Below are 144,179 nucleotides of genomic sequence, written 5' to 3' on the forward strand. Positions count from 1 at the left end.
TTAAATTCTCTTAAATTTGGAGGTAAAATAGACCATCAAATTCACCTTCCTTATTTTACAAATGAGGAAACTTGAAGCTGGGAACTTGAGTTCGAAAGTATCTTGAGCCAGCATTTGAACTCAGATCTTCTTAGTGATCTTTCTGCTTCCATCCCTAGCCACCACTGGCAAATATGAAGGGCAGAGATAGAAAAAAATACAGATCCCAGACACAGGGGAAAGGGGGTGGAGGGAAGGGGGCTGTGAAACAGAGTAAAGATTGAGATCGAAGAGGGAGAGACTGGTGAGGCTACCTGGGGCTTGTATGACTTTAGGCAGAGTATCCAGAAGAAGGATACAAGTGAGAGATTGAATGGAGAAACTATGGGATGAAGAAAGTTTGAAGAATGGGTGGGTTACAGGATAAGGTAAGAAGACTAATGAACAAAGACAAAGGGGTATCTAGAGTGACTGAACAGAAGCATTAGTGGGGAGGAGGGGAAGGTGCAAAGAGAAGGGGCTACAGGTGAAGGGGGCCCAACCCCCTAGTAAAAGGAGAAAGTGCTTCACTCCAGGGAGGAGTAAGGTGAGGAGTATGAGGGGGAGGGGTCTGAGGAGCAAAGTCTGGAACAGCCAGAGAACAGAGATGACATCATGAGCAGCTCACCCTCGACCCCAGGCCTCCTTGCCAGCTCCATAACCCCCAACCTGCTAGGGGAGGAAGGGAGAGAACCCGAGAGAGGAGGCGCCAACAGAATAGAAGGATGGAATTCTTCATGGACCAGAGGTGGGGAAGCCCTGACCTGGTTCAGGGCACCAAGGTCCAAAATGGCATCATGCCCACCAAGGACAAGGAGAGAGGAAAGGCCCCCTCCTACCCCAAACCTGGGCCCACAGCAGCTTCTTGGGCCCCACTTCGGAGGCAATTAGCAGCCCAGCTGAGCTAATCCTTCTGCCAGTCTTTCCAACATAAACAGGGCAGCCAGCTTGGGCCTGGCCCCTGGGTGCACACTCGCCTCCCTGTTTGCTGAGGGGGGCCAGGCAACACAGGCCAAGAACAACAGCAGTAACCCCGAGCCTTCTTCAGGTTAAGAGGCGGCCCTGAGGCTCAGCTTTGCCGCTCAGGCCGGGAGAAAGGCAGCCTCTGTTCCTAGACTCAGGGCCAGCTTGGGAGAAAGGAGGGGAGTGTTGCATGGCAGGAGCCGGGAGAGAGACCAGGACACAAGGAGCCGTGTATTCAGGAGCTGGAGGGAACTGGGGGCAGAGATGGGGCAGAGGGCGGAAAGAGTGAGGCCCCTCCTCCCTATTTTAAATAGCACCTGCAAGGTCAGAATGCCTCCCCATTACTTCCTCCTCCCCTGGATCATTCCCCAACCTAGCCAAGATTCCCACTTTATCCCAGCAAAGGAATCATATGCAGAAATGCCAAAGTGCTGCCCCCAGGTCAGGACACTGAGGTCAGACACCAGCTCTGGATCTCATGATTTGTGAATTCTGTGCATTGATTCCATTTTCTTGAACTATTTTTTTCTTTTTATTATTAAAATCAATTTAATAAGTATTATTAAATGACTACACTGTGTCACTTGCTGTGATACAAAGACAAAAAAAAAAAGAAACCACTCCCTATCCTCAAGAAGTTTGTATCTACTAAAAAGAAACAAATGCAGAAAAGATACAAAGAAAATCAATACCAAGAAAACTGGATGAATAGCTTGGAAACTCCAAGGGTGATTGATCCTGGTGAGGCCTCAGGCCTTCAGTGGAGCTTGAGCTGAGCAGTGGTGGAGGGAGGGATTCCAAGAGGTGGAGGGGAGATGGAAGGACATTCCAGACACTTATACAAAGGCCCAGAGGGGGAGTCAGAATGTCTTGTACTAGGAACAGAAGGGGGGTCAAATAGCAATAATCATGTTGGCACAACCTACCCCTCAGGACTGTTTGGTGAAAGGTTTTGGGGTTTTCGCTTGTTTGCTTTTTAACTGTAAAGCCCTCTAGAAATTCACATTAGAGAATCTCAGATGACCAGAATTGGGTTAGGGTGAGACCCCCTGCAATCCTCTACTCTAGCCCACCAGGAAATCCTCTCTGGAGCAGCCCTGACCAGGGGCCTTCAGGCCTCTCCACCCCAGTGATGGGCAGCTCACTCTTTCCAAAGGTGGTCCCTTGAACTCTGGAATGATTCTCAAGGTAAAAAAGATCTATCTTCCTGTGTCATGCGGCTGTTGGTCCAAAGCCAAGTGAAATGAGTCTATTGTCTCTTCCATATTTTGTCCCTTCAAATATTTAATGACAGAGATTGTCATTCCCCGTCCCTCAATCCTACCCCAAGTTTGCTCTTCTCCAGGACATTCTCAGCTCCAGAAAATGTAACTAGGGTGTGGCTGTGCCCACATTCATGGTCTCACCAACTTTTCCTTGTTACTATTTGACTCTACATCTGTTCCTCTCCCCTCCAGGTCTTTATTTAAGCTATATCTGGAATGTCCCACCATCTCCCCTCAGTCTCTAGGGAGCTGTCCTTCCTCTATCACTCCACTGATGACCTTGAGAACTCTCCAGTATCACCTGCAGAATCATCCACCCATTAACTTGATTTTCTTTCTATTTATTTGCTTTGATGTTTATCCCCAATAGAAAATAAACTCCTTGAGGGTAGGAAGAATTCTTGGTCTTTGTACTGCAGGCAAGTTGCACAGAGACTAGCCAAGAATATTAAATTATTTGGCTTTTAAAGCCCTCCATCCCTTGACCTTTCCTACCTTTCCCTTTCTGACCCTTTCCAGTGACACTACCTCCTTGCTGATCTTGAACTAGACTCCATCTCCCAATTGGAGTCATTTTTTAATAGCTGCCAACCCTGCCTGGAACTCTCCTTCAAAACTCCATCTCCATTTCTTGGTGTCCTCGGCTGCCTTCTAGTCTCTGCTAAATTCCCATCTTCCCCCTTAAATATCTTCCTTCCATATATCTTATCCTGTCTATATCTTGTTTGTACAAGGCATGCATGTTGTCTCGTCATGACCTCTAAGCTTTTTTTTTCAGTCCTAGTATTCAGCACAAGAAATAGATATTTAGTAGGCATTTAATATTTGCTAGCTGACTCTTGTTGCTCATAGCAAATAGACTCAGGGCACATGCAAAGTCATCTCAGACGCAAGACACTAGTACTCTGGAAGAACTTAAAATTAAAGAGTTAGGAGTTCAGGAGGGAAAAATCATTAGCAGTCACGTGGGGAAAATGAAAGGTAAGCTATTTTGAAGAGGTTCAAGAAAGGTCAGACAAGGAGCACCCATTCAGAGTTTAGGTGACTGCAGAAAAAGCAGACTCCCAAGCTGCTGGGAGGAAGAAGGATTTCCCTGGCTTCTCTGGGACCCCAGAAGGTAGAAGGAGGTACACCAAGGGAGGCTGCCAAGAGGGGCACTTCAGCTCCATGAACAAAGGAGCAGGATCTGGGCTGCCTTCAGTCAGCAGGTTCACCCTCAGCATGTAGCTTTCAAGGAAAGGCTGGTTGGATGACTACGTGTTGGGACTCTCTCAGGTATGAGTTGGACTAGATAGCTGTTGGATGGCTCTTCCAACTTTGGGATGCTAAAGGGTGGAACCTGGGGCCCAGACAGAAAAGACTTCACTTTGGCAGGGATGGGAGGATGGGGGAAGGGGGAAAGGGAGGGAGGGTTGGAGATCAATGGAAAGTATGAGCATTGAGATCACAAAATTCCAAAGTTGTGGGAGGAACTCAGTGGCCATCTCATGCAACTCCTATCTGAGCTATCCAGTCCTCTCATTTTTTGTGTGCTTGTGTATGTGTTTGTGTGTGTGTGTGTGTGTGTGTGTGTGTGTAGGAAAGAGAAAGGAAAGATGGGGAGGGGTTCCACCACCTCTCTAGGCCCAATGCATTTTTGGACCCCCTTAGTTGTCAGGTGTCCTGGACATGACTTCTGAGGCCAAGTAGAATAAATCAAATACTCTCTTCCTTATGGCAGCCCTTTGAGTATCTGAAGCCAGCTATCATGATCTTCCAGACTCTTCTCCTGATTAAACATCTCCTTTTCCTTTACTAGATTCTCATCTGGCACTCTCTCAAGTCCATGGCCATTCCAGATGTCTTCCTGAAAAGCTTATCAATGACAAGGTGGAGCCCAGAAATGAAGGATATACTTCAGATGGGATCCAACCAATACAAAGGACAACAAGATGCTTCTATTAATACAGATGGATTAAAAAGGAAGCCGTTTTTAGCTAAGTGTAAGGAAGCTAATCACTGTTCTTAAGCAGACAGACCTTGTGTTCTGCCACCCACCCTACCAGTGCTCTATCTATTACATCATCTAGCTACCCCAGGGACCATATCTCATCTAAATCTATATCTCTACCACTAACTTAAGTCTAACTAACTGATATGCTGATGGGTTCCTATGTTCAGACTTATTTGACATTCAAGGCCCTCCACTGACTGGTGCTACTTTCCCTTTCCAGCCTAATCTAATTTCTCCTTTCCATAGACCAATACTCTTCTTTATGAGTCTATTTCCTGTATCCTGAATACCCAAAAAAGTTATTCCACCTCTTGCTCATGCTCTTCCTATACCTATGATATTCTCATTCCCTTCACCTTTTGAATTCCAGTCCATCCTTTAAAGCCCAATATTTTCTATGAAATCTTAAGCCCCTCCTCCATCTCATTTCCTGTTGTTTTTTATATCTTTAATGCATTTATCATGAAAGTGTTTATCATGATTGATTATGAGTTTCTATATGATCACTATCTTGGATGGCACCCTATGGCAAGAGTCCCCCCCCCCGAATGATCGGATCAACAGGGGCCTTTCACAAAAATTTAGGCTATATCCCTCATTTTCAACTCAGAGAAAAAGTAAAGACCTGAGCCTGGAGGTCGAGAAAACATGGGCTCAAATCTGACAGTCTGACACTAGCTATGTGGCTATGGGCAAGACACTTGAAGCTGGAGACTCACTTTCCTCCTTAGTAAAATGGGAATAACAATACTTGTAGTACCTTTCTCTCAGGATTGCCATGAAACCCAAATCAGATAATGGATGGAAAACATATGGCCAAATTTTGGTGCCATATGAATGAATTATTATTATAATGAAAACTAGGGGCAGAAGGAAGAAAAGACAAACCCTATGATCAGAAAGACTAAGCCAGAGCTGAGACACTTTTGTTGCTTTTTTCTCAGTTGTGTCTGACTCTTTGTGACCCCATTTGGGGTTTCCTTGGCAAAGATACTGGGATGGTTTGTCATTTCCTTTCCCAGATCATTTTACAGATGAAAAAACTGAAACAGAGAGGGTTTAAGTGACTTACCCAGGGTCACACAGCTAACATGGCCAGATTTGAAGTCATGAAGGCAAATCCTTCTGATTCCAAGCCCAGTGCTCTAGCCATTGCATCACCTAGCTACCCCAGGGACAATATCTTATCTAAATTGTATATCTCCACCAAAGCCTACCTCAACCACATGCACATTGTAAGCAGTCTCTGAATATTTGCAGAATGAATTGAGGAAGAAATGAACAGTGTAAGACTGAGGAGTTTTTAAGGGAATGTGCTGGGTCTAATACATCACATATCTTTCCAGAAGAATATGTGTCAGACCAATTGGGGCATAAAGAAATAATTTTAGTCTAGTGGTTGGGAATTATGGACCAAGGTCAAAGATTTGTGGGTCAATTTCCCTACCTAAAACAGGCTCAGACTCAAGTCAGTGGGAAAGAGTAGCTCATTAGCCACTCAGTAGTTCTTTTTCTTTCTGGTTCCTGGAAGAGAGAAAAGGAGAATAGTAAATCTGGGAAAAAACATGATGAAGCTCATCTTCCAATAACTACATAAAATCTTTTTGAGCAATTGAAACTATAATGTGTCCTGGAGCCAATCTGATCTCAAAATTAAATCCAAAGAACCTTTGTCCCAGACTGCTATATATCCAAGAAGAAGATGACGAGAGATTCTCCTCTCTAAGCCTCAATTTCCTCTGCTGTAAAATATCAGATTTGTACTGGAAGGAGCTCTAAGATTCATCCAAGCTCTGCCATCCCATAACTGTGACCATATCTTATAGGCACTATGGCCACATGGAACAAATTAACAGTAATCCAGTGTGATATTATGGAAAGACATGTGATTGGGAGTCAAAGAACGCGTGTTCAAGTCTTGGCTTCCATGCTGACTGTGTGACCTTGGTCAAATCATAAACCCCTTGAGTCTCTACTTTCTGACATTCTGTGTCCTAAGGTCCCTTCTCTAATGTTATTATATTTCAGATCAACAAGTCAGTGAATGAGTTATGAACAGTCCTATTTTAGAGTATTTTAAAAAAAGGAAAACAGCCCAATTCCAATTCTTGTTCTTTCGTGGTGTATAATGAAGCTGGCAGTAGGGGTTCAAGTTCTAATCACTGGGGAAGAAAATTGATTTTGAAGGAAACTTAAACTCGAGATTTAGCTCTATGACCTAGAACAAGTCATCTAAACCTTCTGTTACCTCAGTTTCCCCATTTACAAAGTGAGAATAACATTCATATTACCCACCTCCCAGGGTTGTCGTGGAGATCAAATGAGATAATATATAAGAGGCCTTTGTAACCCTTAACAAATTATGTCAGCTGTTCTCATAATTACATGTACAGGCCAGGAAATCAGTTTTGCCAGGAGTCTGTGGGATAGGAACTTTCTCCCAGAACTCTAAGGGAAGAAGCATTTGTTCCAGAAGAAAAACAAGAAGGACTACATAAGTGGCAGATGATCCTCTAACAAGTTACTTCTTGACCCCTGGCTTTTACCAGAAGATAGATCCTTTCTTTCTCTTTTAAAATTTGGTCATACCTGGGATTTTAGTTAGAAGATCAAGTAAGGTTCTAGCTTCTTCAGTATTCCAAAGAGAAACATTTTAGAGTAGGGAAAGTGCAGAGAAAAGAGCTAAGCAGAATTAACATTGATGTTCAATCTAATTTAACAAACATTTACCAAATCAACTATGGGCTAGGCATCTCTCTAGACAAACATCTAATGGTAGGGCAGTGACAAGCTAGAATACGTCCTGGAAGTATAAGGATCCAGGATAGTGAGGTGACTGTAGCCCACACCAGGGACAATGATGTGATGCAACATGGAACTGGCAGGGGTAGACAGGAGGATGAGGAGTCTAATATTTGTCTTCAAGTTTTTGAATGGCTGTCATTTGTACAAATAGTCAACTTGCTCTGCTTGGCCCCAGTGGACAGAAAAAGGAACAATGGATGGAAATTGTAAAGATGGAGATTTTATCTTGCTGTTAAGAAAAAAACTTCCTCATGAGACTTGACCACCTGTCAGGCAAGTTTTAAAGGTTTTAGATTTTTGAAAGGATTTTCATATCTACTAGGCAGACAAAAGTCCTCTGTAGAAAAGAGTTGAGCTTGGGGAGCTGGACAGAGATCCAGAATTCCTTCCCACCAAATTCCTTCCCTTCCAGTACTAATCCTTTGAATATCTCTGGGATCTCAATGCAAAACTCATGCCCTCTATCTGTTCTCATTCTTCTAGGACCATCTATCTCCTTTTTCTGTTACATGGGTCCACAAACCATAGGATTTCAGAACTTGAAGGGATCTTAGATCAGATATGCCAATCCCTTATTTACTCCTCCCCTCCCTCCATCACCCTCATGTTCCTCTGGTCCTGCGGTGTCATATCTCCATTTTCTGCTGATGATCTTTTAACACACTTCCTGCCCTTCAGCTCCAGGGTGGTGGGAGATTCAAAGTATAAATAAAATATATTTTGTCTGGTATCTATAGTAAATGAAAATGCCATAAAAGCAAAGCAATTCCCTCATTCATCCATTCCAATCTCCTCCATACATTGTCTATCTATAAGGACCCAACCTAATCAAGAGAGCTGGGTCTCTGACTTGCTGTGATGTGAGGCATAGACATACCAGGTCTCTTCTCTGGACCTCAGTTTCCTCCTTTATTAAAATGGGAGATTGAACTACAATTCCTTCCATCTTTCAACCCTGAAATCCTATGGCTTCCTGGAAGGAGACCCACATAAGCCTGGAGCAGCATTGCTGGGGTAAGATGGAACCTCAGTTGGAGCCTGTTGGTCTGAATGGAAAAATGCTTTCTATAGGATCTGACCCAGATGTCATCCTCTGATGGCCCCAGCAGGAAGGAAGGGATTGATATACACAAGTGTCTGTTCATTCTCTCTGTTTCTACCACTGTCTGTCTCTCTTCCTTTCTATCTTTCTGTCTGTGTCCCTGTCTCTCCGTTTCTCCCCTGTGTGTCTATCTCTCTCTCTCTGTCTCTGTGTCTATCTCTCCATCTTTCCCATGTGTGTGCCTCTCTGTCTCTCTTCCTATCTCTATCTCTGAGGCTCTGTCTCTCTATGTCTCTCCATCTCTCCCCTGTGTGTATGTGTCTCTGTCTCTCTTCCTTTCTATCCCTCTGTCTCTCTGTGCCTGTCTCTCTGCCTCTCTGTTTGTCTGTCTCTGCCTAACTCTGACTCTAAACCTCTCTCTTCCTTTCCAACTGTCCCCTCCCTCTCTCCCTCTGACACTCTTCTCCCATCTTGTCTCTGTCATTTTCTGTCTCTCTCTCTCTACCTTCTGTCTTCTCTGTCTGCCTGTCTCCCTGCCTCTGTCTCCTGCCCCCAATCTCCTGTTTCCCCGGGCTAATCCCATGCTTGGCTACAATATGCTCCACTCTTTCTGAGATTCTGGAGCACCAGCACCAGACCTCACCACCAGGGGGCCCTGCAAACCATCTCTACTGTCTCCACAAGCTCCAATGCAGCTGTGCATCTCATGCCAACCATTGGTTATCCATGCCCTTCTATGATGTTCCAGGCCTCCCTCAGCCCAGTGGAGATGCCCTCCTGATGCTTTCACTATCTCACAAGGGCCAGGGTAGTGCTGGGACTGCCTTCTGGTCTCATTTTCATAATCAGCCAGTCTGTTGGCCGGTCAATCAGTGCCCACTAAGTGACTGGCATTGGATTAAGAGCTGGGGTAAATCCGGCCTCACACACTTAATAATAACCTGGCTGTGTGAACTTGGGCAAGTCACTTAACCCCACTGCCTTGCCAAAAAAAAAAGAGCTAGGAGTACACAAAAAGGCAAAAGGTAGTCCTTTAGAAGCTCACAATCTAATGGGGCAGATGACAAACAAATCTGTGCAATTATATCCATGCAGGATAAATAGAAAATCATTAACAGAGCAAAGGTATTAAAATTAAGAGAGGATTGGGGAAGGTTTCCAGTAGAAGACATAATTTTAGCTGGGACCTAAAGGAAACCAGGAGTCAGGGATGAGGAGGCAGAGTGCTCCAAGCAGGGGAGAGAGTCAAAGAAAATGCCTGGATGGAGAGCTCATGCCTTGCCTGAGTAAGAAGACACCAATCACTGGGTCAAAAAAATATGATGGGGGAAATGGGTTTCAGGTAAAAGAAGACTAGAAAGGGGTGAAGGTAAGAGATGGATTATAAAAGGGTTTGAGTCTCAAGCAGAGGATTTTATATTTGATCTTGAAGGTAATAGGGAGCCACCAGAGTTTGTTGAGCAGAAGATGACACAGTGAAGTCACTTTGGTGGCAGAATGCAGGATGGATTGGCTTGGGGATAGATGAGGCAGGCAAACCCACCAGGTTACTACAGCAGATCAAGTGAGAGGAGATGAGGGTCTGCACCAGGGTGGTGGCAGTGTCAGAGGAGAGAAGAGGCACATTCAGGAGATGCTGCAAAGGTGGTATCTACAGGCCTTGGCCACAGTTTGGATGGGCAGATGGGGGATTATTGGGAGAAGAGGTGAAAAAATGGGGGTAGGGTGACTCCTAGAGTTCTGCTTTAGATGTAGGGAGTTCAAGATGGTCTGCTGGTATGTGTGAAAAACTGTTGGAGCGATGAGACTGGAGGCCAGCAGAGAGGTTGGGGCAGTTAAGGTAGATTGGAGACTCATGGGCACAGAAATGGTCATTAAATCCAGAGGAGCTGATAAGATCACCAAGTGAAGTAGTTTAGAGAGAGGTGAGCCTAGGGTCCAGGACAGAACTCTGAGGGACACCTGTGGTAAGAGGGGTGATCTGGATGAGGATCCAGAGAAAAATGATCAGAGAGGAACAGAACCCAGATTGGTCATCCCTTTTTCAAATCTTCCATGCCCTTGGACTTTTGTACAGTTTACTGAGCACAAGTCCAGAAATGATAGCACTTTAGAATAGAGAGATACTTTGGTAATCACCAGACCAGACCCTTAAAGAGAAAGAAACTGAGAGCTAGAGAGGAGAAATGAATCGTCCAAGTGAACGTACTCAGCAAGGAGTGGAATTCCAAACCAGTTCCTGCTTCTTAGTACCAGCCTCTCCAGTGATTTGTATTCTTCTGCTATCAAATGAGATACTATTGAAGGAAATCTATTTACCTGGGTAATCCCTTAATCAAAGCTTATTCCCTTCCCTCCTTCCCCTCTGAGATCCTGGGATCCCAGACTCAGCCACATGGTTCCCAACTGCAACATATCCAATGATCTTTTTGAAGGAGGTGCTACTTGAGCTCCATGAAAATATTGGCCAGTTTTTTCTGATATGACCAAACCAGCACCTTCTTACTTCTGAGCCCAACTCATTCGAGGCAAACAGACATGCTGAGTGTGAGTGCCAGAGACTACTGGACACTGATGGAATGGCTAAAATTGGTCCTCTGCCCTCGCAGAGTCTGGAGTAGAAGAGGAAGATGACAGAAAAAAAACCTCTGCTATTTGGCAAAATTCTGGCATACTGGAGGAAAATATTAGACTTGATCAAAGTCTTAGAGAGGAGAGGAACCTCACATACCATCCACTCCAATCCCCCCCCTTATTTTTCACCCAAGGAAGTAGAAGCACAAGTGACTTTCCCAAGATCACCCAGACAGCAGTAGATAGCGACTTGAAACCCCAGAAGTCCCACCATGAACTAGGCACCTGTGAACAAATCACATTGCCTCAATTTTCCTCTATATTCATAATGCTTTCCTTGGAGGGTCATTTTGCAGATCAAATGAGATAAAGGCTGATCTTAAAAGCACTAAATTTTCATGATTATCACTTCCCTTCCTTAAGACAAGCTATGTTGGGAATTTCTCACAAATAAGAGTCACAGAACACAGACACACATACCTGTTTCTGAAGAACAGATTTCTTGAGCACATCCAGTCCAAGACCTTCCAGCATCACACATTCTCCCATTTAGTCTCCTTCCTTGACCAGTCCTTCCTGGATCATGCTTACCTTGCCAAGCTCATACAATGATAGCTGTATATACCTGGTAAAGCTAATACCTCCTGGACTAGGAAAGGAGTGGGCTTGAGTAGCAGCAGGTGACTGAATGAAAAAGGATTTGACAAGTCCTTACAAAGTGTTGGGACAGTTTGTGAAATGCTAGGGATACAAAAATTACCTGGAGCTGGCCAAAGAGCAAAAGCATTCACCTCTAGTATAAGGAGGTCAGAGGCCTTGGGCAATGATAGGGCCTGGACCAGGAGGCAACCCCTGCACAAGAGTCAAGAACTGAGCTTGGGAGCATGGGGATGGGAATGAGCATCTCTTAAGCACCTATTGTGGGGCAGGAATTCTGCTATGTGTTTTTATATAAACATCTCATTTGATCCTCACAACCCCATTATTATCCATCCCCATTTTACAGTAGGAGGAACTGAGGCAAACAAGGTTCTATGAATCCCAGGGTCACAAAGCTAGTAAATGTCTATGGCTGGATATGACTCCAGCTCAGCATTCTAGACCCTGCCCCACCAGCTGCCACCTGTCTCTCACATTAGCCATATGACTCCAAAAAACACTCTTCTAGAAAAGTAGGGGAGATGTGGAAAAGGAACTTTTTAAACCTTAAAATGCCCTAGAAATATGAATGATTGCTATTTACCAATAACCCAACAAAACTCTCAACCCCAAGCAGCTCTTTTGCTCTCTCAGTCCATTTGAAAGCTCACCAACCCCACCTGGGGGCACTGGGTAATCTGTGGTCCCAAGTTTGTTCACTTAGCAGGAGGGAATGGGACCACTGAGGCACAAGGTGGGGAGGAGGGGAGGGGAGGAGGACTAGACCTTGTCTGGGGAACTGGAATGGCTCCAAGGCCATGAGGCCAGCCTTACTTCCCCACCATATATATCCAGGAACAGACAGGCCTGAGACATCTGAGATAATGAAGATCCCATTGTCTCATCAGCAGGGCTTCTCTCCCCTTTGACCCAGAAGTTTGAGGATGCTGGGGCAGGAGGTGCCAGGATAGGAAGGGAAAGGAAGGACACCACTTCCCCTTTCACCTGAGAAATGGAATGGAATGGGAAAGCATTAGTATGTGTTTGTTATTATTCCCCAAGCATAATGCTAAATTCTGAGAAAACAAAAGGAAAACTCAAATAGCATCTAATCTCAATAAATCCTAATAAATTCATTTAAAAGGAAGTTCATCCTTAGTGTGCTGCTACAAGGCTGATGGCAAGGCCTACAAGGTCTTCGACAAAGGTGATGATGATGTCAGGGGACTGGTAGACACAGTGATAGAGTAGCTAAGGTGCAATAGTCCTGGGGTCCCAGTGGCAGGGCACTTGATAAAGCGTGTTGGTCCTCTATCTTACCAAAAGAATTGTGGTTGCCAATTATAGGCTTGGTCTCATTGAAGTAGTGAGATCTGCAATGTCCATCCTGCATGGGCTCACAACCATTTGGAAGAAAATGACAATTGTCAATCAAAGTTGTATTCCATCACCCCTGAAGCTGTCCCCAAGGAGGCATTGTCTCTCTTTCATCCTTCATGATAATAGTAATTTACATTCATATGGTACTTTACATTTTTACAAAGTTTTCCTCAAAATAATCTTCTGAGGGACAGAATGATAGCACTATTACCTCCCTCTTGAAGAAAAGAAAATACGATCATGGATACAAAGATCACAGGTCTAAGTACCCAAGGATACAGGGGAAGGGATGAATAATTCTTTATACATCAAAAGCATCCCTAAAAAAAGATGATTAATTAGGGATTTTTGATTACTACACATTAGGTTCATAGTAGTAATCCATAGTCAAGTGTTTGGAGTTGTAACAGGATGGAACAACAGAAGAGAAAAGGGGAAAGAACTCCTTTTTTTGCTGAAACATTATTTCATCCTGAAATGTTAGAGTTGGAAAACAGCTTAGTGACCAACTATCCACAACTCTTTTTTTAATAGACAAAGAAACTGAGACCCAGAGAAGGGGAAAAAACTTACCCAAAGGCAATTGGCTAGCTTAATTCATGGTAGAATCGGGACCTAAATCCAGGTCTTGTGACTCCCAGGTCAGTGTTTTCTATTAAACTTTGCATCCTGAACAAGGAGTCAGTTGATTCATCTGCCTTCCCTGTATTATGCTTCATCACTGCAGCCCTCTACAGAAAGGTAGAAAGCCCCAGCGATCCCCAACACAGGAGACAGACCTCTCATCTAATGATGAACCAACCTTGAAGGAGATGGACAGAGGAAAAGGTATTACCTAGATGTCTTTTTTGCTGCTAAATCGCCATCTAGTGGTTTTGTTCAATCAATACAAAACTACTCCAAGTTTGGTCAACTGAGGAGGGGGCAGAAGTTTTATTAAATAGAGTCTGAGAGTTCTCAACAGAATGTTGGTGCTTGAACAATCATCCTGACCTAGCAAATGCTTCCCACACACCAGGAATTCTGTTAATTGAATGCTGAGTTAATTCATTGCCCAGGTCAGTTTCTTTCATTTATAAATGAGAAAATTAAGACCCAGAAAGGGAGAATAACTTGCAATGTGCAGGCAAAGCTCCTTCCTATCATGAAATGTCGATTTTAATCAATCAGTATTTATTAAGCACCCATTGTTTCAGTCTAAATTGGACATTCTGCCCTTCATCATCAAATTCAACAACCATCCCCCCACCCAAACAGAACCTACAATGCCCTGCTGCACGGTCTATGTAACCTGCCTCTCCTTGCCTGCTAATTTGCCATCCATCTTTGAAAATCCAATTGCATATTGCTGCATGTAATGCATAATACTGCATAAAACTACTGTTTCTTGTCCTCCTGCTAAAGGGTCAGGTATTCATCATGTTTTAAGTTTTATATCCCTCTGCACCTAGCACAATGTTCTGTCCGTAATAAGGGCTTAAATGTTGACTTTCAATGTCTATAAACTCTAAAAGTTCTGTAAAGGCAAATTATACCTTTATCTGAAAATACCAGGGTCCAGAGAGAAATAAAAAAACATTTCTGCTGATGTGTTATGTTGCTGATAAATCATTTAAGCTTTGGATTTCTTCATTTGCAAAATAAGGATAATACAGATACAATGCCCAAATCAATAATGTGTTCTTTCCTTGTTATTTTATTAATATTTTAAAGCCAATGTTTTGTAAAATTTAAACTCCACAAAAATATGAGCAATTGCTATTGTCTGATCAGTCCTTAATCATCTTCAGCCTTAGCCTGGCACAGGTCCTTCTCTACCTACCTATCTAGGCAGGGAATGGTTCCCAAAGAAAGTGAACTGCCATATCATGCACACTTCTGAAGAATACAGGATTTACCAGTCTAGCCAGTAAACAGTCTAATTGCTCTCTACCTATGTTTTGAGATTCAAAATTCACTTAGCCTCCAGGAAAGAAGCAAAGAATCTTTACCCAGAACATGAAAATTAAAGATTTGTAAAAGATCTTAGAATATAGAAAGCCAGAACATGGAGTATAAGAAATGGAAGAAATGAGAGATATTTAGTCTAATCCTCCTGTTATTAAGGATAAGAAAACTAATGTCCACAGACAAATGATTGAAGTACAATTAGAACTAGAACACAGGTAGCCTAAACCTCTTGTCCATGTTTTGTTTTGTTTTTCGGGAAGTCATAATACCCCCCTCTCCTTTCCTTCTTGCTGGCACATACATTTGCCTTTCTCCTGTCTGACCTGTTATACAAGGGATATCAGTGTCTCAACTGACTCCCCTCTCTGGCAACCCATAGCCTTCATTTCAAATAAAACTATGAATCCAGGGGCAGCTAGGTGACACAGTGGATAGAGCACCAGCCCTGGAGGCAGGAGGATCTAAGTTCAAATCTGGTCTCAGATACTTAATAATTACCTAGCTGTGTGACTTTGGGCAAATCACTTAACTCCATTGCCTTGCTCAAAAAAAAAAAACAAAAAAAAAAAACAACTGGGTCCAGACTTCCATCCTACCACTCTTCAGGACTTTGAGGCTGACGGCCCAACAGCAACATCCTTCCCTTTGAGGGCATTATTATACTCAGCATAAGCAATCCTAATGGGCAAGAGAATGAAAACTTGTCTTAACTCATTTTATCTAGCTAGAAAATGTTTCACACTCTGACTGGCCATACAACCAGGGCACACAGGATTCTGGACATGACCAATATTTTGTCAGCTGCTTGGAACAGCCCACCCTACTTTCCATCTTTTATTTTTGAAATAATTATTGTCAATCAAGTAAATACTATCATTGATACTAAAGTGCCATGAAAATCTACTGCTGAATAGCTAGGATGTATTCATAACCTTGGTGATGGTCAACAGCAAAATTTTCTTCTCAGGTCACTAGTCTACATGCTACTTCTAGAAACCTAAGGAGGAAGGGTGGTCCCACTTCTGTTCTTGCATTCCTGGCACCCAATGGAGCCTGACATGTAGTAGATAATAAATGCTCGTTGACTTTTTAAACCTACCCCATTGATGAAGAAAAGGGCATGTGTCCCCAGCATCTCATCTGCCCTGCTGTGTATATAGGTGGGTGCTCTGGCAGCTACTCAATGACTTGTCTGTCAAACTTGAAAACTACTCAATCCCATTTCCTTCATGTTTGACAAAGGAAGCACTTTTCTCAGGCGACTTGCTACTTCCAGTCAGCCTCCTCTTCCCCTCCCCCCCATAAAAAGTATACAAAGATGTACACACCAGCTATACCTACTTATAAACCCATTCCTTTCTGAATCCCATTAGTTAGACCATCAGCCACCAGGAGCTCTCTCTTATCTCCTTTGTCTCTCTTGTTCCAAACACAAATGCATTTCATCCCCATCTTCCCCATCACCCACACACCATCCCACCTTCAAGTTCTCAAGGATGCTTTGTGTTATAGAGCACCATGGCCAGTTCTTATTTCCTAAGAGGCAGGTTGGTCATTGACACTGGTAACTGGAAAGGGGGTGGGGTGGTTGGTTTATCTGGTCACCGAGCAGGAAATAGCTCATGATACACAAAAGGAAGTATTCCCCTTTAAACCCTGATACTTCCCAAAGCCAAACTGAAGTCACAGAACTGGAAGTAGGAGTGCCATGAGATGAACTTTGAATGTCACATCATCTGTAGCCTCTTGATGGCTCACTCTGAGGGGGGCATCCTGCACTTCAACTGCTATTGTTGGTCTCTTTTTATTTAGACAAAACCTCATTTTAATGTAGTGTATAAAATGTTTTGGGAAAGGAATATAGTGTAATATCTAGTGGGTAAGCTTTCCTTCCTTTCTTCCCTCCCTCCTCTCCCCTCTTCCTTTCCCCTGCCCCAACTCCCTCCATTTCTGGTGAGACTCTAAATTAGAGAATTGTTACTGTACATTTTGATCATGATTAGTCTGGTGGTGTTTACCCTTAGCACAAGCTTAAATCAAGTATTGAAACTGTCTTACAAGCTAAGTGTCTGCATGATGTTACATCTGTTGTACCTACTAAGAAATTTGTATGTGAATGTACAAAAATAAAAACAAAAAAAAGTTGCCCCATTAAAAATAAATAAACAAACAAACAAACAAATAAATAAATAAGCCTGCCCCGTTTTGATAAGTCCCTATAATTTCAAGCCTCCCCAGAATTTAGATTCTGGCAACCAACCAATGGTGTATAAAAGAACAGCATATTCTGTATGGAACTGTTCTATTCACAGCTAGATGAATTGTGAAACATATTAAGAACTGTTAGTCCTTTCCAATAGTTCTTGACTAATCAAATATTTAGAAATAATTAGCTCCTAAAAAATTCCAGTATATAAGAGCAGTTAATCATCCTTTGAATGAGAAGACCATAATATTTATTTGGTTTGATAGCCTGAGCAAGGAACAAAATTACCACTCCATGAGAAACAGAAGGGCATGGATAGACATCAATAAACAGGGTGGAAGCCTTCCAGAAATATAGGACAATTATAATTTGGAAAACAAGTACATAAGTCATCAGGTATCAGTAGACACAGCTGAAAAACAAGTAAAAGAAAATGCAAGGAACTATGGTAGGAAGCAGAAGGCAGCACAGCGGTCAGTAATTCAGTCAGTCAATAAGTATTGATCTATAACCAGACCCTAGGTGGAAACATTCGAGAAGAAAGGCAAAGGACACTCTCTGCTCTCAGGAAGCTCACAATCGAATGAAAGAGACAAAAGGTCCACAACTATATATAAATATGCTATAATCAAAATAAGTTGGAAATAATTAACAGAGGGAAGCACTAGAATTAAGGAAGATTAGGAAAGGCTTCCTAGAGAAAGTGGAATTTTGGTTGAAGTTTGAAGAAAACCACAGAAGACAGGAGGCAGAGATGAAAGAGAAGGGAATTTCAGATAGTGAGGGCAACCAGAAAAAATGCCTGGAGTTGAAATATAGAGTGTCTTATTTTAGAAACTGCAAGGAGGCAAAGGGATAGCTAAGAGGTACAATGAATCTCACTACTCATTGTATTCATTGCCAGGAATGGAGTCAGAAAGATCTGAGTTCAAATCCAGCATCAGGTTACTTACTAGCTGGATGAACCTGACTACATCACTTAACCCAGTTTGCCTCAGTTTCCTCATCTGTAAAATGGGTTGAAGAAAGAAATGGCAAACCACTCCAGTATCTCTGCCAAGAAAACCCCAAAGGGGATCGGACACAACTGAAATGACCAAATAACAATAGGTTAGTATCACTGGATTGCAGAGTATGTAGAAATGAGAAATGTATAAAAAGACTTGAAAAGGGGAAAGGGGAACAAATTATGAAAGTCTAAAAGTTAAACAGAAGATTTTATACATAATTGCAAAAGTGATAGGGAGTCATTGAAATTTTTTGAGTAGACCTGTGCCTTAGGAAGATCACTTTGAAAGTTGAGTAAAGAACAGACTGGAACTGGAGACTTGAGGTCAGGAGTAACAAACTACTTCATAAGTCCAACATGAATGATGATGATGACCAAATCCATAGTTGTGACAATATCAGAGGAGAGGGATCCTGTTCCAAAGATGCTGAGAAAATAAAATCAATAGGCCTTGAAAATACATTAGATAGGGGCGGCTAGGTGGCGCAGTGGATAAAGCAACGGCCCTGGAGTCAGGAGTACCTAGGTTCAAATCCGGTCTCAGACACTTAATAATTACCTAGCTGTGTGGCCTTGGGCAAGCCACTTAACTCCATTGCCTTGTGAAAAAAACTAAAAAAAAAATACATTAGATAATGGAGGAGGGGGGATGTTGGGGGGGGAGGAGAAAGTGAGACAGTTGATGCCTAGATTGTGAATCTGAGAGGATGGTGATATGCTCAACAAGAAGATGAGTGTAAGAGAAAAAATAATGAATTCAAAAGGTACTGTGTTGTCCCTAGGTCTAGAACTCCATGGGCTGCTAGAGTAAAGTCCTAGACTTCTACACTAATTGAGTGACACCAGACAGGTCATTTCTCTATAAAATAGAGAATTTTGACAATGCTCATTTCATTGTAGGAAACTGAATTTTAGGCAAGATTTACATCTTGAGAAGAGGAAATCCAATCAGTAAAGCTTATGGTATATGGCAAGGTCATTAGAAAGTCACCTTATTCAATCTTCTCAATAAGAGATAAATCTACTCTATAATGTCTTTCATAAAGAAAATTCCTTCATCCTGTTTGCCTCAGTTTCCTCATGTGCAAAATGAACTGGAGAAGGAATGGCAAACCATGCCAGTATCTCTGCCAAGAAAACCCCAAATGGGGTCATGAAGAACAAAAACAATTGAAAAATTACTCAACATTGTAATGAAGGGTTTCTACATTTTTTCAAAGTGTTTGTCTTTACTATATTGCTGTCATCATTAAGTTACTCTCCTGGTTATGATCACTTCACTCTGCATTAATCCATACAAGTCTCCCTAAGTTTTTCTGAAACAATCCTAGGCATCATTTCTTATACATAATAGAATTCCATTTCACTCATATGCATCATATATCCATCCATCACAATACAATTTGCTCAGTTATTGATGGATACTTCTTCAGTTTTGGAAGTTTTTCTTTATAGTTGCTATTAATATTATAATACATGTAGGACCTTTTTCTTGATCACTGATCTCTTGGGGGAAATAGATCTAGCAGTGATATCTCTAAGTCAAAAGTATGCATAATTTAATAATTTTGGTGGCATAATTCCAAATTGTTTTCCAAAATGGATTTACCATTTCAAGCATTGCATCAATATTGGTTTTCCCATAGTTTCTCCAGCATCTAAAATTTCCTCCCTTGAAAACTTTGCCAATCTGATAGGAGATAGAATTCAAGAACTGTTTTAATTTCTATCACTCTATTAGTGTTCAGAACATTTTATATGGTTATTTGTTAGTTTAAATTTATTTCTGAATTATATTTATATTTTATATGTTATATTCATACTCTTTGACCATTTGTCAGTTCTTATAAATCTGAAATCAATTTCCTATATAGTTTAGGAGGAGAGCACTATCAAAGAAATCTCCTGCTGACTTTTTTCCCCATTAACTTTTTGTCTAAGAACTTTTAATTGCATCAGTTTGGTTTATGCAAATACTTTTTAATTTTATACAGTCAAAATTGTCCATTTTCTTTTCTATGAGCTTCTCTAGCTCATTTGGTCAATTATCTGCTATCCATATACTAGAAAGGGAATTTCCTCCTTGTTTCTCTAATTTGTTTATGATGTCATACTTCATCTACAACATGTTCCCACTTGGTACATACAAGTGTCAGATATTAACCTACCACTAGTTTTTACCAAACTATGTTCTAATTTTTCCAGTGACTCTTATTGAATAGAGTTCTTTCATCAATAAATAGCTACGATTTTTGAATTATAATCACACACTAAGCTACAACATTCATTTGTTTCTATATATTATATCTAACATGTTCCACTGATCAGTCTCTTGTTGATTACTACTTTATAATATTATCTGCCACTAGGTCACTTCCTTCCTATTTTTTTTCACAAATTTCCTTGATATACTTGATCTTTTTTCCTCCTAGTGAATTTTATTTTTTCTAGCTTTATAAATTTTTTATAGTTTGATTGGTATGGGTTCTCTAAGTAAATTAATTTAGATAGAATTGTCATTTTATATTAGCCAGGCCAACTCAGGAGCAATTAGTATTTCTCCAATTATTTAGATATATATTTACATCAAAAAGTTTTGTAAATGTGTTCTTAGTTACTGTGCATTAGAAGGTAGACTTTCAAATATTTTATACCTTTTTAAGCTCTTCCTGGATTTTGTAACAAACAAAAATGTTAGCAATTTGTGAGGATTTTCTATCCTGCAATATTATTGAGTTGCATAACATCAGCAAAAAGGGATTGCTTCTTGTTCATAGCAGAAACAATATTGTACAATGATCAACTATGACAGACTTAGCTCTTCTCAGCAATACTGTAATCAGATTTGTGATGGAAAATGCTATCCATAAGGGCAGCTAGGTGGCGCAGTAGATAGAGCACCAGCCCTGAAGTCAGGAGAAGCTGACTTAATACTTACTTAGCTTTGCCAACTTGGGCAAGTCACTTAACCCCACTGACTTGCCAAAACAAAAAAAGGAAAGAAAAAAAATGCCATCCATATCTAGAGAAAGAACTATGGAGTCTGAAGGAAATCAAAACATATTTTAACTTTTTAAATTTTTTTTCTTGTTTTCCCTTTTGTTCTGATTAATCTTTCTGACTAATATAGAAATATGTTTAATATGATTCTGCATATTTAACCTATATCAAATTACTTGCTGTCTTGGGGAGGGGAAGGGAGAGAGGAAGAAAATTTTACAAAAATTAATACTGAAAACATATTAGAAAAAAATATTAAGATTTCTTTAAAATTGAGTTCTTTTCTCCTTTGGTTATACACATTCCCACAAATTCTTTTTCATACTACTATAGCTAGTATTTCTAGCACTACATTGAATTGTAGCAATAATGGATATCCCTACTTTACTTACCACTGCTCTTATTTGAAAAGTCACTAGTTTATTGCTATTGAAAATAACAGGTTTTGGAGGGTTGGGGAGGATTTTTTTTGGTTTTTACAAGGCAATGGGGTTAAGTGACTTGCCCAAGGTCACACATTTAGGTGAGGTCACATTTGAATTTCTTCCCACTTTTTTCATTTATTCCCTTAATATGCTTTACCTTTTTTCTCTAAATGAATTTTTTTTAATAGTTGAATTCTTTATTAACACATACATTTATTTGTCTTCTGGCTTGTTGAAGCAGTAGGTTAGACAACACTTGCCACAATAATGCCTGTCAAAATGGCTAGCCATAAAGACTCCAGCACCACATTCATCAGAAGGGCATTCCCATCGAAGGTGGCTAATCTTGCCATTTTCATCAACCTTATAGTACTTCAGAACAGCAAGTTTAACCTTCTTTATCTTATGTTTGTTCTTTTTGGGAGTGGTATAAGACTTCTTCTTTCTCTTCTTGGCACCACCCCGAAGCCTCAGAACAAGATGAAGGGTAGACTCCTTTTGAATGTTGTAGTCAGACAAAGTCCATCCATCTTCCAATTGTTTACCAGCAAAAATCAATCTTTGTTGATTAGGGGGAATACCTTCCTTATCTTGTATCTTGGCCTTGACATCGACCTCGAGGGTGATGGTCTTTTCTTCACGAAAATCTGCATCATGCTGCTGGATCCACCCGCTGACCGATCCAAAAGAGCTAAATGAATTTTAATTATTTTTCACTAGCTCTATAATCATGTCCATTTGATTAATATGGCACTGAATAGTCATTTTATTATTTTGGTCAGACCTACCCATAAACAATTAATTTTTCTTAATTCATTTAGAACAGTACTTATTTTTGTATAATCATGCTCATATACTCCCCATGTCTCAGCAGGTTCAAAGGGGAAGTGCTGTCTGTAAATTTTAAATGGAATTTTGTCTACCTCTTTCTGCTAGATTTTGTGGGTAAGATACAGAAATGCTGATACATCCTATTGGTTTGTTTTTATAGCTCAAATTTTGCCAAAGTTGTTAATTGTTTCAATTAGTTTTGATTTCAATTAAAGAATCAGTTGATTTTCTAAGTACATCATATGGGGGGAGTGATAGTATTGCTTCCTCCTCGCTTATGCTTAATTCTTCGGCTTCTTATTTTTAGTATAATATTGCACTAGAAACTAACATTTCTAGTAAAATATTAAATAGTAATGGCAATAATGGCTACCCTTCTTTCACTGCTCAAAAGGCTTCTAGCTTTTTTCCATCATAAACAATGATGGTTCTTGCTTTCAGAAGGCTGCTACTTATTTTAAGGAACGCTGTTTATTCCTATACCTTCTAGCATTGGGGGTCAGGAGGAATAATCAGAGTTAAGTGACTTGCCTGGGGTCACATAAGTAATAATAGTGTGAGGCTGGATTTTAAGTTCTCCTGCCTGATTACAAGTTGAACCAACTACCTGTCCCACCTTTTCACAGTTTAAATAAAAATAGTTGCTGAATTTCTTCAAAAGTTTTTTCTGCATCTATTGAAATAATCGTCTTTGGTGTTTTGTTATTAACAATTCACTAATATATTGTTGGTGAACTCATCCAACCTTTCTGGAGAGCAACCTGGAATTATGCCTAAAAGGCCATAAAAATGGGCATACTATTTGATCCAGCAATATCACTGAAGAGATCATGAAAAAGGGTAAAAACAACACTTGCACAAAAATATTCATAGCAGCCCTGTTTGTGGTAGCAAAGAATTGAAATTGAGTGAATGTCCATCAACTGGGGAATGACTGAACAAATTGTGGTATATGTATGTGATGGAACACTATTGTTCTATTGGAAACCAAGAGGGATGGGATTTCAGAGAAGCCTGGAAAGACTTGCATGAACTGATGTTGAGCGAGATGAGCAGAACCAGAAGAACATTATACACCTTAACAGCAACATGGGGGCAATGATCAACTTTAATGGACCTGCTCATTCCATCAATGCAATAAACAATTTTAGAGCACCTGCATTGGAAAATACCATCTGTATCCGGAGAACTATGGAGTTTAAACAAAGACCAAAGTCTATTACCTTCAATCTTTTTTTTAAGTGCCTTATGTACTACATAATTTTACTATCTCTAATATTTTATTTTCTTCTCAAAAAGATTTCTCTCTGAACACATTCCATTTCGATCAATGTATAGCATGGAAACAATGTAAAGATTATCAGACTGCCTTCTGTGGGGGGATGGGGAAAATTGTAAAATTCAAAACCTTACAGACAGTGATAGATAGAAACTACTATTGCATATAATTGGAAAATATAAAATATTAATAAAATTTAAAATAAAAAATATGGTCAATTGCCTTTTTACTTTTAAATTAAAATGGTTCAGCATTCCCACCATAAATCCAGTCTGGTCATGGTGTATAATCTGGGATATGTTACTATAGTCTTATCAGGGGTGGCTAGGTGGCATAGTGGATAGAGCACTGGCCCAGGAGTACCCGAGTTCAAATCTGGCCTCAGACACTTAATAATTACCTAGCTATGTGGCCTTAGGCAAGCCACTTAACCTCATTGCCTAGCAAAAACCTATAGCCTCATGAATATTTAAAATTTTGCTCAATATGCATTAAAAGTATTGGTGGGTAGTTTACTATTTTTTTTTCTTTTTGACTTATAATTCTGTCATAGAAGGAATTTGGTAGAAATCTATTCTTTACTAATTTTTTTCCCAAAAATGGTTCATACTGTAAAGGTTTGATAGAATTTTTTTGCAAATTCATCTGATCCTGTAATTTTTTCTTCCTTTGGGAATCCTTTGATGGTTTGTTCAAATTCTTTTTTTCTAAAAATGGTTAAATACTCTATATTTCCTGTTCTGTTAACCTGAGTAATTTCTTTTTGCAAGTATTCATTCATTTTAGTTAGTTTTATAGGTAAATAAGTGTGGGCAAAATTGCTTGGAGTTCACAATTTGAGTTTAATGTGAAATTCAACCCAACAGCAATTATTAGAAAATCCAAGGCTGATTTAATGTGAGCCAGAATTTTGGGGAGAATGATTTGCCCACCATTCCAAGGACTGGAATCAGTTGTTCCTTAAGCCTTTAACAAATTCATATATAGATCCATCTAGTATTTTTTTCTTTGCCAGTTCATTTATGGCTTACTCAGTTTCCTTCTCTAAGGTTGGTTTAAGTCTTCTATTCCTGTTTATTAATCTAGGCATTGTGTTTTCATATTAAACCATTTAGATTTTTAGTTTTATTGGTATGTATGAGTGAAAAAGTTTTCAATTTATTCCTTGATTGGTTCTGAATTCACCTGTCACTTTTTTGATACTGATAATTTGGCCCTTTTCTTTTTGAATCCAAGAAGATAATGCTTTAATCACTTTTTCCCCACCCCCCCAAAAAGTCAGCTCCGAGTTATATTAATTCAATGACTTTTTACTAATATCATCTTTGATTTTCATTCCTATTGTGCTAGTGTAAAGGTTAATTTACTTTTACTGATAAAAGTATTTAGAAATATTTTCCAAAATTTTGGCATATTCTCAATGTTTTATCTTTAGTGAAATTACTATGATTTATTCTTTGGCCTATTCATTTTTTCAAAATTTTATTTAAGGCAATGGGGTTAAGTGACTTGCCCAAGATCATACAGCTGGGTAATTATTAAATATCTGAGTTCAAATTTGAACTCAGGGCTCCTGACTCCAGGGTCAGTGCCCTAATCCACTTTGCCACCTAGCTGTCCCAGTGTTATTGGATTCTTAATTTTCTAACCTTAGTTTTAAGTGAATCATCACATTCATTCAGTTACATTTCTCCATTTCCTTCCAATCCCCTTCCAAAATTCTGTATTTTGCACCTCCTCTAACCTTTTTTTACTGAAAAATTAATCCTTTCCCTTTATCTTCTCCCTCTTATTTCCCTTTCTACTCTTTCGATTTCCTTGATGAGTGAAATGTATTTGTGTATCTAACTTCAGGGTATTCTTTCCTCCTTTGTCCAGTTCAGATGAATGAGGTTCTCTGCCTTTTAGCATGCCAATTACATGAGACCATTTTCCTCTTCCTTCCCCTCCTTTCCCCCCCTCCCCTCCCAAAATATATACTATTGTTCTCCTCCATTTCCTTTATTCCCTTAAGGTTATCAAATTATAACAGAAACACTCCTAAATCATCTTCAGCTGATTCTCCACTAAGCAGAGTTCACAGCAGGGTACATATATTCCCCAATATTAGAACACAAAGACCTTATTAAATCCTTATAACTGCTCTCATATGGTTACCATTTTTTCTTTGGAATCCTGTTTACATTTAAAAGATTCCCTTCAACTTTAACTTTTTTTTTTTGCAAGGCAATGGGGTTAAGTGGCTTGCCCAAGGCCACACAGCTAGGTAATTATTAAGTGTCTGAAGCCAGATTTGAACTCAGGTACTCCTGACTCCAGAGCCGGTGCTCTATCCACTGAGACCACCTAGCTGCCCCAACTTTGACTTTTTCCAGTGAAGCATGAAAATCCTCTATTTCACTGAAGATCCATTTATTTTTTTTTATAGGTATTATACTCTCTTGCTGGACTAATTATTCTTGTTTGTAAACCAAGACTTTTTGCCATCTGTAACATTGTACTCCACCTGAAAAATGTGTGATCCTATCTGCATACCCTTTGATCCAGCAATATCATTACTGGGCCTATGCCCTGAAGAGATGGTGAAAAAGGGGAAAAACTTCACTTGTTCATAGCTGTCCTGTTTGTGGTGGCAAAGAATTGGAAATCAAGTAAATGTCCTTCAGTTGGGGAATGGCTTAGCAAACTGTAGTGTATGTATGCCATCAAACACTACTGTTCGATTAGAAACCAGGAGGGACAGGAATTCAGGGAAGCTGAAGGAATTTGCATGAACTGATACTGAGTGAGATGAGCAGAACCAGAAAAATATTGTACACCCTAACAGCAACATGGAAGTGATGATCAACCTTTATGCACTTGCTCATTCCATCAGTGCAGCAATCAGGGACAATTTGGGGCTGTCTGTGATGGGGAATACCATCTGTATCCAGAGAAAGAACTGTGGAGTTTGAACAAAGACCAAGGACTATTACCAAGGTAAAAAACTGGTATCTTATTGTCTGATCTTGCTATTTCTTTTTACTTTATGTCTCTTCCTTAAGGATGTGATTTCTCTCATCACATTCAACCTGAATCAATGTATACCATCGAAACAATGTAAAGATTGGCAAATTGGTTTCTGTGGGGGGTGGGAGGAGGGAAGTAAGATTAGGGGGAATATTATAAAATTCAAAAGTCTTTTTCAAACAATAAATAACGTGTGATCCTGACTGTGGCTCTGCAATAGCTGAATTCTTTCTGGTTATTTAATGGTAATTTTTCTTTGACCCGTAAGCTCTAGATTTAGGCTTTAATATTTCTGAATGTTTTGGGTGTGCAGCCTCTTTTAGTTGATGACTGGCAGATTCTTTTTCTACTTTGCTCTCTAGATCTAAAAGATCAGAAGTTTCCCCTCCACACACATTTCTGGAAATATAATTAGGCTGGTCATAGCTTTTGTTTTTTTAGGTTTTTGCAAGGCAAATGGGGTTAAGTGGCTTACCCAAGGCCACACAGCTAGGTAATTATTAAGTGTCTGAGACCGGATTTGAACCCAGGTACTCCTGACTCCAAGGATGGTGCTTTTATCCACTACGCCACCTAGCCGCCCTGGTCATAGCTTTTGGACCATGATTCTTATTTTCAAAATCATTTGTTTTGCTTTATATATTCTTCTATTTTTTTCAATCTTTATAATTTAACATTTTTTTTGTTCTCAGTCATTTTCTTTTTGGTCAATTCGAATTTTAAATGACTTTTCTGTCATGTATGGTTTTATATCTCTTGTGCGAAGTTAATTCTTTCCAATTCTTTCTTCCATACTTTAATTTCTTCTGACTTTTGTTGTTGTCCTAGCACTCTTGGGTTTTTAGCTCTTTTTTTAAACTTTTGCTTTAATTTGTTCAGGAATTCCAATTGGATTTATGTACAAACTGTGCTGCTCTTTAAGGTGTTGTTCATACATATTTTTGAGTCATTCTATTTATCTGTGTGTCCAGCTTCTGGATCAGCAGAATAAGTATTCTTTTCTTATTTGCTCATTCATTCCAACATTCTTATTTTCTATTAAGGCTGAACTCTAAGCACTTCTGGGAAGATTGTCTAAATGAGTTTTTATTCTCCTAGTTCAGAAACAGTTCAGATGAGGAATCTGCAAGCTTTCAGTAGTCCCAAAGTGTGACTATTGCCCTTCTGGTCTAAGTCTAATAAGCTGCTTAGCCTATTTGGGGGTTTGAACACTACTCCTATTTGAAAATTCTAGTAGACTGCTACTGAATTTGGCCAGTCTCCTTCAATAGGTAAGTGTTGCAGTTTCAGAATGACAGAACTGTATCCTCTCCTGCTTTCCTAGAGCAGATATTACTTTGTTCTTGGAATCACAATCACTGAAATTTCTGAATAGGTCAAAATATGACTTGGGGCTGGCAATCATTCCTAATCCTTTAATACGGGCACAGATAGCCTCCCTAAGTCTATCTTGGATTTGCAAGGAATACAAAACTAAATGTTGAGCAAGAAAGCTGCCAAATGGCACTTGTCCTCAGTCTGCACAAGACTTTTTATGCCTTGCTATGGGTCTGGGACCTCTTCTTTCCCTTGGGCAGAACCTTGGTCTTCTTTCAGTCCCTGGGTGCTGGAATGCTCCCCCCAGTGCATTCCTGACCAGTCTCCATCATCCCTGATGTTCACATTGCCAAAACGGTCTAGAAAATTGTGTGACTTGTCTTCATTAGTCTAACACATTTTCTAAATCTTTATGTGTTCAAAGAGCTGGGAACCCAGCAGAAGAGAGAAAACTAGAATAAAGGCAACATAGTTCTGAGATGGCTGAGAATCATGGCAATGGTCTGCTTCTATCTGGTTCTCTTCCTTATTGCTTTGCCTAAGGCTTTAGACTTAAGAGATGGATCAACCATCCTGGTCCAAATTCCTAAGTGACTTGCCAAAGGTCATATAAAGCATTATGTGAAAGTCAGGTGAAAGTTTAAATTCACAAAGTATTTATTCCATCTCTCTCCATTATAAAACTGCCTTCTTAGACCATCTTGATGCTTTTCAAGCTGGATGCAACAACTTTAATTTACACATAAAGAAATCAAGACCCAAAAAGACAAACGACTAACCTCTTTTTTAGTGTCAGAGTATATAAAATGCTCTCAGGTAAGTGGAAAAATACTTATTTTGGTTAGTCCTAGAAGGCAGAATTAGGGACAAATAAAAGTTGCAAACATAAAGACTGAATACCCTCAGTCTTTTTATTTACTGAATAAGAAGAAAAACCATCAGTTATAATAGTTCCAAAATAGGAAATGTCTCCAGGGGGAGTGAATTATATAGATACCCCATTATAAGATGACTAAGAAAAATCTAAACTATTGCTGTCAAGGGTTTCAGTTAAGTATTTGTATCAGTCTCATCCTGGCTCTGAAATGCTGACAGTCTGAAAGAACTAAGTTCAAGAAACTGGGACCAAAAAAAGTGAAATGACTTTGCTTTATAGTCTTGGAGCTAGTTAAATTACAGAGCCGGGGACTAGAATTCACATATCCTGAGAAACCAAGAGCTTCCGTGACTAATCTCTTCCTTTAAAAGGTCCTACAGTTAACAGGATGAAAAAGAGAATCCTCCAGAACTTCTTCCTCCTCCCTACCCAAGAAAACCTGCAACTAGCTCTCAGGAAAAGAACTGAGAAATTTCTTCATATATGAAGTAGTTAGAAACCCAAGAGACAACTGAGTTCTAGCCCTATTACTATCTAATCCTATAACCTATGTTAAGGTTGGACCCAACTAAATCTAATTCGAAACCCTTAAGCACCAGAGGGACCAGGACTAAGAATGTTGCCTTGTGTTCCTTCTGATAGATTCTTGGGATTTAATATTTCTAAAATTCTACTCCCTGCTCATCTGCTGACCCCTATTTCAATAAAAATTCATTTTCTTTTCTCTTGGTCTGAACTTCAGGCTTTCAAAGAAATTACCTGGATACATCTTACCACTTCCCTGGAATCAAACTGGTAGAATCAAAAAGTGCCCAGGATCTGGAACCTAACTGGAAACTTCAACTGTATTCCAAGTCCTGTCTCAGTCACTCTTAGCAAACCTTACCTATATGTGTATTGTCCTAAATGACCTCTTAGGTCCTTTTCCAGTCCCAAAATTTTCATGCTAAGTTCCACCTACTAAACAAGTTTTTCAATTGCTTCCCCAACTGAAAGGGTTTAAAGGATTCATACCAGACACCTGTTCCTAAAAGCTCCAAGATACCCTGGATTTTGGCCTCTGGAGAGGAAATCCTTTTCTTCTTAGCTGCCAATACCTAAATAACCTTATCTTAGATATATATTCAATAGGAGAGACAGTATGATAAATTGATAGAGGCATAGGAATCAAGTTCAAATCTTTTTGTTTCTTAGCCCTAGTTCTATGACCTATTACTTGTATGGCTTTTTAAGGTAAATTGGCTTACCCAAATTTTCTCCTTTATAAAATGTGGCCAGTCATTCTAGTTCTGAGGTCATCAAATACTCCAAAAATCTCAAATTGCTACAGAAACAGGAGTTATTCCAACTAAAAATGTTTTCACTTCCAAAAGTCTCAGTTTTTGTCAAACGAATATTCTCTTTGACCTAGGAAGATCGAGTTTGAACACTTTCAAAAAAAAATTAAGAGACGCAGGAAATCATTAGAATAAAGTCTCATACTTCCATGTTTGAAACTAAGTTTTTCATCCATTTTTGAAATGTGCCATTTACTTCTGCTTTGCTGACTCAAATCTGTTAAGGGCAAAATGGTTCCAAAAAAATAGATAGGTACTGTTCCAAAAATTTAATGGCATACTTCCCTCAATACTACTTGGCATACTGAGAAAGGGAGGGGGGGATCAAGAAAGGTAGTTTCAGAACACAGAATCTTGGAGCTGGGAAAGGGCCAATCTTAACTAGATCAACCACTAAATTACAGAAGAGGGAATCACCTTAGCTCTCTAAGTGACATTCTCTAAAAATAGATATGATCATATGTGTCCTACTTACCACAAAATTGGGATTAGAGAGGTTTCATTGTCATTATTTTGAAAACCAGATTTGAATATTCACATCCTTCAGATTCTAAATCCAGCAGCAGTTCAGCACTTCTGTAGTGGTCTTTATCATTATTTATTAAATAATGATAAAAAAAAATTTTCAATCAGGAACCAGACTGAGCTCTTCCACAAAATAACAAGTGTATTTGTTCCCCTCTTGTAAGTGCTACTGACTTCTGCATGCAGTCCCATTCCTTTAAACAAAACTCAGACAGGTCTTTTCAAGTCTTGGTTAAACTCTAAGCTGAAGGTTGTCATACTATTCATAGAATATATTGGATTGAAATTCATAACTCATCATAATGTTCTGTTAATTTCAGGGAATAATAACCTAAAATAAGCAACTCTGAAATCAGAGTTAGCTTATTATTCCCTGAAATTAACAGAACATTATGAAAAGACCTTCTAGGATATTCAGGCATTTTCCTATCTCCCAGGAAGCAGTAATTTAAAAGGTCAAAGTTTTTAAATCACATGGAGAAGCTCTGAGAAAATGTGACATCAAATAATGCTACAGAAAGACCTAAACCTCCTTTGGTCTCAGTTCCATATGTGAAAAATGAGGCTGGGTTAGATAGATGGCTCCTCCCATTTCTAATTAATGCATGAAGACAACATTTATATAAACTGAACCTTGTATCTGCATACCTGGCTGTGATACTATTTCCATATCTCTAAAACGAAAATTCTTCTCCTCCTGCTATTTACATTTCATGGGATTACTTTAAACATTTGGTAAGCTATTAACTGCTATCTAGACTGTTAAATTGTGATGAATGTTTTCAAGGTCCTCCACAGAAGCAGCATTTAATGACCTGGCATGAAATTAAAAGTCACCCAGAAACCCTCCTTATGGCAGGCTCTCTCAATGCCCTTTACCACCAAAAAGTTATCTGCCTAACCCTAAATCTCCCCTGCAACAATAGCAGACAAAGCATCCCTAAAGGATCTTATTTGGTCTCAAATTAATCTGATAGAAAATACAAAAGAAATGGATCATTCTGTCTATTCTTAAAAATAGCAAATTGGAATTATTATTACTATTATTATTAATATTACTATTATTGTTGATGTTATTATTGTGGTGGTGGTGATGATGATGATGATGATGATGATGATGATGATGATGATGATGATGATGATGATGATGATGGAAACCTACAAAGTTTTTCTTTGATTACATAATGGAGACTTCCCAAGACACCTCTCAACACTACCTTCTTAAACTCCAGAAAAGAAGTGTACTGTATAATGGAAAGAACATTTCTCAAGTCAAAATAAAAAGTTTGGGATCACAAGTTTATTTTTCAAAGTCTCAATTTCCTCTTCTGCAAAATGGAGGATAATTAGCACACTTGGGACAATATTTTTTATCAGTAAAAGTTTCAGTCTTAGAATCAGAAGACACAATCTTCACCCATGCGAACTAAGGCAAATCATCCATTTAATTCCAAGTGTTGAATCTTCTGCTTTAAAATTAAAAGGTTAGTTTAAACACCCTGAACTCACTAAAATCTGGGCTGGTCAGTTCCCTACTCATTTAGATTCATCTTTCATTTCATTTCATTTCATTTCTTACAGCAAAATGACACAAAGAATTGGTCATTAGTGGGTTTAATAGGATCTGTATTGAGTTCCTTGCAAGCTAAAATGCTGTCCTGCTCTGCCTAATCCTAAGTATTTGTGATCTTCCACACCAAACAGAACCATTGGAAGCTAAACAAGAGCTGATTCTAAATGGCAATCCAAGTAACCGCCAGAACAGTGGTAAAAGGAGTAGAAAGTCAGGGGCAAGTTCTCTGAATATTAAAAAGGCTGGTTGGAGATTCTTTCCTTTTAAAATATCTATGACTAGCTAGAAGGCCCATTTAGGATTTTTAAGCAGAGAAAATTAAGTAGGTGACACTGAAAAATTATAGGCCTCAGTTCTGACCTCAGCAATAGCCACATGGAAAAAAATTAGCAGCTCTGCCTCTCCTCTATCAATTCAACACCAAAAGAGAGAATGAAACCTAGAATTTTGATTAAAGTTAAACAATATTAATTATGGGGTCAGCCTAACAATGAGAAATAAAATCCACAAAGCCCTGGAGAACAGGTTTAGTTTCTCTCCTATACTGAGAACAGGTTTAGTTTCTCTCCTATACTGAGGACAGGTCTAAAGTAGTTCCTGACACAAAATACCACCATTTAAAATAGTGGACAAGAACTTCAACTCCAAAATGCTAGGATTCTGTAAAAGTAGTTTGGCTTACAAACTCAAGCAGAAGTATTAAATCTACTTGAGAGATCTAAATATTACTGAGCCAGCGTAATAGATTACCTAATAAAAGACTTTCTAAATCCCTGCTGATTAATAATGTGATAAAATGCAGAACTGATTAGTTTATGTCTGTGGGATGTGCTACATCTTTCTTTCCAAGGGAAAAAAAGTTGGAAATAAATGGGAGTCTTATTACTCAGAATCCCTCAAAAATTACACATAAAAAGACTGAGGCTCCAGTTGTAACCCCACCACAAATTAATTGTATGATCTATATAAGATTACATGATTTAGAGTTACGGTAATCTTAGGAGACCATCTTGACTGGATCCAAAAACAACCTTCCCCTACCCCTCAGAGTTTCATGGATAGGTTTCACATGGCCCTGTGAACTTTTATTTTCATTGACTTCTAACTAAAATTTTTCATTTTATTCTATTATTTAATAACATTATTCTAAGAAATTTACAGATTTCATCAGACTGCCAAAGGAATCAATGATACAAAACAGAGTAAGAACCCCTGAACTAGACCAGCACCTTCATTTTGCAAATCAATGAAATGAATGAATCTCAAAGATAATTATCTTGTTTGAGGTCAAAACTTTAAAAAGAAAAGAGCTCCAATTTGAAACTCTTGGTCATGCTTATTAACAACAGCAGTAGTAATAGTAACAGTAGCTTGGGGTAGCTAGGTGGAATAGTGTATACAGCACCGGCTCTGGAGTCTGGAGGATGTGAGTTCAAATCTGGACTCCTCAGACACTTTATAAATAGCTAGCTGTGTGACCTTGGGCAAGTCACTTAACCCTACTGCCTTGCCCTCCCCCCCCAAAAAAAGTAACAGTTTTTATATAGATAAAGTTTTAAGATTTGCAAAGGTCTTTACATATCTCATTCAAATCTCAGAGTAACCTTGTAAACTAGCAGCTATTACTATTATTTTACAGATGAGAAAACTGAGTTTAAGAGAGGTTATGTGGCAACCTAATCCCTTAGTAAGCAACTTTTTTTATTTAATATTGGATCAAATATCCAAAATTTTACCTGTAATCCAACAATTTCACTCAAAAGTCCAAAGTGAACCTTTATAAGTTAATAATTTTTTCAACATAATACAACCTTTCTTTGGGCATTACCACTCCTAAGATGTCAGTTGTTACTTATCTTCAGAATATATATTCTAATTTGCAAGGCTGTGCCTAAATACTGCCCCCCCACTACTCAGTTTTTATAAGATTACTTTGTATACATATGCATCCACCCACCCCCTTTTAACAAGGAATGAAGATAGTCAATGAATGTTTCTATATATGTATTGACAATATATGTGTGTGGGCCTGCACTTACTGATAACTTTATCTCATACTTAGTTTCCTTTGTAATCTTTCATTTTGTACATTTAAAAGCACTGTGACAGTGTTCATCACATAGCCAAAAAGGACTATAACACATACAAAAAAAATAAATTAAGAATTCTTGCTCCATAGCAAAAGTCAATCTTAAAAACTAAAATTCATCTACACACAAAACTGGAAAAAACCTTACCTGGTAGGAATCCTGAAGCAGCCAATGCAACTCTCTTTCACTACTCCTTTTCACTACAATTTGTACAAAGCATATATATCTGGTAGCCATATATCCTTCTTCCTCCAATCCCAAGAGTCCAGTAAAATGAAGAGAGCTTCTTCACCAAAAGGCTACTCTTTATGATATTTTCCAATGTTTGAACATCAATATATCTTACGTCACTAGTTAATATTGTTCTTCCTCCTTCCAAAACTTGACAGTGCTTCCTTAAAGACTCAATTGCTATCCTAATTTTCTTTTTCATCTTTGATTTTAAGCCACTCTTCTTTCTTCCAGCTCCTGGTACTTGGTCTGTTCTTTAAATAAGATAACTGTCTAACCTTCTCTGGACTCAACAGATTTAAAAAGGAGATGATCCTTTGGATCTTCCTCTTCCCCTGTCCTCAGTCCCCCCCATATGATCTTCCCCATAGGGAAGTGTTCTTCTACTTCTTAGTTTCAGCTGCATTTGAGAAGTATGATCAAACTAGATTTCAGGATAAAAACTTAGTTTTGTCAGAATCATGTCTTGTGCTCTTAAGAAAAACATTCTAGCTAAAAAGAAGTAAAAGCTTTCAAGAAATGGAAGCCTGTACTAGGGAGGTACAGTTCATCCCTCCTAAATACACAAAGGATATAAATAAAAGCAAGCTTTCTAAAAGAAAGCTTAGTTGCAGGTTTTATTAGCTCTCAAGGACTCTTTGTCAGGGTCACAGTCAGGGGTCAAAATTCTAAAATCCATAAAAACAAAGTTAAAAAAAAAACTCATGTGACACCTCTAGAAATGAAGCAGATTAACAGCTAATGCTTATCTGAATTTTACTTCTAAAACTATTTTAAAAAGCAGGGGATAGCATGTATGCTACAATTTATAAATCGACAACTACAACGACTACATCTTTGGCAAACAATTCCCAAAAAAACCAAGACATATTAATATACTACACATTTGGCACCTAAAGTGGCCTATTTTCATTCCATCATCAGCTTCAAATTAAACTGTCAGGTCCTTTCTGAACACAGGACAAGCAGCATTTCTGAGAAGCTGTCAAAAAGAAAAGCTTTAAGATGAAGAACTATGAAGAATGAAAAGAATGAAAAGCTCAACCCAAAAAAGGGACCCAGGCAACACCAGATTGCTAAAGTTGCATTAGTGGATGTTTTTTCAACCCCTGGCAGCAATGGATCTTGTTCACTGAAAAGGTATTTGCTGGCTTCATCATTCAATGGGGTCTAGGCCATATCAAAGTAGGTTTCAACATACTGAAAGGTCCCCTCAATTGTATCTTAAGAAGCTGCCTCTAGGAAAAAGTTCATTCAAATAAGAAAAGAGTGAAGAGATATTCCTAACTGGTTCAAAAAATGGATTAAATCTCCTTACTATGAGGTAAAAAGATTGATTTCCCCCAATCCCAAAACTAGTACAAGATCAGTAACTCTAACCATCTGTAAGCTTTGTGGAAAGACTTTCAGACTATCAAAACTAAAATGGATCTTAGAAACCATTACTTCTTCAAGTTTACACTTCAATACAGGATTTGACAATCGAAATGAAAAAACTTGAGAAGTGGACCAAACAAGTTTCAAAAATCACAGTAAAGAAAATATCTCCCCCTAAAGGAAGCAGAGTAGAAAAGAAACCAGTCATACATTGATCAATCTCAAGCTGGGTAGAGGGAGAAGAGGGGGCTAGAGATTCCTACTTCAAGAGTCATTGACAGGACACCCTTTCTTTCTCCCCTCTCCCCCGACCCTCAATCACCATTTCTACACTGTAAGCAGAAATGGAAGCTTTAGCTAAGGACTTAAGAGAAAGCAAAAGTCTAGAACTGCCTCTACCTTCCACATTTGGAACCCTTCTGACAAGACTGCAAAAGGGCAAAAAGTTACTACTCCATTCAGATATTATTTGTTGGGCAGTACTAAAATAAGAACTTTCTATGGATATTCAGATGCAAAGCAGGGCAGGACAGGAGACTTCTTACAAGAATGTCATATGGATAAGAAAGGGAACTGTGACATACAGAAGTCTGTCCTATGTGCAGATTCACAATGATATTCTAGAAGCTTTAACCATTTTCTTTGTTTTACAGTTTTTACAATAGCTCTTTTCCTGATTCATTCACAGACCCTGAATCCAATGATAAGAGATGTATTAATAATACAGGAACTAGCACACAGAACATTTCCTCACTACAAAGAGAGGTCCTGGGAACTTCCACTTTTTACTGAGGGAAAGGATTCTAGTGGTTATTTGTCAAAATGAATATGAAAAAGGAAGAACCTTTAAACAGTGAAGAAAACATACAATGTCAAGTGTCAGGAAAGGAAATACAAAATTGAAGCTTTTAAAGTCTTGCCTCTTTTATTCAATGCTAAAAATTGGTGCCTGAGAGAGTCAAGTTCCCATGTCTTTAAATAAGCTGAGAAGTGAGAGGCAGTGGAGAGGGGAGGAAATAACAACCCTCAGGCGGGTTTGTGAAGGTTTTTTTTTTGTTTGTTTAATACATCTGAAAAGAATGCATATACAAAGAATTGAGACATGAGAAAAGCATTGGTTCAACACTAATGAATCTACAAGAATTAGGATTTGGGGAAGATGAGAGTCCCTACATATTTAAAAAATTGGAAAGCAAACCAATAGTTTTCTGATAAAATCCTTATTAACACTGGAGTCTTTAATAAGACTTCTCATGATTTTTATTATATTAGAGCCTCATTCTCTGGCTCTGGGGTTTCTCATATGCAAACACAGATAAAGGGGATTCCCCTGACTGGTCCCTATGGAATCATGTCTCCCTCCCACCAAGCTTCTTAATGAAGCTGGCCATCCATCCCAAGCTCTCTTGAAAATGATAAGACTCATTTTATAGACCTTCATCTGCCAGTACCACTCCTGTTAACCTTACTTCTCAACACACCAGGTTCATCAGCTGAATTTCATGAATCATAATAAACTGCACAGCTTGGCACAGCAGATTAGACCAGCAGTGGCAGAATAACAGAATAAGATGTTCTTTTTAAAATTCTAATTCTAACTATCTGGTGTGGTTCGAAAGGTACAGGCTTTTCTTCACTTACTGATGAATAAAGTTTGAATCTTAACCTCAAAAGCAGCAACTGGCAAATCTCCTCAATATTGTAGTCAAGAATACAGTGCAACTCACAATGGGGGAGGGAGAAGGGGCAAATACATAATTCACTCCACTTGGGATGATTTCATTCAACACTGGACCTACTCAGAGTGGGGAACAAAAAGGCAACTTTCAAAAAGGAGTATAAGTTATTGAGGGGGAGCATTCCCTATACTCCTTCCTAAAGAGCACCAGGAGGGGGAATATCTGGAATATCTGTTTCCTGAACCAGATCTGGGAAGTAGAATTCAACTTCTTCCCTCCCCTCCAAACCACTCCCCCTCAAAAAAAAAATGTCCACTATCCACTGTCTAATAAGATTAAAAAAAAACACCCCCCAAAAAAACCCATAATACCACCCCCCAAAAGAAAAAAAAAACTAAGAAGTTTCAGATTAATTGCCAATGTTGGCACCAGGGAGCAGCTTCAAAAACTTTGAGCCTAGAATTAGTCTGTTACAGTCATCAAAAGCATGCCTTGCTCTTTTCAAACCAAAAAAAAAAAAAAAAATTAGAAACAGTAAACAAAAAACAAAAATAAAACACTAGTACTGATCAGCTTTCTGACAATACATAATTACTCAAAATTAACTAGCATTTAAACCAACTTGGGAGGGAAATTGGGGGCCCTGAATAGGTAACTAGAATGTGGGGGTGGGTGCAGGGCATTTGTCATTATTGCAAAAACGAATTTTAATTTCTCTTTAGTTTGATTTAAACATTGCTTTTAGTATGATGCCGACACCAGCTTTGCAGAAGGGGCTCTGGAGGGATGTTCATAGCAGCACACACCTGCGGCTCTTCTTCGGTTCCGGAGGCTCCAGGGCAGCCAGTATCGCCTCGTCAAATACATTCTTTAGGCCTTTCTGAAAAGGGGCAGAGAGAGAAAAGGGGCAGTCTGATTCAGTATAATAACTACATAAAATGCAAAGCAAACACCCCCAGAATGGTAACCAAGATATGAGAACAGGGAACAACCACCCAGGATCTCAATTCCGTTATCTCCTTCCATCAAGCTTGGTCCAAGATATGGATTATAAAGGCTAGGCAGTTCTGCAGCAGGGTAGCCAAGATAATCATGATAGAGACAGAGGACTTTTGAGGATGCTTTTTGCAAACCAATGTATGGCACAAGAGGCAAACAAGCAAATGTGTAACTTGCTCATTTCAAAACAAGTTTGTGATGTACTAGAATTTGGTAGATGGAGATTTGGTGTAATAACTCTGCCTTCAAATGAAGCAGCAGGATATATGGACCCAAAAAAAAGGTTCTGGAGTCCAGAATATGATGCAGGTGCATCCTTGCAATATGGGAGATGCAGGCACAGGTGAAGAGAACATGAGATAGACTTCAAAGGGTCATTCACTGAGAACCCCCCTCTTCCCACCCACTAAAAGTAACTGGGGCAACCCCAGAAGCAGTAAATGTGTTAGCACAAGATCAAATATAAGGAAAGCAAGAAAGATGGGTACCTTGTCCACAGGTCAATCTAAAGCCAGTCAGTGCAACAGGAATAAAGCTTCAACAGGCATTCATACAAACAATTGCAATTCTTTTAATTTCAAAATTTTAAGGTAGCTACAATTCCGGTTTCCCCTCATAATGACAAATCAGAAGCATGAAAATAAAGGCAGCAGAGCTTTACATGTCAACATTAACAACCCTTAGGTTCAACTGTTCAAAATGGAGTTGGGGTATTAAAAGTTATTGTAACAAATGCATTTGTAAAGCAATAGCAGGTACATCAACTTGTCCTCCTCCCTCCCCACCCCACCCCCAAACCTAACAAATAACTCCACTACAGCACAGACAGCCAAAGCACTAGCAACAGAAAGGGTTGATGCACAAGGGAAAAACCCAGGAAAAATTCATCACATTTTAGTGCCTACTAGCAGGTCACCTCTTTCCAAGTAAATTTGTCATGCAATACAATCAATAACAGCTTCACAAGTATAAAATGAGATGTGTGCATGATTCCATCCACTGTCAAGTGGAGGTATTTCTTTATTTTCTCCTAGAGGGCATTTTTAATGCTAGACCTGAGCCCCCTTTTATTCCAGTTACTGAAATCATAAAGCTCCAAGCATTGGGCAACCTAAGGGGCAGACAATTCTTTCAATCCAAATCTGTCTCCTAATAACAAAGTGTTTTGTGTTTACTAAGATATAGATAGAAAGATAGATAATGCAATTTTAACCAGAAAACTAATACAGAGGTTGCTCTAAGGTGTTAAGTAAAAAGACGCAGAGGCTTTCAAACAGGATAGTTTTATTCCTTTGAGTTGTTTTTTGATTTTTAAAACGGAGATTCTACAGTGGTGGGACAGGAAGCAGCAGCAAAGAGGGGAAGGAGAAAACAGTTTAGAATATACAGCACTTCCTTTTGGGTTGAGTTTCCGGAGGCTCGAGGGCAGCTAGGATAGCCTCATCAAACACATTCTTCAGACCTCTCTACAAGACAGAGGGGAGGAAAGAGAACAGCAGCTAGGTTAGAGGATTACAAAGAGACTAGCAGATACAAACAGCACCCAAGGATAAAAAAGGGCTGAATGCACATAAAAAATAGATGAGTAAAGGATTTAAAGAGATTTGAAAGAAAATACATACACCTGAAAACATCCCAGAATTTAATAGGGTAGAAGATAAAACCAAGGCAAGGTTTCTGGCCCTCTGTTCCCCACCTCTTTATATGTAAGGGAATGGAGCCTCAGAAAGAGTGACTTGCTGGCTGTTAAACCTTTGGGAATAGTTGTAGTTAGAAGCAGAATTAAGATTCTTTGGAGGGTTAGTCAATGATGTATCTGCTACAGCACCACATTGTCAACATAGTAAAAGGACAAGAATCCAATTGTATTGGAAACAGTGTGGACATGCCAAATCCTAAAGTATTTCAGATAGATACATCTGTTCTTTTAAATGAATGAAAATTAAAAGGTAGGCAGAAATCCAGGTGTTTGAATATAAGGGCAAAAGATAATTAAGTACTTGGAATATCCCTACAAATTCATTCTGCTTATTTGGAAGAAATCTCATGATTGTCCAAAAAAAAATATTTTAAAAACAAAGTAATTAAAATTTCTGACTTATGTGAATTCAGCCTCTGAATAACTGAAGAACACAAAACAATAGACTGATATGGGCATGCTATTTGTTTCTGAATATTAACAATTTACCCATTAAAATCAGACTTCTGAGTAAGTTCATTTTTCACAATACAATTCTCAGCAATTTCAAATTAGTTTTAATTGCTTAGAAGTTTAGAGAAGAAATTTCTGAAATAGTATCGGCTTCAGTTATTCAGTTAATACTAAAGCTCGTCATTATTACCCAAGTTTTAGGAAAACAAAAGAAAGTTAAAAGAAGGAGTTACATTATAAAAGCAAGCGGGTCCAAAGTGCTTGTGATATATGCACAAGTATCAGAGCACAGATACAGGGAGGAATCAAATTACATTACAATCAGAAATTCTGAATGTAGCAGTGAATCCTAAAAGCCTGATGACTATCCATAGTCCTCTACAGAGAGTGACTTTAAAAGGAAGCTCCAAAAGTTTCACATTTCCTTAAGTCCACAACCACTTTATGTCATAAGACTATAAATTCTCCCAAAATTTCCTCATAGCATTCCAGGAGTTGCCTGCTGTACAACCAATCCACTTGGGGACCAAGTGACTGACAGGCAGAAATTCATGTGTCACCAAAGCTTTGCATACGAATTGGATAAATACATCACTTCCAATTCTCCTTAACTAACATATATGTTAAAGCACACAAAAACATAAGAAAATTCTAAGAGTCTAAGAAGAGCTCATTTGTTCTCTATTACTTAGGAATAAGAGCATTTAGCTTCTAATACATTCAAGTCAAGGAGTACAATCAATTGAGTACAAAGGGCAGGTCTAGTTACTATGAGGAAAGTCTTAAAGAGTAAAGGAGACACAGTACAAGAGATCCTAGTTAAAGATCATACTAGATGGCTGAGATCACTTTGAACACTGAGATGATAGAATGCTTTAACACCTAGAACAAAGGCTCAATAAATAAATTAGGTGGAAAAGAGTAAAGACATTAAGGAGAAACAAAATCAAACTACCTGCTAAAAAGAGAGAAGAGGATACACATCACTGGAGGGATGAAAAAGATGACAATTGCTATTAGAACATTTATGAAAGGACAAGTTTTAAAAAAATCTGAATTAGAGACTGAACAGCAACATTAAAAAAATGAATTGTAGAATTTTAGAATTAGAAGAAATAACTGCAGCCATCTAGTTCAATCCATACCCCAAACAAAGAAATCTCTATTCCATTATACCTGATAAGTCTTTTCCTAAAATCTTCCAAATAAAGAGGGACCCATTATCAGACAGCCCATTATACTTTTGAACAGCTCTATTGATTAGGATGTTTTCCTGACCTCAAATCCAAATTTGCCTTTCAAGCTCCTAGTTCTTGCCCTCTAAAGGCCAAAGAGAACAAATCTAAACACCTTTCTACATAATCTCCTTCAAATTTTTTAAAATAGCAACCATATTTATCTATATCCCTCACCTTTGAAGAAAAACCTCTTTAAAGCAACATTTCTCTGAAATAAATCTGCCAAGTGCCTTCAACCAATTTTCATGATATGTAATCAAGGTCTTTCACCATCCTACTTGTTCTTTTTTTGACTCTCTCCAGTTTATCACATTCCTTCCTAACTTGTAGGTCTCAGAACCAAACCAATATTCCAAATATGATCTGACCAGAGTAAAGTACAGCCAAGACTATCACACCTCCTTATTCCTTGAATAACAGCATCTCTTAAGAGCTCAAAAATCACATTAGCCTTTTCTTCTTTTGGGGAGTAGAGAGAGAACAGCTTGTTATCCTATTAAACCAATGACCAACATTAAACTTGTCTGATAAAACACTCATCTTTTTCAAAATTTTTTAACCCAAGCATCCGTATGCTTTATTTTTATTGCTATTAAATTTTATCTTGCTCATTTCAAATATATAATGTATACATATATGTATACAATAGATAGAAAGAATTTTCCTATAATATATAAATTTATTATTTCCCCATAAAACATTTAATATAGCTAAAGTTAATGAACTATAAAATCTTGGAATAAACCATAATAAAAAATATACTACATACCAGCCATATACACATAGTAAAAGGAATTATATAGCAGCTATACCATAATAAAATCAATATTAAAAACAATCTACAAGTACATAATAACCACTGCCCTCCAAAATAGTCAAACATCTGGATCCACAGATAAAAGCAATCCATAAAGTTAACTGAAATATGTAATCTCCAATGATATCATGTTTAAATGGTTTACCATTTCATCCAAGATCTCAATGATATTTTTATACTTAATGCTTTCTCCCAACATGTTTCCCACAACCCAAAAGGACTGTCAAAAAAAAAAAATCTAGATTAAAGTAGTAGAGATGCAACACTTAAGCTAAAGCTCCTTTTTCTCAGACCACCAATGAATGTTCCAGAGCCCAGACACAAACACAATCTAGTATCTCCACAACTAACATCCACTAAGCAAGTAGAATCAGCAATGGAAAGAAAGGAGGCCACAAAGGATTTAAAAGAGTTAACTTGGGAGAAACTTTGAAATTGGGGAGGAGAGTAAACAAAAATATTAACACAATCTAGATTGATCAATATCCAAAAAAGTCTTACTTAAGAAAAGATAGTTCTAAGTTGTTAAGACTAACCTCTATTCCATGAAGAAACCATGAAAATAGTTAATTTCTCCTTCTAAATACTAACAGAGCAAAAATGGATTTGGAAAAAAATGTTATGCCAAGGAGAACCAAACTGAAAAACTTCAATCTTACTTTGCTCTGTACTTTGTGAGTCAAAATAACTGAACATTTTTCCCTTTTCTAAAAGATACACATCCATATCTATAGGCACTAAACATCATGAGTACTATATGAGTGAAAAGTTTTCTATTAAAAACAAGATAAGAAATAAACTTGAAAGCTATAAATTTCACCCAAAAAAGTCTTTCGTATAACTGTCACTTACTATTCTGATGAGTCTTCTCATGTTCTTCTTGGGAAGCTATTCTGGACCCAGTTGACCAATTAATTGTTGGTCAAGAAATAGCCCTGATATGCTAAGACAATTTCAAAGTACCATCACTGTTGTCAACTGTGGCACAGTTGCATGGTCTCCAAATAAGGCCTCACCTGTGTGAGCGCAGAACACTCCACATATTTGACAGCCTTCAGATCTCGAGCCAGCTTTTCTGCAGTCTCTGGAGTGATGGGTTTCTGTTTGTTCTTGGCAAGTTTCTCAATAGTAGAAGGATCATCTCTGAGATCAATCTGGGTCCCAACAAGCAAGAAAGGAGTCTTTGGACAGTGGTGAGTAATCTCTGGTACCCACTAAAGGCATAAAACATACAAACACCAGTTAATTTTGAGGTTTCCAAAATAGTTCACAAAACAAGGAAATCTGGAAAAGTATGTAAAAATATTAGACGAACACACCTTTTCTTTCACATTTTCAAATGAGGATGGGGATACCACTGAAAAACAGACAAGAAACACATCTGTCTGTGGATAACTGAGGGGTCGTAATCTGTCATAATCTTCCTGTCCTAGAAGGAAAAAGAAAAATTATCAAACACTAAAAACAAATCATTTCATAACATGAAAATCATATACATGTATGAGTACACACGCAAATTAGTTTTCACCACAATACCTATAAACAGCAAATGAGCATAATAAGCACATGGAATTTCTATGGCTGATTTAAAACCACTTCATTTTTCTCCCAGCTATACTCTTTAGAATACCTTAATCATGTCCCTAGAAACACATCTTACAAGATAAGTCTTGGTATTAATTATTTCAACAGTACCCTCTAATCTTCTTAGGAAAGTGTGGGATGCTTAGCTCCTCTATTTATTTAACAAGGCCACTCTTTTAACTCTCCTCCCTATATCAGTTCTCTTTGCAAGTTGTCTTCCCATATTAAATCATAAGCTTAAGAATAGGCACTCTTTCTTTTTTATATTTATATTCCCAGTGCTTAGCACAGACCTTGGTGTATGGTAGGTTTCTAATAAATATTTACTGTCTTGGCTGGCTGATAACATAGGCAATTATTTTAAACTACTGCATACTTACAGGACTACCACTTGAATCCAGGAAATCAAATTGGCTAAAGGTAGTTGAAGGGGAAATCAAAACTTTAATAAAATTAAACCACATTAATAAATCTCCACAATTAGTCTTGAGTAGTCAATGGGGGCAGCTAGGTGGCACAGTGAATAGAGTATTGGCCTTAGAGTCAGGAGAACCTGAGTTCAAATCCAGTCTCAGACACTTACTAACCTTGGGTTAAGTGTAACCTTGGGTTAAGTCACTTAACCCTACTGCCTTGCAAAAAAAACCTTTTTTTTAAACAGACTAGTCAATGACCAAAAAAGGGAAAATGATCAATGTTGGAGAAGTTGTGGGAAGATTGGGACAGTAATGCATTGTTGGAAGATTTGTGAACTGATTCAACTATTCTGGAGAACAATATGGAGCTATGCCCAAAGAGCAATACCAATACTAGCCTATATCCTGAAGAAATCATAGAAAATAGGACAAGTCCTACATGTTTCAAAATGTTCATAGCAGCTCTTTCTTAGTGGCAAAGAATTGGAAAGTGCCTAAATATGTTATGATATATGAATGTTATGGAATACTATTGTTCTATAAGAAACCATGAATGGTCAGACTCTAGAGAAGCTGAAAATGAATTACAAGAACCGATGCTGAATGAAGAAAACAGAACCAAGAGAACACTGTACACACTGACAACAATATTGTGAGTTGACCCAACCTAATGGATGCAGCTCCTCTCAGCAATTCAGAGAGTTAAGACAACCCTAGGTGACCAGCTATAGACAGTGCTATCCCCATTCAGAGGAAGAAAAACAAAAACCAAAAAAAAAAAAACCCCTACAAAATTTGAATTTGAATATACACTAAATTTATTTTTTAAAAACTCTTGTGTTTTTTCTTATTTTATGGTTTTCTTTCTTTTCCCTTAATCCTAATTACTCATATCAAAAATGTCTATCTATAAACATGTTAAATATAAATGTGTATGAATAATATTCATCTGACTGTTCAGTGCTGAGGGGAGGGGAGAGGAATGGCAGTGGTGAGGAGAGGGGGTGGGAAAGAAAGGATGGAAGGAAATTATTTAACTTATAAATATGCATATGCATGGGGATGAATGTTGAAAAATGTTAATAACAATTGGAAAAATAAAATATCAATAAAAGAAAAAAGAGTAATCAATGTCTAGTATTAAAAACATCAGCATTAAGATAGTTGGCAAGATTTAGCTCAGTTAAAGATTTTCTTTAGCAGACAAATAGAAGCAACCTCGGGGCACACCAGGTCATGTCAATGTAAAATGAAAGAAGTCACTGTTACTACAAATTAAGAACCAGAGTTACCTTCTGAGTTGATTTTTTTAAAATAACACTTTATCTAAAATGAAAATCTTCACATCAAGTCTGTGAGGTTAGATATTGACTTCATTTCAAAGTGACCAATCAGATTCAGTGAAACTTAAGTGACTTGCTCAAAGTCAGAGTCAATTAGCAAAGTTTGTAATCCAAACTCTGATCTGATCCCTGAATCTATCATTTTTATAATAATGAAACACTGCTTTATCCTACTTGTGTAGTCATTCAGGTTCTCAATTGGGGTTGGGAATGAGGGTTGTATTTGAAGGACTATCAAGTTTTGAACTTTATTATATCCTTCTCCAATAAATCAAGGAACTAGACTAGTGATAAAATATATTATAAATAAATCTGCATTCTTTATAAAAAAAACTGCACTTGCATTAAGTAGCTTAGGATTTACAAAGCACTTTCTCTACAACTATCCTATGAGGCAAGTAATAAAATAATCCTTTTTTTCAATGTGGGGAAACGATGACAGATTAAATTAGCACTTAGATAGTTAGATACCAGCTAAGAAATCACCAAATTGAAGTTAAAAGATAATTCTCCTGACAAAATCGAGTATTCTTTTTAACATAAAATGATCTGTTTCTTTCTAAGAAGAATGAGGCTGATGTACCATGGGAATAATTAAATATCAGTAAGGGATGGGATACAAATGTTCAGAAAAGAAAATATCCATAGAGATTTGAATTTGTAGCGTGGGAACAATTAAAAACTAGTAAGGATTGGATACAAATGGTCAGAAAATAAAATATCCCTAGGGATTTGAAATTACTAATGATTATTGGTTCTGTTTAAACTTGTTATTTCACTGGTAAACAGAACTACAGGTGAGCAGACATCAGAACATGCTCTGCAAATTTATCTTAAGAATTTTAAGGAAAAACAAGAGTTTAAGTAACTACCCCTGCCTCACATAGTATGATGAATCAAAAGTAGAATCAGCTAATATCCAATTTTTCCTGAATCCAATGATGGCTATATACTGTCTATACATTTTAAACATCTAAGAAAGTCTTGATTTTGGCTGATATCTACTGACCCATTTATAAAAATTAATCCAAATATGAAAAGACAATATTTCAAGTTTCTTTGGATTCAAACAAAAGACAACAATGAGCAAAGAAAAGAGTTAGATTCAGTAGTCAAAGAATCCAAGTGTAAAGACCAAGTTCTGACACTGTGTGACATTTGGTCAAATTTTTTTAAATCCCTAGATCCATTTCAGAGTTTCAGTTTTCTTATCTGGAAAAATGGGACAACTGCTATAATAATTACTCACAAATTTGAGACATTAAAATAAAATCATGGATGTAAACAACTCTGGGGGCCCTAAAACTGGCTGGGGGGTGGAAGAGGGAGGGAGGGAGGGGGAAAGAGAGATTGTGTATATGTTAAACTAAGGGGGGGAAAAGAGGACATTAGCCTACCAGTCTTCTCATCTGTAAGTTTCTGATATTATTTAATAGCAGAAGGGAACACTGAATTTTAACATTCAGTTTATACAAATTTGGCTTTGGTGATTTTTTAGAATCATGAATAGGAAGAATAAAGAATATTACTTATTGTGTTGTTGTTGTTCAGTTGTTTCAGTCATGTCCAACTCTTCATGACCCCATTTGGGATTTTATTGGCAGAGATACTAGAGCAGTTGGTCATTTCCTTCTCCATTTCATTTTACAGATGAGAAAACTGAGGAGACAGTCACCAGCTAATGTCTGAAGCCACATTTGAACTCAGGTCTTCCTGACTCCATTGAGTTCAGTGCTCTATCCATTGTTGCCCCAAAGGATGTTACTACTGTAATTTTCCTTATGTTAAGTGACCTAACTTCCTTCTCTTCTGACCACCTTCTTGACCACCTCTTTCTCTAACAGCCCACCTTCCTTCTCTTTTGAAAGGAAAGGCGAAGGAAGAAACAGTTAATTCAGAATTTAAAGGATCCCAGTCCTTGTACGGACACACCTTTCACTGATGCAAATTCTTACTAGATTATTTTTGGAAAACACTATGATTCCCTACTAGATAAATGCTCAAAGGGTATAAACAAAAGTTCTCAATAATAATGTAACACATTATCACCACATGACAAAAAGCTCCAAAAGAGTAAAAGAAATGCAAACCAAACAATGAGATTTTTACCTAACAACCTCCAGCAAATTGGGAAATTAACAAAAGAGGAAAGGGTTGATGTTGGGGAGATTGTAGGAAGACAGGCACACTAGAATGATGGAGTTGGGAATCAATATAATATTTTGGAAAGTAACTGAGAATATGCAAATTGAGTGATTCAAATATCCATATTCTTTTCATCCCAGAGATTCAACTACTAGTTGTATACCTAAAGGAGGCCACTGAGAAGAATAAAATTCTCAAATACTCTAAAATATTTATTACAGCACTTTTTAAAATTTTTTTAATTATATAAATATTTTATTCATTTTCCAATTAAATATTTTAGGGTTGTTTTTTTTTTGCAAGGCAAATGGGGTTAAGTGGCTTGCCCAAGGCCACACAGCTAAGTAATTATTAAGTGTCTGAGACTGGATTTAAACCCAGGTACTCCTGACTCCAGGGCCGGTGCTTTATCCACTGAGCCACCTAGCCGCCCCTCCAATTAAATATAATGGTAGGTTCTACCAATCTTTTTTTTTTTGCAAAATTCTGAATTTTACAATTTTATTACAGTATTTTTTGTGCTAGCCAGCAAATGGAAACAAAAAAGATGTCTATTGACTCAAAAATGGCTAACTCTGTAGTACATGTTGAATAGTATTAGGCTATAATTAACAATAAATGTGACTAAATACAAACAGGCATAAAAAGAGGAAAACAAGCACTATATTACAATAATGTAATTGGAGAAAAGGCATAAATTCAAAATGGAATACTAAAAAATTATAAAGAATAGCCTCAAAGAAGAGATATGAAAAGACAACCCACACCTCTAGCAGAGGTATAAGGTTCATTGATACAATAAACATTACATAAATTTTCAGTGAATTGATCAATTATGCTGAATTTTCCCCCTTCTTTATTAAAAAATACTTTTTTTTAATCACATTTGGGTAAGATGCTGTGGCCAATCTTCTGACAATGAGCTTCTCTTCTTGAAATGAACCACTTCAGATAACAAGAATGCATCAAAAAAAATTAAAAAAAAGGAATGCATCAGTCCTAGTTCATGGCCAATCACATACTCAAATAAAAGCCCTTCCATCTACATTAAGACTTTCTAAGGACTTAAGATAGAAAACTCAAATATACAATATAATCTAGAATTCATTTAGTTGTGTGTCTCCTTCAACTATACAGATCATAATCCAACTCTTGTCTATATCTACTATAAGTTCACTACAAGGCAGGGAGGAGACTGGTGATGGGCTCATAATTAGATTAACAGAAACCTAGGATTTCTTGTGAAATCTCAAGGATGCCAATAAGGAGGCAGCTAGGTAGTACAAGTGGATAGAACACTGGTCCTGAAGTCACTTAACCCTACTGCCTTGCAAAAAAGATGCCAATAGGGCATGAGATCTTGCCCTTGTGACCAATTTATCTTTGTTTTTCAATTATGCTTTTCTGTTAACATCTCTTACATTTCTACACCATTCTTTTAATTTTTTTAATATATTACAATCTGCTCTACCATTTACTACTCCAGTGACCTCGAAGACTGTAATGATTATATGACTAGCAGCTAAGCAAGATGAGAGAATCAGAAAAACATTGTACACCATAACAGCAACATGAGGTTGATGACCAATCTTAATGGACTTGCTCATTCCATCAGTGCAACAATCAGGGACAATTTTGTGATATCTGCAATGACATCTGTATCCAGAGAAAGAATTGTGGAATTTGAACAAAGACCAAAGACCTTTATTTTTTTTTAAAAAAACCGTTATCTTATGATATAATTTTGCTATGTCTTATATTTTATTTTTTTTCCTTAAGGATAAGTTTTCTCTCTCAACACATTCAATTCAGATCAATGTATAGCAGGGAAACAATCAGACTACCTTCTATGGGGGGTGGGGAGAGGGGCGTGAGATTGGGGGAAATTGTAAAATTCAAAAAAAGAAGAAGAAATTCCCTGTGATGTTCAGTTTTGATCTATATTTAATATGGTTACAAACATAAAGCCAATATCAGATTGCTTTCTGTCAGGGGCAGGGCAGAGGGAAGGGAGAAAGAAAAATTGTAAAACTAAAAGCCTTGCAAAAAATGATTGTAGGGGGCGGCTAGGTGGCGCAGTGGACAGAGTACCAGCCCTGGAGTCAGGAGTACCTGAAGTCAAATCCAACCTCAGACACTTAATAATTACCTAAGCTGTGTGGTCTTGGGCAAGCCATTGCCTAGGAAAAACCTTAAAAAAAAAATGATTGTAAACACTACCATTGTATGTAGTTGGAAATATAAATTAAAAATATTTATTAAAACAAAAAATGTGACCAGCAGCTAAAAAACACCGGTAGACTATTGGTATTAATATAACAAACATTTGATTCTGAGAGAAGTTTGGGGATATTAAGGGATCTATGTAATTTCTCAAAGGCAATGTAAATCTGTCCTCCTATTCCTGTTTGGGCCCAACTTATTATAACACAATTAAACAGGCTATCTAAAAAACATATATACTGATGGATAAGCTCTACAGATTATCCATCTAACTACATGTCATAACTTTAAAACTATCTTTATTAAAGTTTTTTTTAACTAGCACTTTGAAAACAAATCTTCAACAAATCAAAATGAACAAAGACTATATAAAGTCATTCTGTCAGTTTCCTGAACCAACCATTATATTTTGTGGAGTATTTCCCTCAATAAACCAAAATGGTATAAAGAGCATTAAAATGAGCCCAAACTCTGAAAGACTAATGATCTCAAAAAGTACTGACCTGCTCTTGTTGAAGCTAGAACCAATTAAAAAGCAGTCTAAGTTTAGACAAGTTCAGAAGATTTTTGTCACCTAGTGGAACTGTGACCCTGAATAGAAACATACTGAGATGAACTAATTCTCAGAATAAATTATGACAGGTCTTTGTTATGGTGTAAGTGTGTGTGCAAATACATGTGTATAAAATCATAATTTAAGTATATGAATGTGTGTATATGTATAAAATAATCATAATTTGAGGAAATGCTAAATTTTAGTTCAAAATTTATTAAAAATCTAAACTATCAATTATTTTTCCTATCCAAGTTCATGAACCCCCTACAATCTCATCACAATCCCTAGAAGATTCATGGACACCAGGTCAAGAAGTCCTAACAGTAGGGAATCATCAATACAGGTGAAATCATAGACATTTTAAGTAACGAAGTAAACCAACCCAGTTGAAGGATCATCATTTAGAGAATGTCAGGTTTCTAACTCCTTTAATATCCTTATTTCCAGTCTCCATTCCTTTATGATTTCACTGTGTACTAAGATCTCACCAACTGTTCTCCCAATCTGAACCCACTCCATTGTAAAAGTTGTATTTCGCTGACAACATCCTCATCTACATTATAGGATTTGTGTGAAGAAAGTGCTTATATACAAGCAAAGTATTACAGAAAAATTAGCGCTTACTTTTATGTTCATTTTGACTGTCAGAACTCCAACTACTAATCTGATCCAAAGCATTCTAACAAAACAAATATGAAACACCAGTAATATGTGCAGCTACAGAATAAAATATGTCAAACATTCTTACCTGCAGTATCAAACAATCCAAGAGTATATGGCTCTCCACCGATCATAACCGTGACTGCATAGTTGTCAAATACCTTAGAAAAACAAACAGAAAGTTAGGGAAAGCCCAGAGACTCCCCAAATATGCTTCTTTCCTGAATCTCACCCCAATGAGAATGTTTCATGTCCTTTTTATTCTTCAGCTATAATTTCCAACTAAAATTCTGCCTTCTCCAAATTTAATGAACTAAATCAGCAGGAGAGATTTTAACACACTTATTTTCAAAAAGTAGCAGCAGATGAAGGAAATAAAAAATGGAGAAGTCTCCAGGCTCTTACTTAGGGTAGAAATGTCCAAGTTTCCAAGGCAGAAAATTTGGTCTTGTCTTACACTTGCTTATTTTATTTAAATGTCAAGTTCAGTTTCTAAAAAATTGTTTATCATATATTTCCTTTCAGTTAAAAAATAAATTCCCTATTATAGGGGCCATCTTTCAGCATTTCAAGGCAAAACTGACCCCCAAAATGATCTACATGTATAAAAAAATTATAATAAACCCAATAGGGGCGGCTAGGTGGCGTAGTGGATAAAGCACCGGCCTTGGAGTCAGGAGTACCTGGGTTCAAATCCAGTCTCAGACACTTAATAATTACCTAGCTGTGTGGCCTTGGGCAAGCCACTTAACCCCATTTGCCTTGCAAAAAAAATAAAAAAAAATAAAAAAATAAAAAAATAAACCCAATAAAAAGAAATTTTAAATGCATTTTGAGAAATCATGCCCCTGAGCCTATAGAAGGGGAAAAAAGTTAACTTGGCAAGAAATAAAAACAAATGTTTCAGAATTCAGAAGGATAATGATAAATTATGTTATCATTACTGCTCTTATATATATTCTCACTCTTGAGTTTTTTTGTGTATTGAATTCCTAAATTAAATGAGTTTTGTTTAAGTAACTGATATTAAATGAAAAAAATGACAGGGAAAATATTAACGAGATTACAAGGACAAAACTGTATGAAGTTTCACTTAAAATATCTACTTTAAAACAATGATGACTTATTTTAAATGACATACCTAAACATGGAAATAGATTTTAAAAAAAGTATTTGCCTATAGGACCATTAATTTTTCAGAATTTCAAGTCCAAACAGAGGTCTATGTACAGAGTTATAATATAGCCCCTATTCAGTCACAAGGGGAATGTAAGGCTCTGGACAAGTGGTATGTAGTTTAGCTGCAGAATCCCGTAGATATCTTATTTATCCATAATCAATTGCATGCTGTCTCCTCCAACAGAAAGGTAACTTCTTGAAGGCAGGGCATGTCCTTTTGACTTATATCTGTATTTTTGTAGCTTAGCACATCATGTGGCACTTATTCGTGCTTAATGTCTACTTAGGGCAAGCTCCTTCCCAACAGAAGGTACTAGACTAGTTTCAGCTTGCTTTGTAACAAACATAGTGTCTACCCAAAGTGCCTCAATACTCTTCCTCTGCCAATGAATGGAAACTCAATGCTATGGCCCCTGTGAAAAAAATACTTTAAAAATGAGAGCCCTACCCTGTGTCCCCCTTTTTTCTAACAGTCATTTCTTCATCTCCATCTTCAACTACTTTCCTTGCTTTAGACAAAAAAATGCTATCTAATGAGTGAAGCCATACACACTACGGCCTACCAATATTAAATAATATAAGGGTGAACAATCAAATCTACCTACACTTGTACCAATTCATATAACCAGTCATTTAATAAGAGGCCTAGGGTGCAAGATGTAGAGATACAGATGAAACCAAAATCACATCATATGATATATTATAAACAATTAGCACTATTCTCTCACTTATGAATACATAGCAATTTTGAGAACCATTCTGGAATCTGGCATTAACTATCACAAGAAAGAGAAGTGATAGGCAAATTTCTAGAGGAACTGACTTACAAATTCCTAAAAGGACTTGCCCTCCTGTTTTTTATTCTTTTACTTAATATCTTTCTTACTGTCTCATCCCTCCATCTTATTTTCATCTTTCTGAGAATTCTCATTATAAGAATTATTCTGCATGCTATTATTTTTGTTTCACATTGAACCAACTCCTCCAGATCATTTACCTTTAAATAAACTAGAGTACAATATTTCCTGGGATATTAATTTCTCACTACCAATTAGACTGCTGAAATTTCAAGATGGTTTGCTGTGGTACCGAAACCAAACTAAAAATGCAGTACCTAAAAAAGGCACCCATTTTTTACATAATGTGATTTCTCAAATCTCTCTCACACAGACACACACACACACACACACACACACACACACACACACAAAGCCCCCAAAGGAAACAGAACTCTCAATAACCTATTAAGAAGCTAGCTCTAAGCTTATTGTGGTTCAACAATAGAAAGCAGTCAGGCTCCACCATGACAGCCTACAAAAGTGTTCCTTCCAATCATTTGCTGACATTTATAAGTTCTTTTTCTCTAAATATGGCAAACCATCCTTTAAAACAGTGTCTTCCAGAAAATGCCTTCTGAGACCCCCTAACATGTCCATCTCCACCAAATGAAATTTCCCATTAAGATGTCAAAGGGTCTCTAAAGACAATATAAGAAAGCAACTGCATGAAAAATTCAAATACTAAGATAAAAAGTGTTTGAGACTAATTTAATAAACATTTCATTGATCAACAAAGGTATTACTACTTACCGTAGGAACATATTCAGATGGAAATTTGTTTGTTGTATATGAAATCAGAAGACATGTCTTACCAACGGCACCATCACCCACAACAACACACTTAATAGTCTGCATTGCTGAAGCCTTTTTGTATCCACTTTCAGTATTTCAAATTCAATGTAATCTATGCAAAGCATAAAGAAAAAAAGTATTACCACTCCTTTGTGTTAGTATATTGAGGTTAGCTTATTTCTCTTTTAGAGAAATGGCTTTTAAAGCCATTTACCCCATATCCCTGAGAATTAAATAGTGGATAGTAAGTATCACTACTAACAAGGATAGTTAGGATAGTTAAGGCAAAGATTTGCTCAAAATACAACAATCAGAAGAACAATCCTCCATTCCCATATAAAGTAACTGGAAGAGCCCTTATGAGCATCTCTGCTCTAGCTACCCTCATGTTAGTTTTTTAAGAACATATCCAAAATCGGAGTCAATATACTCAAGACCCATTTCCTTTCTGGGCTACAAACCAAAACCCATGAAAACTTTTACTCCCTCCTTACACACTTATCACCTATTATATGCTCCTTGTGGGTCCTGCTTCTGGGCTAATCATATTCATGGAAAGCAGGAAGACTTAAACACCAGAAAAAAATACTCAACCAAACAACAAGATACTTAAAGAGTTCTAGATTACGTTTACCATTCATAAATCATTTAACTTCCTCTCTATTCAAAAATGGGGGGGGGGGGGATTTCTTTCCCAGCATCATAAGGTTATTGTTCAAATGAGGCAATGGGGGGGGGGGCGCAATATAAAATTCTTATTTGCAAATGTTAAAGAGAAAATACAAGCTGTGTGGCCTTGGGCAAGCCACTTAACCCCATTTACCTTATAAAAAAACCTTAAAGAGAGAATACCATGAATACACTGGCTAGTTAACTCTATACAAATTGGCCAACTCAATGTCCAACCACTCCCATCATATGCTATTCTCTGAACTCTCCAATGCATTTTCCATGGCTAAAGTACTGACTTTTCTACCCTTTAAAGTTCAACTTAAATGCAAAATCCCTCAGAAAAAGTCTTATTTGCTGCCCCACTACTCAAACTCCTCTTTTTTTTTCCTCTTTTCTTTAAACCAGAAGCCCCAAAAAGATTAGTGACTCACCACATTTAGAGTCAGAATTCAAACCCAAGGTGATAGACTGGAAACACAATCCTGTATACAATTCTGAATAAATGTCATAAACAATAAAACAACTTCTGGGAGCCAGGAATTTTCCTCCAACTTCTTTTTCAGATAACAGTATTTCATCTTAGAGACAATTAGTACTTATTATCAAACAAAAATAGAAAAAAAAACCTTTCTGCCATCATTTACCAAAAAAAAAAAAAAATGAATTTGCTATAATCCACCAGAGGTAAAATCAGTTCTTTAACTTATTGAGAGGAAAAGAAGGTGGGGTGTGAGAGGAGGAGGAAGGGGGGGAAAGGAAAAAAGCAAAATATTGCCTCAGCTTAGCTGGGGCGGGGGGGGGGGGGGGGGGGGGAAGCTACCTTGATAGTGACATGATTAGGGCAGTTAGGTGGTGCAGTGGATAGAGCACTGGCCCTTGAGTCAGGAGGACCTGAGTTCAAATGTGGCTTCAGATTCTTAATAATTACCTAGCTGTGTGACCTTGGGCAAATCATTTAACCCCAGTGCCTTGCAAAAAAAAAAAGAGTGACATGATCTTCAGACTACCATGGCAAGAAAAAGGAGTGATTGAATAATTAAATAGGAAACGGCCTTGTCCAACATGGCACCCAGCTTATACCAGGCTTTCCAAGTGAAAAGAGTTTATATCCAAACACATCCCTATATATATTAGTGATATGGTCCACAGGTCAATCTATTAGGCATTTATTTAATTTCCTACCTCTGATGCCACAGGCAAGGATCTCCAGAGAAGAAGCAGGGCAAATTTCTGTAAGGAAGAAAGTCCAGAAAATTAGAAACTTTTGAATCCCCACAATTGTATTTTGGGTTCTCTATTCAAGAAACAAATAAACCCAATAGGGAACTTATGAAATTAAAAATTACAACAATAATTCTATTATCCTGACAGAACCTAAAAACTCCACCAAGAGTCTGGTTGTCTATAGAGTTGTTTGGTAAAGAATGGGTGAACAAATCTTCCTGACTAATTCAAACTGGTACCACCAGTGATATAAAAGAATATAGTTACTTCCTCCCTAGCCTTTATGTTGCTAGCTTACTTTAAAATTTCCAAGAACTCAAAAATTTTAGGTTCTTTTATCTTTTCTTTCCATTATCCTTTGAATCTTACATCAATTGCTCATTGATAAAAAAAATGCATACTAATTATCTCATATGGTACAAGTCTCCATTCAAAGATTTTTTTAATCACTTTCAGACCTTAAAGATCAAGTTCAAAATTCTTTATCTCATAGAGATACATACAAAAAGACTAACAAAAGTAACAGAATTATGAAATGAACTAATATCACATGACAAAATCCAGTTTTCTTTCAGTATTTGGCCATCCCCCTCTTTCCACATCCCAAACCATTAACTTTTACCCTCAGTTAACATTCTGCCTAGAGTAGGAATTTACAGCACAGTGACTGATCAAAGGTCAGTCATAATTCCTCTAATCTCTCAACATTCTTCCAGGGTAATCTCAGAGTTTATCTAAGCAGCTGCCTCTCAAGTACATATATTCAAATCTAACCTTACCATCCTCTACCCCAAATTCCCTAAGCTATCATTTATCTAAGCTCCAAATTTCTAAGTCTAGTCCCTTCACTCTCCATCATTTCCAAAGTCCTATTACTGTCAGTTACTATGGATTCTACATCCACAGCATCTGTCCTATCCAAATTCATACTGTCACTACCTTCATTCAAGTCCTTACCTCCCAACTGGCAGTTTTATCTCCAGTTATTCCTGGCCAACCCTTCCATTTCAATCACCTGTGACATCCTAAATCATCTTCAAGAGAGGATCTGTTCAAAAAAAATTTCATCTCTGGTGATGAACTTCTCCAAACTTGGCTACTTAAATATGATCTGCCAGAATTTATCTTCTGATAGAAAAGTTTTTAAGAACACATGGTCCCCTCCACTATATAATGAGAAACCAGTAAGAACTCTGGTAAAGAAATATATTTCCCACAGCTGCCAAAATAAACTGGTCTGTCAATAGTACTCCCCTGCTCAAAAACACTGTCCCACTGCTTAGAGTTAAAAAAAAAAATTCCTAAACCTGTCATTTAAAGCCCCTCTAATGGCAGATTGTAACATACTCTTTATCCTAATTTCACATTACTTACCTCATTTCAATGATAAGAGCCAAACTACAGTGCATATTCTAAAACAGATAATCTTCTATTCCTACAATATACCTACCACTTAGGTGCCAATTCTACCCATCATCCCTAATATCCTACAAAGTTTTTTCTTCCACCTCAAAATTTCAAGGACCACATTGGAACTAACTTTATCACAATTCAATTATATCCTACAATACATACATTCTTCATACAGTTGTATGATCAGTCACAATCATGATCATAGGATGTGGTGAACCAATATTTATTTTTTAAAACTATGAACTTCTGGTAAGTTCTGAAATTCTATTTTCAGTCTGTATTACTCCAAGTCACTTTCCTTCTTCAGAAGAAGAAATAAAATGGTTGCCGTCCATTCTGTTTAAGTAAGTGCTCTGAGTACCAGTAGGAAAGGGAGGAAATGTAATATATACCTTCTTCCCCATCTTTTGCTTCCTCCAAATTCCTGGTTCCTTTCAAGTTATTTTGTTAGCTAAGTTTTTCTAATGAGAGTATTTCTCCTTTTATTTTCTAGCACAAGTACTTTAAAAAAAGTCAAAAACAAAGGTTCTTTGAAAGATTAGTGAAGATTGTTAAAAAAAAAAAAAAAAAAATTCCAAACATACCAGCCCCACTACTTAAGACCATCTGGGAAAAGCACACCCTTCAAATGGTATCTGATAACAAAAACCATAAAGTGTTCAAGGAGAAAAAAACTGCTATTAAAAATCTAATCTGATTTTATGATAGCAGAAAAAAAACTGAATAAAAGCTGTAACTATTCTTCAAACTATCAAAATCCTGAGACTAAAAACAATAACGCATCTAAACCATAACATATTTAGCATAAAAGCACTGCTTCCTTTTGTGTAAGAATAAAATAAATTCAACCATAGCTAGTTGCTTTTGGGGGGGGATCATATTCTGAATTTTATCTCTTAAGAAATCTTAAAAGTAAACATCTGGTAACTAAAATATATTATTCCTCCTTTTTTTGGTAACTACAGATTGTGGTATTCTTGAAAGTCTCAGTTTGTAAAAAGTAAAATATGCTGGCAAGCTAACATATACAGCAAAAGGAAGGGTGGGACAGACACAAAGTCTCATTACTTAACTTCTGTCAGACAATCACTCCACTTTTCCCACTTTTAAGTATCCAGAGATTCTTAAAATGAAGTTTAAGACTTTAATTTTTAATTTGTTTCCTTTGCAATCCCATGTATTTTATGCAATTAAAAACATTCTTTTGAGACTAGCTTTAGAGGAGTATAAGCTCCTTTTTAGCCCTAAATCCCTACCAAAGACCAGAGAGATGATAAGAATAGCATCCCATCCAAAAATATCATAGCTTTTCAGCTGTAAGGGACTTTAGGATTCATTTTTCATTTTAGAAATGTAGAAACTTGAGGCTTTTCCAAAGAAGTCATAACTTTATCAAGGTGACAGAGGCAGTAAAATATAACAGGACTGGAATACCAACCTGGTATTTTCTACTGCATCAAAACTGCCTCATTGGTAGAAATAAAAGAAAATAATAGTGAACATTTGTGCTTTAACTTGGAAAAGCATTTGATAAAGGTTTCATTTACTCCTCCCAAAAACTCTGGGAGGTGTTATTGTACTATTATCTCCATTTTATAGATGAGAAACTGAGGCAGGAAGGGGTTAAGTGATTTGCTTAAAGTCATTCATCTAAGAAGCACTGTCCAAATCGGATTAATCTATGTAGTACTTATTTCATTAACTTAATAGAAAAACTCACTGACTATAGAAAAAAGAAACAGTATAAGAATCTAGAGACAACAGAATAAACCCAGCCTCAGAGCTCTTCAATTGAGAGCCACAGTCAATGTTGTAGGAGTCATGTTCTTCAAGGAAGAAGGAGGGAGCCTCAAGAAGCATGAAACAAGCTTTATGTTCTTCTCCCCCACCTTTCCTAGTGAAACTCAGGAGGAAGAGGATCCCAGAAGAAAAAAGAAGAAAAGAATCTGCTTTTACCCACTCCCAATCTCCATCAATTTATGCACTCTGGACCCCAGACAGAACATGAGATTGGAGGCCAGATGACTGGCCAAAAACTGCCTGCCTGAGAAAAGAGAAATAGCACCTACTCTGCAACCAGTAAAAAGGCAGGTTCTTCTAATAAAAATGGGCAATCAGTAATAATTAACCAAAAGTTTAGAGAATATAAAATAACACTGAAGTTTTTTGATAGAGATCGAAACACAGGAACCAGAGATCCCAGGTGTAATTCAAACTTCTGGATTCACAATCCAATTCAACTGTGCTCAGGACAGCCCCTTCAATGACAGGGTCTGCTCAGTAGTACAGAGAACCTCAGCTTACTCCACACTCTTGTGCAAGTCCTAGAGACTTGTTCAGAACACTGAAAAGCCAAGTGATTTGCCCAGAATCACAGGGACTTGTCAAAGGTGAGACTTAAGTCATACGGAAATGAAAAAATAGGATCTTTTTTCAACCAAAGGCAAAAACCTCATTACAACACATACAAGAAGATAATTCTAAGATCTAAAAAAAGACAAAACAATAAGAATTAAACTCAAAGTGCATTTTTATTAAGTGCCTATGTTCAAAGCACTGGGAACACAAAAATACAACTGAAAGACCCTGCCCTTTAAGCACTTATATTTCTTAAGAGAAGGCAATATGAACATCAAACAAAATAAATGCAATGTAACTTGCAGGAAAGAAGTATTCTAAGAGGCAAAGGAGAAGAGGTAGATTGGAAGATAGGGGTGAGGAGAGTACAGCACTGAAAGACTCAAGAAACTTAGAGGTTATGAAACTGCCAAAGGATAGAGCAAGTAAATATTCTTTGCAGAAAGCTTCTCACTAAAAACCTGTTAATAAAGGATTGAACTAGGAAGGTGGTCTGTAAACAGAGAGAACAAAGGACAAGTTCTGATTACTAACTGGGCATGTGGAGTTGAGGGAGAGTTAAGGACTCAAGGATAATTCCTCAGGAGCTGAAGGGTAGCTTTCTACTGAAACAAGAAATTTGGGGAAATGTATTTTAAATAATGTGTTCAAAAATTTTGGTCATGTTAAATCTAGATGCATCCAGCTCAAAATGTTAATAAAGTCGCTGGTGATGTGCTCAGGATATATAGAATGAAACCTCTGTATGGTGATAAAATAACCAAGAGAAAGGCAGACCTGGATAGAATCTTAGGGTACCAACCCTAATTAAAGAATTTAATATAACCTAGGCAAAGGAAACTGAGAAGGAATGGTCAAACAGGTAGAAAAGCCAAGAGAAAAAAGTCCTAAAGGACAGAAGGGAGGACCCTGGTGTAGAGTGGTTAATGGTATTACCTGATACAAACATCATCAGCTTGGGAAATCAATGGAATCTCTGGATAAAATTCTCTCAGTAGGGCAGTAGGACAAACTTAAAGGAGTGGAGGAGTGACTGAGAGATGAAGTCAAGAAAAAAATATAGATACTTTTCCTAGTTTGGATGTAAAAAGATGAAACAACTGGATTGTGGAAATGATACAGTCAAATTAGAAGTTGAGGTCATCCCTATAATGAAAAATATTATCCACCTCTGAAAAGAATATGGAAAACAGAAAATTGAATGCTGACTGAAGCATAATTTTTTTTTACTTTATTCTTCTTGGGAGGATGTCTTTTACAACATGGCTAATATGGAAATGTTTTGCATTACTCTAAATGTATAACTGATATATTACTTGTCTTCTCAGGGGTAGGGAGAATGTGGAATTTAAAATTTTTTATATGTAATTGGGAAATATTTAACAAAATAAATTTTTTAAAAAGAACTGAAGTCTCCTAGTTCAAATCATTCACTAAGACCCAAGGTCCACCCAAGTCAGAAAGCATTTCTTAAGCATCAACTGCCCATCAGGCTACCTAGCTCACCAGTACAGCTAAGAGGCCTGGATCCTAGTCAGGAAAATCTTCATTCAAATTCAGTTGCTGTGTGACTCAGGACAAATCCCATATATTGTTCAGTGGGGATGATAATAGCCCCTATTTCCCAGGAGGAAATTTGAGCATCAAATGAGAAATCTGTCAAGTACTTAGCTTTCTGTCAGCCACCCAGTAGGCATTTTAGCTTACATTCTTAGGAGGCAGAAGGAACCTTCCTAATATGGACACCTCATACAAACCGATATTATAAGTACAAATTACCTTAGAGCAGGGATGCTAGGCCATGCTTGGGCCTTAAAGAATTAGAGGATTTAGTCAGAATAAAGGATTTAGAAGGAAGACAGGTCCTGAAAGAGAAGCACAAGCAGGATGCTCTCAGAAAACCCCGGGAAGACTTACATGAGCTGCTGCAGAACCAAGGGAGTATAGGACACAGTAACAGCAATACTACACAATGATCTGCTCTTTTCAGCAATGCAGTGACCCAAGACACTTCTTAAGGACTTAGGGTGAAAAATGCATCCACTTACAGAGAAAGATCTGATGGAGCCTGAAAATCGAAGCAGACTTTTCATTTCTTTTTCTTGGGCATTTTTTGGGGTCATGTTTTCACAACATGACAAATGTGGAAATATGTTTTTCAAAACTGTAAAAGTATAACCTGCATCAGTTTGCCTTCTCAATAAAGGGAGGGGGGGGTATATTGGAACTAAAAAATGGAAGGGAGTAAAACAAGAATGTAAAACGAATTTTTAAAAAGTCACACTAAAGGGTAGGGGAAGGGAAGTAACATTAGGGGGAAAAAAATTGCAAAACTCAAAATAAATTCTTTAAAATAAAAAGTCACACTTAACATGTAGCAACAGGTAGGTGATACAGGTATGAGCAGCTTTAAGACAGAGGGGTCAAAAAAGGTTTTTCATGAAAACATGTTCTTGACTTCTATAAACGATTCCATCCTTTTCAGAAAGAGACACTCTACTAATCAAATCTCCCTTAGTTTGGGGAGGTTTGTGGTATCTTAGGACCACTTCCTTAACTCTGCACTCCCACTCAGCCAGGCAGTTTTTCTGTGCTCAGCATTTCCAGGCTCTTCCTTGAGACAGCTTCCACAAACAGTCCCTCATCTCTACTAACTACCCTTTCTTCAAGCTATCTTTGAGTGGCATCCCCAAGACCCTCAAAGGACATTCTCCATCTAGGTATCATTTTTAGATAATAGTTCAAATGAGAACTATGAGATAGCTGTGTAATAACATGATCTTTGGCTGCACAGAGATGCAACTTCCAGGAACATCAAGATTACTATTCCTCCTCCATTCTGTACTGGTTTACACATCCTCAGTTAATTTTTTTTTGGGGGGGGGGGCAGGAGTCAACTTATTGTTATTAGAAAGAGCTATCACCTTAAGATAGACAAAGTGCTTTTACTCATTCGATACAAAAATTCTGTAAGATAAACACTTGGCAAATCTGTAAGATAAACATTTGGCAAATGAGAAAAACGAAATAAAGATTAAGTGATTTGCCAAGGATCTTTCTGCCTCCAAGTTCCATGCTCTATCCACTGTATCACCAGTACCACCTAAAGACATTTGTAAGTTAGAAAATATTCTAAGAAATGAGACTCAAAACAGTTGTCTGTGATATAAGAGGAAAGACTGAAAGAAGTAAGGATAATTAGCCTAGAAAAGGGAAGGAAAGTCAATAGCTTTCTTCAACAGTAGAAGACTTTCATGGGAAAAAAGGAATGGACTTGTCCTATGGGGACCCACAAGAATATGTGGAAGTTGTAAAAAGGCAAACTGACATTCAGCAGCAGAATAGAGCTATCTAGAACGGAAATGACTGGCTCAGGAAGTAGTGAACTGGCCTTCACCTGAAGTCTGCAAGAAGAAATTGAATGATTGCCTCTCCCCCCTAAAGTATTTTTACAAGGAAGGACTCCCATACAGAAGACCTCCAAAATCCCTCAATTCCAAAATTCTGCGACTATCATGCAACCCTAACACAACCCTAATCCTAAACAGTTCATGCTATCTAATTTTTAAAGTATATGGAATACAAGAGCTTTCCCACCATTCTAGAAATATCAGGAATTATTTGGTGACTAAGATATCCATACTTTTTGACCTAGAATACATTAGATATAGCCCAAAGTTTACCCCCAAAGAAGAGATAAGAAAACTCACCTTCTCCTTTTTACAGAGAAAGAGATGGATGAGGATAAAGAAGAGACCTATGGACATGGATACGATTGACTATTTAGATTCATTGAACTGGTGGGTTTTTTTTCCTTTTTTTATTATAAGACACGGTTCTTTGTAAGGGGAAATATAAGTGATGTTTAAGTAAATCATATGGATAAAAAATTGAAGGAAAAAAAGAGTCCAGAATTGAATGCCAAAATTTTTCAGACGCAAAGTATAAGGAATATTAACTGATCTTAGAGCCAGAAGACCCTGACTCGAGTCCTAGAATACATCCTTATATGTAAGTAACCCTGAAAAGTTTAATCTTTCTAGGTTTCTATTTCCTCATCTGTAAAAGGGGAATAATAATATTTGTTTCACCTATTTTTATAGAATTGTTATGAAGAAGACAATTTATGAAATGTAATGTACTTTAAAAAAAGGGGGAAAGATGCAAAGCTAAATGCAATACAAGCAAAGATTTTTCCGTTTACTATCCTTTTGGAGTCACTAGTCCTAAGCACTTAGCTTAGAAGACAAATTTGAGACTGTCAGACATAGTAACAAGTTGTTTAGAGTCTAAATGGATTGAACTGAAGATATCAAATACCTAAAAGAAAAGGCTAAAAAAAAATTATCAGTTTTGCAATGTATAAAATATCAGTTGTAGCAACCTGTGAGGGAACTAGGCCAAATATATCATTGAGAGAGACTCACATCAGTAGCAGGAAAGAAAAAACTATTATTACCATTTTTCAATTTACTATCAAGTGATATTAAAAAATTATTTGGCAAAAATAATTCAATAGTCTCTAGTTTGTCAAGTTTACAGTATGGCTGAAAATGGGATCTGACAAATTATAGCATGAAATGACAGATTCTAGTGATCATCAATAAAATACGAAATTGGCAATCCCCACTCTCCTGACACATTATTACCCTAACCTACAATGTTGTATGAATTTTTGGGGACAAGCAATAATTTTCTAAAATTTTTGTCTGAGTTATCTGTGATTGGTTTTAGAAATGTATCAAAGTTGACCATGACACTTCCTTCTCATAATAGGATTTGCAAAACACTTGTATGTGTTATTATCTCACTTGATAAACTCTAGTAGTTCCCTATTACTTTCAAGATCAAGTGGAAAATTCTGTTAGGCTTTTAAAGTCCTTCCTCCTTTTTTCAGACTTCTTATACTTTCCTTACCTCCAAGTATCCTCCATGATCTAGAGATACTGGCTTCTGTGCTATTCCTCCAATATCTCCACCAGTCCATAAATTTTCTTTTTTTTTTTTAAAGTTTTTTGCAAGGCAAATGGGGTTAAGTGGCTTGGCCAAGGCCACACAGCTAGGTAATTATTAAGTGTCTGAGGCCAGATTTGAACCCAGGTACTCCTAACTCCAAGGCCGGTGCTCTATCCACTGTGCCACCTAGCCGCCCCCAGTCCATGAATTTTCACTGGCTGTACCCCATGACCTGGTATGTTCATCAAGGCCTCCACTAATCCATCAATTAACATTAAGCAGCTTCCTAAGCATCAGGCACTGTGTTAAGTGTGGGAGATACAGAGGTAAAAAGAAAGTTTCAATCTCCAAAGAACTAGCAGTCTAATGAAACGTCACATAAGGACATACTGCAAATTTCTTTTAAGGAGGAGAAACCGAGCAGGTTTATTGATAAAATCAATTTAATTATTTACTATGTCCTCATTAATTTGCTGGATTCCCTGGGCTTCTTTGACGAGGCTATCAAATAAGTGGCTAAGGTTGCAGGCCCCTGGCCCAAAGTAATTTTATATTTGCATTATGCTCTCAGCTTTCCCCTCCCCCCACCACAGACATAAAGCATTTACTATGTTATGAATAAATGAACAGGAAAATTGTTCCCTTTAAAAAAACTTTAATTAAAAAGCCATTAGTCCACAATTATTCTGTTTTCAACAAAACTGTCAAAAGAATTATTTTCTAGCTCAGTCAGTATACAAGGTACTTGAGAAGAGACAAGTGTGGGATAGTTCAAAAAATTAAGAATCAGAAGACCTGGGTTCAAGTTCTGTCTCTCCACCACTTACTATCCTACATAACCTAGGGCAAGTCACTCTACCTCTCTCAAATTTCCTCCCCTATAAAATAGGAGTGGTCTAAACGACCTAAAGATTCCTTTTAGTTTAATTATCCAAAAAACATTTTATCCATACCTGTCTTAGATGACAGAAAAGAAAATGACAAATACTGGAGGGACTGTGAAAAAAACAAGTGCATTAATGTGAACTGGACCAACTTTTCTGGAGAGCAATTTGAAACTGGGCCCAAAGACTTTAAAAATGTGCATACCCTTTAATCCAGCAATACCATTTACTAGGTCTATATGCCAGTTATCAAAATAAAAGGAAAAGGAAACAGGAAGTCATTTTAGAAAACTTTGGGCCCTTTTCCAAAGCTAAATACAATATTAAAAAGTACTAACTGGGGGGGGGCAGCTAGGTGGCTCAGTGGATAGAGCACCAGCCTTGGAGTCAGGAGGACCTAAGTTCAAATCCTGCCTCAGACACTTCATAATTACCTAGCTGTGTGGCCCTGAGCAAGCCACTTAACCCCATTGCCTTGCAAAAACCTAAAAAAAAAAACCCACTAACTAGATATTTTTGTGGTGCCAAAAAAAATGGAAACTGAGGAAACGTTCATCAAATGGGAAATGGCTAGACAAACTGCTATATGAACGTGATGCAATATTATTGTGCTATAAGAAATTAAGAAGATGGTTTCAAAAATTCTTCATGAACTGATACAAAATGAAGTGAGCAGAACCAGAACATGCTATAGGGAAGAGCACTATATAAAGACAGTCAACTGTGAAAATCTTAGGAGCTCTGATCAATACAATAATCCACCACATCTCCAAAAGATTCATGATATAGTTATCTCCCTTCAGATAGATGACTGATGGACTCAAAAATGTGAAAACTGAAACAGATTTTTTTCCTTGCTTTATTTTACTTGAGAAAATGGCAATCAAGGAAATATTTTATGTGACTTCATATGTATAATGGATTTTGCATTTCTTACCTTCTTAATGAATGAGAATAGGAATAGAGGGAGAAAATTTTGAATTGAAAATTTTTTTTAAATTAGCAATATTACATTAATGAAAAAAATGTTAACTTCTAAAACTCATTTTCCTCCAGATAACATACTTCCATAAAGCAGACTCCATCTGACCCCAGATTTGTCCTGATTCATACATTAATCTACCTATGAATTTAACCAATAGGACTGATCTGGTTATGAAAGAGCCTCTCTCCACCCTATTCATTTACAAATGGCCCTTCTTTATAATATTTATGTATTTTCAAAACACATTTCTTCAAAAAGATGCCCACTTACAATTAAAAGTTATCATACAAGTACATATTATATACATACATACATATACATATGCATATATACTATATGCACTTAGCCTCAGTATAACTGTTTTCTTTCATATCAGAACACTACCTTGAAATTCAACTGGCACAAAGTCAGCAAATCTAGGTCCCCTTCTACTTGGCCTCCCAAGTCAGCTTTTAGTCTTTAATGGGAAAAACAAAAACAAAAATCTAAATTCTTGAAAAAAAAAATTTAAATAATTTAGGACATTTTAAATAGCTAGGTTCAATTGTTGAACTCCATAAGAGCAAAAAGTCTCTCAGCAGTTCTAGGGCATTTCATTTATAGCCAGGATATAATATGGAGTCTATTTTGAACCTTATAATTTGCTGACAAACTGTAAGTGGGAAGTAATTTTAGAAAACTTTGGGCACTTTTTCAAAACTAAATACAGACCTAATGGAGATGTGTTTTTTCCAATGTAAGTATTTCTTACATAAGACTATCTTAGTTTTGAAAGTCACAGAAGCCTAGATTTATAGTAGCTTGCCTGCATAGTTCACTAAAAACAGTTTTCACTTTGAAAACTGTCAAATTTTAGAAAAATTTACTTCTCAGTGAAAGTGCAACACTTTAAGAAATTTTTAATAATTCCAATAAATTTCTAAGAAATTAACCAATTCTTCATTTTCACATCAATTCTCAAATTACATCCTTAAAATTACTTTTTATTTCTAGCTAATAAAATAACAATCAAATTCCCAAAAAAGGTCTCTCTTGTGCTAATTGTTTCACAGGTTGAAAAAGAGGATGGTAGGTGATTAGATGATGATTGAAATGAATAATAATGTCAACAAAAGAACCTCTTTGGAAGTTATCTTACATTTTTCCCTGATTTGCATCACTGATCACCTCCATTCCTTTTCTCTATAGCAAACAGCATATTAACACCTTAGAATATTTTGAAAATGGGGGGGGGCACACCACAGAATCTTAATAATTAGCTAGCTGTGTGACCTTGACCAAGTCACTTAAACCCACTGGCCTTGCAAAAACAAAAATAGAATATTTTGAAAACATTAAATACAGTATTTACAATATTTATCATTAAAATGGAAAGCAATTACATCAAAATATAGTTATCAAATATTTTTAATAAGTTCAGGCACCACTGTTTAAGAACCCGAGTAAGAGAAATCAAATTATAACAATTATCCAAAATCCACTGTAATAATGGCTTAAGCAAGTCAATAAATACTAGCAAGTATCACTAAGTACAGAAATTTCTATGGTTGTATAGAGTACTTATCTTGAGAAACCACCCAAGGAAAAAAATGGAATCCACTAATTACAAGAAAATACTTAATTATTAAATTAATCAAGTATCTGACAGTCCATAGGAAATGAAGGACCACAAAAGCAGTGTTCAAAAGTGCTGTAAAAACGTTAACTATTATTATTATTATTGCCTTTCCATTAGTATCGTACAATTTGGTAGATTTGTAGAAAAGATGGCTAAATGACAAAAAATATTGCTGCCTGAGGGAAAAAAGCTCTAATCCTTTCCTCTTACAAACTGAATCTGGAAAGGAAACTGCACCATATTACTTGGTAGGAGCAGTTAAGAACATATACAGCATTTTAGTACTAAGGATCAGTTATTATCATTAACAGCTCCAGTCTTTGCATTAACTTATTTTTCATCAATATGGAAAGGGGCTGGGGGGATCAGATTTAATACAAGACATCAGGAGTCATCCAGTCAAGTCCTTTCACTACAAATGAAACTCAAAATAGTCTTATTCAAAGCTGTATGGGTATCAAGCAGTAAATATAGAATCTGATTTCTACGTGTAAGATGAAAGGTAACTGAGAAATGACTGCTATTAAACCCAAAAGGCAGCATACAAACATTTTTTTTTATATCAATCCTCAAGATTTGGCTTGTAGACCAAAGCTATCAAAAAAATCCCTCCCTACTGTTTTCCTTCTATTAACATGACAAGAAACTAGACTATCCAGAATTTTTAGTAAACCAAAGTCAGAGTGAGAGCAGTTAACAATTTCCAATCCCTCAAGCTATTCTTCAGGTCTGACTATAGAGCTAACTGTGCCCAACCCTTTAGTTTTGTGCAAAAGGAGTCATACTGAGCAGTAGAGTCCCCCTTTCATTCCCATCTAGACCTTTCAATTCTAAACAACAATTAGGCAGTCCCAAAGATGATTGGGTTCTCTGTATTGCAAAGATGTAAGCATCTCACAAAATGTTGCTGGCTAAGCACAAACTGACAGAAGTCAAACAGAAGCGGCTCCTAATTTGAGAAGGAGGAGAGAGACTGTGACAATGATTTTGGTTTGGATTTGCTGGTTTTTCATTTTTCTTAACAATACTTTGTCTTCTGGAAAACTGAAAGGTTTTCAATAACTAATTTCTGAATGATAAATGAAAGATCATATACTATTTCTCCAAAGCATCCCACCAACAGGTAGGACCAGCTTGCAGTTAATTCCTCTTCTATTATTCATTAACTTACTGAGGGGCTGAGCCAAGAATACATGGTTTCAAGTACCACCTGACATACTGATTGTGTGTGACCCTGGGCAAGTCTAGTGCTTAACCTTTGATGTTTGAAGGCAACTATGCTGGACTATAAATTGTAGTCAAAATCCCAAAGTGCATTCATAAAAATTTCCTTAGGAGTTCCTAATACCATTGAAATCACAAGTTTAGCACCTGGTCTTTTCCTAAAATGCATTTACTGGTCTAAAATATCTCTCACATTATGGTTTTCAACAAGAAAGGTTATAAGGTAGACTGACACTTCCCTTGGAAGGACCTGTCAGAGATCAATGTCAAATTGCCTTTCTATAGTCAAACAACAACCTGTTACAGAAGAAGCATTTAATAAGTATTTGTTAAATTCAAAGATATATTCCTCCTACAACATTAAGAAATGTAGGTTGGAACAATAGATATAGCACGGCCCTGGAGTCAGGAAGACCTGAGTTCAAATCTGACCTCAGACACTTAATAATTATCTAGCTATGTGACCTTGGGCAAGTCACTTAACCCCATTGCCTTGCCCAAAAAAAACAACAAAAAGAAATAAAAGACATGTAGGTCAAATAAAAACAAAAGAAAATATTTTAAAAATTGAATTTTTTAATAATCTGCACTGTGCTTCAATATATATGTTCATAAATCAACAATAATAGTAAGCAAATTCCAATTTTTCTAAAAAAAATTGTCAGGAATTAGTTCCCTGCAAATGGTATGTCTCTATTTTTAAATCTATAAATCCATGTTCAAATTTGAGATACAGGGAGTATCTCCTTTCAGGTGATCCTAATAAATAAGGGCAAGGGCACGAAAATGGAAAACAAAGACACCCTCTCACACCTGTAGTTACAAACAATCCCCTCAGGCCTCAAGTTGTCAACAGGGAGTATATTTCATCTCCAGATGAAACTACAGATGGTCAGTTCAATCAATCCCTGTATCTTGGAAGCTGTCACCACTGTGGCAGCAGAGAAGCAGGTTGTCCAAGTCCCAATCTTCTTGACAGTTTCCAAAAACCCATTTAGTCAAATACTCGAAGATTGGTACTGTCAGTCATTCAATATACTTCCCTACATTATTCATCCTAAAATATATATAGATGATGAAAATGTGGATCTTTTCCTTGTTAATACCTGAGTAAATGTTCATAATTGCATTCCCCTGTCTCCAGACTTCTGCAGTAAAAATGCCCTTACAATCACACTCCACTATCATCTTCCACCTCTCCCTATCTGCTGTATCTGGTGGCTTCTTCACCAGGGTCTCTACAAACATGTCCATGTCTCCCCAAGAGCTTAAAAAACCCACACTAAATGGACCAAAATCCCTCTAACTAGGTATTGTCCTCTTTCTCTTCTCTCTTGTGGCTAAACCTCTTTGAAAAAGCTGTCTACAGTAGCTGCCTCCCTATCCTTTCAGTCTTCTAAAGTCTGACTCCTAGATTTTTTAACTTTCAACTTCAACTGTCAAATCAAACAGGCATTTCTCATCTGAATCTCTGAAATCATCACCTTTCCCACCTTCTCTCTAGTTTTGTGACACTGTTCTCTTACTCTCTTCCCAATTTCTCCAGGATCATGGTTGTGTCCCCTAAGGCTCTATACTGAATCTCTCTTTCTGATCTATACACTATAATAGCAGATGATAATCTCACTATTCTCTTTGCAAAGATCCCCAGATCTATTTAGCCCTAGTCTCTCTGCTGAATCATAGTTATAAATCCCTAAACCACCTCTCAAACATCTTAATATGAATATCTCATAAAAGCTTCTAATATTCAACATGTGATTCAATAAGCAATAAGCATGTATGAGTACCTACTCTGTGTCAGGAGGCAGTGGCCAGAGCACTGGTCCTGGAGTCGGGAAGACCTGAGTTCAAACCCTGTCTCAAATACTTGATAGCTGTATGACCCTGGGCAAGTCACTTAATCTGTTTGCCTTAATCCATGGGAAAAGGAAATGGCAGACTACTCCAGTACCTTAAAAAAAAAAAACACAACCCTTTGGACAGTATAGTTCACAGACTAAGAAGAATTAGGCTGCACAACCATGTGTCAACAACATGCTAATTAAGCAGGCCCTCATCACCTCTTGCCCTCTAACTGATCCTTCCTGCCTCCACTCCAATCCATCCAACACTCAACTGCCAAGGTAATTTTTTAAATCACATATCTGACCAAGTCACCTCTCTGCTTGCACAACTCCTAGATCAAATGTTGAAGGTCTCTGACATCTAGCTCTTTATAACATGGCTCCTTTTCCTTTACCACTCTCTACAATACAACTATATTGTCCAATATGGCATACCCAACCCTGGTTTCCATGCCTGTGGATTAGCTGCCCCCTGGCCCCTTGGAATGCCTATACCTGCTGTTTCCTTCAAGATGCAATACAAACCGGGCAGCTAGGTGGCGCAATGGATAGAGCACCGGCCCTGGAGTCAGGAGTACCTGAGTTCAAATCCAACCTCAGACAACTTAATAATGTATGGCCTTGGGCAAGCCACTTAACCCCATTTACCTTGCAAAAACCTTAAAAAAAAAGATGCAATACAAACCCCATCTTCAGCAGTCTTCATCCATCCCTCACTGCTAGCTCCTACCCCCTCAGATTTCCTTTCATCTACTATGTACTGATCTTGTCTGTACCTACTAGTTTCTTACATGTTGTCTCCATCATTATATAAATTCTCTGAAGTGAGGTGCTGCTTTTGCAACATAAACACATAATATGTATTTATTAAATCCTTGATTGACAGTTATGTTTACTCAACTAAAATCTCAGCTACATGAATAGTGGGGAACATATACCATACATTATTTCCCCAAGTCCTCATGAAGCATGTACCATGACTATATAAGCAAGCAGGGAATAATGGCAACAAAATGGATCTTAAGACAGAAAAACCTGAGTAATTCCCTTACTCTACCACTCATTTACCATTTACCTATGTGAAAGTCATTTACTTCCTGTGGACCTCAGTATTCCTCTTCTATAAAATGATGGGGCTGGATGTCTAGGATCCCTTTCTAGCTCTAAGACCTTATGCTCCCATGATATATGAGATGCACAGATGCCTCATAGTTAAAATATTATTTCTGGTCTTAATATTTGAAAAGGTATAGACATATTTTTGTTTCCAACAAAAGGGATCTATTGGTAATAAACTGAATATTAGGAGAAAGAAAGAATACTTGAGTCGTAAGCATGGATGAATGAAAGACTGGTGGTGCCCTCAACAGTAATAGAAGTTGAAGAGGTATGGGTCTGGGAAGAAAGATAAGGAATTCAGTTTTGGACATGTCAAATTTAAGATTCCTGGTTTGAGATATCACAGCTAAAGATGTAAGTCAGCAGTGAAGTTAGGGCTACATTAAGTATACTTAACCATCAATCTAGAGGTGATAGATGAATCCACAGAAGCTGATGAGATCACTAGATGAAGTAATATTACCAGCATAGCAAATAGCTGGGACCTGAAAGGCAATGCAATAATGAACTGAGAAGGAATAGGAAGAAAATTATGGCGAAAGCAGAATCCTGAAAACTTAGAAAAAAAGAGAATGCCTGACAGTGACAAATGCTACAGAGTGAAGAAGAAGAAGGACTTTAGATTTGGCAATTAAGAGATCAGTAGTAATTTATAAGAAGCAGTTTTGGTTGAATCATGATGGAAGACAGGCTGCTAAGTTAAGAAGGAGGCAAGGAAGTAGAGGCACCTATTGTAGATAGCCTTCCCAAAAAGTGAAAGCTATTGGGGAGCAATGAATCAAGTGAGCACTTTTTGAGGTGGGGGGAAACATGGACATTTGAAGTCAGTTGGGATCCTATCAATAGAGAAGGAGAATAAAGACAAGTTAGAGTGAAGAAGCTAGAAGTGGCAGTCTGCTGTAGATGAGATGGAATGGAATCATGAAAGCTTTGCTTTAGTAAAGAAGAACCTCTCTTTATGTGAAATGGGATAAAGTTAAGGGCAGAAGGCAACTTGAGTGATATGAAATGAGGAGGGGAAAAGAGGGATCTCTCAACAAACTGTCTCAATTTTTTCAATGAACTAAGGCAAGCTCTTCTTCAGCTGAGGAGGTGGTAAGATGTAGGAGGTTGAGGAGGGATAAAAGGTTTGCAAAAAGTCCCAATGGTAAATGTGTTTTGTGCAATTAAAGCTCAGTCAAGGCTGAGCAACCAATGTGTAGTGAATCAGGACAGCATAGTTTCATGATTATCTCCAGCTCCATCTGAGTAGAAAGGCCAGCAGAGGTGCAGTGATCCAAAGGGTGAGGCTTGGCAGGGTTAAGATTAACAATAAGGAAAAGGGGGGGTGGCATAGTGGCATAGTGCATAAAGCACCAGCCCTGAAGTCAGGAGTACCTGGGTTCAAATCCAGTCTCAGACATTTAATAATTACCTAGCTGTGTGGCCTTGGGCAAGCCACTTAACCCCGTTTGCCTTGCAAAAAAAAAAGCCTAAAAAAAAAAAACAATAAGGAAAAGAGTATTAATTCAAAAGAAGACAGAATAGAATTGAACTGGATTTGCCAGGAGTCAAAATGGGGAAAACAGCAAAGTGTTTCTCAGTAACCCATAACTGGGTTAATGGCCTGGGAAAGAACTATGGGGTAAGGGATTGGTGGTCAAAGGTAAAAAGACAAATAATAGGGTTTAAAGTTACAAAGAAGAAAGAAGTGAAATGACAAGACAAGGCAATTTTCAGAGTTAAAGAACATGAAAGTGGTGCATTTGTGAATGACAACCAAAAGAGCATGACCATCTCTGTCTGTAGATGAGATGAAAAATAAATTATAAGAAATGGGCAAGTTGAAAACTGGAAGCTAAGAGTAGCTGAGGAATTATGATAATCTATGTTAGTATGAGGGAAGGAGTTGAGGAGGAAAGACTGTGAGTCAGGCAATGAATTCATGGAGAAAAGATGTCTAGTAGAGGCCCTTAGGCCATAGCTATCAGAATATGAATTATAGGTGGTAGCTCTGGAATGAATGAATGAACTTTAAAGGAAGCACAGTTACTAGTGATGGTGGTGGAGAATTTCACACTAGAAAATTAACAATGGGGAAAGTGTATCCTAACTCTCTTAACTTCAACCAGTAAGTGGAGGAAATAAGTGAAAAAAATACAATCATTGCTGGAATGGGTAAGAAGGAAGGAAAAATTTTATATATTATATGAGAAGTTATATGATATATGAGATGACTCTCTTGGAGGAAGCAAAGCAGTAAAATACTAGGGGGAACTGAAACTATCTAGAAAAAAATTTTTAAAGTGAATGTTTCAGAATTACAAAGAACATGCATGGCTCCTAAGAGAATTATGAGAGAAGATAGGTCCGTGGACTCCTTCACAGATGTAGGTTTGGAATACTTTATATATTTTCAGGCTTTTTTGATGTATTGATTGGTTTCAGTAATTTTATTTCTTTTCTCTTCTTTAAAATATATTCTCTATTAAGACAGCTCTCTAGAAGTGTGAGTAGAAGAAATTTAGACAAAGAAAAAAATTGTTTTTTAAAAATCAGATTTCTGTGGCAGTACTTGTTCAAGTATCAGCAGAAGAGGGTTCTGGGAAGCTTATTTTCTGCTTTTTTCCTCAAACGATATTTTATCTGTAAAGCACACAACATAGTGCCTGGTACATGAGTAGGCACTATATAAATATAAAAATATAAATGCATATTCCCTTGACCTGTACTCTGATCACCAAGATAGTTTGTCACCAAAGGAATGGAGTGGAGCAAGGATATGTATATAAAGATCATATCCAATTTTTTTTTCTGCTCAAGAACAAAATTAAAAGTCTACAAGTTGATAACATGTTTCTGTTCTTTTAATAGAGGTAAAGAAAATTAGCATAGCATTAAAAACTTATAAGAACTGAACTATAAAACTTTGTGTAAAATATGAATTCAGTCCTCAGAAGTGATAGTCTTATTAGGCAAATAAGAATAACACATTAAGTGCTAAATTATGTAGTCGAGGGACCCATTAAGACAACCTATGTTGCAGTTAGAGAATGCTGGACAAGTTGGTATGTAAGGTAAGAGATAGACAGGAAACATTTGTAACTGAACTTCTTAGATATTTCAGATTCAACGTGTCAAAAACTAAACTCTTTTCCTTAAAACCTAACCCTATTCCAAAATTTTCCCCATTCTCTTTCAAATGTACCATTATTCTTCCAATTGCTCAGTAACAACCTCAGTCATCCCCAACCTCTCATCTTTCAGTCCACATAGCCACTATCCATAGTTGCCAAATCTGGGTAATTTTTACTTTCATGATATTTTTTGAATCCTGAGTCATACATATATCCTCTTCAGGCCCTCATTAATTCTTACTTGGATTTCAGCAATAGTATGTATCCCTGTCTGGATTGCTATGGGGGCATGATACAGTGGATAGAAGGTGGGCCTTGAGACCAAGATGTCCTGAGTTCATGTTATACAAGCTCTGAAAGAATGGCTGTAAAAGCCTGTAAATCACAACCTCTCAGACTAATACTACATTGCTGAGAAACTCCACCTGCATGGGTAAGTAGTTCTCTATGCTAGTGAAAGAGTAGCAAAGTCAGTCTCCATTCCTACTGACTATGTCTCAAGGCTCTAATCGTTCCAATCCATTCTCCACAAAGTCAACCAATCAATAAGCATTTATTAAATGTACTGATAAAAAGCACAAGGAATTTAAAAAAAAAGCTTAAAAAAAACAAAAAAAAAAGAGTTCTATCCTCCAAGAGCTCCCATTCTACTTGGAGACTACATGCAAACAAATGTACATACAAGATGCCCTAAGGAAATATCCCAAAAAGATGGCATTGATAGTCAAGTGGAGGGGGCACAGACACCAAAGCCCAGTGACATTGCCTCTAAAACCAAATATAAACCCATTTGGAAGAAAAAGTTCTTTATAATCTCATTTCAACTTCCTTTCTGGTTTTCCTGAACACTCCGCTCTCCACTCCACTCCACATGGAGGTCCTGCCAGATGGGCCCTCCTCTTCATGTTCCTCACTCCGCTCTCCTAAGTTCTGCTCTGACCTGGTCATCTCCCCACTCCTCCATGCCAGGATTCACTCTCTCCTCACTCTTGGCTCTCAGAAATCCAAGATTCTTTTTTTTTTTGCATAAGATTTTGTACTTTTTTTAAAATTTCATTTATTTAAGGCAATGGGGTTAAGTGACTTGCCCAAGGTCACACAGCTAAGCAATTATTGTCTGAGGTCACATTTGAACTCAAGTCCTCCTGACTCCAGGGTCAGTGCTCTATCCATCTGCTCCATTTAGGCTGTTCTCAGTTTCCCTTTGCAATCATCAAGCATTTTTTTCAGTATTTCCCATGATTTTTAAAATTAATTATATTTGTTTTCCAATTATATAAAATAGTAGTTTCTAACTATCATTTTTTGTAAGATTTTGAATTTTGGGGCAGCCAGGTGGCACAGTGGATAGAGCACCGGCCCTGGAGTCAGGAGGACCTGAGTTCAAATCCGGCCTCAGACACTTAATAATTACCTAGCTGTGTGGCCTTGGGCAAGTCACTTAACCCCATTGCCTTGCAAAAACTAAAAAAAAAAAGATTTTGAATTTTACAATCCCCCCCCACAGAAGGTAGTCTGATAGTCTTTACATTGTTTCTATGCTATACATTGATTGATACTGAATGTGTTGAGAGAAATCATATCCTTGAGAAAATAAAATTATTAGATAGCAAAGTTCAGTTCACGAGCCACCTCCTACACTAGCTGTTTTTCTTGATCCATGAATGCCTTCCCCAAAAACATCAGCATGCCTTTTATAACTAGTTGTATATGGGCTGCCAGGTGGTGTAGAGGATAGAGCACTAGCCTTGAGACAGGAGGACAGGAGCTAGAATCCAACCTCAGACTTTGCTGTGTGACCCTGGTCAAGTCACGTAACCCTGTCTCACATCTGGAGTCATATTCCATCATCCTGATTCCTATCTGGCTACTGGACCCAGATGACTCTGGAGATAAAAAGAGGCTGGTGACTTAGCACAACTTCCCTCAATCCAATTCATGTACAGCATCATCTCCCTGGTATCATGGTCTTCTTTGAGAAAAAAAGGACAAACATCAAAATGCATACACTTTTATGTATATGATTATTTCCAGTGGCTGGTACAAAGTCTGTGAATAAATGCTTACTAAAAGAATTGAAAATCAAGTGAATGTCCGTCAATTAGGGAATGGCTGAGCAAATTGTGGTTATATGTATGTTATGGAACACTACTGTTCTATTAGAAACCAGGAGGGATGGGAATTTGGAGAAGCCTGGAAAGACTTGCATGAACTGATGCTGAGTAAGATGAGTAGAACTGTACACCATGACAGCAACACAGGGGTGATGATCAGCCTTAATGGACTTTACTCCATCAATGCAATAATCAGGGACAATTTTAGAGTACCTGCAACAAAGAATACCATCTGTAACCAAAGAACTGTGGAGTTTAAACAAAGACCAGTCTAGGACCTTCAATTTAAATAAATATATATATATATATATATATATATATCTTATTTACTACATAATTTTGCTATCTCCAATATTTTATTTTCTTCTCAAGGAAATGATTTCTCTCTCAACACATTCAATTTCAATCAATATATAGCATGGAAACAATATAAAAATTATCATGCTGCCTTTAGGGGGGAAATTGTAAAATTCAAATTCTTACAAAAAAAATGATAGGTAGAAACTACTATTGTATATAATTGGAAAACAAATATTAATTTTTAAAAAAAATCATGGCAAATACTGGAAAAAAATGCTTGATGATTGCAAAGGGAAACTGAGAACAGCCTAAATGGAGCACATGGAGCAGTCCTCAAGCAGTGGCTGGAATAATATGGTGGGCTAGATTATGGCGGGAGAGTCTTGAAGAGCAAAGCAAGGGACTGGACTTACTAGGAAAGACCATATACAGTCATTTTAAGTTCTAGTACAGAAGAATGATCAAAAAAATATTCCAGAAAATTAGTGGGGTAGCAGTAATCTACTCTTCTCCTATACTATATACTCCTTCAATAGGTCTTGTCAGCTTCTAAGGATTTAATTATCATCTCTTTGTCAGTGATTCTCTAATCTACATATTCAATCCTAACTTCTCTCCAAATCTCCAGACTAGACTCCAACTGCCTATAGGACATCTCAAAACTTGATGTTCCCTAGACTTCCAAAACTAAAACTCTTCCCCCAAACACTCCCTATTTCTTAACTTCCCTATTACTGTTTGGACTTCATCCTCTCAGTTCCCCAAGTCAACCTAAGTTGATAGTTGTTTCCACTTGCATCCAATTCTAGGACCCTCATTTGAGATTTTCTAGGCAAAGATTTTGGAGTGGTTTGTCATTTCCTTCTGCAGTTTATTTTACAGATGGGGAAACAGAGACAAACAGTTAAGGACTTGTCCAAGGTCAAACCATGAATAGGTGTTTTGAGTCCAGATTTGAATTAAGAAAAAGGAGTCTTCCTAATTTCAGGCCAGACACTTCATTATACCACCTAGCTCCAGATCTAGATTATCCCCTCAATTCCTCATTCTCTCACCCTTCCCCATATTCAAATATTTATCAAGCCCATCAATTCTAACATCCCTTGCAAACAAATACCTTCTTTCCTCCGACACTACTACCACCCTGGTCCAGTCCTCATCATTCTGCTTCATTAACCTTTGGTTGTCTTCCTTACAAGTCTCTTACCACTCCAGTCCATCTCCACTCAAAAATCAAATTAACCTTCCTGATCTTGGTCACATTTTTATGATTTTTTAAAAGTGGGCCCAGTCCATCTCCACTCAAAAATCAAATTAACCTTCCTGATCTTGGTCACATTTTTATGATTTTTTAAAAGTGGGCCATGAGTCTTTCCAAGAGTTTCATATCCTGTTATTTTTGAACTATAGATTCAAGCACCAAACAAATTCAAATTAGTCACACCCTCAGCAGTGGTCTCTTGTGTTTCTTTGTGTTTTCCAGTTGCTCTTCCCATCTTTTTGTGCTTTAACATCCACTTGTTCATGCCACACATCAAAAACTATTGAGATCAAATATGGTAGTTCCATTGACTGTCAATGATGGAGACAAAAGCTATAGGGGGCAGCTAGGTGGAGCAGTGGATAGAGAACTGGCCCTGGAGTCAGGAGTAGCTGAGTTCAAATCCGACCACAGACACTTAATTACCTAGCTGTGTGGCCTTGGGCAAGCCACTTAACCCCATTTACCTTGCAAAAACCTTTAAAAAAAAGCTATAGAAAACTTCATTATTCTTTGTTCCATTTTTATTGTGATTATATATCTTTTTTCCATTTTATATTTTATTAAATATTCCATGACTTAACTGGGTCTCTCACTAAACCTTCTAGAAACCTAGAAAGTTTCTTGCTGTTTAAAATGGGAGATACCAAGAAATACTCCAACACAAGAATTTTAAAACAATTTTATTCTACACTGGTGTTGTCCTTGGCTGTCAGACTTTTCCAGACAATCATTTACTGGCTGAAGCCAGGCTCTTTGGGTTTCTTTTTGGCAACTGATAATAACTTAATAGACAGGAAATAATTGGTTAATGTAGGAGTCATTTCAGAATCATCTGTGCCGAGTCCACACAAGTTTGGCAAAGAGCAAAACCAATACCAAAAATAGAATAAAAATAAGGGAAAACTGATTAAGTACAAGTGAGGCAATTCCAATTTGATTCATTTAAACAAACTGAGAAAAATGTGAATTGGATAAAAGGATATATAGACAACCACTATTTCTTATATGCTATTATTTGCTGCTCCCCATGTTCATCACCTCCCTATTTTCTTCTTCAGATATGAATCATATAAAGCAGTAAAGAGGCAGCAAGTTAGAGTAGATAGAGAGAACCATCAAGACTGAGATTCAACTCCCTCAGATAACTCTTCCTGAGTTACTCTTTGAAACCTCAGTTAGGCTCCACTCCCTATCATCCCTTCCCAAAAAATCTAAAACTAAGTAGAAAAATAGATACTAATCTTCTCATGTCCAGAATTTTCTTGACTGGACTACTATATATCCGTGTGGTCTAGAGACTTCTGGAGGATTCACTAAACCCTTTCAAGAGGGTCTCAAGGTCAAATGTCAAAATATTTTCATCGTTATTTTAATTTTAAATGAGTTAACATGTAAAATGTTTTTCAGTCTTAAAGTGATATATAAATATTAACTATCATTAGCTATTATTATTTCTAGCATAGTAAATATCAACAAATTTACCCCACATAAACAAAGAGGGGATCCTTTTTCTTAAAAAAAAAATGTAGCCTAGTGGGGCAACTAGGTGGCACAGTGTGGATAAAGCACCGGCCCTGGAGTCAGGAGTACCTGAGTTCAAGTTCGGGCTCAGACATTCAATAATTGCCTAGCTGTGTGGCCTTGGGCAGGCCATTTAACCCCATTTGCCTTGCAAAAAAAAAATGTAAAAAGGGTCTAAGGTGGAAAAGTTTGAGTACCCTTATTCCACAGTAATGTAATTGAGAGTGTTTGCAAAAAAGAAAGCCTGAGATTTCTGAAATATTTAAATCTATATTACATGAATCATTTGCCTCCTTTCTTATTCCTATCTTCCAACGTATTTTTCAAGGCCCTTCTCTAATTATGTATTAAAGTTAACAAGCAAATTATTTCATTTGAAGGGAAATATAGTGCTGTTTTGTTTTATTTCCAGTAGAATTGTCTACCTCTTCATCTAACAGAGTAGCAAATAAATATCAATTATCTTGGATAACCTTTTTATAAAAGCTAATTAGGAGCACTTCAATAAGGAGTAAAAAAAAATCTTATGAAAATAAATCTCCTCTCAACTTTGAATGCAAGATAGATAGAACCAATTCTTCTATTTGCTTTATTCCAAGAGAGGCAATATACTTTGTCTTCTAGTTTCATTTTTGGCAAGAATGTCAAGATTGATGATTTCTTCAGCTCCTCCAGTAGGTTTTTCCACTCTTGGGTCACTGAACAAGAATCTCAGTTATAATACCAACTCAATAAGGTGTTGTTTGTAGGTAGTATAAAAACCAATGTTTAGCATCTCTATTCTCTGCCCCGCAATGCAGAAGCAAAAGCTAAAGGCCTTTTCTGCATTTTTCTTTGTTTCATAAGGTAATCACAACCCAAAGTAACCCAAGTTACCAGTTTATAACTGTAAGCCACTACAAACATAGCTGGAAGGTCCTCAGAAGGAATTTGTACCAAAGACTAGTGCTCAAAATATGCTTAAAATAACTGAAAAGAGAAAAGACTATCCAGCAACATGCCTTAAAAGAAATAATTGTAGGGGTAGCTAAGTGATACAGTGGATAGAGCATCAGCCCTGAAGTCAGGAATAACTAAGTTCAAATCTGGCCTCAGACATTTAATATCTGCCTAGCTATGTGACCCTGGGCAAGTCACTTAGCCCCACTGTCTTAAATTAAAAAAAAAAATACTAATAATTGTGGCATGATCTGAAATCATCTACTACACAGAGAAACCAAAATACAAATTTGGTTAAATTAATCTGTTCAACCACAACAGTAGGACTAACCATTCAGCTGTAAAGCTGGAAGGAATCTCAAAGAAAACCCCTCTCACTTTACAGATAAGGAAACTGATGCTCAAGAAGTTTGAGGTGACTTGCCTAATGTCACAGGGGTAGTAAAAGAGAAAGGCAGAATTTAAACATACATCTTCTGACTCCAGGAAATTAAGAGACAGATGTCCAACATCATATCTGAATACAAAATATATCATACTAGTCAAGTCCTTTTCCTTCTATTCACCCAAGTAAAGCTAGTAGAGTTCCCCTGAAGCATCTTCCCTCCATTCCTTAACTCAAACAATACAAAATGTAACTATTGAAGTCTGAGATCATTTAACACCAGAGAGCAGCAAGCATTCAAAAAGAAAACCTCTTAGTGCTGAATTCATAACTACACTGGAAGCTCAGTTTTGCTCCTTAAACCCATCTCCAACAAAAAATGATGAAAAGTGGTGATAAAAATCCATCTTGAGTAGAAACATATTGGGATAAATAGATGTGACTGTATATGTGGATTTGTATAAACTACAGAGCAACCTGAACTTGAGCTCATGCCATTCAAGCATCAAATGAAGAAACTGGAGAAGCCTTGAGGGAGCCGTCCTCAAGTTCTTAAAGGTGTTGACGATGGAAAGTGTAGCTAATCCAACTTCCCTTCTACTCTTATTTTACAAATGAGGAAACTGGGGCCCACCGGAAGTTCTAGGTTACAAGGTTACACGTATTGATAGAGAAAAGGTTTAAACCTAGGTTCTCCACCTCCAACTCCAGCAAGAATTTTTCATTGTACCACAAGACCTTTCAAAAGGCTAAAAAGGACTAAAGCCATTACTGTTAATGTTCCAGGAAAGCTAAATCCAGGACACCTGAAAAGCAAGCACCCTAATCCAAAGACACTATAGGTGGAAGAATCAACCCCCAATCCCAATACCCAATCCCAATGTACCTATTTTATTTGAGCCAAGTGGGATGAGTGGAAGACTGGGAATGGAAATATTTTATTACTGTTAACTCCCAGGTCAGGTCTGTTTCCTTCTTCCTATTCAGACCCTAAATTTCTTTTACCTAGAAAATACTATACACTCCTCCAAGTAATTCCAAATTAAAGTAGCCATAAACCTCTCTTCAATAATACATAATACACAAGCTTCAGTAACTATTAGCACATAAACTTTAGTAATTATTATACATAGCTTTAGTAATTTAGAGATTAGAAGCAAAAGCAAGGTAAAAGCATCTCCTCCTTTCATAGAAATTGATAGGGGTGGCCAATAGAGCACAGGCCATGGAGTCAGGAGTATGTGAATTCAAATCCGGTCTCAGACACTTAATAATTACCTAGCTGTGTGGCCTTAGGCAAGCCACTTAACCCCACTGCCTTGCAAAAACCAAACCAAAAAAAAAAAAAAAAAAGAATTCTCATCTTGTACAACCTTTCCTCTTTATACCAGCCCTAAAAATACAGATTCACAAATATTAAATTATCTTTAAATACTAATGAATCCCTCCCCATAGCTATATAATGAACAGAGTAAAATAAATAACTTGAGGGACCAAAAGTAAAATAACCCAAATAGCTCAAAAACATTTACATCAAATCTAGTATTAACTAAGCTAACCACTAGCTTTTAAGTTGTACATATAATACCTAAAAATTATAGCCAAAAACTACTTTTGACATTGGAATTCATGGCATTCATTGAAGCAACACAAATCTTTATATATCATAATCCCTAAAGTACACTAGTCATTCCTAGTAAGAACATACATCATTTTTTAAAGAAACCTCATTTTCAAAGTTTTAAATTTCCTTTCTACTAACAAACTTTGTTGCCAACAGAATTCAAATCTAACAAAAATAGTTGGTAAATCAGGAAAACATACACCCTAACAGCAACATGGGGCCGGGGGAGATGATCAACCTTGATGAACTTGCTCATTCCATCAGTGCAACAACCAGGGACAATTTGGGGCTATCTGCGATGGAGAATACCGTATCCAGAGAAAGAATTGTGGAAGACTGAACAAAGACTAAAGACTATTTATTACCTTCAATTTAGGAAAAAAACAGATATCTTATTATGTAATTCTGCTATCTCTTATACTTTATGTTTCTTCCTTAAGGATATGATTTCACTCTCAATCACATTCAACTGAGATCAATGTATACCATAGATGTAAAGACTAACAGAATGCCTTGGGGGGGGGGGGGATTGTAAAACTCAAAATAAATAAAATCTTTCAAAAAAAGTTGGTAAATAAAGGTGATCTGTATCATTGCTTATCTCATTTTTGCCACAACAGAATTAGATTTCTCACCACCTTAATGAGAATTGCTAAAACATTAGTAATTACTTTATCTACATTTTCATGTCTGAAAAGCCATAGAGAGCATTGACTTATTTGTCTACTTGGAAAAGCTTGTCACAGTCCTCCTATTTTTAGATATTCCCTTCTAGAAGCAAGGAAGGTGAAAAGGGAAGAGAAAATAAAGCAACATAACCTGCTGGAGGACTGTGGTATCTAAGATGTGATAAAGATGGCAGCTGAAATATTTCAGATGAGTAATAGGAAAAGAAAAAAGTCTAAGCAGATGACCAGGAATTGGATTCTGTTTTTTAAAGGGGTTGGGGGAGGGGGGGTCAGGTGGGAGAAGACCGTAGGTTAAGGATTATGGTTGGAATTGAAAAGCTATTAATTTTTAAATGACCAAGAGGATGAGACAGTAAAAATAATTTACGCTTAGAAGTACAAGAGAATAGATTACTATACTTTTGAGGTCCTAGTAAAATCTATGGAAGGTGACAGGATGCAGGAGACAATGGTGAGAGGTAGATTAGAAGAACTATACAATAATCAAAATCAAAATATAGAGTTATTTAAGAAACTTAAGGAAAAAGTATAGAAAATTCACAATAAAAGACCTACCTATCATTGTGGCCAGAAATATTTGCAGCAAAGTCATGTAACTACACTCCTCAACTGATTTGCAACACACATGAAAAAAATTCAGAGGTTAAATGACTCCCTCAAAATTGACAAAGCTTACGGGGCAAGCCACAAAAAAAACCTAGGGACCCAGACTCCAGATCAGCATTTTTTCCATTATACAAGATAAACCAGGATGAAGCAATACCATGGAAGCCATAAAGTGCAGATTTTTAAAAGGTACCAGTCTAAGGAAGCTCAGATAAAATTGTCAAGAGAGGAATGGGGATTAGGGTTAAATCCCATATATGACAAACAGTTGACATACTTAGCAATTCTACAAAGTTAAAAAAAACGCATTTTCCTTTCTTGAGAAAAAGAGGAAGGACCCCAAGGCAAGTAACAAAAGTGTATCAAGAAAATTTGTATTCAAGGAATTTTATAAGTACCTAGGCAACAACATAGTTTATCTTGAATCTCTAAGACTTATCCTTAACATTCTCTGGATGTGAAAAGTAAATTCAAAACATTCTTTTATTTCTTTAATCACGTTTAAAAAAAAAACTAGTGAAGCTTCAACAATAACCTGGAAGGGATACATCAGGGATAAGCTTTCAACTAAGGAAAAACAAGCTACCAAACCCAAGATAAAGTTTTACATGGGCAGCTAGGTGGCACAGTGGATAGAGCACCGGCCCTGGAGTCAGGAGGACCTGAGTTCAAATCCGGCCTCAGACACTTAATAATGACCTAGCTGTGTGGCCTTGGGCAAGCCACTAAACCCCATTTGCCTTGCAAAATCCTAAAAAATAAAAAAAATAGTTTTACGAAATGCAGGGCTTCACTCAATACCTGCCTGGTATTAGTTAAACCTACATCCTCTAGATTGCCTTCTTTAGTTCCAAAATTAGATCAACTTCACAACTTCCTAACAAAAACTCAGAATCAGTTAGCTCTAAAAGAGTTAATTCAGTAGTGCTGTGGACATAATTAATGAAAGAGCTGTAGCATGAACAGGTATTTCAAAGCAGTAATTCATCTTGTAAATGAAGAAAGTGAGGTATAGAGAAATTATTACCTTGCCTGGTCATTAAGTGTCTATGGAACAATCTGAACTTTTCTGGCTCCAAGACCAAGTACTCTATTCACTACACCAAGCCACTTCTCTCTCTCTCTCTCTCTCTCTCTTTAAGTTTTTGCAAGGCAATGGGGTTAAGTGGCTTGCCCAAGGCCACACACAGCTAGGCCATTATTAAGTGTCTGAGGCCGGATTTGAACTGGGGCACTCGTGACTCCAGGGCCGGTGCTCTATCCACTGTACCACCTAGCTGCCCCCAAGCCACTTCTCAATGTGTATTTTCAGGGCTTTTAGAAATGTTTTTAAAATTAATTTGCAATCCACAGTTGCCTCAACCAGTCAACAACCAGTGTCTGTTTGGTTTCACACCCAGAACTCAATAAAATCTCAACCATGTGATTACTTACCAGAGAAGTGAAATTTGTAATTATTAAACAGACATAACTTTTAAAGCTTCTTCTAAACAGCTAAGAGTCTCATTTTAATATTTCTAAATATTTTCAAATAACATTTCTAAACAATTTCTAAACAATATTTCTAAAACAACAATTCTTTTTCAAGGAAAGATCTTCCAAAAAGATTCAAGCTACATAAAAAAAAAAAAAAGACTTCCTCAAACTATCAAGACCAGGGGCAGCTAGATAAGAGTGGCCCTGGAGTCCCCGAGTTCAAATCCGGTCTCAGACACTTAATAATTACCTAGCTGTGTGTGGCCTTGGGCAAGCCACTTAACCCTATTTGCCTTGCAAAACCTAAAAAAAGAAATATCAAGACCGCTTGAAAAATGAAAGATCAAGGATACACAGCCAGCGTATCACAAAAAGCTAAATATGCTTTCTCATATCAAAACTAAAGCCTGTGTGACTTCAGTCCATAGCTCCGCTTGGTACACACACACACACACACACACACACACACACACAAAGGAAAAACCAGTTCAAACTACATGTTCAAACATGAGTTGATCATACTTATATGCATCACGGCAGTGTCAAGTTTTCAAAGTACATAACGCTTTTGAAGTCCAAAGATTAGTACGTTAGGATAAAAACTCACCGGCTGAAAAATTACTGACTTCTTCTCAGAGGGCATTATTTCTAAAAATCTAAAAATGTAATTTTTAACTACGAAATCTAGGGAGGACGGAGGGAAAGCGCGGCTTCACATTCAGACTGCAGGGGGAGGGGGGACCTTGAGCCTGATGATGAAATAAATGCTATTTAATAGGCTGATCAAGGTGGGGGGAGACCGGGTGCTTCTGTTTTTGACTGGGTCCAGTTCCCCCAAGAATGCAGGCCCCCATTAAAGGGCGCCGGGGCCGTCCCCGGAGGATGCTGCGCGGCCTCATGCGGCCCGGCCCGGCCTGGGCAGGGCGCCGGTGTGCGAGGCTGCGGGCTCCGGCTCGCGGCGACTCGGGGGGCTGCCCCGGCTGGGGCCATGACGTCACCCCAGCCCGCATTTCGGGGGGCTTTAAAGCACCCGGAGGAACAAAGGCGCTGCCCGCGGGAGGGGGCCGGGGGCTCCGGGGGGCGCTGGCCGCGCGGGGCGGGCAGGAAGGGCGTCGCCGCCGCGGCCCGGGAGCCCGCACGGACCCGCTTCCCCGGGGCGGCGGTTCCGCTCCCCTCCCCCCGCGCCGCAAAATGTCGGCGGCGAAGCAGGAAGTGGGCGCCCGGCCGGAGGGCGGCGGCGGCGGCGGCCGGGGGCGCCCCCTCCCCGGCGCCCCCCGCGCCCCCGCGCCCCCGCGCCCCCGCGCCCGGCTCCCGCCGCGGCCGCTGACAGCTCGGCCCGAGGACCCTCGGCGCCCCGCCGCCCCCCGGCCGCCCCGGGCGGGCCCGGCCTCCCTCGCCACCGAGGCGCGCGCAGACCCCGCCGCGAGCTGGCGCCGGGCGCCGGGCGGAGGCCCGCGGGGGCGGCCAGGAGAAGGGGGGCGACCTGCCCCCCGAAAGAAGCCCCGGGCCCCCCGCACTCACCTCAGCTTCTCCGCCGGGGCGTTGGCAGCACGGCGCGGGGTTTCCTCCGCTCCCGGGCAGGGGCACGCCGCTGACGTCAGCGCGCACGCCACCCGGCGGGGGAGGGCGGGCGGAAGCGGAGGAGGCGCCGGAGGATTGGAGAAGACGCTGCGCAGCCGCAGCAGGAGCCTCCGGTCCCTGGGCCCCGCCCTCTAGCTGGACATGCGCAGTGTGTAAAGGCGCTTCCTCTCAGCCTCCTCTCTAGGACCTTGTTCTTCCTGTAGAGGAGACCTGGACTCTAGGGAGCTGAGTTCTAATTTAGCCCCAAACACTTATTAATTTGTTAAGGGATAAAAAAGATGAAAATTAAACAGTCCTTGCTTTACATTCCATCCAGTTTACATTCTTAACAGAGATAACATGTATAAATATATAATGTTAAAAATAAAAGGTGCTATTTATATAGCTTTAAGATGTGCAAATGACTATATTATATATTATCTCACTCTACCTTCCTGGCAACCAAGCAAGTAAGGTGGCTGCATTCAGGAAAACCTGCTTTCAAATGCTACCTCCTATAATAGTGGGCAACAAATTGGCACAGTGGATTGGAGTCACAAGGACAGGAGTTCGAATGCTGCCTCAAGACACTTGTCACTTAACCCTGACTGCCTCACCTCCAGGGCCATCTCCAGCCATCCTGACCCAGATGGCTCTGGAGGAGAAGGCGAGGCTGGTGACCCAGCACAGCCCCCTCACGCCAATCCAATTCACATGCTTGTCACGGCCTCACCTCCCTGATGTCATGGTCTTCTTTGGAAACGAAGGACAAAGCACATACACTATTTAAAGACAGGTCATTCACCTCTGCCTCAGTTTTGTGGCAACTCTGACCCCTTTTGGGGTTTTCTTGGCAAAGTTGGTGGTCATTTGTCATTTTCTTCTCTTTTTACAGATGAGGAAACGGAGGTATAAAGGTTGAAGTGACTTGGCCAGAGTCACACAGCTGGTGTCTACAGCCAGAGCGGAATTCAGGAAAATTGAGTCTTCCAGACTCCAGAACTGGTGACACCTAGTTGCCTCAGTTTCCTCATCTGTAAAATGGAAATAATAACAGATAATACTTCTCCGGATTACAAAGAATCAAAAAAAATTACATTTTTAAAGCCCCTAACAAACTCTAAATATTAAAATAAGGGCTCCTATTATTAGTAACAGTTCTGAAAGTAGATAGGTGCACTTCTTATCCTGCACTTTGCAGTTGGGGACATCGAAGCAGATAGAGGTTAAATGACTTGCCTGATGTCTCAGAGTTCATGACTAGGGTTGCATTTGAACTCAGGGCTTAATGACTCGCAATTCAGAGCTGTCACATCTAGCTTCAGAATACCCAAGTGGAGAGGGGAGGCACCAGCAACTAGCTGGTGCTTATTTGTGTGATTCAAGGCACAAGTGCTTAATTTCACTTCATTTTCTCAATCTATAAAATAAAGATGATGATAATAATGCATAATAATAATATCTACTTACCCCAGCAATTTTTGAAGAGTTTTTTTAGATCTTAATTTGTTACATAATCATTAATAGTACACAACATTGAAAAGAGAAGAACTGAATTCGTTTCATCTTAGACACATTAATAGTACTCATGACTCAGTGAAAAGAGTAGAAGACCTGAAGTCGAGACTCATCTCAGACACTTTCAGAGCTCTGTGGCCTTCAGTTTCCTCCTCTCTGAAATGGGAATATCTTTATTGCCATCTGAAATATTGATATTTACTATAGTTACTATTTTTCTATAGCCTCAGTCTCTCCCCTACCTGTCACCCTCTCTTCTGGGTTATAATAAAGAAATTTTTAAAAGAATAAGAGAAAAAAAGAGAAAAAATTAATTTACCACTGAAACAAATCTGACATCTATACACCCCACTCCACCATCCTCAAGTCACAGGTGGGTTCCCTTATTTTGTCCAGTGATCTCATAGATCTGAACATTGCAGCTTCATCGTTGGTCAACAATAGGAACCCAAGTTCATATTTCCAAGTTGGGAAATAATTTGTCCATAGTCACAAAGGTTATTCGTTCCCATTTGTTTTTTGCAAAGTGGTTATTACTATTGAGTTATTATTAAGGAGAAGCAAGACAAACTAGGAGCATTCTGAGTTACCCACACTGGATGTACAACACCTGCTAGCTCCTCTCTGAGGCCTCCTGGCTATTCCACAAACTAGATCCTCCATCATTCTGCTCCAGCTATTTTCTCTGACTGTCCCCCATTCCTGGACCACTCTCCTCATCTCTATAGTATTAGGTTGTTTGTTGACTTCTCCATTAGACTATAAGATCTCTAAGGGTAGGATTGTCTTTTGCCTCTTTGTGTCTCCCTTGATTAACTTTCTAGAACTGTAACAGGTAATTAATAAATGCTTATTGGTCATGGACAAATCAATTTACTTCTCACCAGTTCAGCATCCTCCTTTATGACATGAAGGAGTTATACTGGTCCTAAGACTGTGATTGTTGTCCTTTGCCTAGGAGAAAAATTTTGATGATATTTTCCTTCATTCTCTTTTTTTTTAGGGTTTTTTTTTTTTTGCAAGGCAAACGGTGCTAAGTGGCTTACCCAAGGCCACACAGCTAGGTAATTATTAAGTGTCTGAGACTAGATTTGAACCCAGGTACTCCTGACTCCAGGGCCAGTGCTTTATCCACTATGCCACCTAGCTGCCCCTGTCCTTCATTCTCAAAGAAGATCAAGACATCAGGGGAGGTGATGCCGAGACATGCAAAGTGAATTGAATGGGGGGGGGGGGAGGCTCACCAGTCTCACTTTATCCTCTGAAACCATCTGGGTCCAGTGGTCAGATATGGATCAGGACGATTGGAGATAGCCCTAGACATGAGGCAATCAGGATTAAGTGACTTGCCAAGGTCACACAAGTAGAAAGTATCAAGTGTCTGAGACCAAATCTGATCTCGGGTCCTCCTAACTCCAGGACTGGTACTCTATCTACCATCTAACTAGAAGGAATATATTACCTCTCCAGAGCTATTAGATTCAAGGGAAGGAAAGGCTATTCCATAGGGAAAAGACCCTCTCTTCCTCACACATCTCTTCATATAGGGAAACCTTCCCCCCACTTCCCCCCAACCTCCACCCCACTCCACCACCCTCAAGCCACAGGTAGGTTCCCTTATTTTGTCCAGTGATCTCATAGACTTGAACATTGCAGCTTCATCGTTGGTCAACAATAGGAACCCAAGTTCATATTTCCAAATTGGGAAATGATTTGTCCATAGTCACAAAGGTTATTCTTTTACATTTGTTTTTTTAACAAGGCACTGAGGTTGTCACCATCCCAAGTTCACACAGCTAGTAAGTATCAAGTGTCTGAGACTGTATTTGAACTCAGGTCCTCCTGACTCCAGGGCTTGTGCTCTATCCACTTCTCCACCTAGCTGCCCCACACAAAGGTCATTCAATCCAATCCGACACACACATGTATTAAGCATTTAATGTTTGCATGACTCTATATTCTAGTTTGTCCTAGGATCACAAAGACCAAATGAGACTGGGGCGGGGGGGGGGGGGGGGGGGGGGACAGAAGTTTCTAAATGAACATTCTTTAGATTCTGTCCTCCAGGTTTTCAAGTACAGGAGACTAGACCCCTTAGCTTCCCAAGTCTTCCTTTGGGTCTCCTTTGATGATTGGGGGGAAGGGGAGGGATAGTAAATGGAACTAAGGGGAGAGGCTATGGTAGGAGGAGAGCTGTCCGGGAGACCTTAGTCAGCTCTGTTCTAGGAGAGAGAATGTCAGTTATCTAAGTGAAGTTGGAGCCTGCTTCCCTGGATGTGATTTCTAAGATAGGAGACCACCCTTGCCCCACCCTACCATTCTCCATTCTTTCTTCATCCCCATCCGCCCCTTAAAAGTACTTCCTTTTTCTACTTGGGGAGCTTGGAGAGGATCAGATTCTTAAACTGAAAGGAGAAATCTTGAATATATTTTGTCTTAAAAAGCTCCAAGTCAAAGGAAATCATCCCCTTTCCCCATTCCCTCTGGGAAGTTTGGGAAATTTTGTTTCTTAGCTATCTTTTTTCCTCCCAGAACCAGCAAAAAACTGGGTTCCAAAGGAATGGAGAAGTAGAGAGAAGAAGCCTAAAAAACCCCTTTGTGTGAGTAAAAAGCAGCAGAGCTTTCAAAGAGAAGGGAGAAGTCATCTCCACCCCCACCTCCCAATCTTCCCACCCTGCTGTCATTCTGGGAAGAAAGACATCCCAGAAAAGGGATGAGGAAGAAGAGACCCCAGCCTATGGATGAGAGCTGGAAAGACTCTCCGAAGTCATCTGCTCCAGCCCCTTCCTTTTACAGGGTAAGGAAACTAAGACTCAAGGAGATACAGTGACACATTTAAGTATCAGAGGGAGAATTTGAACCCAAAACTTCTTGACTCCAAGTCCAACTCTATTCTGCCTCCAAAACAAAATACTGGGGCTGCTAGGTGGCACAGTGGATAGAGCACCAGCCCTGGAGTCAGGAGTGCCTGAGTTTAAATCTGGCCTCAGACACTTACTAATTACCTAGCTGTGTGGCCTTGGGCAAGCCACTTAACCCCATTTGCCTTGCAAAAAAAAAAAAATGCTCTTTTCTTCCTGTTTCAATGCCCAAGACTGTAACTGGGAAATGTATGCACTGATCTAGATGGCAGCTCCTTCCTTCTCATCACTGTGAGATTCTTTCTATTCTTCCACTGACCCTCTCCAGAAAATCTGATAGACTGGAGGCCTTCCTCTAGGTCTTGTTTTATAGTTCCTAACTGTGAAGAAATAGTCTGACTGTCCATCTGCTGGGCTTTTCTCCCATTACATGAACTGACTCAGCTTCTTTCCTAATCATACCTCTCTTATATTCTTTGGGCCACATCCAACATTGTTAGATACTTTAGGTTACTTGTGTCCACTATGAATAGAAAAGTGAATAAATGAAAAAGCAATTATTAAACACTTACTACGTCAGTCAATCTGCATTAATTATCTACTACGTATCTGTTACTATCCTAAATGATCAGTATGCAAAGAAAAGTGTAAGACTCTTTGCCCTGAAAGAGTTCACAATCTAATGGAGGAGACATCATTCAAACAACAATGACCAAACAAGCTATATGAGGGATAAATAAATAGCCAGAAGAGGCGAAGCCCTAGGAAATTAGGGATTGAGTCTAGCTCTGTGTTAAAAGCAGTGAATATGCATTAAAAAGTAAGACTTCTCTCAATAAGCTCCCGACATTGATGGGCAGTTTCAGCTGCAGGTCAAGTTGGAATGGCCATCCAATGGTCTTTAGGGTGCCCTGATAAACAGATAGTAATACTTTGACATTAGTATCATTGCCATTGGTGAAATCAGAGCTTTTGATCCATTTGCCAGTGACTTTGCTGGAAACTTTTTCTATAGATCTTCAGGAGCTGTAGCTGCTGAGGATCCTGGAGCTGGAGTACCATCCTTTTTTTGGGAGAAGTGCCAGGTTCCCTCACTATGACACTTACTCCCCTAGATGACGGTTGGAATCAGACTTGAAGCAGAAGTAGTCGGTGCTACTATTATTCAAATTCTTGGGCATTGCTTCCATTGCCTTTTGGGGTGTCTGCAATTCTGATTTCTCAGCAACTGTGGTCCTCTATGAATGAAAACCATATAGTATATTAGATTGTTTTCTGTCAGGGGGAGGGGCAACAGAAGGGAGAGAGGGATAAAAATGTAAAATGAAAAACCTTGCAAAAAAAAAGATTGTTGAAAACTACTGCTACATGTAGTTGGAAAAATAAGTAAATAAAATATTTAAGAAAAACAAAAGCATATAGTATCTGTAGGAGATTTTAGCCAAAAGTTCCCTTAATCAGGAAAATAATAATGATGGGATTTCTCCTTTTATTCTCAGTTCAGTTCAACAAATCTTTATTTAATGAATACCACAGGCCAGATACAATGCTGGAGAGGTTAGGCAAGGAGGAGATCAAGGTGAAATACATAAATAATGATTACCTATACATATATAAAAGTAAAACTGAGCTAAGACTTTTCAAACACCCTATATATGACATCTGGTAATATTTCATTGTAGCACTACAAACTTGGAATTGGAAGGAACCATTTGTTACCAGGCTTTGGTTTTGTTTTTCAAGGTAAAAGAGGAAATTGTTGAAAAAAGAATTTAATTTTTAAAAATAATAATTGTAGGGGTCTTTAAAAGTTAGCACCTAGCCTGTCAGAAAAACTTGAATTCAAATCAGTCTCTGTTCAAATCTAGCTCTATGACCCTGGGTAAGTCATTTCACCTCTATCTACCTCAGTTTCCTCATCTGTGACATGGAAATGATAATAACCCCTATCTCCCAGGGTTGTCGTAAGAATTCAGTGTGAAAGATAATAATAATATAACCCTTAGCACAATGTCTGGTGTGTGTGTGTGTGTGTGTGTGTGTGTGTGTGTGTGTGCATAATATATATATATATATATATATATATATTATATATAGAAAGTGCTATATGAATGTTAGCTATTATTTTCAGTAACAATAAGAAAACTGAGCCCCCCCCCCCCGCCATGTAGTTGAAAGGATAGGTCCAGAATCATGTAAATGATTTTGAAACTGATTTTGGACCTGGGTCCTCTGACTCCAAATTCAGCACTCTTTCCACTGTATTATGCTACCTCTCATTCTCAACTCAAAAAATTTCTGTGATTCTGTATTGCCCATAAAGTTCAAATTATTCATAAATTCCTGCCTTATCTCTTATTCTATTCCCTTTTTGGGTGGGGGACAATATGGCATTAAATGACTTGCCCAAGGTTGCATAGCTAGTAAGAGTCTGAGGCTAGATTTGAACTAAGGTCCTCCAGGGTTGGTGGTCTATCTATCTATTGTGTCTAGTTGACCCTCTATTCACTTTAAAGTTCAGGTATAGTCCAACACACCCTGCTTGCCTTGTTATTGCCTAAATCTGGAATGACCTCCATTTACCACCCTCTCCAGGAAGTCTTCCCAGATCCCTCTAGGCTGTGATGACCTCCACTCTACATTGATAGTTACTGATTCAGGACTTATCTGAGGCATTTGTCATATGTCTTTGCTATCAGCTAGTCAACAAGCAATCATAACGTTCTTACTGAGGGAAGAGAAAGGAATAAGCATGTATTTATCTAATGCCTGATATATATATACCAGGCACTTCTAAACCTAAGTACTTTATAAATATTATCTCTTTAGAACTGTGAACTTTCAGAATTTTCCAGGTAACTGGCCACTTTCCATCAGTAACTCTACTTGGTTTGGACTCCATGGAACAGGAAGCCCCACCCAGGATACTTGATCACATGAAACCTCATCATCATGCTAATTGATTCCATTTTTGATAATCATCACCTGGGCTCTCTGTGGTCTCTCCCCTCTGATAAGAGGACTGGAGATGAAGCACTAAACTCCTCTCAAATTTTCCCCTCATAGACTCTGAGTCTGAGAGCTTTCCATCAGCAGCCCAACTTGGTTTGGGCTCCAGGAAACATCCCTGATGGCTCATCATCTCCTTTTTCAACTTTCTTTTATGTGTTATCTTCTCCATTGGATTGTAAGCGTCTTGAAGCAGGAATTGTCTTTTTTTTTCTCATTTCTATCCTCAGTGGTTACCTCAGTGCTCACAAACTAAAAGGGATTAGTAAATGTTAACAGAAATGTTAACAGCCCAAAACTGTACTGTTATTATCCCCATTTACAGTTGGGGAAACTGAGGCAAACAACAGCTATGTAACTGGCCCAGGGTCACCCAGGTAAAACATGTCTAAGACTGGATTTAAACTCAAGTCTTCCTGACTCTAGATTCAACACTCTATATCACATAGTAATATAATACCTTACTAGGACTTGGGGAGGGGGAACCTCTCAGAACTACAACCTTGCAGCTTTTTCCCAGTATCTCTCAAGTGACCACCCTCTTCATCATCCATCTCATATGCAGGCAAGTTGTTTACAAATAGAACAAGACTACAGAGTTGAGCCTTCTCGGGGTACAGGCTATATATAGGTAGGCAAATTATGAGTGTACTGCCTAGTTACAGATCAGCGTTGTCATCTTTGTCAAAGATTTAAAACTGGAAGGGACTTTAGAAGCCATCCAATCGAGCCCTACCATTTTCTTAAAGATTTCATGAACCGGGAGAACCCTTACCCAATTCCCTATTAGGTCCTTTCCAAATCAAGCATCTTGTGCTCTCTGGCCCTTAGAGAGGATAATGGAATTTTGTGAACTAACAATAGCACCACCCTTACAGGGTCCTAGTGAGGATACAGTGAGATAATATTATTTTTTAGGGGGTGGAGCAATGGAGTTAGGTGACTTGCCCAAGGTCAGACAGCTATAAGTGTTTGAGGTCACATTTGAACTCAGGTCCTTCTGACACCTGGTATGTCACCTAGTTGCACCATATTTTACTGATTTTAAATCAGTCTATAAATGTAAATATCATCGTTGTGGCAGGTTCTGGGAATGACTTTATCCATGTTGGAAGAGACATAAACAAACTATATTTGAATTCTATTATGAGAATTTCCAGAGGTAACTATGGAGGGAAAAACAAGTAAGAGGAATGTCATTTTGGTGTTGATGTCAATATTAAATACATTTTCTGTAAGCCCAGACTAGGAAGTCAAATTACAGATTACATGTAGCATTAAGATTAATGGCAATCAATCCCAGAGACCATTTAAGACCATGTAAGAGTCCACAAGATCAATTATTTTCATAATAATCTTAACATGATAAATATCAATAGATATTACCCACCTTAAAACAAAAGTTCTCTGAGGAATCCTCATAATTTTTAAGAGTATAAAAGAGGTCTAGAGACCAATATATTTAATAATTATCCTCTTGATCATCTCTAAGCTAATTTCTACATTTAAATTGTATCAATCTTTGTAGCTTGAGGAAGCCATTCCCAAAAAAGCCCACCTTTCTTCCTGCTTTCCTTTCTAGCTACTTGTTCACTAATCTACTTTCCCTTGATTTAATCTGTGTCCTTAACTTTGTTTGTATAATCCAACTGTTGGCTGATTGTTTACTGAATGGTTAAACAACTTCTCCCTTATGTGTCATCTCCTCTTCATTTCTGTGCTACTACTCTAGGGCAACCCCTTCATCCAAACCCATCTGGTCCACTTGTGTGTATTCCTCCTGAAGATCATCTTGTCTCTTCTCCCCCTCCCCCTTCCCCTCCTCCAATCTATTCTTTCACATTACTAATGTTCCTTAAACACAGTGGTTTTCCTTCTATGTTCAACATCTTTTAATATTTCCCTACTGACTCTCAATAAATGTCAGACTCTTTAGCATGGGACTCAAGGTCTGCCACTATATGGTACCACCGAACCTTTCCCACATAATCTATTGTACTCCATCATGCTTGCAATACTCTAGACAAGGGGAGTGCTCTCTGCCCCCTGAGCATGCCTCTGCTCTCTGGTCTTAATTATTTTGGCCTTAAACTTGATAGTGATCAGATCTGGGATTTATTCCATGGAAATGATAGTTTACCCTCTTTACCCATCAGATTCCAACTCAAGAACCCTTCTCTGTTTCTGTCAGCTAAAAGGGATCTCTCCTACGTGATCTGAACGAACAAGTCTGTGCTTCTTATGTATTTGTATTAAGCATTGTTTTTAACATTATTTAAGTCCTACTGCAATGCCTCATCGGAATGTGAAGGTGAGTGTGAATTCTTGAAGGTGATGCCACTTGAGTACAAGCTCTGGCAGGTCTTACCAAGCAGGAAAGACTTTGTCTTGTGGCCCTATGACAGATTTGATGTCTCATCATGAGAAGGTTAGCTAAGAGGGGATTTTATTTTATCTTTTATTTTTTGCCATAACAACAATTTTTGTGGTGCTTTTTATGTGGGGCAGAGCCCTTTAAAAATATTATACCATTTTATCTTCATGGCCATGCTGGGAGGTAGAAACAATTATGCTCTCTATCATATAAATAAGGAAACTGAGACAGAAAGATCAAGTGACTTTCTAGGCGTCACACAACAGAATCTGGAGCAGGTTTTCTTGTCTCCTTTAACACCATTATCACATTGCAACAATCCTTGAAAAGCACCTGATGAGGCATAACAGAATTGCCATCTGTGTTGGCACTTTGCTGAAATCTTAGGTTGAAAGATTTAAAATTAGAAGGGTCTTTAAAGGTCTTCTAGCACAACCCCCTCATTTTGCATCTGAGGAAATGGAGATTCAGAGAAGCCAAATGGGCCAAATCACTCACCCAAGATTCCACAGATAGGAAGGGCCAAGGCAGGATTCAAACCCATCTCTCAATCTAGTTCTCACTCCATTACACCATGCTAACCCTGCCTAGGATCCCTTATCTATGACAATAGGTAAGAACTGACTTATTCAAACCCTGCCTATTAATTTTTGGAACTGCACTATCATTCAAGAAGTATCAACCACTGAGTTAAACTCAGTTTTAAAATCAAAATCACTTTGTGTTTATAGAGTACACAGTCTTACAAGGTAGGTAATGTATGTATTCAATCCATTTCATAGGGTCTAAGGATACTTCCAACCCTAAACTTTGAGTAAGACAAAGAGATCTAGAACTCCAGTCTACATCAATCACCTGCCACCTCTAAATACTTCTGGACTCTGGGGTTTAAAAAAGTACTAAATGAAGAATTAGAAGATGTGGGCTTAAATCCTGGGATTGCCTGTGTGATGGCTACCTGTGTGACCTTGGATTAATTTTAACTTTTCTGACCTGGGTCACAGTTTTCTCATCTGTAGAAAAGTCCCATCTAGTTTTAAAGCTTGGATCAGGTATGGCTAGGTGGCATAGTGGATAAAGCACCGGCCTTGGAGTCTGGGGTACCTGGGTTCAAATCTGGTCTCAGACACTTAATAATTACCTAGCTGTGTGGCCTTGGGCAAGCCACTTAACCCCATTTGCCTTGCAAAAACCTTAAAAAAAAAAAAGCTTGGATCTAAGGCTTAACCAAAGAGTTTGGGAGCAGTCATTTGTAATCAGGACAGGCAACCATAGATCAAATGCTCTCGCAGTCTACATTTATAGACACACACACACACACATTTCCCTCCCACTCTATGAAGGAAGTGACCTAACCTGCCTTTCCTCCAGGTCCTTCATTGCCCTGGATGTCCTCCCCTGAATAATTATCTTCCATCTTATCAAGATCCTCATTAAAAAGTGGTCCCCAGAGGGGACCCTGAAACTCCTTCCCCAGAAAACTCCAAAACCATCAAATTATGACTAATCAAAATTTAGAAGGGGGCAGAACACACAGAAAGACTGAGTGATACAATTTCCCAGTCCAAGACAACTTAGAAGTTTGGAGGGAAAAGTGTGTTTCACTGGGACTGAGGGTTGGAAAAAAGCCACAGCCACAGTGTAGCCCAGGGATCACCAGGAACAGCTTGAAGGGGCAGTGAGAGAACTCTGCTGCACCAGAGTGCAGGAACCCTGCCCTGCGATGAGAACCTGCAGAAGGAATCAGGGAAGCCAACCTGCATCTCCAGAGCACAGCCTACAGACAGTAAGGAGGTATGGGGAGACTGCAGAAATCTCTCTGTTCTCCCTGGGGTAGGACTCAGCTGTTTGCCAACACTCAGATCCAGGTTGCAGTTTGGGCTTCCATACTAATATAGCAGAGCAGGGATATTCCTCACAGCTCCAGGGCAGAGGGGAGCATCTGTGGTCATCCACATAGCAAAGCATAGGCAAGGGAGCATAAGACCTTGAAGGAATAAAGGTCCCAGTGGGGTGTCCCCAAAACCCCCCAAAGTTTTAGAAGTGTGGTAAATTTGTCTTAGGTTAAGGAAATGAGCAAACAAAACAAAAAGAAGAATCTGATCATAGAAAATTACTTGGGTCCCATGGAAGATTCAGAAGATGACAAACTTGAAGCTTCTGTATCCAAAGCCTCTAAGAGAAATAGAAAGTGGGTTCAGGCTATGGATAAGTTAAAAAAAAAAGACTTTGAAGAGCAAAAAGGGAAGTGGAGGAAATTGGGAGGAGATATGAGAGAGATGGGGGTGGCTAGGTGGCACAGTGGATAAAGCACCAGCCCTGGAGTCAGGAGTACCTGGGTTCAAATCTGGCCTCAGACACTTAATAATTACCTAGCTGTGTGATCTTGGGCAAGCCGTTTAACCCCATTTGCCTTGCAAAAACCTAAAAAATAAAATAAAATAAAATAAATGAGAGCGATGCAGATAAATCATGAAAACCAAATCAACAGTTTTGTGAAAGAAATACAGAAAAAAAACTGAAGAAAATAATACATTAAAAACTACTTTACAGGGGCAGCTAGGTGGTGTAGTGGATAAAGTACCAGCCTTGGAATCAGGAGTACCTGGGTTCAAATCTGGTCTCAGACACTTAATAATTTCCTAGCTGTGTGGCTTTGGGCAAGCCACTTAACACCATTTGCCTTGCAAAAAAAATTAAAAAATAAAAAACACTTTAGGCAAAATGAAAAAAGCAGAACAGAAGGCAAATGAGGAAAAGAATGCCTTAAAAAGCAGAATTGGCCAGCTGCAAAAGAAGATAAAAAAGCTCTTTGAAGGAAATAGCTTGGGGGCAGCTAGGTGGCACAGTGGATAGAGAACTGGCCTTGGAGTCAGGAGTACCTGAGTTCAAATCCAGACTCAGACACTTAATAATTACCTAGCTGTATGGCCTTAGGCAAGCCACTTAACCCCATTGCCTTACCAAAAAAAAAACTTAAAAAAAAGAAAGAAAATAGCTCCTTGAAAACAGATCCAGGAGAAATAATTTAAAAATTGTTAGGCTCCCTGAAAGTCATGACCAGGAAAAGAGCCTAGACTTCATTTTTCAAGAAATAATAGCAAAATTTCCCTGAGAGCCAAGAAGCAGAGGGTAAAATAGAAATTGAGGGAATTCACCAGTCACCTCCTGAAAGTGATCCCAAAAGAAAAACTGCCAGGAATGTTATAGCCAAATTCCAAAACTCCCAAGTCAAAGAGAAAATACTAAAAGCTGCCAGAAACAAACAATTCAACTACCGTGGCTCTATAGTCAGGATTACACAGGATCTGGCAGCATCTACATTAAGGGTTCATAGGGATTGGAATATAATATTCCAGAAGGCAAAAGATCTTGGTTTGCAATCGAGAATCAACTACCCAGCAAAACTGAACATCCTCTTTCAGGGGAAAAGATGAACTTTCAATAAAACAGGGGACTTTCAAACTTTCCTACTGAATCAACTAGAGCTTAACAGAAAGTTTGATCTTCAAGTACAGGACTCTGGTGAACCATAGAGGGGGTGGATGAGAAGGACCAACTATGAGTAACTTAATGAGGTTGAACTATTTGTTTTTCTGCATGGGAAGAAGATCTTGATAACTCATATGAACTTTCTCATTTATAAGAGCAGTTAGAAGGAGCATATATAGACAAGGCACAGGAAGGAATGGAATATAATGATATAATATAGTAAAAAAATGGAGTCAATGGGTGATAATGGAAAGTACTGGGAAGAAGAGAAAGGAGAGGAAGAAGGAGCTAAAATATTTCACATAAGAGTCAAGAAAAAGCTTTTTTGATGGAGTGGAAAGGGAGAAGGCAAGGGGGAATGAGTGAGCCTTTATTCTCATCATAAATGACTCAGAGAGAAAATAATATACACAATAGAACATAGAAATCTCTCTTACCCTAGAGAAAAATGAAAGGAAGGGGATGGGATAAGGGGCAATGTAAGAAGGGAAGGAGGGGAATAGGTGATAGAAGAGAGGGAAAATAGTGGGAGAGGGTACTCAGATACAACACACTTTTAGACAGGGACGCGGTGAAAGGAGAGAAAGAATGGAATAAATGAGAATGGGAAGGAATAGACTGGAGGGAAATACAGCTTGTAATAGTAACTATGGGAGAAATATTGAAGCAACTTCTCTGGTGAGCTTATGATAAAGAAGACAACTCACTCAGAGACAAAGCCATTGGAATTTGAACACAGACTGAAGTACAATTTTTTTTCTCTCTCTCACACTATTCTTGAGGTTTCTCATCTTCTTGGGGGGGGCAGTTTATGTTTACTCTCATAACAAGATTATTGTAATAATATAAAATAAAAAAAATTTTAAATTAAAAAAAAGTGGTCCCCAGAATGGAACACAATACTCCCAATGTGTTCTATCCAGACAACAATGTAGAGTAGAAAGAAGATTGGTTTTGGACATACATTCAAATTCTTTCTGTTCCTTCTAAGAATGGAACCATAGATTAAGAACTGAATAACTCAGATTCCACTTTGTCTGACCCCCTCATTTTACAGATGATTGAGGAAACTGCAATATAAAGAGGTTAAATGATTTTTGATGCTATTGCTTAATCATTTCAGTTGTATCTGAGTCCAAATGACCCTATTTGGAGTGTTCTTGGCAAAAAGACCAGAGTGGTTTGCTATTTCCTTCTCCAGTTTATTTTATAGACGAGGAGACTGAGGCAAACAGGGTGAAGTGACCTGTCCAGAGTCACACAGCTAGGAAGTATCTGAGATCAGATTTGAACTCATGAAAATGGGGCTTCCTGACCCCAAGGTTAGGGCTCTATTCATTGATCCATCTGGCTACCCTAATCTCCCTGGCCTGGATCACTATTTTTTTTACTGAGTGATTTGCTCATGTTAATAAATGTTTATTGAATTGACTTGACTTACCCAGGTTCACAAAGTTAGTAATCATCTGAGGCAGGATTCAAACAATTCTTTCTGGTCTCAAGTCCAATGCTCCACTGTTGTCTTCACCTATGTACTATCTAGGTGACTTGGACAAGTCACAACTTTCCTGGGCCTCAGTTTCCTCATCATTAAAATAAGGAGTTTGATTAGAAGACCTCTAACATCCCTTCTATCTATGGTTTTTGAAATACATTGTAGTGAAGAAATAATCTGAAGTCAGAGATCTTGGGGTCCTATCTCTCAGGTTCCATTCCTAATTCTATTTATAATATCTATGCAGCCTGAGGCACATATCCACTCTGGGCCTTGGGTGCCTCCTCTGTAAAATGAGGAAGTTGAATTAGATGGCTTCTAAGGGTTCTTCCAACTCTAAACCTAAAATCTCAAGAGTCAAAGATCTTGCACACCATGTCTCTTAATGTAGCCCAAGCTCATTGTTATTAGGGTCTCATTCAACTTACTGTCTTCAGCCTTCCCTGGATTTCCTCTGATATTATGTCTCAGGCCAAGACAACTTCAATATTTATCAGTTAATATTAATATTTTTCCCTTGATTCTTCCTTTCTAGCATGCTTGTAAATAGTTCACCTTGTTTTCAAGTCAAATACCCCAAGTAGAGATGACTAGTCTACAGTTGTTTACAGTTCCTCAGGGCTTTCAGGCCTAGTGATTAAGATTGGGTGGAAACTGCCAGGGGCCATCTCCACTGGGCCCTCCAAGTCCAATCTTGAGGACTCACATTTTGGAGCTTATTCTTAAGTAGACCTTGGAATTCCATCACCAAGAAATCAATTTTCCCACTTATATTTGGGAATTTTCCTTGAAATAATTTAGAGACAATAGAAGAGAGATAAGGAATGTATAGAGCTAGAGAAATATAGAAGATTATTCATTACTGGGTAAAGAGTTGAGAAGAAACTTGACAGGCTCCATGGGGTAATGGCAATCCTATGTATTTTAAAAATATTCTAAGAAGGGGGGACCCAAAGCTTTACCAGATCTCCAAGGTGTCCAGGATAGAAAGAGGGTTAAGAATTAGAGACTAATGGTAGTCAAAAGGGAAGGAGGCAAGAAATAAAAGAAATTTACATGATAATTTTGTTGTATATTTGAAAGAATAGCAAGTTCCATACGGTAGACTTGTAATTTCATATTCAGTCATCTTTTTATTGTTATGGAAATGCTTGCTTTATTCTTTAAATTAAAATAAATTTTTTTTAGTTTTTTTTTTGCAAGGCAGATGGGGTTAAGTGGCTTGCCCAAGGCCACACAACTAGGTAATTATTAAGTGTCTGACGCGGGATTTGAACTCAGGTACTCCTGACTCCAGGGCCGGTGCTCTATCCACTGTGCCACCTAGCTGCCACTAAAATAAATTTTAAAGTTTAAAAAAAAAGAATCCTTAGTCTTTAGAATTAGGAAGTGAAAACATAAAGCAATTAATAGTTGCACCCTTTCCAGTAGCAATGGTAATGTAATGCTGACTAAATTTGTTTCCAGTGTGAAAGCAATGGAGAGGATTTGCGTGTAGTCTCAAGGTAGATGGTAAGATGCTAAATAGGTCGTGAAATCCTGGTAGATGGAAAGATGGGATGGGGAGCATGGTCTTCATGGATCCAGACTGATACAGTGGTGTCAGGGCTGTTCATACTTATCAATAAGAATAACTCAACCCTGTGGGAGGAGTAGCCTGTCTTCTTCTCCAACTGTCTTCTCCTTCACCTTTGTCTCACATGAGGAGGTGGGCTTATTCCTTGCAAAGTTGATCTTCTTCCTGCTCAAATAATCCCTCTTCCTTCTGTCTCTTAACTGATTGACTCATCTATCTATCATCCCAGTCTATCCCATCTCCTTGACTGCTCCATCTCTGTCTCCTTTGTTGAATCCGCATCCAGATTGTGCTCTCTAATCATAGATATTCCTCAGGGTTCTGTCCTCAGTCCTCTTCTCTTCTTCCTCTATACTATTTCACTTGGTGATTTCATCAACTCTCAGAAACTGAATGATCATCTCTATGTTGATGATTCTCAAACCTACTTTTTCTGCCCCAACTTCTCTGTTGACCACTAATCTCAAATCTCCAACTGCCCTTCAGATATCTCAAACTTGATGTCCAGTTGACATCTTAAATTCAACATGTCCAAAATAGAACTCATTATCTTTCCCTATACCACCTCTCTCCCTTCTACCTTCACTATCATTATAGAGGGCAACACCATCCTCCCGGGCTCTTGGGCTTCCAATCTAGGAATCATCTTGAATTCCTCACTATCTCTCACCCTCCCCTCCCATATCCAAACTGTTGTCAAGACCTGTCAATTTTACTCTTTTGCCATCTCTCAAATACCCCCTTCTCTCCTCTGACACTGTTCCTACCCTGATGCCGGCCCACTTAATCTCCTACCTGGACTGTTGCAGTGACTTTCCATCCTCCATTCAGTCACCAAAATGCTTTTCCTAAAGCACAGTTCTAACCATATCACTTCTCTTCAGTAATAAGCATCAAATATAAAATCTTCTTGGCAATCAAAATCCTTTATATGGAGCAGCTAGGTGGCACAGTGGATTGAACACTGGCCTTGGAGTCAGGAGTACCTGAGTTCAAATCCGGCATCAGACACTTAATAATTACTTAGCTGTGTGGCCTTGGGCGAGCCACTTAACCCCATTGCCTTACAAAAACTTAAAAAAAAACATCCTTTATAAACCTGGCCCCTGCCTTGCCAGCTTCTTATACTTTACTCACTATCAGAAATTCTTCAGTTCTGGGCTCCTAACTGTTTCAAGAACAAGACCTTGCATCTCTCTGCCCCAGCCATGCTTCCCCTTCTTCTGTCTCATTTTCATCTCCTGATCTTCCTGGCTTCCTATAAGTCCCATCTAAAATTCCATCTTTTATAGGAAATTTTCACCAATTTCTTTTAATATTATCCTCTTTTAATTATTTCCTTTTTATCCCATACAAAACTTATTTTATCCTTATTTATTTGTTCAAACAATCAAAATGAGCAAAAAACTAAAAGAGGGCTAACCATAGAAAACTGCTATGTAGATAATGATGAGAAAAATGCCTCCTCAGAAGAAAAAAGAAGTGAAAGATTTCCTACATGGGAAGTCTCAAAGCTGACTATGAATTAGACTCAAATCCAAAACCTCACAGAAGAACTTAAAAAAAGAATTTAAAAACAAAAGGAGGGGGCAGCTAGGTGGCATAGTGGATAAAGCACCAGCCTTGGAGTCAGGAGTACCTGGGTTCAAATTCGGTCTCAGACACTTAATAATTACCTAGCTGTGTGGCCTTGGGCAAGCCACTTAACCCCATTTGCCTTGCAAAAACCTAAAAAAAAAAAAAAAAAGGAGAAAGGAAGAAGAAAAATGGAAAAGAGAAATGAGAGCCATGCAGGAATATTATGAAAAACATTGACTGAAGAAATCAGTTTCTTTAAAAGCAAAAATAGCCTACTGGAAAAAGAATGAGACTCTTTAAAAAATTAAATCAGCCAACTGGAATAGGAATGTAACTCATCTAAAACTCAAACCAATCATCAACTGGAAAGGGAATACAACTCAGCAAAAAAGTAAAATTAACCAACTAGAAAAGGAAACACAAAAACTAACTGAAGAAAATAAAACTCTAAAAATTAGAATTGGACAAATAGAAACCAATGGATCTTTGAGACATCAAGATTTCATCAAAAAAGTAAAAAAGACTAAAAAAATTAAAGAAAACATAAAGTACTTTTTAGGAAAACCTAGAAAATAGATCCAAGAGAGATAATTTATTAATTATTGGTCTTCCACAATGCATAGATCAAAAGAAGAGCTTGAAAAATATATTTCAGGGAGCAGCTAAGTGGCGCAGTGGATAGAGAACCAGCCCTGGAGTCAGGAAGACCTGAGTTCAAATCCGACCTCAGACACTTAATTACCTAACTGTGTGGCCTTGGGCAAGCCACTTAACCCCATTTGCCTTATAAAAACCTAATATATATATATATATATATATATATATATGTATATATATATATATATGCATATATATATATATATATATATATATTTCAGGAAATTATCAGAGAAAACTATCCAAATCTGCTAGATCAAGAAGATAAAGTAGCCATTGAAAGAATACACAGAACTCCTCCAAAAAAGAGACTCCAGGATAGAAACTCCAAGGACTATCATAGCCAAAATCCAGAATTCTCAAATAAAGGAGAAAATACTGCAAACAGGAAAAAAAAAAGAGGCAGTTTAAATACAAAGGAAATACCATCAGACTTACACAGGACTTATCAGCTTCAACATTGAAAGAGTAGAGCACAGAACCTGAAATATCGTATTTCCCAGGGCAAAGGACCTTGGATCACAACCAAAAATTTACTACCCTGTAAAATTCAGCATATTCTGTCAGGGGAAAAAATGGATGTTCAATAACATAAAGTACTTCCAAAATTTCTTAATAAAAAGACCAGAACTGAACAGAGAATTCAATCTCCAAAATATAAGAGCTGCTTAAAAGGATGCTTAAAGAGATGCCTAAAAAGTTAAAAGGAAAGGGGGGATAGCAAATGTTAGTCAAGAACATTAAATTATTTACCCCCTATAAGGGAAGATAACACTTGGAACTCTTGAGAATTATATTTCTCATAGGATAGTTAAAGGGATGAATATAGTTGAAGAGATTGAATTTAGAGGATATGGATATGGTTGGTTCTTGTCCTTCTATTAAAGAAGACCAAAATGATATCACTATGTTTGAGACAAATGACCTGGATGAAAAATTCAAGTGTTTACCCTAAACATATGTGTCTCACATTTTCTTTGAGCTACTTTAATTCTGTCTTGCTCATAGAACTCAGAACTTTCTCTGATAAGGGCATCCTATGCTAGACAGTCCTGAGCCAATGTCTCCCATGACTTACATCAATTGTAGAGTTTTAAGGGAGACCTTCAGAGTGTCCCAGTACTTAGAGTACCTAGAGACATTATAGTTAATTAAATCAGAAATGATATTACTTTGCTTGATCCTTAGAGGTTTATAGTACCATAGAGACAGAGAATGGGAACCCATTTAGAAGGGTAGGACAAAAAGAGACTAGGAAGAGATTTTTATCTTAATCCATTCATTAGTTAACAAGGTTTTAAGAACCACAGTTGGGGACCTAAAGGAGGGAGTGTGAGAGAAAGTATGTTTGGGGGTGGGGGTATACAAAGGGTTCATGAAATAATTTTGGCTTTACATGATGCATGGAGGGTACTCGAAATGGGAGCAAGGGGAAAAAGTGATTATAATTTGACAATTCATGATTCTTGAGAAGAGTATTTTTAATGAGACAGAAGAAGGGAGGATAGTTAGTGACTATGAGGCTATGCTGCTTATCAATTAATCAACAAACAATCAATCAACCTTTGTACTTTGGTAGTTCTTTGAGCTTATCAAGCAATCAATTAATCAACTTTTAATTGATGCTACTTTGATAGTACTTCTACCAAGTCAGATAAAAGGACTATAATTTGATAAAAAGGGATGTAAGGTACAAGACAGGGTAAAAACAATAAAAAACATGAAAAGGAAAAGAAGGCCCAGGCATTAGTGGATAAATAACACCAAGTGAAGAGTCCCAAAGACCTATTTTAGTAGAAGGAAAAAGGGAAGGTGTGAGCACTGATTCAATACATTTGATCCAGAGAGGGAATAAGATACATTCCCAATTGAGTTTAAAAATCTATCCTATTCTGCAGAGAAGGGAGGGGGAGGAAGGGAAAGAAAAGGGAATAAAGGACTGATAAAAGGGAAGGTGAAGGTATAAGTGAAAATAAACTAAAGTTAAAATTTAAAAGAAAAGTTAAAGGGGAAAGGGAGTAAAACATTGGGAGGAGGAATAAAAGGAAAGGAAAGAGAAAAGTATAATTGGGGAAACATAGCATGGAGGAAAATACAGAATTAGTAATCTTTAACTTAAATGTGAATGGGATGAACTTTCCCATAAAATGGAAGCAGATAGCAGAATGGATTAAAAACCAGAATCCTACAATATGTTGTTCACCAGAAGCACATTTGAAGCAAAGAGATACACATAGGGTAAAGGTAAAAGATTGGAGCAAAATATATTATGTTTTCAGCAGAAGTAAAAAAAAAAATCTGGGATATCAATCATGACTAAGATGTAGCAAAAACAAAAATAGATCTCGTTTAAAGGGATAAGGAAGGAAACAACATCTTAAAAGGCACTATAGGGAATGAAATTATATCATTATTAAACATATATGCACCTAGGGATATAGTGGTCAAATTCTTAGAGAAGAAGATGAATGAATTATGAGAAGACATAGAGAGCAAAACTTTAATAAAGGGGGACCTCAACTTCCCTCTCTCAGAACTAGATAAATCTAACCACAAAATAAACAAGAAGAAAGATAAAAAGGTGAATGATATCTTAGAAAACTTAGATATGATAGACCTCTGGGGAAAATGTAATGGAGATAGAAAAGAAAATATGGCACCTTTTCTCTGCAGTACATGGTTTCTAAACTAAAATTGATCATGTATTGGGGCACTGAAAAACCTTACAATCAAAGGCAGAAAGGCAGAACTAACAAATGCAGGGGCAGCTAGGTGGTGCAGTGAATAGAGCACCATACTGGAGTCAGGAGGAACTGAGTCCAAATCTGGCCTCAGACACTTAATAATTACCTTGGGCAAGTCACTTAACCCACTACCTTGCAAAACCCTAAAAAATATTTAAAATAATAAATGCATACTTTTCAGATCATAATACAATAAAAATTACATGGAATAAAGGGCCATGAAAAGATAAACCAAAAATTAATTGGAAACATTTATTTGCTCATTGTCTCAAGTGTTAAATTGCCTCATTTTATACCTCCACCACTTAGCATAATGTCTGGCATATAGCAGGTGCCTATTAAAAGTTTATTAATTGAATTATTGCTACCACAGTGACCTTGGACAACTTCTCTGGGTCTCAGTTTCCTCTTTTCTAAAATGGGAAACATTCATTAGGCTAGATGGCAACTAAGTCCCTTTCTGGTTACAAATCCTTTGATTTCTAAATATATCAGAATGGAGCTGAGTGTGAATCCCAGCTTTACCACCTTGGCAATTCAATCCCCTTTCTAGGACTCAATCACCTAATAATGTAAAACGAAAGAGTTGGACTTAGGCGCCCTCTAAGTTTCCTTCTAGTCCTAAAGTCTGTGAACTAGGAACTGAATTGTTTACAGTAGTTGATCTCCCTTGCTTGAGGAGAAAACACTTTTCAATCCAAAAAACAGAAAAAAATGGATGCACACAATAGACAATGTGCTGAGGAAAGGCTTAGGATCTAGAAAAGGAGGGCAAAGCAATTGAGCTGGGAGACACCCCATCAAGATAGTTGTGGGGAATGGAAAGAGCAAACATTTTGTTCTCTGTGCTGGGAGATGCACTTGGAAACTCCTGGAAAGGGCATCTGAACTCAACCTTGCAAAGGGGAAAGACACAATCACTGGCAGGACATACCTTGTTATTTAGACAGTCTTTAATGAGAGAAGAATAGAGCTGTTTTTAAGGCTACAACAGTTTCTGGGGAGAATTGGAATTTGAGAATCCCAGATATTCTTCCCTGGCTGCAGTTGGGTATGAGACCAAACTATGCACTGGGTATTTTTCAGGCAGATTAGCCAATCAGTTCAAAAAGACTAAAAAGACAGGGTTACATTTAATTGGTAAATATAACTTCTTGTGGGAATATTTTTAATTATAGTTGTTCCCTGCACATAACACAATTCAAAGGAGCAAGGCAGCATAGTGGATAAAGTAATGAACCAGTTCAGATGCTACTAGTCAGAAGGATCTGAGTTCAAATCCAACCTCAGACACTTAATGATTACCTAGCTGTGTGGTCTTGGGCAAGTCACTTAACCCCATTGCCTTGCAAAAGCTGAAAAAAGAATAGCAACTACTTGTTCAAGGTTGTTGTCAGGATCAAATGAGATATTTATAAAATGCTTTGTCTAATTTTAAGTATTATAGAAACCTTAGCAATTATTATTTCCTCTACTTCTTGCTTCCCTGGAAAGTTAAGAACCCAGAAAAGAAAAGAAAAAAAAAAAACCTGTCATAATAACTATGCATTGTCAAATAAAACAATTTCTATTGTTGGTTTTTTTGAAGATTAAAATCTAGAATTGGTAGGGTTGTAAAGAAGCTGATGCTTTCAAATCTGTACAATTCATAATAATAATAATAACAGCTAATTTTGTATTACCAAAAACTTCATCTTTATATATAAAATGTCCCATTGGATCCTCCTGACAACCCTATGGAGATATGATCCATAGGTATTATAATCTCCTTTTCAAAAACAATAGATGAGGAAACTTGGGGAAAAGGAGGTTAGATCCAGGGTCATAAAGCTATCACCAAAAATGAAATATTAGGGGCGGCTAGTGGATAGAGCACTGGCCCTGGAGTCAGGAGTACCTGAGTTCAAATCTGGCCTCAGACACTTAATAATTACCTAGCTGTGTGGCCTTGGACAAGCCACTTAACACCATTGCCTTGCAAAAAAAAAAAAACCCCAAAAAACAACCCCAAAAATGAAAAATTAACCCTGGTCTAAATCTTGATTCTAAATCTAGCACCCAGGATCTTAGAGAGGTTAAATGGCATATGATTTTTGTTTTCTTAACTATTATCGTTTGCAACCTATCAAAAAAAATTTGAGAATCATAATAATAGTTAATGTTTCTATAATGATTTGAGGTTCCTTAAACAGTTTAGATTTATAATCTGATTTGAATTAAATGTGGTAACTCCACTGTCATTGATGGAAAAGTAATCAACAAGCATTTATTAACCCCTACCATGTGCTAATTACTAGGCTAAGTGCTGGGGATACACACACACACACACACACACACACACACACACACACACACACAAACAGAGACATATATAAAATAATAGAAAGAAAAAAGACAGGCCCTACCCTTATGAAGTTTACAGTCTAATGGTGAAGAAAACATGCAAACAACTATAGGTAAACAAAATATATATACTAGATAAATTTGAGATAACAAACAGAAGGAAGATACTACCATTAATTGGGGTTTCTGTAACAACAGAAATATCAATTTCTGTAACAATGTGGGATGATCTGGAGTTCAGAGAATCATAGAATTTGAGGGGTGAAATGAATCTTTGGAGTTCCTGTGGTCCAGAGGTTCTAAACTCAGGGTCCATGAATTTGCTTTAAAAATTTTTTTTATAATAGCATGTCAGTTATATTTAGTTTTCTTTGTGATCCTATGTATTTTATTCTTTTTTTTTTTTTTAGGTTTTTGCAAGGCAAATGGGGTTAAGTGGCTTGCCCAAGGCCACACAGCTAGGTATGTATTTTATTCTTAAAATAAATTTTATTGATGTTTTATTTTTACATCTCTACATTTCTCCCATATATTTATCTTCTTCCCCTCCCAAAGAATCATCTTTCTTTTGTTTTTTTTTATTTATTAATATGTTCCTTACACCATCCATCTCCCACTGAATAAATTAAGGGGGAAAAAATGAAGACTTCAATATACAGATGCAGAGTCAGGCAAAATAAATTCCCATATTAGCCATTTCTGCAAATGTTTATCTCTTCCTGCATTTTAAATTCATCACTTCCCTTACAGGAGGTAAGTGACATTTCATCTCCATTCATTGTTTTAATCGGAGTTCCAAAGTTTTCTCTATAATGTTATCATTGTAAATGGTCTTTTTTTTCTTTTATTAAAGATTTTATTTGAGTTTTACAATTTTCCCCCCAATCTTACCCCACCACCACCACGGAAAGCAATCTGTCAGTCTTTACTTTGTTTCCATTTTGTACATTGATCCAAATTGAATATAATGAGAGAGAAATCATATCCTTAAGGAAGAAACAAAAAGTATAAGAGATAACAAGATCAGACAATAAGATATCTGGTTTTTTTTCCCCCTAAATTAAAGGGAATAGTTCTTGAACTTTGTTCAAACTCCATGGCTCTTTATCTGGATACAGATGGTATTCTCCATGTAAATGGTCTTAATTCTGCTTCCTTTGAATCAATTCATAGTTTCCCAGGTTCCTCTAAAATTGTCCATTTCATCATTTCTTATGGAACAATAAAATACATGTATTTATTTAGTTATTTTCCAAAAGGAAGATATACTTAGTTTTTAATAGTTAATTAGCAAGAAAAAAAAAGATTCTACAAATGTTAGTACATAGAAATCTTTTTTTTTTTTACTTTGGGTTATATGACTAGGAATTTTATAGATGGATCAATAGAAATATACAGTTTAGTAATATTTTGGGCTTAGATCCAGATTGCATTCCAGAATGTCTGCACTAGTTCACAACTCTGACAACAATATACTAATGAACCTGTTTTTTGCAGCTCTTCAAACCTTTGTGTTTTCTAATTTTGTCATCTTTGTCAATATGATTAATGTGAAGAATAATCTCAAAATTAATTTTCATTTCTTTAATTAGTCAATAAATTATTTATTAGTCACCCATGATGTGCCAATATGGAGATGCAAAAATTGAATAGAAAGTTTCTGACCCCAAGGAATTTATAATCTAAAGGAGAAAGGCAAGACCCCCAAAAAAAGCTGAAAGGGAGTTGGGAAGGAAGGCAATCCAATAGAGTATAATGGAGGCAAAAGGAGAGCTGTGAATGTAAAATAAATAGATAGCTTGCTTATCTTTTAAAATTTGTTTTATTTTTAATTTATGTAATAAAACAAGCATTTCTGTAACATAGTATAATAAAAAAGATGATTGTATTTGGAAGTACAAATCTACTATGCACAACTTGCTATTCCTTTCAAATATATAACAAAGTTATCATGTACAATTTTTCTTCCCTCCTCTGCTCTAAAGATGGCTACCATTAAACATAAATAGGTATATATATATATATATATATGTAAAACTATTCTACACTTCTATTTATCAGAAGACAGTTTTTCTTTTTTTAATTATTAATTTATTTTTGAATTTTACAATTTTCCCCTTAATCTTGTTTCCCTCTCCCCACCGCACCCCCAGAAAACAGTCTATTGGTCTTTACAGTTTCTATTCTATACATTGATCTAAGTTGAATGTGTTGAAAGAGACATATCCTTAAGGAAAAAAAATAAAATATGAGATAGCAAAATTATATAATAAGATAACGGCTTTTTTAAAAATTAAAGGTAATAGTCTTTGGTCTTTGTTCAAACTCCACATTTCTTTCTCTGTATACAGATTGTATTCCCCACTGATGGAATGAGAAAGTCCATTAAGATTAATCATCACTGCAAGATTGGGGGAAAATTATAAAACTCAAATAATATCTTTAATAAAAATAAATTTTAAAAAAAAGATGGATCATCACCCCCATTTTGCTGTTATGGTGTCCAAAAGTTCTGGTTTTGCACATCTCACTCAGCATCAGTTCATGCAAATCCTTCCAGGCTTCTCTGAATTTCCATCTCTCTGGTTTCTAATGGAACAATAGTGTTCCATGACATACATATATCACAATTTGTTAAGCCATTCCCCAATTGATAGACATTCATTCAATTTACAATTCTTTGCCACCACAAACAGGGCTACTATGAATATTTTTGTACAAGTGATATTTTTACCCTTTTTCATGATCTCTTCAGGGTATAGACCCAGTAATGGTATTGTTGGATCAAAGGTATGCACATTTTTATTGCCCTTTGGACATAGCTCCAAATTTCTCTGCAGAAAGGCTGGATGAGTTCACAGCTCCATCAACAATGTATTAGTGTCCCAGATTTCCCACATCCCTTCCAACATTGCTCATTGTCCTTTCTGGTCATATTGGCCAGTCTGAGAGGTGTGAGGTGGTACCTCAGAGAAGCTTTAATTTGCATTGCTCTAATAAGTAGTAATTTAGAGCAATTTTTCATATGACTATGGATCATTTTGATTTCTCCATCTATTGCTTCCACATATCCTTTGACCATTTGTCAATTGGGAGTGGCCTTTTTTTTATATAAATTTGACTCAGATCTCTATATATTTTAGAAATGAGTCCTCTATCAGAAATCCTAGTTGTAAAAATTGTTTTCCAATTTACTACATTTCTTTTGATTTTGGTTATAGTGGTTTTTGTCTGTGCAAAAGCTATTTAATTTAATGTAATCAAAATTATCTAGTTTGTTTTTAATGATGTTCTCTATCCCTTCCTTGGTCATAAACTGCTTCCCTTCCATAGATTTGACAGGTAAACTATTCCTTGATCTTTTGTGCTTTTCTTTATATGTACTTTATAGTTAATTTGGGTATTTGTGATAGTCAAAAATAACATATTTGCTCAAAGTAATTTTCAAAACAATAATGTTATTATATACAATGTTCTGCTCATCTCATCCTTCAATATTTCATGCAAGTCTTTCCATATTTTCCACATTCTTAAATAACCGACCTTACTAATTCTTTGTTTTTTTATTTTATTTATTATTTATTTTATTTATTTTTATTATGTATAGATGACTCATCTAAAATGCAAGAAGATGAATTATTAGTGATTCAAAGCATGTAAATAATTTTTCACATGGCTATTGATAACATGATTTTTTTCTTTGAAAACTTCATATTTTTTATTCAATTATCTATTAGAGAATGACTATTAGTCTTATACATTTAAATCGGTTCTTGATATATTTTGAAAATTAAACTTTTATCACAGAAACTTCCTGCAAGAATTTCCCCCCCAATCATTTGTTTCTTTTCTAATATATACCCATTAGAGTTGTTTATACAAAAAGTTTTTTAGATGGACAAAAGTTCACTTTTTCTTGCTTGATCCTCTTAGTTATTTGTTTAGTCATCCTCTTCTCCTATCTATAGTTCTGAAAAATTCATTCTTACTCCTTTCATTTATTTTTTATGTGCTTTATTATATTTAGGTCCTGTACTCATTTGGTGGGTACCTAGGTGGCATAGCAGATAGAGTGGCTGACCTAGAGTTAGGAAGACTTCTCTTCCTGAATTCAAATCTAGTGCCAGATACTTATTAGCTATGTGACTGCTTCCTAGCGCTAAGGTCCAATAAGTAGGCTCTTAAACTTGGAGTGACAATTATCCTTTGCACGCTGGATGATATCACCCACTGGCAAAGTTTATTACTTGCACCATCACCAGGTGCTCACATAAGTATTTAACTCCCTGTATTTCCCAGGGCCATCCATCACATGTCCCCAATTCCTGTTCCTTGTAACAGTCCTCTTGTTCCCATCACAGAACTCTGGATCTATATCACACAAAGAAATCACAACCCCCAAGACTTGAGACAATGACTGTTGCCACAGGACCCAAGAATGTCTGTATTGTCCCATGAAATGTCCACTATGAGAACTATCTCAAGACCTAAGAATGATAGTTTTGTGATCCAATCCCTTTTGTGTATATATGGTCCCAGACTTAGCAACATTAAACCTAGCTGTAGGCATCATCTTCCTTATCTGAAATTCATTAAACCTCTGTTTGTGTCCTGACCCTCCTGTCTCTAGCCTGCTTTATTTCACCTCTGATCACTCACATATTAGAGACCAATTCTAGTTTGACATCCCAAATGGGGTTACTAAGGGACAGACATGACTGAAACAACTCAAAACAAAAATCTATTTGAACCTTATCTTAATATATAATTTGAACACTGTCTGTTTCCTAGTTTTCCCAACAAGTTTTATTAAATAGTGAGTCCTCCTATTCCAGCATCCATCTCACTCCCCTGCCCCAAACTGGGGTCTTTGGTTTATACTGCTGTGCTTACTTCTATATGTTGTGCACCTAACTATTACATTGTTTAGCCTCTCTTTAAAACCAGTTACAAATTTCCTTAACAGTTGCTGTTTTGAAATCTGGTATTGTTAGACTCTCTCTTCCTTCCCCCTTTTTTCATTATTAGCTTTGAAATTCTTGATCTTTTTTCCCCTCCATTTAAATTTCATTATTGTTTTCCAGAGTTCTATAAAATGTCTTCTTTATAGTTTGATTGGTATAGAACTGAATATATTATTTGTAATATAATATACTTATATATCATTATAATATTAGATAATAATTATATAATAAATTATATTATCAGAGAGTTTTATTATATTTGCTTGATCTAGCCAGGAGCAATTAATATTCTCTAAATACTGAAGTCTATATGTGGAAAAAATATTTAATAACTGGATTCAGATCTATCATCACTATGTGGGGAAATCAAGGTCTCTATCTGTGGCTAATCAGACCAATGTGAGCTGGAAGGCTGTACTACTGGCTGGGCATAAATAGTCCATACAAAAAGTTCATCTAGAAAGCCACTTGTTCTTTACCTTATTAACATATAAATAATTCATTTAACATTTGTTATGGCTATTAAGTTGATTCAATCATGTCTGACTCTTCATGATCCCATTTGAGGTTTTCTTTTTTTTTTAATTTTATTTATTTAAGGCAATTGGGGAAAGCTAGGTGGCACAGTGGATAGAGCACCGGCCCTGGAGTCGGGAGTACCTGAGTTCAAATCCGGCCTCAGACACTTAATAATTACCTAACTGTGTGGCCTTGGGCAGGCTGCTTAACCTCATTTGCCTTGCAAAATCCTAAAAACAATAATAATAATAATAATAATAATAATAATAATAAGGCACAGAGGTCACAGAACTAGGTAATTATTAAGTGTCTGAGGCCCTAATTTGAACTCAGGATGTCCTGATTCCAGGGTCGGTGCTCTATCCACTGTACCACCTAGCTGCCCCCATTTGGGGTTTCTTGGCAAAAATACTGGAGAGGCCAGTCATTTCCTTCTCCCATTCATTTTACAGATGAAGAAACTGGGACCAAATAGGATCGTATAACTAGTAAGCAATTTGAGGTCACATTTGAACTCAGATATTCCTGATTTCAGGCCTAGCATCAAGTTGCCCCCATCCTAACATATATTCCTTTCATTTGGACAGAATATTTCATCTTTCTATTTTTCTCTTGAAGCCTCCATTTTCAGTTTCAAAATATCTACTCATTTCTGTCTTTCTCTTAGAAAGTACATAGAAAGTCTCTTTTTCTTTCTTTTTTTTGGCAAGGCAATGGGGTTAAGCGGCTTGCCCAAGATAATTATTAAGTGTCTGAGGTCGGATTTGAACTCAGGTCCTCCCGACTCCAGGGCCGGTCCTCTATCCACTGCACCACCTAGCCACCCCGAAAATCTCTTTTTCATTAAAGACATTTCCTCCCTAAAATATATAAACTTCATTTTTCTAGATAAATTTCTTTTCATTGCCTTTTGGCATCATATTCTAAACATTCCTCTTCTTTAATCTACCAGACTTATGTGATCCTTATTGTGACTTTCTTCCTTTTTTGCTTTTTTGTAAATTTTTTTTCTTTTACTCCCCAAATTCTAGATTTTGACTATAATGTTCCAGGTGGTTTTCATTTTTAGTTTCTTTTCAGGGTTAATCAGTAGATTCTATTTTCACTTTGCCTTCTTTTTCTGATGGTGATATTTGTCCTTTATTCTTGAAGAAGCCTGTGATATCAGGGAGGTGATGCTGTGACAAGCACCAGTCTCACTTTCTCCTCCAGAACCATGTGGGTCCAGTGACCTGAAGTGAATCAGGACATTTGGAGATGGCCTGGATACGAGGCAAACAAGGTTAAGTTACTTGCCCAGGATAAGTATCTGAATTGGGATTCCAACTCCCATCCCTGACTCCAAAGCCTAGGTGGAGCAATGTATTAGAACACTGGCCTTTTTTAAAAATCTTGATTTTTATATAGCCTGATAATTCTTAGGTTCTCTGTCCTTAATTAGTTTTTCTGGTCAGTTGCTTTTTAATATTACATTTCTTACATTCATCTTCTATTTGGTCTTTTTAATACTTTGGTTTTAATATTTCTTGGTTTATTGAATCATCAATTTCTGTCTAGCCCATTCTAATTTTCATGTCATTTTAAATGAAGTTTTCCACTCTTCTGTTCAAATGTGTTGCCATTCCTCTCTCCCTACTTTTTCAATTCTGTATGTCTTGTTTATTTCTTCCAGATACTACTAAAGTCCTCCTAATTTTTCCTTTGAGGCTTTATCTAGACTTCTTGTGTGGTCATTTTTCTCCTCAGGGTTCATCAGCCATTTCTCTCCAACCAAGGTGTGCCTCGTGGGATCCAGAGTTTTCCTGTTTTAGGTTGGGGGCTTGCCCTTGATTCAAGCTCCACAACTGCTAAACATGGGCAGGGTCTGCCCAATCCTAGCCTAGGCCTCTCTTGAAAGGGACTTCTGGGCTTCTTCAGTGCAGTCCTTGCACTAGGGACTCCCTCCTCCTTTCCCTCAGCTGTGGAGTCAGGGGCCTCTCCTGGGCCTTCTCCACAGGTCTTTGGGAGTGTTCAGACTGGATTTTGCCTAGGGACTTTCTGCAGCAACTGGACCCAGACCACTAGTATTGCAATGGAGCGGCCTGGAGCCTCTAGGGCTGCCTTCTCTAGGCCCTGTACCTACTCCAGATTGGCCATCTGACTTTTTCCACAAGTCCCTGTGGCCTCTCTGGATTCCTGAGGCGGGTGGGGTTTACAGGTGAGTCCTATTTTTTTCCACAGTAACACCTCTCCAGGCCCTGCTACAGTATTTGCTGAGGATCTGGATTCCCCGACACACTTCAGTTTATTTCATATATTTAAAAACACTCACCTGAGATGGAGATTGGTCCAATTATATCACTCTCCCCCACCCTACACCAATTCAACTCAATACACTCAAATGGCTTCCAAGAGCAAATATAAGAGCTCTATTTAGCAAAGTCCTTCTTATCTTAGCCCCCTCTCAGTTTGCTAGTCTTCTTACATCTTAGTTACCCCTCCCCTAGTTACCCCTCCCCTATACTTTTTCAATCCAGGACACTGGTCTCCTCGCTGTTCCACAAACTAGATGATCCATCTCTCAGCTCTGAACCTTCTCTCTGGGTGCCCCCAAGCTTGGAGTACTGTCCTTTCTCATTTTCATCTACTGGCTTCCCTGCCTCCCTTTAAAAGTCCAGCTAAAATCTTTCCATGTACAGGAAACCTTTGCAATCCCTCTTAAGTCAGTGCCCTCCCTCAATTAATTATTTCCTATTTATTCTGTACATAGCTTGCTTTATATATATTTGGTCTATGTTGTCTTCCCCCATCAGAGTGAAAGCTCCTTGAGGACAGGGACTGTCTTTTACCTCCTTTTATATTCCCAGCACCTGTCAGAGTGACTGGAATGTAACAGGTGTTTTATAAAGGTTTTTTGATGTATTAATTGAAGGGAATCCACACACACACACACACACACACACACACACATTAATAATCTCTCATTTTCAAAAAAAGGAAAATAACAAAGGAGGGGGGGAGTAACTTGTTCCAACTTCAGCTATCTTTCAGAAGCCCTACCTTTTTACCTTTCTTTAACGGTCAGGTCAAGGAGACTTTTCCTATCCTAATGCTGGTACTTCCTCATTCCTAAAATTATCTTATAAAAACTATACCGGGGCAGCAAGGTGGTTCAGTGGATAGAGCATCGGCCCTGGAGTCAGGAGGACCTGAATTCAAATCTGACCTCAGACACTTAATAATTACCTAGCTGTGTGGCTTTAGGCAAGCCACTTCACCCCATTGCCTTGCAAAAAACAAATCCTAAAAACAAAAACAACAACAACAAAATAATAAAGACTATACCAGACAGCTAGGGGTCTTAGAAAAAGAGTACTAAATTTAGAGTCAAGATGACCTGAGTTCAAATCTTCTTCCCTCAATACATGAGGTTTCAAAGGTTTGATGATGAAATCCATACTACCCACCTCTTAACAGAGAGATGATGGACTCAAGATGAAGAGTGTAACATACTTTTTTGTTTTTGTTAAGCCATTTCAGTTGCTTCTGACTTTGTGACTCCATTTAAGGACTTTGGGGTTTTTTGACAAAGATACTTGGAGTGATTTGTCATTTACTTTTTCCTTCTTCAGTTCATCTGATAAACAAGGAGACTGACAAGTCATGTCAGCCTCAGTCTCCCAGCTAGTAAGTGTCTCAGGCTGGATTTGAACTCAGGCAGCTAAATATTGTCTCCAGGTCTGATGTTCTATCTGCTTCACCACCTAGTTGCCCTGACATATTTTTAGATATGGTCCATGTATAAATTTGTTTTGCTTAACTATGCAAATTTGCTACAGGATTTTTTTTCTTTTTGATGGGTTTAAGGGGAATGATGGGAGGTAGGGAAAAATACTTTTTTGTCAATTGAAAAATTTAACTGATCCCTCCACACCCACCCCTTCCCATTCTCCCCCCCAAATCATCCCTCAGCTACTTATTAGCTATAGACTGAACAAGTCACTTAACTTCAGTCTGCCTCAGTTTCTTCAACTGTAAAATGGGAATAACAATAGCATCTCTCTCCCTGATTTGTTGTAAGGATCAAATAAAATAATCCTATTAATGTGTTTTTCTAAACCTCAAAGGACTACATAAAAATTAGCTGTTATGTTATTACTATGCTCATATATAACAAATACATACACACAGATACTGACAAACACATTACTGTCAAGGAAATAAGATTATATATATATAATATAATAGATTATATTATAGAATATATGATTATATATTCTATAATAGATATATAATATAACATATAGATAAAATCTAACAAGGAAATAAGTTACATAATGCATATATAATATATAAATATGTAATTTATTACAACATAATAATAGAATATATAACATATTCACATAAATAAAATATATATTTCAACATTTATAAATATACATATTAATCATATATAATACCTAAATATAATATGTAAAAATAAATCAAGTAATATAAATTATATCAATATATCAATATAAATAAAATCTATCAAGGAAAATAGTGTATATATATATATATATATATACACACATGTATATATATATATATATATATTTTTTTTTTTTTTTTTTTTTAGGTTTTTGCAAGGCAATGGGGTTAAGTGGCTTGCCCAAGGCCACACAGCTAGGTAATTATTAAGTGTCTGAGACCAGATTTGAACCCAGGTACTCCTGACTCCAGGGCCGGTGCTTTATCCACTATGCCACCTAGCCGCCCCCATATTTTTTAATATATACCATATTTCCTTGTTAGATTTTATTTTATTTTAGTTTTTAGTTTTTGCAAGGCAATGGGGTTAAGTGGCTTGCCCAAGGGTAGGTAATTATTAAGTGTCTGAGGCAAAATTTGAACTCAGGTCCTCCTGACTCCAGGGCTAGTGCTCTATCCACTGCATCACCCCCCTTGATAGTTTTTAAATTTTGGAAAGTTTGAAGTTTTGAATGGATATCCCCACAATTTAGGAAGAATTTAATAAAGTTTTAATTAGATTGAGTTCTAATAGAGGGTTATTTTCACTATATCTCAAGGCCTTTCTAAAACCTTTCCCTAACACACTACCTTCCCTCTATAGTTTTATGAAGTTTAAAATAGTTTGCAAAAGAGAAAAATACATGGTTCTACCTAGGATAATCTTCTTTGTGGCAGGGAGGCAGTTCCCTAGCATTTTTAAGCTTCTACTATGTGCCAGACACAGCTAAGTTTTGGGGGGGCGGGTAACAAAGAAAGATTAAAGACAGTTTCTGTACTCAACTAATAGAATATAGAGAATACATTCATACAATTGTATATAAATATCATCCTGATCCATATTTGGTCACTTGACCCAGATGGCTCTAGAGTAGAAAGTGGGACTGGTGAATTAGCACAGCACCCCCTCCCCCAACTCAAATCCAATTCACTTGCTTGTTATGACATCACTCCCTGGTGTCATAGTCTTCTTCAAAAACAAACAAAATATAAAGCTATAAATTTAGATCTATATACAGGACAAATTGGTGTTGGTCTCAGGTGTGTTTTCAATGAGAGGAAAAGCTTTACAGGAAAATAAAATTCTAAATGATAGGAAGTTACTGATCTCTTCACTTTTAGGCTCAATCTTTAGCTCCCTTTTCACCAAATTTCCCCCACCTCCCACTAGATTCATTTACTTTTTAAAACCTCGTCCTCAACCTGAGGCTAGAGCCATTAGCCTTGCCCAGCTTCCGGTATGGTTAGAAGTCTTGACCAACTTCCTCTCTTCGTTTTAGCTTCCTCATCAGTCAAATGAGGGAGTTGTCCTCTTAAAGTCCCTTCCAGCCTTAATTCTAGGATTTCCAGTGTGTTCTAGCAAAGAGCATTGGCCTTGGTTTCAGAAGGCCCTGAGATCAAGTTCCAGAATTCCCTTCATTTGTTTTGCTTGGTTCTCCTCTGCATGGCCACCTTTTAGGGTTTTTGGGAGAGATAGCATCCTGGCTTAGTGGATAGAGTGCCACCATAGGAGCCAGGAAGGACCTGGATCTGAGCCTCTAGCTCTTGGTACACACTGGCTGTTTGATCCTAGGAAAAAGAATCACTTAATCTCTCAGTTCTCTTAAGAATAGAAACTGTCACACTCTTGCCAATCTAAGCTGGTAGAGAGAGGAAGTCACTTTGACTATGAAATCAGAGGTCAGGAACAAAAGAGATAGACGGGTCTTAAGTAACTAGTATTCAACATTTCTAGACAAGATCTTGGAATCTTATGCTTGAAAGAAACTGAGAGGGCACATCCTTCATCTGACATATGAGGAGCCAAAGACTCAGAAGGGGAAGTGATTTGATCAAGTTTATACAGGACTAAAAAAACGATAAATATAATGTTTATTGGATATTTCCTTGGAGTCAACTCAAACTCACAAAAAAAATAGTAAAAACTCACAGTACAAACCAGAATCCACTACTTTACCCTATAACCTTCCCTTTGTCCCAACTTCCCTATTTCTGTTAAAGGGACCACCAGCTTTCCAGACACCCAGGTTCTCAATGGCAATGTCATTCTCTTCTCACTCTTCCTCACCCCATATAGACAACCAATTGGTAAATCTTGTCAGTTCTACCTCTATCCTATCTCTCCTCTACTTTCCTTTATCTCTACCCAGGAACCCACCACCCTTATTTAGGTCCTCTTTCCCTCTTGTCTTAGTCCTATATCTAGAATTCTCTCCCCCCCCTTTATTTTTTTTTAGTTTCTGCAAGGCAATGGGGTTAAGTGTCTTGCCCAAGGCCACACAGCTAAATAATTAGTAAGTGTTTGAGACCAGATTGAACCCAGGTACTCCTGACTTCAGGGCCGGTGCTTTATCCACTGTGCCACCTAGCTACCCCTTTGAATGCTCAAATTAAAGAGTTTATACTTTATCATGGAAACAATGTAAAGATTATCAGACTGCCTTCTGTGGGGGGTGGGGGGGAGGGAAGCAAGATTAGGGGGGAAATTGTAAAATTCAAAATAAATAAAATCTTTCTAAAAAAAGAGTTTGAAGGTGGCTAGGTGGCACAGTGGATAAAGCACCGGCCCTGGAGTCAGGAGTACCTAGGTTCAAATCTGGTCTCAGACATTTAATAATTACCTAGCTGTGTGGCCTTGGGCAAGCCACTTAACCCCATCTGCCTTGCAAAAACCTAAAAAAAATAATTAAAAATTAAAAAAAAGAGTTTGTACTTTAAGAGGTATGGAGGAAATACATGAAATCAGGGAAAGCATAATCAGAGCACAGCTAAATGATCACACAGCTTGCAAATAACAGGTGTCTAAGGTCAAATTTGAACTCAGGTCCTCCTAACTCCAGGACTGATGCCCTATCCACTGTGCCTCCTAGCTGCCCCGTGATTTCTCTTGAGATTCTCAGATTGCAATAGAGTAGAGGGACTGTACCATAGAGTATGTGGAAGATGGATCTGCTAGACTTCATTAGAAAGACTGAAGGAAAGAAGAGATTAGAGGTGGGAGATGTCCTAGCAGAGTTTAATCCCCCTAACACATATAATGATGACATGACCAAGAGCCAAATAGAAAGAAATGGAAGAAAGTAGGAAGCAAGTATCTATTAAATACCTATTAGGTGCTTGTTGGGCACTTCACAAAAATCTCATTGAATTCTCACAACAACCTGGAAGAAGGTGTAATTATTATCCCCATTTTTACAGTTGAGGAAATTGAGGCAAATAGTTTATGTGATTTGCCCTGGGTCACCCAACTAGGAAATGTTTTAGCCTGGATTTGAATTCAGGTCTCTATCTACAGTATCACTTTGCTTTCTCAAGATAGAGTAAAGAAAACACAGAAGGGTATGAAATAAGAGCAGAGGAGTATCAGGGAAAGTGATAACAATGTCCATGACTCCCAAGCCCAGAAAAGTAAATTGCCCAGAGATCTCCTGTGCTCCAAAAGCTAGCTCACAACTAGAGATTGCTCTTTTGGGCCAGATTTGCTCCTAATATACAGTGCAATGACTGGGCTGGCCCCATGATTGACCAAGAATCTAGGTGTCACACCCAGTTTTAAGAGCTAAAAGCAAAAATTATCATTATGACGAAGCCAATTTGGTTCCAAGATACTATGAGTTTAACTTGTGATTGGAGGAGGACTAGAAAAGGGCCTTAACCAGATGTCATGGGAACATCAGACAGGGAGGAATAGAAGAAAGGGAAGAATAGGGCTTAGGGTCACAGAACATTAATGTGGAGAAGAACCCTGGCCCAAATGGTAGCAGGAATATATGGGAAAGATTCATTCCAAAAAGAATTCAAGTAATTTTCCCCTTACATACACAGAATGAATAGAGTTTTAGGATGCATGAAAATTCAGGGAACAGTGTTAACTGAGAGAGAGAAGAGTCACAAAAGGGGGCTCCCAATAATGAAAGAAAAAAGATGGGAGCAAAAATTGCCTGGAATGTACTGAGGGGTTTCAGGGCTGTGCCAAGGGCTGCTGGTAACTATGAGGATCTGGCTGCATCATGACTAGATCTAGTATGACTGTCCAGTTAGATGTGGGAGAGAGCCAAGACCCCAGAGGGAAGTAGACAAACAGTTCCCTCTTTGGAAGTAGACAAACAGTTCCCTCTTTGGGGGTGGAGAGCATTTTTCATCATGGGTCTTTTGGATCATTGGATCCTAAATGAAATTAAGGGAAACTGAGGCACAAAGCTCTGAGCACATTCAATTTATTGGTAAGGTCAATTACCAATAAAAGGAGCCTCTCAACTTTTCTGGCCAGTCAAAAGACAGGCAGATTATTTTAACAGACAAAAAGGAAGAGCATCCTAAAATAAGATGACGGTATCGTAGGGAGGGGAAATATGATTGACCGGAAAATTGGAATGCACACTATAGACAATCCCTCCTTCCATCTAGTCACTATGGAAAGTTCATTTGTAATGTCCACCTGCATGACTGGTTAGTGTCCAAGTAATAACAGACCAGACTTCCTTCAAGGACAGCTAGTGTTGCAAAGATAATAGACTAGACTCCTTGGCATCCACCTGCATCCTTCAAAGATAACAGATTTCCTGGGCAAAAGAATAAAACAGTGATTAACTCAGAAATTAAACTTTTAAACCTAATTAGAGGTTTAGAAGAAAGCTGAATTTATAAACCAATATACTTAGAAACATAGAAATGTGACTTAGGCTGTATATAAATTGTCAACAGTGATCCAGAATATAATTATTTTATTTTATTTTTTTAGGTTTTTGCAAGGCAAATGGGGTTAAGTGGCTTGCCCAAGGCCACACAGCTAGGTAATTATTAAGTGACTGAGGCCGGATTTGAACCCAGGTACTCCTGACTCCAAGGCCGGTGCTTTATCCACTATGCCACCTAGCCACCCCCATATAATCCTTAATGAAATTTTAAACTGTTTTAAAGTATTAATTTTTTAATTGTCATTTTATTTTATTTTTCCAAGACATGCAAAGGCAGTTTTCAACATTCATCCATTTGCAAGTTTATGAGTTTCACATTTTTTTACCACCTTCCTTCCCCCCCCCATGGTGGTGAATCATCTGGTATAAGTTGAACATATACAATTTTTCTTAATATATTTCCATAATAGTCATGTTGTGAAAGAGGAATCAGAACTAAGGGAAAAGGAAAAGAGCAATCAATAGAAAGGAAAAACATAAAAGAAGTTTTTAAAAAGTGAACACAGTATGCTTTACTCTGCATTCAGATTCCTTAGTTTTTTCTCTGGATGTGGATGGCATTGTCCATAGCAGGTCTCTCATGATTGTTCTTGATCTCTAAACTGCTGAGAAGAGATGCAGCCATCACAGATGATTATTTCACAATGCTGTTATTTATAGTACAATGTTCTCTTGGTTCTGCTCACTTCACTCAGCATCAGTTCATGTAATTCTTTCCATACTTTTCTAAAGTCCAACCATTCATGGTTAGTACTCCATAACATTCATATACCACAACTTGTTCATCCATTCCCCAATGAATGGGTACCCCTTCAATTTCTAATTCTTTGCCACTACAAAAAGAGTTGCTATAAATATTTTTGAACATGTGAGACTTTTTTTTTAGGTTTTTTGCAAGGCGAATGGGGTTAAATGACTTGCCCAAGGCCACACAGCTGGGAAATTAGTAAGTGTCTGAGGCCAGATTTGAACTCAGGTACTCCTGACTCCAGGGCCGGTACTCTATCTACTGTGCCACCTAGCCACCCCAAACATGTGAGACTTTACCTGTTTTTTCTTTGTGATATAGACCTAGTATTGGTACCATTGGATCAAAGGATATGAATGTAAACTATTAATTCTTATGCTTCCTTGAGAATTACAGATATTTTATATATATTATTTTCATTTTTCATTTTTAACTACTTTTAATTACATATAAAAGCATATCAACATTAATTTTTTTTTAAATTTTGAGTTTCAAATTCTCTCCCTCCTTCTTTCCCCTCCCTCCTCTATGTGAAGGCAAGCAATTTGATATAGGCTATGCATGTGTAGTATGCAAATTATATGAACATATAAAGAAAAATGCACTGTTCCTTCCTCCTTTAAAGTCATGGGCCAAGGAGCATATGAATGTGGAATATTGTGTATTGAAATGTGGGTTAGAAAAAAAAAAGAAATGTGGATTAGTTTTGGTGAACTATTTTCACTCCCCCCTTCCCTCTGTTTTCTGAGGGATCACTCACTAGGCAGGAGGGGAAGGAAGTATTTGGAAATGAAGGAGGAGTTGGCAGAAATGGAGACTCAAAGTCAGGAAAATCTAAGGTTCAAGTTCTCCTTCAGTTTTATTCATTTTGGCTTTACTTTTAGACTTTCTCTTTCCCTCTCCCCTCTCCCCCAGCTATTGAGAATGTAAGAAATGCACAAATCCTATTTTATATTTTTAGCTCTGTGACATATGTGACACATAACTTCACCATGCCTCAGTTTCCTCATTTGTAAAATGAGGGTGTTGAACACAACAGTTTCTTAAAGTTCCTTCCAAATGTAGATCTTCAATCCTACTGGGTCTGAAGTCAGGAAGACCTGAGTCAAGTCCAGTCTCAGACACTTCTTAGCTATGTGACCCTGGGCAAACCTATGTCTGCCTCAATTTCTTTAGTTATAAAACAAAGAAGACAGCTACCATTAGGTGATGAATTCTATGGCCAGGGCAATCCATTAAATGTATAATAAATAAAAGAAGTGACAAATAAATAAATGCATGAAAAAGAAGCTACCCAGAAATAAGAGGAAAGCTTTTTTTAAATTTTAATTTAATATTTTCCCCAATTAAAAGTAAAAAATTTTAACATTCTTTTCTCAAATTTTGAGTTCCAAGTTTTTTTTCCTACTATCCCTGTCCTTGTTATTGAGAAGACAAACAATTTGAACTTGATCATTCAGATGAATTCATGGAAAGCATTATTTTCTTTTTTTTTTAAGTTTTTTTTCAAGGCAATGGGGTTAAGTGACTTGCCCAAGGCCACACAGCTAGGTAATTATTAAGTGTCTGAGGTCAGATTTGAATTCAGGTACTCCTGACTCCAGGGCTGGTGCTCTATCCACTGCGCCACCTAGCTACCCCGGAAAGCATTATTTTCTAAAATTTCTTCCATTTCCTCAAAAGTTTAAGAGCTGTTTAAGGCAGAAGTGGAGATTTGGATCAAAAGAAAAAAAATGAGATTACTATAAAAGTAAATCATAGGACTTAGACCTGGAAGGAACATAGATAACATCTAGCCATTTTATAGTTGAGTTTTTGAGGTGTTGTGACTTGTCCCAGATAACTTGAGAACAGAGCAGGTTTTCTGACTCTGAATCCAGTGTTCTTTCCACAATCCCTCATCACTTCTAGAGTTTGACTACAGGCAGTGGGTTCTAGAAACAGGAAGGCAGGGACAGGGTGAAGAGGCACATAGCACCAGAAGCTGGCACTAGGTGTGGGAACCGAGAAAACTGGGAGCTGGTCTGATCATTGTCTGAATTCCAAGGTTGGAGGGATCCATTTCTTTGTTCCCAGGAGTCAAGACCTCATTCTAACTCCTTACTCACTCCTGGACTCTCTTTAATGTAGTCCTGAGGCACCAGGGCAAAGGATAGGGGTAAAAAATCAACAAGGAAAAGACATTTCATGGGATAATGCAAAAAAAATAATAATAATTCAGAAGTTGGTTTGATTACTTGCAGGTTGTATGATTCTGAATAAATCTTTTTATATTCTTCAGTTTTCTTTCTCCTCCTTAAAAGAACAAGGTTAAACCCTATCTTTCCTGTTCTCAGAACATTTTTTTGATCTGAGGCAGCCAGGTAGCCCATTGGATAGAGCATTAGACCTAGAGTCAGGAATACCTGAATTCAAATCTAGCTTCAAACATATATTAGCTGTATAATCCTGGAAAAATCACTTAATCTTTATCTGCCTCAGTTTCTTCAACTATAAAATGGGAATGATAGCTTCTTACTCTCAGGTTTCTTGTTAGAATCAAAGGAGATAATATCTGTAAATCATTTAGTATTGCTCCAAAACTTATAATTCTATTGGAAAATGTTCTCCTTTGGAGATCTGAGTATTTATAGATATTTCATTGAAGAAGACTTGTATGAAAGCTAGACTATCATATTGGTCCTATGTCACAGTCAACTAAATTGAGGCAAATGGTTAATGAAGTACCTTGCACAGGGTCATACAGCTATTGTCTGAGTCCAGATTTGAACTCCCCACGGGGGCCACCTAGCGGCCTGAATCTTTTCTTACCTCTAAGATATATATGAAGGCAGCTAGGTGGCATAGTAGATGGAACACTGACCCTGAAGTCAGGAGGACCTGAGTTCAAATCCAACATCAGCTACTTATTAGCTATATGACCTTGGACAAGTCACTTAACCCTGATTGCCTCACATCCAGGGCTATCTCCTGCTGATTTATATCTGGTCTCTGCACCCAGCTGGTTTTGGAGGAGAAAGTGAGGCTGGTGACTTAGCACAGTACTTCCCCTCATTCAAATCCAATTCATATCCATGTCATGACATCACCTGCCTGATGTCATGGCCTTCTTCAAGAATGAAGGTTTCATTAGGGTATGAACCTGGGCAAATTTTTTCAAAAATTTACATTTTAAAAATTAGTTCTTTTTAATTAAAAAAAATAGAAGTGTATAGAAGGTTGCTCCTGGAATCAGGAAGACCTGAGTTTGAATCTAGCTTCAGACACTTCTTAGCCCTTACATAAATTCACATAGCAAGTCACTTAACCTATCAGCTTCAGTTTTCTGTAAAATGGGGATAATAATTGCTCCTACTTTCCAGGGCTTTTGTGAAGATCAAATGAGATAATATTTATAATGTACTTAATAAACACTATACAAGTGATAGCTACTATTGTTACTGTTAAATCAAATTTTTTCTCAATGATCAAATATTTATTTTTCTCCATTCTCTTGGGAAAAAAAAATCCTTAAGCAAATCTGTATAAACAAGCAAAAAAAGTTTTCCAAAAATGTATCTCTCATTCTGCAATTAATTCATTACTTCTGAGTCAAGAAGTGGGTGCCATTTTTCATCATGAGAGTTCCTCTGAAGGAGCAGCTAGGTGATACAGTGGATAGAGCACCAGCCCTGGAGTCAGGAGGATCTGAGTTCAAATTTGGCCCCAGTCACTTAATGATGATCTAGCTGTATGGTCATGAGCAAATTACTTAACCCTATTGCCTTGCAAAAATCCAAAATCATGGAGGTGGCTAGGTAGCGTAGTGGATAAAGCACTGGCCTTGGAGTCAGGAGTACCTGGGTTCAAATCCGAGTCACAGACACTTAATAATCACCTAACTGTGTGACCTTAGGCAAGCCACTTAACCCCATTTGCCTTGCAAAAACCTAAAAAAAAAAATCCAAAAACAAAAAGAAGAAAAAGAGTCTTTGGAATCAAAATTGATCTTTGTACAGATCAGAGTTAAGTTTTTCAAATTTTCCAATGTCAGTGCATCAAGTTCATGCATGTTTTCCCCACAAAGTCAATATCCAATCCCAGCAATTCTTGAATTTTTTGATCTCCAGACCCCCTTCAATTGTTCGAATTTTAACATCATCCCTTTTAAAGAGTTGCTATTTATGTAAATTATACCTATTAATGTTTATCATATTAGAAATGAACATAGTTTTGGGCCACAGGACCTGCTGAAAGGGTCAGTGGTCTGTGGATGGCATTTTGAGAACTGCTCTATTTACTACCTCAACTAACTTTCTTGAGACTAACAGGAGCCTAGGAGGAACTCAAGAGGGGTCAAATAACCTACCTGAACCTTAGGCAACTTGCTTGGAAAGGGAAGAATGAGGCAGGAAATACACACTTTAAAATTTAGTTTGTCTTATTTATATTTACTCTAAAACTGTTTCGAATTTAAACAATAAACAAAACAATAAATCAAGCTTTAATTTTTTTTTTAGGTTTTTGCAAGGCAAACGGGTTTAAGTGGCTTGCCCAAGGCCACACAGCTAGGTCATTATTAAGTGTCTGAGGCCGAATTTGAACCCAGGTACTCCTGACTCTAGGGCCAGTGCTCTATCCACTATGCCACCTAGCCGCCCCCAAGCTTTAATTTTTAACACTTATCAATTACTGAGATGTAAATGGGCAGCTAGGTGGTACCACAGTACATACAGCTGGCTGGACCTGATTTCAGGGAGACTCATCATCATGAGTTCAAATCCAGCCCCAGATATTTACTGACTGAGAAAGGTTTCTTAACACTATTTGCCTCAGTTTTCTCATTTATAAAATGATTTGGAGAAAGAAATGATAAATACTCCAGTATCTTTGCCAAGAAAACCCCAAAAGGGGTCATGAATAATAATACAAAACAAGAGGTATAAATGTTCCCCCCTGAAAATTTAACAATCACCTCTTTGGAGTCTGAGCTCGCTCCAGCAGACCTGTAACCCAGGGAAAAGTTGTTCCTGCCTTCTCCAGTCTGGTACAATTCTGAATTAGATTGCCTCCTTTCCTTCCACTCCCCCTCCCCTCCAATTTTGGGATGGGAGGAACTATAGCTAATTTTTAGGTCAACCATTATACTTTATAGATGAGAAAACTAAGATCCAGAGAGGGAAAGAGACTTGCCTTATGTCACACAGCTCACTAGTGGCACTATTTGACAATGCATTGATTTTATCCTAGTCTTGGACCAGGCTCTCAACCAAAAGGCCACGAGGAGGCGCCATATTGATTAGAGAGCTGGGTCTAGAGTTCAGGTGCACCTATCAGACACTTAACAGGAATGTGTGATCCTTGGGCATTGCCTACCTCAGTTTCTTCACCTGTAAAATAGGGATTATAAATAGCATCTGGCAGGGCTCTTGTGAAGATCAAGTCTTAGCACTGTGGCTAGTACATAGTAGGCACTATATAAATGTTACATATTCATGATGATGATGATGATGATGATTAATGACCATTTCTGGCAAAAATTCTCTCTGGAAATAGTTTAGCCATCCCCCGGACCTCAGGCTTATTCCTAGAAAAATCGACTATTTCTTTAGTTTCCTAGAAAGCTAAGCTGCCTCCCCTAGGCAAGGAGCAATATATAATTAACCAGAAAAAAAAGTTGGAGTTAGATGATGAAGGTCTTTAAAAGACAAATAGGGAATCACGGAAGCTTCAAAGCAGGAGAGTGACAATAAGACTTAAAGTTTGGGAATTTATTTTTGTGCTTCATGAAGGATGGATTGAAGAAAAGAGGGACAGGATTCAGAGAGTCCTTTTAAAAGTCGAATTAAGAGTGAGATGAGCAGAACCAGAAAAACACTGTACACCCTATCAGCAACATGGGGGCGATGATCAACCTTGATGTACTTGCTTATTCCAACAGGGCAACAATCAGGGACAATTTGGGGCTGTCTGCAATGGAGAATACCATCTATATCCAGAGAAAGAATTGTGGAGTTTGAACAAAGAACAAGGACTATTACCTTTAATTTAGGAAAAACTGATATCTTATTGTCTGATCTTGTTATCTCTTATACATATTACTTCCTTAAGGATAGGATTTCTCTCTCATCACACAATTTGGATCAATGTATACCATGGAAACAATGTAAAGACTGACAGATTGCTTTCTGTGGGAGGGGGGAGTAAGATTGTGGGGAAAATTGTAAAACTCAAATAAAATATTTAATAAAAAAAAAGTCGAATTAAGAGTCCATTGCTCCAAAATGACTAATATGGAAAAACGTTAAATACAATTGTATATATACAACTTATCCCATATTGTTTGCTGCCATGGGAAGGAGGAAGAGAAGGTGCTAGAAAAATAAGCTTGCAAATGGATGAATACTGAAAACTACTTTAGCATGTAATTGAAAAAAAATTAAATAAAGTAAAAAAAAAAAGAGAGAGTCTATTGTTTAGGGGCAGCTAGGTGGTGCAGTGAATAGAATACCAGCCCTGGAGTCAGGAGAACTTAAGTTCAAATCTTGTCTCAGATATTTGGCACTTATTAACTATGAGATCCTGGGCAAGTCATTTAATCCCAAATCTTCCCACCTTCCCCCTCCAAAAAAAATGTCTATTGCTCAACCATGATTACAGAGTCAGATAATGAAAAATTCTACCCACCTCATCATAGAGGGCTGATGATCTAACATAGAAAGTGATAGATATAGCTGATATGATGATTTGGGTTTTGTTTTTTTTAGGGTTTTTTTTGCTAGGCACTGGGGTTAAGTGACTTGCCCAAGGTCACACAGCTAGGTATTAAGTGTCTGGGGTCATATTTGAACTCAGGTCCTCCTGACTCCAGGACAGGTGCTCTATCCACTGTGCCACCTAGCTGCCCCTGATGATTTGTTTTTGCTAGACTGGGATTTTTTTGGTTTGTTTGCCTCAAGGGCTTTTTCTTTTTTTTTTAAGGGAAAATAAATGCTTGCTAATTTAAAAAATAATTCAAAAAGTAGTTTATTGCAACAATCAAGATAGTAGTAGTCCTTCAACTGCTGAGATCCTAGTGGTATGAGTGGAGAAATAAAAGCTATTAGAAACAATGTAAAAGATTTTTGTGGAGGCAACTCAGGGACAGAGTGAACCCAATGCTGAGCCTTGAGTCAGGAAGACCAGAGTTCAAATTCTGCCAGAGATACTTACTAGCTAGAAGATACTTTAGGCAAATTTCTTAGATTAAGTGACAGAGAAACTGCAGGTCTTCAGTGATTTCCATTTTTTATGTGAGGAGATTGAGTCTCAGGGAGTGGTTATACAGCTGATTTCAGTACTGTGAACTCAGGTCCAGAACCTTTGCTACACCTTCCTGGTGTGGACCTGACGAGTTATAATAATACATAGCATTTACACAGCACTTGAAGGTTGGCAAAGCACTTTTCTTTTTGCATTTGGTCATCACAACCTGCAGAGGAGGAAACTGAGGCTTTCAGAGGTTACGGGATTTTCCCACAGTCATATATAGTAAAGTGTCTAAGGCAGAATTTGAACACAGGTCCAACTCCAAGTCCAGCTCTAGCCACTAAATTGTCTTTGTAACCTCCAGGAAGGCCTGAACTTTGTACTTCCTTCTCCTCATCTTCACCAGGTAGTAATCAATGTTATATCATATACCTGGAGAGAACTCATCTGGATCCAAATCCAGGATTTACTTCTAGAATTTACAAAGTGTCTTGACTATCAGTGTTCTGAAGAATGATGAGGTGTTAATAGGGAATAAGATTAGGGAACCTCCTAAACCACAGAAAAGGAAATAAAGAAGGGGGTGGGGAATAAAGTCAATAGAGCTCCTGGGTCCTGGAGTTAAGAAGACCTGAGTTCAAATCCTGTCTCAACACTTACTAACTGAAAAGTCACTTAACCTGCTTGCCTCATCAATAAAATGAGGATAATAGTCTAACCTCCCAGGGGTGTGAGAAGGAACAAAGGAGACAATTATAAAGGGTTTTGCTCATGGCAAGAACTATTTGCATATTCACTAAATTTGGGTACTTGATAAGGAATACTGAAAGGCAGAACAGAAATCAAAAATGCCTGTACTACCTGCCCTCATCTGCCTTCCAGCACTACCCTGTAAAGAAATCTTGATGTTCATGGTCCCCATCAGGTTCTTAAAAGGCCAGAGGGAAGGTCAGGTCATCAGTCTGTGGTCACCAGATGGAAATATTCCAAGGGTTGATCAGATTTTCAACAAGTCCCCTTATTTAGGACAATCTGGATTTCTTCAATCTCACCTTCTATAGCACAGGTAACCAACCTTTTAGCTCTTGTAGGCTGTATCACCCAACAAAAACTTGTCAAGGGTTTCATGTAGAATATTTATTTATGATTACAATGTAACCCATATTAGTCATGAGTATAATAATAAAATGAAATAATGTTCAATAAAATTAATAAAGTATGATAATAAAAAATAATTAGTATAACTATAAAACATTTATTTTTTAAACAAAAACTATTTTTAATATGAACGCTGAACCTGATTTTTACAACACTGGTGCAATGTGAAGAATATTTTCAAGATGTTCATCTGAAATTTTTGTTCTATTTTTACTTTTTGTATTCTTAATAGGGGGGAAAAGTTGCTCACCAATATACAGTTCCCAAAAGAGATGTCATAAATAGGGCATATTCATGAAATGCCCGTTATTTTTCTTTAGGCAGTAACAACTTACAAAAACCCAATAAAGGCACCTGAATAAATTTTCCTTTAAGTTGCATATTTGATTGCAATTCTATACACTCTATTTGCAAGTTTGCAAGCAATGCGTTGATGTGAACTGAGAAAAGAGTAGCAGTTGATATTTTTAAAATCTTGAAATCTATATTCAAAATCATGTAGGGGGGACAGCTAGATGATGCAATGGATAGAGCACCAGCCCTAGAGTCAGGAGGACCTGAGTTCATATCCCACCTCAGACATTTAATACTTACTTTAGCTGTGACCTTGGACAAATCACTTAACCCCTTGTATTGCAAAAAAAAAAAAAGACAAAAGAGCAATTAATGCTGCCTACAACAAAGTTGTCTGTTGCAATTATGATGAATCATAATTTTTTGCAAAGCAATGAGGTTGTGACTTGCCCAAAGTCACACAGCTAGTAAGTATCAAAATATCTGAGGTCAAATTTGATCTCAGGTCTTTGCTGACTCCAGGGCTGATTCTCCATCCACTGCATCATCTAGCTGCCCCCATGTTTTAAAATAAAGATCCTAATTCTTATATGCATATCTTTTGCAATAGAAGTAAAAAAAACAAAAACTCCAGAGATTACAATGTTAGATACTTGAAACAGTTGAGCTTGTTACTTAAGGGTTAAGTTGGTCTGTGATGTAGTTCCAGGAAGCTTTCCCCAAACCCTTGTAATTCTAAAGTCTTCTTTCTTTTAATTATCTCCTATTTATCCTGTGCATAGTGTTCTTGGCATAGTTTTGGATTGTAAACTCCTTGAGGGCAAGGACTGTCTTTTACCTCTTTTTTTGTATCCCAGTGATTAGCTGGTGGTAGGAGTTTAACAAATGTTTATGGAAAAACAATCTAGATAAAAATTAAGGGTCAAGACTGAATCACAACAGAAGGGCAATCTTTAGCTTACAGGCTCTGTCTTCCAATATTTTTTCACCTTCCCTGAGCACTAAGCACTAAGCACCAACCCCCATAACCACAATATCAGTCTTATTCAAAAATCAAACTTTAATAAGGTGAAAGGTACATACAACAATTTTTTAAAATCTCAGCCAGTCCAAGAAAAGCATCAAGTAGTAGCTTAATTCCATGGCCCATGCCCTTCTGGCGAATTTCTTGACAGCATGGTGTACTTTCCATTAGAAGCATTTTTACCAGTGATGGGAACATCTGTCTTCTACCTATGGCTTAGGGCTTGGAGTTAGCTTCTTTAACAAGATGGCCTGAAACTGTTCTTGTACAAGTAATTCTATAATCTGCTCCTTTGTGAGGACATCGGGGTCCATCCACCTTCTTCGGGAGAGCTCTCGGAGATGTTGGAGCAGTTGTCGGGGCCCAGCAGCATCCTTGTAATGGAATTGTCTAAATCTCTGCGGAAAGTTCTCCTCTTGGGCCTTGTGATGCTTAAGTTTTTCCTGGATGGAATCTTCCTCTACATTCACCACCAGGGGCTCAGCTTCTTTCAGTGGAGCCTGGAAGGGGGCAGTCAGTGACACAGGCACCTTTGGCTTCTCAGTCATCATCATAGTGGGAGGTAACTCCACTTGCCTAGTCTGGTTTTCTGCCCCACTCTCTAAGGAACACCCTTCTCTCTCCATTCAAGAACCAAGGAAAGAGAAACTCCCAGAACCTATTGAGAGCCAATAAGACAAACCAGGGTTAGTAGAATATACAAAACAGGCCAGCCTGTTCTCCTTGAGTTGGCCCCATCTCTCACTTCATTAGCCTCCCTAATTTTGGGAGTGGTAGGGAATCTCATTATTAAAGTCCCAGAAACTCTATTCTTTTACTTTCCTTAGACTTTCCTGAAAAACTAAGAAATCCTACTTACAGAATCACAGCAACTCAGAGTTAGAAGGGACCTTGCTGGCCATCCAGACTAATCCATATAAGAAAGAGATCCTTGGTCTCCTCTTGTGCTTTCTATAACAGTTTTCAGAAAACTAAGAAATGAGCTTCCGTTAAGTTTAACAGTTTCTTTTTGGGCTATGATGGGAGATGATGTGTAGCACAATGGATAGAGTCAGGAAGACCTGAGTTCCAATCTAGACTCAAACACTAGCTATGTGACCCTGGGAAAGTCACATAACTTCTGGTCTGCCTTAGTGGCAACTCCAGCAACCAGGACTCTTCTCAGTTACAAGGGACAGCAATTGCATGAAATTCTAGAACAGTTCCTGGAGTTCCTAAAAATGCAGATTGTCTTTTTCAAAAGACCTTTCCAGAACTCTAAATACAAAACAAAAGACAAGATGATGTCTTGTTCATAGCCACTCTAGGACTAACTAGTACCTAGACACACATCTAGATCGCTCTAGAACACAACCTGATTTAACTAGTATCTAGACACACATCTAGGTTATATGATCCTCTCCCTTTGGCATGGCCGCTTTAGAACACAACCTGACTTATCCAGTATCTAGGCATACATCTGGGTTAATGACCCTTTATGGTATAGCCACTCTAGAACACAACCTAACTTAACTAGTATCTAGATACACATCTAGCTTTATATCTTATATAAGCATCTCCCTGAGAAAACCATTTGCTGATCCCTGGTGCAGAGATTCTTAACATGGAGTCAAGAAGACTTGAGTTCAAATCCACCTTAGACATGCACTAGACATGTGATCCTGGCCATTCATCTCCTCAGTCTAAGATGCCTTTTTCTGTAAAATGGGAACAATTGTACCTATGTCACAAACTAAGAGTGTGCAAGTCAATAACATATGTAATCAGTTCAAAAGCATTTATTAGGCACCTACTACATGCCAGGCCTGTGATGGATTTACAAAGGAGGCAGAAAGATTGGAGGAATCTAAGATGGTGCTGGGTGTATATGTGGAGAGACAATATGTAAACAATTATATACATAGGATTTCCAAAGCATTAAAGGTCCATTTAATGCTGCTATTATTATTTTTATGAACCTTTTATGTTATTGACCCATCCTGTCCCAATCTCCATCCCCCAGTCTGATTAGAGCTATTGATCCCTTCTGAATGCTGCAAAGGAAATCAATTATGGTTTTTAAAAAGGTTTTAAATAAAATATTTTAAAATTTAAAAAAAATAATGGTGCAACTAGATGGCACAGAGCACTGGCTCTGGAATTAGGAAGATCTGAGTTCAAATCCAGCTTCAGACATTTAATAATGATCTAGCTGTGTGACCTTGAGCAAGTCCCTTAACCCCATTCATTGCCTTGCAAAAACAAAGAACAAAACCAAAAAAAAAAAATTAGTAGACTCCCTTGAAATTCTTCCACAGACTCCTGGTTAAGAACCTCTGTTTAGGGGGTGGCTAGGTGGTGCAGTGGATAGAGCCCTGGCCCTGGAGTCAGGAGTACCTGAGTTGAAATCAGGCCTCAGTCACTTAATAATTACCTAGCTGTGTGGCCTTGGGCAAGCCACTTAAGCCCATTGCCTTGCAAAAAAAAAAAAAAAAAGAACCTCTGATTCCCCAAGTCATTAATTCATTCAACATGAATAGATTAAGCAGTTACTAGCACAAGGGGAGGATATGAGACAGAATGAAACCCCTTGCCTCAAAGGAATTTACATTCTATTAGTGGTTGAGATATGCACAGATAAGTGTACCATAATTTTAGAGGTCTGGTACACTAGCAGTTGTAGGAAATCAAGCCACAGACACTGGTAATTTCCCACCAAAAATATACAATCAATCCCCATTTCACACACACACACACACACACACCATCTTATACTCTTCATAAATATATTTCCATCCATCAATGAACATTTATTAAAATCTACTATGTACCAGACACTACTAAGAACTGGGACTAAAAAAACATGCAAAAACCAGACAGGAAGCTAGGTGGCTAGGTGACTAGGTGACATAGTGGATAGAGCACTGGCCCTGGAGTCAGAAGTACCTGAGTTCAAATCCAGCCTCAGACACTAAATAATTACCTTAGCTGTGTGACCTTGGGCAAAGCCACTTAACTCCACTGCCTTGCAAAAAACACACAAAACAAAACAAAAACCAGACCCAGTCCTCAAGGAGCTCACAACCTAATGGCAGTTTGTTGTTCAGTTGTTTTCAGTCCTGCCTATTCTCCTTTTTTGTTTGTTTTGTTTTATGTTTTGGTTTTGCTTGGCTTGGTTTGGTTTTGCAAGTAGAGAAAAGAAAGTTTCAAAAGGGGTCATAGTCCTCAAGAATAAGTAGGTGAAAAAAAAAAAGAGGAGAGTGTTGGAATGAGTACAGGGATCTCCCCCAAACTCTCTCAGGAGTTGTCCAAATTAAGGGAAGCTTAGGGCAACAGGAGCAAAGAGGAGGTCAATGAGCCCCAAGTACTCCAAGAATCTGTCAAGTTTTGTCCCACTCTAAGCCTCAAACCAAGTCAATACATATAATTGAACTGAAATATAGCCTTAAGTTTCTCCCCCATATTCTCCCTGAGAGTCCTGCCTTAAAAAAATAAATAAACAAAAAATCTGCAAAAAAGATTTACCTAGTTCCAGACTTCTGATAGATCTATGAGTTCCTGAGACTCCTTGACCTGGATAATGATCCAGGAACTGGGGGATAGGAATGAAGTAGAGCTGAGTAGAAGAAGCTCCCAGATTAAGTGTCTTCCCCTCCACCTATAAAGGTAGGGGTGGCTATAGGGGGTGGAGAGAAGGGAAGGAAGGGGAAGGGACACCCACAGGGTGGTGGAATAAGGGCAAGAATAAAGAATAGATCACTTGGACTGGGAAGCTTTAGAATAACAAAGACTTTCCCCAGAAGCACTCCCAGCCCCTTAGGGAGAAAGGACTGTGTTGGGGTTTTTTAAATTTTGTTTTGTTATTACCCTTTAAACAAAGTGAAAGAAAGAGACTAGCAGAAGGCACTTTCCCTAGCCACCATTGAAATGACAACAAAAACTTTACATAAATGAACTCCTTTGAGCCTCTGGAAGTCTCCAGGAAGTTAGAAGGCACTAAAACATAAAACATTTGTACAAATGCACAAAGCTGAAATAATACAAATATTTCTTCCACATTTGTGACCTCTCCCATAGAGATTTTGCCAGTCAGCTAAAGGAAAGAAATTAAATGTAAATTTGGGGGAGTTTTGAGGAAGAACCAAACCAACAGTCAGAAGATCACACAGGAAAAGTTTAGAAACTCAGAAATGCATAAATATATGTTTAGTATTGTCTAATTTCAATATCCCATAAAAGAAAAAGAAAAATTCAGATGAGTTCTCTGGCAAGAAGGAAGAACCAAAAAAATTTTACTTGAGTTTTCCAGATTACAGGATGTCACATCCCTAACCTCCTGGAAATGTGGAAAGGATAATAATAGTTTCCCTAAAAGAATGGATCTAACCATGTTATCTCCCCCTTTCCCCCTTCAATCAACTTGGGTGGTTCCCTATCAATTCTAGGATGGAATACAAAACCCCAGATTTGGGTTTCCAGGCCCTTTCAGAACCTGCACCTCTTTACCTCTCCAATCCTTCCACTCCTGACTCCCCACTGTCATCCAGGGACACTTGGAACTCCTTTTTCTGTTCCTCTAAAAAGAAATTCCTCATTGAACTCTCCCCTATCTCATCTCAGACTCCTTTCAAATCTCAGCTAAAATCCCACCTTCTACAAGAAGCCTTTCTCAATCCTTCTTACTGCCAAGGACTTCTTTCTATCTCCAGTTCATTCTTTTTTTTCTTGTTTGTTCATAGTTCTTTCCATCTTGTCTCCCCCCATGGGTCTGTGGATACCATGAGATCAGGGACAATCTTTGTCTTTCTCTTCTCCCTCCCTTAACACAGTGACTAGTATTTAGAAGGTATTTAATAAATGCTAATTGATTGACTGGCAGACTCTCCAAGGACAACAACTTTGAAAAGTCATCCAGATCCTATCTCTTTTGCTCCCACTGAATGTTTAGCACCAGTCCCCCTTTTTTGTAGTCAGATGGGTAAGTTGAAAATCCCATCAAGGTCAGCCAAAGCACTGAGGGTATATTGCTTAACTCCAAAAGGCTTCAAGTCAAGATGAAAAGAGGGAGAGCTGGTGCATGTGTTTTTCACTGGTAGATGATGGTACCCTCAATGCAGTCTGAGAAGCTGACACAACAAAGTATAGATACTCTGCTGCATGTGCTAATTTTGGCCTAATAATAAACTACAAGAAAACACAGGTTCTCCAGCAGCCAGTTGGATACATTATACCAAGACTCCAACATTATGATGTCATTTTTGTCCTCTGAGAATGAAGGACAAAACCAAATTGATCTGGATTTTTGTCCACCAATTACTCATTTTACAGAACGTGGACAACTATATTATCAGAAGTCTTTAAGTGAATAAAACAAAATATGCAGGATTACAAAGAAAAGTAATTATACTGAAATATAATTATCAAAACATTAAAAATAAAATTAGGAACCCCATGTCAATAAGCATAGACTATGCTGAGTAAGCCTTGGAGATACAAAGAATAATTAGAAAACCTCTAGGAACTCAGAACTGAAGGGAAGAGATGCATGTACATATAAGACAAATGCAGGATTAATTTGAGATAATCAGTGAAGAAAGTCACTAGCATTTTCTTGTAGAAAGTGGACTGTTAGCTGGGGCTTGAAGGAAGCCGGGGGAACAAGAAGGCAGAGATGAGGAACCATTGTGTTCCAGGCAAGGGGGGCAGGTGTTGAGGGGACCCCTGGAAAAAATTCCTGGAGTCAGAGATGTTGGAGGAAGAGCCAAAAGGCCATAGTCACTAGATCACAGAAAGAGTGGAAGGGAATAAGGTGGAAGAAGACTGAAAAGGTAGGAAGGGCCCAGATTAAGAACCTCTCTTCTTCTTTTATCAACCCAATCTCCATATAACTATCTTCTTAAATCACAGATTTGGACAGGTCACACTCCCTTCTGTGAATCTTCAGTTTGGTATTTTAATCCCTTCACACTGACTCTGATCACATAGCACAAGTCACAAGTGCTTCATCAATAATGATTTCATATAATTCCAACCAACAAACATTTTTTAAAGCACTTACTATGCCCTAGGGCCCACTTTAAAATTACTTTGTATTCCAGAGGCAATATAATGGAAGGGGTAAAGGGATCAGTTTGGGAGTCTATCCTGGACTCCCAAGAGAACTGCCTGCCCTTGACTTGTCAATGAACCTTTCTCAAACAACTCTTAGCTCCAGAGGAGAAAGTGAAGCTGGTGACTTAGCACAGCATTCCCCTTACTCAAATCCAATTCACTTGCTTTTATCATGGTTTCACCTTCGTGCAGTAAGGGTATTCTTTGAGATGGGACAAACATCAATAGACCTCCAAAGAGATGTGGATAAGAGAGGAGGTGGAGATTTCCTGCCATCCAGGAAGAAATCACAAACCCTCCAAAGTGGAAAAGATTTATTCTCTCTGATTTGTCTTTCTTAGTCAAGGTGTTTGGAAAATGTGTCCTACTAAAGGTTTCAGGGATTTGAATAAACATGAAAGAATTCACTTTAAAGGCCTACTGTTGACCCAGAAGAATTTAGGGATAAAATAAATTTATTTACACAACACTGTAGATATTAAAGTGACAAGGAAATCTGAGCAGTAACAGACTCTTTCATAGGGAAAGTTAGAGTCCCTTAAGGAAGTAGCAAAGCTAAGTGAGAAATTAAGGACCAGTTGGGAGGGCATTGCAACTGGGCTTATATCAGCAGCCAGCAGGGGATAAGGCCAGGGTTATATAGGGTACTGCTGGGAAAGGGGTAAGGGAGGAGTTAGGGTAGTGCTAGGGAGGGGTGAAGGGGTGACTTACACATATGTTACATAGACTGCATGTCCTAAGGAGTCAACTTAGTGTCTTCAAGTGATATCTGTAAGGTAGATAGTGGAATGGGAGTAGGTCCAATAGCTCAAAGACTTAATCATTTCAGATTAGGACAGGGATTTGCCTAGTCCTTGCCAGGGAGCAAGGTACTTCACTGAAGTTTATTGGGGTGAAGTGCATAGAGCATCAGTCTTGGAGTCCAGAGGATCTAAGTTCAAATCTGACCTCAGACATTTATTAGCTGTGTGACTTTGGGCAACTCACTTAACCCTGACTGCTTTGCATCCAGAGCTAACTCCAGTCAACCTGATTCGTATCTGGCCTCTGGATCTAGATGACTCTAGAAGAGAAGATGAGACTGCTAACTTT

General features: G+C 37.9%; 1 protein-coding gene across 2 annotated transcripts; it reads right to left on the bottom strand.

Annotated features, from left to right (window-relative positions):
• Window positions 1-37,522: 37,522 nt before the first annotated feature.
• Window positions 37,523-88,274, bottom strand: CDC42 (cell division cycle 42). Of its 2 annotated transcripts, none has more exons than XM_074218186.1 (7): window positions 88,193-88,271; window positions 56,192-56,239; window positions 54,296-54,449; window positions 51,616-51,688; window positions 43,920-44,029; window positions 43,617-43,814; window positions 37,523-38,274 (listed from the first exon to the last, which is right to left on the bottom strand). In XM_074218186.1, the coding sequence occupies exons 3-7, from the start codon at window positions 54,398-54,400 to the stop codon at window positions 38,185-38,187; spliced, it is 576 nt and encodes a 191-aa protein (XP_074074287.1). In that variant the 5' UTR covers window positions 54,401-54,449; window positions 56,192-56,239; window positions 88,193-88,271; the 3' UTR covers window positions 37,523-38,184. The 2 variants fall into 2 exon arrangements, with proteins under 2 accessions (XP_074074287.1, XP_074074288.1); XM_074218187.1 differs by lacking the exon at window positions 37,523-38,274 and adding an exon at window positions 39,206-39,859 and having other exon boundaries at window positions 88,193-88,274.
• Between the last annotated feature and the right edge of the window lie 55,905 nt (window positions 88,275-144,179).

The sequence above is a fragment of the Macrotis lagotis genome, chromosome 1 (assembly GCF_037893015.1).
Source record: "Macrotis lagotis isolate mMagLag1 chromosome 1, bilby.v1.9.chrom.fasta, whole genome shotgun sequence".
Classification (NCBI taxonomy): domain Eukaryota; kingdom Metazoa; phylum Chordata; class Mammalia; order Peramelemorphia; family Peramelidae; genus Macrotis; species Macrotis lagotis.

Coding starts and splice junctions, on each gene's coding strand:
- CDC42 (XM_074218186.1), bottom strand. CDS start 54,400: ATGCAGACTATTAAGTGTGTTGTTGTGGGTGATGGTGCCGTTGGTAAG. Junction 44,030..51,615: donor TGGATTGTTTGATACTGCAG/GTAAGAATGTTT, acceptor TTTTCCTTCTAG/GACAGGAAGATTATGACAGA. Junction 38,275..43,616: donor AGTGTTCTGCGCTCACACAG/GTGAGGCCTTAT, acceptor GCCCCTTTTCAG/AAAGGCCTAAAGAATGTATT.